General features: G+C 34.5%; 2 long non-coding RNA genes across 2 annotated transcripts; one reads left to right on the top strand and one right to left on the bottom strand.

Moving 5' to 3' along the window:
• Positions 1 to 64,890: 64,890 nt before the first annotated feature.
• Positions 64,891 to 111,955, bottom strand: LOC122217145. Its single transcript, XR_006201312.1, has 3 exons — positions 111,818 to 111,955; positions 98,275 to 98,366; positions 64,891 to 65,103 (listed from the first exon to the last, which is right to left on the bottom strand). It is a non-coding gene; the product is annotated as an uncharacterized LOC122217145 (long non-coding RNA).
• Positions 111,956 to 112,113: 158 nt separating this feature from the next.
• On the top strand, positions 112,114 to 119,842 carry LOC122217144. Its single transcript, XR_006201311.1, has 3 exons — positions 112,114 to 112,314; positions 118,057 to 118,106; positions 119,709 to 119,842. It is a non-coding gene; the product is annotated as an uncharacterized LOC122217144 (long non-coding RNA).
• The last annotated feature ends 24,337 nt before the right edge of the window (positions 119,843 to 144,179 follow it).

Here is a 144,179-nt window from a genome sequence, read left to right as displayed (position 1 = left end):
GTGAACACACCTCATCATTTCGAAGGCCATATATGACAGGCCCACAGTAATATCCTCAATAGGGAAAAACTGAGAGCTTTTCCTCTATGATCAGGAAGAAGGCAAGGATGTCCACTCTCACCATTGTTATTTAACATAGCCTCAGCAATCAGACAACAAAAAGAAACAAATGATATCCAAATTGGCAAGGAAGAAGTCCAACTTTTACTATTCACAGAGGACATGATACTCTGTATAGAAAAACTGAAAGACTCCACCAAAAAATTACTATAGGTGGTACATGAATTCAGCAAAGTCGCAGGATATAAAATCAACGTGCGAAAACTCGTTGTATTTCTATAAACTGATAACAAAGCAGGAGACAGAGAAATCAAGGAATCAGTCCCATTTGCAACTGCACCAAAAACCATAATATACCCAGGAATAAACCTAACCAGTTTATTTTTACAGAAGTAAAGATCTGTATTGTGAAAACTATAGAATGCTCATGAAAGAAATTGAGGATGACACAAAGAAATGGAAAACCAGTCCATATACATGGATTGGAAGAACAAATATTGTTAAAATGTCTATTATTGCCCCAAAACAATCTAAACATTTAACGGAATCCCTATCAAAATACCACCAGCATTTTTCACAGAGCTAGAACAAACAATACTAAAATGTGTATGGAACCAAAAAAAGACTCCAAATAGCCAAAGCATCTTGAAAAAGAAAAGCAAAGCTGGAGGCATCACAATTCCACACTTCAAGCTATATTACAAAGCTGTAGTCATCAAGACTGAATGGCAATGGCACAGATCAGAAGCACAGATCAATAGAACAGAATAGAAAACCCATAAATGGACCCACAACCGTATGGCCAACTAATCTGCAACAAAGCAGGAAAGAATATCCAATGGAAAAAAGTCTCTTCAACAAATGGTATTGGGAAAACCGGACAGCAACATGTAGAACAATGAAACTGGACCACATTCTTACACCATACACAAAAATAAATTCAAAATGGTTGAGAGACCTAAATATGAGACAGTAAACTATAAAATTCCTACAGAAGAACACAGGTGTTAACCTCTTTGACACTGCCCATAGCAACTTCTTACTAGACACGTCTCTGGAGGCAAGAAACAAAAGCAAAATGAAGTATTGGGACTTCCTCAAGATTAAAAATCTTCTACATAGTGAAGGAAATAATCAACAAAACAAAAAGGCAACCCACAGAATTGGAGAATATATTTGTGAAAAACATTTATGATAAAGACTTATAAAAACTTATAAAGAACTTATAAAACTCAACACCAAAAAAAAAATCAAATAATCCAGTGAAGAAATGGTCAGAAGACATGAATAGACATTTTTCCAAAGAAGACATCCAGAGGGCTAACCGACACATGAAAAGATGCTCAACATCACTCACCATCAGGGAAATACAAATCAAAACTATGAGATATCATCTCACACCTGTCAGAATGGCTAAAAATAACAACTGAGGGAACAACAGATGTTGGCAAGGGACCACTGTGAAAAACAATATGGAGTTTCCTCAAAAAGTTAAAAATAGAGCTACAGGGACTTCTGGGTGGCTTGTTCAGTTAAGCATCTGAGTCTTGATTTTGACTCAGGTCATGATCTCACTGTTGTGAGATTAAGCCCCATGTTGGGCTCTGTGCTGACAGCACAGAGGGTGTTTGGGATTCTTTTTCTTCCTCTCTCTCTGCCCATCCTCCACTCATTCTCTCTCTCAAAATAAATAAGTAAACATTAAAAAATCTGCATATGAGTGAAATCATATGGTATTTGTCTTTGACTGAATTATTTCACTTGAATTATATTCTTTAGCTCCATACATGTCATTATAAATGGAAAGATTTCATTCTTATTTTATAGCTAAATATCATTCCATTGTGTGTGTGTGTGTGTGTGTGTGTGTGTATCTCACTTCTTCATCTATTAATCAATCAATGGACACGGGTGGTTCCATAATTTTGCTATTGTAAATAATGCTGCCATAAACATGGGGGTGCATGAATCCCTTTGAATTAGTGTTTTTGTATTCTTGAGATAAATATGCAGTAGTGCAATTGCTGGATCATAAGGTATTTCTATTTTTAACTTTTTGAGAAAACTTCATACTCTTTTCCATAGTGGTGCACTAGTTTGTATTTTCACCAACAGCACTCAATTATTCCTTTTCCTCCACATTTTCAACAACACCTGTTGTTTCTTGTGTTGTTCATTTTAGCCATTCTGAGTGGTATGAAATGATACCTCATTGTAGTTTTTACTTGCATTTACCTGATGATAAGTGATGGTGAATACCTTTTCATGTGTTTATTGCCCATCTGGATGTCTTCTTTGGAAAAATATCCGTTCATGTTTTCTGCCCATTTTTCTTAAATGTTCATTTATTTTTGAGAAAGAGAGAGAGAGAGAGAGAGGATGAGTGGAGGAGGGGAAGAGAGAGAGGGAGACACAATGTGAAGCAGGCTCCAGGCTCTGAGCTGTCAGAACAGAGCCCAACATGGGGCATGAACCCACAAACCATAAGATCGTGACCTGAGCCGAAGTCAGATGTTTAACCAAATGAGCCACCCAGGCGCTCCTTTAAGTTTTGTGGATTGTTTCCTTCACTGAGCAGAAGCTTTTTATTTTGATATAGCCCCCATAGTTTATTTTTGCTTTTGTTTATCATGCCTTAGTAGACATATCTAGAGAAAAGTTGCTATGGCTGATGTCAAAGAGATTACTGCCTATTCTCCTCTAGGATTTTTAATGTTTCAAGTCCTTACATTTAGGTTTTTCATCCATGTTTAATTTATTTTTGTGTATGGTGTAAAAAAGAGGTCCAGTTTCTTTTGTATGTTGTGGTCCAGGAGAGGAAACATCCTGTGGCGGGTAAAGATGTATGTTTCTCTTTCCTTCCCTCAAAACACATGCTGAAACTCCAGAAAAAGGATATCTAGTGTGATATTAATTCATAGATCACTTCTACATAGAGTCAAGCTAATATGCAGCATTTATTTAAAAAGGATAGCAACCTATCATACTTTTCTAATTTTATGTGGGTATTGAAAGCTAGCATTCACTAGCCTTTTCCTGTTATGTCATAGTAGATTGTAATTTTCAAAAGACCATGGACTTTGTCTTTCATAAATTGCTTAGAACTTGATTCTTACAGCAGTGACTCATCAGTAATTATGTGTTGCCAGGAGGGAGAATTAGAAGAAATTCTATCTAATTTTTCCTTACAGTGCTTAGTGATGTCTCCAGTAAATAGTAAATAAATAGTATTTATAATTATGCTTACTATACACTAATAAATAAATAGTATTGTAATTGTATTTATTATACAGTAATACAAATAACAGTATTTATTAATTGGCTCTTATAATCCCTGGATACTTGTAATTTGCCTCAATTGTTTCATCTACCAAAAGGGTATTATAATAATATCTACCTCATAGCAGCATTATGAGAGATAAAAGAGAATATAAAGTTTTCCAACTTTCAAAACTATTACTACCACATAATATGCACTAGATGAATGTTAGAATTTTTTATTATTGTATCTTTTATCTCATTTTATTATTGTGTCTTTTATCTCATAATTAACATTACTTTTTTTTCCAAAAAACTCTTCAAAGTTTTTTTCATCAAATTTTATTTATTTTTCAAAATCTAATGCTTCTTGGTTTTCAATATACTAGACCTCTCTTAACTTTACTTACTGGTGTAGGTGTTGATAACACCATAATTTTCCTTTAGAGACTCCACATCCTCCCTCATACTCCAAGTGAGTTTGGGTCTTATTTCATTCATGACTGTAAAAGATACAACATCCAGGTCTGGATGGAGAAAATGACTTCTTTGGATTTTGCCAATTTGTGTGTGTGTGGGGGGAATTATTTGCTCTATTTGGACCCTGCTATTAAATTGGTAATCTTTCTGTCTCTCTGTGTTGTCAGCTGCTGAGCCTGACGAAGGAGCCAATATAAACTCAAAGCTGAAAGATACAGAGGACAAGACCTGATAACATCTGATTACCTAAAGCCATGTGAACTCCAATGAATTTCATTGTTTTGTTTTACTCCAAGGTCAGTAAACTTTTTCTGTAAAGGGCTAGATGGTTAATATTTTACACTTTGTGCACCATATGGTTTCAGGTGCAACTATTCAACTCTGTTGATGGACATGGCTGCGATGCAATTCAACTTGATGTGCAAGAACAGGTGTTAGGGTAAATTTGGCCCATAGACCATAGTTTATCAATTCTTGCGTCATCCTGACCAAATCAAGATTTTTAGCTGGCAAACTAAGTGGTTTTAACAAATACCCATGTGCCAGCAATGGATTAGTAGAGTTTTAGGCCAGAAAACTGAAAATCATTCTATATTCCTTTTCATGATTCCTCTATATAATAAAATAAGGTCTAGAGAATGCATTTCTCTCAAATGTTTTCTTTATCTATTCATCTTCCAAACTCACTTCTAACTTGTCTTTCTAAATCACCATTATCTCCTGTTTGGAGTTGTACAAAAACTTTTTACATATTTCTTTGTGTCTAGGATTGACTCTTCCAATTATTTTCTACACTAAGGGTTCTATGATATTTCTGTAATGCATATCTTGGCATATCAAACTCATATCCAAGTGAACTTCCATGAACCTTCAACTTGGTTATATCTCCTGTCATAAAACGTCATTTGATTTATATACTGTCATTGTTCTTGTTGCTAGAATATAAATTCCATGAGAGCCAAAGTAATCTTCTTCATGGCTTTGCTTAGTTATCTATACATGCACCTGTTATAAAATGGATATGCAATTTATATTTCTGAAGAGAAGAATAAGTGACTCATCAGAGAGAGTAAAGATTAAAATAATCCATATTTTTCTTGAGTAAGACAAACTTCAACAATATATAGCTTCTGCATTTATAAAGCAAATAAGTCCATAAATACATATTTACTATTGTATGGTAAGCTCTTAGTTTTCTTCTGGGACAACATTACCAAAATTTTATTGGAATGAAAACAAGAGTGATTTTTTAAAAATTATTTATTTCAAGTAACTAATTTTCCAATTGTCTGTCTATTCCCCTTGACTTCCAAAATTGACACATTTTTCAATGTCCAGTTTGAGTCTAGATTCTCTTTATCTTTCTAATCAAGTACCTGTAAGTATACCCTGCTATTTATGGTATTTATTTTCTGTGTCATACATTGTATACTTCAAATTGTATATACATTTAAATTGCTACAGCTTCTTCCTGTGTGCATTTCTTTGATGGCCATGAACAATGAATGCTGCCAGAAACTGAGGAACATATTTTACTTTTTTTTTTTGAAATCACTAATTTCAGTACAGAGTAATGTACATAGAAGATATTCACCAAATTCCTATTAAATGAGCATCCTGCAAGGGAAACAAAAAAATGGATGATCATAAAATTACATCTGGAAGGAACACCATGCCCAGAAAATCATCTAATGACTGCACATAGAATTTTTGCTAGCATTATGATGAAGGAAACAAGTGTATTACAAAAGCATAAAACACAGCAGATGGTTGGTTTATACTTCAGATCACTGACTTGGTATCTTGGTGTGGAGAAATTATTTGATGATAAACTAATAACACTTTTCACATCTTTGTTTGATCTTCCAACAGGTTTAATGATATGAATTACAGGGAGAGTGTTCAGGTAACTTTCTTCTACATCATGAGGATGTTTTATTAAAAAATATTTAGCTACATTAAAAGCTAAATGCTATAAACAGAATATGGAAGAATTGTTAGGATAAAAAACAATAATAATATGTTCAAAGCCAATAATAAAATGTCAATTTCAAATCCTTTTTAAAATTATACAGTCTAGCATTAAAACTGACTCCAGAGGAAATCAATACTAAAACACTAATACAAATGAACAAATTAAATGAGAATTTAATAAAGAATTACCCTTAATAAAGTCTCTGTGTCCAGAATTTATTTATCAAAAATAAAAGAAATAACACATAATTTCCTTAATATATAAATTGACCCAAAACAGAAAACAGAAAAAAAACCCTAGAAATTAGTTTTTACAAAGCTAGCATTAACTTTAAAAAATGCTTGTGCCTAAGTATGTCCATTCACACATACACCAAATTAATATCACTTAAAAATATGAATGCAGAAAATCTAGTAACAAAAACACAACAGATATTAAAATTGACAAGTGGTCTCAGGAAAGTAAGATTTTTACCTCGTGTCATGTGGTCCAATAAAGAAAAACAATAATGATAATGATAAAAAAATATATGATCATATAATTGAGGACAAAACCACAAACGATTAAATGTCTATACCTACTTAAGCATTCACATGTAACTGGTATAAATATAATCAGATAATATGAATGCATTGATTTGACAGACCAAATTTAACAAAATCTAAACTATAATATGTATATTTAGTCTTATTCTCCTCCTCCATTACTCCATTTATTTTTCTTTTCCAGAATTAATATTTTGGCTGGAATTAACACTATTGTCATATATGTGGATAAATATCAGATGTTTAGTAAGCATAACGAGCATATTTATCATATATGTAGACAAATATCAGATGTTTAATAAGCATAAATGAGGATCTTAAGTTTGGTAAAATATACTCTTTTCAAAAGTTTCTTTACCATTCCCACACCTGTTTCATCTAGTCCTGTAGGTAAACTTTAGAAACTGAGATAACTTTACCAGATTCTGAAAAATCATTTCCCTGAAATGATTGATATTGCTTTGACTTAATAGCATACTGGGAAGAATTAAGGTGTTTAAATATTGAGTTGGCCATACATTAAAGTAATTATTTTAATTTTGTTTCTTTTATATAGTTGAGTAAATATTAATAATTTCTATATATTTCTTATTACATTTATTCCTAGGTAGTATGTATAAACACATATTTCCTACTATCAATTTCTTATATTTCTTTAATCTCATTATGATTACATATAAGAAAAATACTTGATTGTTACTGATCTTGTAATTAGCCATCTTATATACTTTATTCATTCCTATCAGTTTAAATAATTACTATGACTTTGAAAGTGAGAAACTTGATCCTTTCTAATATCTATCCATCGGTGTACTTTTTAGTTTTATTTCCTTATTTAATTGGCAATTATATCAAATTTAAAATTCAATAATAGTTAATGATAACTGGCATCCTAATCTATTTTTTTCAATTTAAAGGTATCCTTCTAATATTTTTCTATAAACATGACATACAGTATGAATCTCACAGATGTGCTCTGCTAAAACAAAACTTTATTTCTATTCTATGGTTGTATTGTTGTATGGTTGTTTATCTATGGTTAATAAATTATTATTAACTTTCATTTTGAATACTTAATTTTAGCATTGTTTTATACAATGGAGGTAATCATATAGTCCTGCTTTAATATTTCAATAAATGGAAATGCACTTACAGGTTTCTTAATGTTGAGCCATTCTTGTATTCCTAAAATAAATATTTTTGACTGAAAGCTTTATTGTCTTTTAAATTTTCATTTGCCATAATTTCAGACTTACAGAAAAGTTGACATAATAGTATTAATAGTTACTGTAAACTGAAATTCCTGATAAATGCTTTAATGGTGTCTCCTTAGAATAAGATGGAATGAGGCAGACATGGTATCCCTTTATCCTCATGTACATTTCAGTGTGTGTTTCCAAAAGGAGCAGTCTCACGCTTCTACAAAACCCATGAATTAAAGAAATAAAAAACACAGGAAATTAGAAAATATTTTGAAATGAATGATTATACTAAAATATGTCAAAATTGTGAGAAATTTAGTGTTTTTATAGGTCTATAAAAGAAATATTTATATTTTGCATACTTTTGTCAAAAAAGAGAAGTACAAAATCAGCAATCTAAGCATTCACAAGAGGCTAGACAGGCAGGAATACATTAAAGCTAAAGCAAAAGGAAGAATGGCAACAATAAAAATAAAAACAGGGGTGCCTGGGTGGCTCAGTTGGTTAAATGTCTGACTTTGGCTCAGGTTATAATCTCACAGTTCATGAGTTCAAACCCTGCATAGGGCTCTCTGCTGTCAGCACAGAGCCTGCTTCAGATCCTCTGACCCCCTCTCACTTCCCCACCCCCATTTACTCTCACTCTCAAAAATTAAGGAAAAAACATTAAAAAAATAGATATTAAAGACAGAGAGAAGAGAAATTTAAAATTTTGTTTTTGAGAAGATGAATATATATGTTTAACACATTGTCAGATTGAAATTTTTAAAAAATGCCAATATCAGAATTTTAAAAGTAACATCTGTACAGACTGTGCAAAGTGTGTTGTCTGTTTTCCAAACTGTTTTTTTCTAGATGTCTCGTTTTTATTGATTTGTAACTTAATATGCTTGTGCTCAGAGAATGTATTCTCTGTCATTTTAAAGCTTATAAATTTATTAAAACTTGATTTAGGGCCCATAGTATATTCTATCTGGGTGAATGTTTCATAAGAATTTGAACAAATGTGTATTTTGGAGCTATTCAATTATAACCACACACACTTTTTTTTCAATTCTTCTATATACTTGTTGATCTTGGGGTATTCATTCTATCAACTGCTGTTAGAAGGGTGTTAAATTCTCTTTAGATTATAGATTTGTCTGTTCTTTCTTTAGTTATTTTGAAATTTTACTTAATATATTTCGAAGTTACATTTTTAAGAGCATACACAATTAAGATTGGTTTGTCTTCTGGATTGAATTGTTTCTTTACCATTATGAAATGTTTCTTCTTATACCTGGTGGTGGTTTTTCCTCTGAAGTCTACTTTGGCTGACATTCAAATCAGATTTCTTACACTTCTTTATCCTCAGGTCTTCTCCTTCTAATCAAATGGAGTAATAAGGGCTAGAATTATACTTTTGCCTTGAGCAATTAAAAAATATGAGATAAAATATACCTATGATAGTTTTCAGACGCTAAACTTTAGGGAGGATAGGACAGTAACCCCTGAAAGAGAGGGGGGGATAAAAAGGTACAAGCCCTATGGTTAATCCATCTTTATGCCTTTTCTACCATCAGTATAATTTTCTAAGACTAGATTAATAAACCTATATTCACAAAAGCAGAGAGATTAATTTTTTCTACATAAGAAAAATACCAAAATGAGTTAAATTAGTGAAAAACTATTAGAAATACAATTTTATATAGCAAAGGGTAAGTACTTTTTGACTGTAAAGAGCTCTTTTATTCATTCAAGAAACATTTAGTTAGTGTGTTCTAATTTCTAAGCATCGGCACTAAAGGCTGGAGGTAGAATACTGAAGAAAATGGCCCATGTCATCAGGGAAAGTATATATACATAGGTATTGATTAGAATACACTGATATATTAATAGAAAGAGGACAAAGAATAACCACAAAAGAAATAAAATTATATGAAAAATTGTCATTAGCTGGTAATCAAAATGTTCACTTCTGCGCAACGATTCTATCAACTCAGAATAACAACCATGTTATTTAGCTCATGTTTCTGAGGACCAGCTGAACAGCTCTTCTGATCGATTGGTTTGAGTCATCTCCAGGACTCTTTCATGCCTCTTTGGTTATCAGCTAACAGATTGGCTGGATATCTGCATATCTGGCAGTCAGGTAGGTATCCTTTGGGCTGCCTCAGTTCTCTATATGGCCTCTCATCCTCCAGAAGGTTAAATCAGGCTTTTTCATATGCTGGCCTTAGGGATCCAAGGACACCAAGAGGATGAGCCTCAGTCTTTTCAAGACTGCTTACATCATTTTGCCTAATGTTGCATTGGCCAAAGGAAGTCATGTGACCACAACAGATTCAAGAGGTAGAGAACTAGCTTCTACTTCTTGTTGGGAGGACAAGCACTTTCACATTACAAGAGTGTGACTGAAAAGAGAGGGAATTTGTGACTTTTTTTAAAGATGCTACTATAGCACACATTGCCATTTTCATCTATTAATTTAGGTGATAAATAAAATCATTCAATGTTAGGGATATGGTGGATTAAACTTCAATTATCTTTCACACATCTCTATCATTGCATCTGACTTCCTGTTTTATATATCTCTGATCTTTTAAATAGGGATGTCTCTGAAAAAAAAAAGAAAAGAAAGAAAAGAAAAGAAAAGAAAAGAAAAGAAAAGAAAAAATATGCTGTATTTACCCCAGTTCTAAGTTCATAGCTCAAAATCTTGGAATGGGATAAATGATCAAATATTTATTAAAAAATGAATCATTCCTCAAATATCTAACATAGAGTTAGTATATGACTTAGAATAAATAAACATATAATAATATTAAAAATAAAATAAATATAAATAAACACATGACCCAGAAATTCCACTCCTAGGTATATACTCAAAGAAATCCAAAATAAGTGTGGTAGATTGCTAGGGCTGCCATAACAAGATACCACAGACTGAGTGGCTTAAACAAACAAACAAAAAATCTGTTTTCTCAACAGTTCTAGAGGCTAGAAGTGAAGTTCAAGGTGTCTACAGGGTCGATTTTTGCTGAGTCCTCTCTTTTTGGCTCTTAGATGGTCATCTTCTGTTTCTGTCCTTACAATGATCTTCCCTCTGAATGTGTCTGTGTCCTAATCTCTTCTTCTTATAAGGACACCAGTCATAATGGATTAGGGCCCCACTCTAATGACCTATTTAACTTTAATTACCTCTTAAAAGACCCCATCTCCAATACTGTCTCATTCTGAGCTATTGAGATTTAGGACTTTAACTCATGGATTTTGAAAGAGCACTATTCAGCCTATAACAATACAAATTTGAACAGATTTTCTTACATTAGAGCACTATTCACAGTAGCCCAAGTGGGGCAACAACCCAAGTGTCCATAAAATGAATAAGTAAACAAAATGTGGTATAAAACATAGATGTTTATTATGGTATCATTTAGAATAGTGGAAAAATGAGGGAGCCTGGGTGGCTCAGTTGGTTAAGAGTCCGACTTCAGCTCAGGTCATGATCTCTCAATTCGTGAGTTTGAGCCCTGCATCAGTCTCTGTGCTGACAGCTCAGAGCCTGGGGCTGCTTCAGATTCTGGGTCCCCTTTCTCTCTGTCCCTCCCCCACTCATTCTCTCTCTCTCTCTCTCTCTCTCTCTCAAAAATAAATAACAAAATGTTTAAAAATAAATAAATAAAACATTTAAAAGATGAGCATAGTGTAAATAGTCAGCAATAAAGGAATAGTAGAACTATAGTCCATCAAATCCACAAAAGATTATAGTGTTTTAGAATGTAAGTAGAGGGCGCCTGGGTGGTTCAGTTGGTTAAGCATCCAATTTTGGCTCAGGTCATGATCTCACAGTTCCTGTTCTGTGCTGACAGCTCAGAGCCTAGAGCCTGGAGCCTGCTTCAGATTCTGTGTCTCCTTCTCTCTCTGCCCCTCCCCTGCTCTCTCTCTCTCTCTTTCAAAAATAAATAAACATAAAAAATGAATGTAAGTGGAAAGATTATAGATGATTTTATAATATTTCTATGATAAAATAAATAATGCATGTACACCAGAATATGAATAAGAAAAACTTGACATTAGTGGGGAAAAAAAGAGGACTGTTGTTTTTCATCTTAAAATACTGTTAAAATTTTCACTATTTCTGTATTAGCTACTTAAATATGCCCAAAGTGACACAATTTTACTTTTCACCATCTACAATTGACATCAATGGGTTAAGTTTGCCAGTCAGTAAAATTATTTTACTTTTATTTTGGCCTATGGAAAACTGTCAAATACAAAAATGGAAACCAAAACAAATACACACAAAAATGACTTCAGTGCTTTAAACTGATTATATAATGTGAAGGACTTTAATTCTTTAGAGAGAGTTACCTCCTTATTTTATTTATAGTTGTCCAGTGTTCACGTCTTTAAGGAAAACACAGATCAGGATTAAAGGGGATCAAAAATCCTAAGATTCACTTTTTGTTTTTTCATTGCTAAGAATATGAACTTTCCAGTTTCATTGGATGAGTAAATCCTAGCAATTCATAGGCAATGCAGCAAGAAGATTTACCTTGTGAAGACTAAGTCAGAGTGAAAAGATACAGTACATTGAACAAGCAGTGACTTGTTCAAAATACAAGTTCTTTGGAATAATATTGCTGAAATACCAGAGATCTGTTAAGTCAACCTTAAGAAACAGCAAATGGAGAAAGCTAGAAATAACAATATCAACTTCCATAAAGTGACACCACTATTCACAAATCACTTAAATAAGCAATTTCTTGTAATGAGGCAGTTAATGGTAACAGTCAATATTAAACACAGCCTAGGCTCCCCAACCCCATCTATCCACAATATTTAACTGCTATTATAAGTGCTTATGTTAAATTATAAGGTCTTTTATTAAACTACCCGTTCAATTCGGAATTTTAAAAAATATTCAACCTAAAATTTCTCTAAACATCATTGGCTAGGTATTCTAATCCACTATACTTATTATTGTTCTTTTTTTTTCCTACCAGTCCTTTTTATGAGATAGTGAATTACTCACTGCTTTCACCACGTGAGGTTAATATCATTTTATATTCATTAGATCAAGAGGTCAAATGAGACACAGAAAAGCTAAGTACTGTCTACAGTTGCAGGCTTTTTAGTAACTGAGTTATGGGTGAAGCGTGAAACTCAGCCTCTTGGTGTCCTTTGCTCTGACAGTAGAGAAGTATTATGTAAAATTAAGGTTTCATGATGACATAAAACAACAGTTTTGTTACCTACATTAACATCATGATTTCTGACAGAATAATCACAGTCTATTTAATATCATTGTGAGATGTCATTAATAGCATTTCTATTTATAACTGGCACAGGTATAAATATAGCAAGGTTAATTTCATTAGTCATGTGAATTATCTAAAGGCTGATTGGCCCAGTTTTTTAATCTTCCTAAGTTTTGTAAAATTATAGACTTTCTCTTCCCTAATTCATCTTACACTGTAAGCCAGCCTCTATGTTAATAATCATTTCAACAGAAGCAGCATGTAGCCAGGCTAATGTTCAGGTGATTTCAGACAAGCAGTTTAATAAACTACCTTATAGTAAGAAGAGATTGAGATTAGACTAATATTGCAGACTCGAGAGAACACAACCTTTCTGTGTGACCAGGTAAGTTTAACTAGGTAACAACAGGAGGAGAAAGAGAAGAGACGGAGAGTTTCCTCTACTTCAATTACCTCAACAATCAAAGAGTTAAAGCAAACAGGGAAAAGTAAAAATAGTATTTTGAAAAAATTTTCCGGTTGGGAGGAAGGTAGTCTCAGACAAAACAAATGAAAGATGAAACATTCCTAAGGAGCAAACTTTTAAAAACACTTCTTCCTTTGAGTCCTGCCACACCCTGAAGAACCTGTGTTGTTCTTTTATGTAGAGTTGTATGAGGTTTTTGAATAAGGAAATAAAGCTAACTGTGATCTAACATTTAAGTTATCAAGTAGAACTTTCCCAAAATAAAAAAAAAAATGTATCATGAAATAGAAAAGGCCTTCTCCTCAGTATAAACCTTCTGCAACAAAGGAAATTCGTATGTCTTGACATTGGTATGAAAGGCATGAAAACTCCTTCCCTGGACAATTAATCATTTGACGGCTGTCACTATATAAGTTAGCAGTTGAAGTCATGCTACCTATGTGTTCTAAAATCATTATGGGGGCACCTGGGTGACTCAGTTGGTTGAGCATCCAACTCGAGTTCTGCTCAGGTCATGATCCCAGGGAATATAGAATAGAGCCCTGCATTGGGCTGCATGCTAAGATTAAGATTCTCTCTCTCCCTTTGCCACTGTCCCCCACTCACACTCTCACTCTCTCTCTAAACAAACAAACAAACAAACAAACCATTTAAAAATCATTATGGAAATAATTACTATGGTCCTGCATCAGAGGAACTCTCAGACAACAGGCAGGAGAAAACACAATTTGTCTCTGGAAAAATCCAACTTTAACCCTTAGATAAAAGTCTTGGTAACATGGATATACTACTACTACTACCTATAATAATAATAATAATAATAATAATAATAATACATAGAAACAGTTTACCATGAATGAAAGATGGCAGAATCAGACACATGAATGCTTCAAATATTGGCCTTATCTTTCACAGATAATAAAAATGCAATCTTAAGTTTCATGATATAAAAATGGAGCTTGAAAATAAGGAAGAAATTGAGCAAATAAAAATCACCAAGAGGATTTAGAAGCATAAAAGTGAGAAATGGAAAATATAATATTGAAAGTAAAAACTAAATGGATATGTTAGTCATTGTATTATACACACCAGAAGACAGAATTATTGAAGCTGGAAGAGAGGTTCAAATATTTTTTTCTGAATGGATGGTAAAACAGATAGGACATAGAGAAGAAAGATTAGGACACACTTTTTTTTTAGTATCAGAAAGTCAAATAACATCATTTTGTATATATTATGGTTAAACCATATGAACTTGCCATTTTTGGTGGGTGGGGGGAATGGTTAAATATCCAAGAGGTTTTTACAGTTAACCAATAGGAAACTCCAAGTAAACCACTCATTAGTTATTTAGCATCAGTAAGTGAAATCAATCAGCTAGATGATTGGAGGCAAATCATTATGTAACAGACACTTGTATGTATAACAGCAACACTGAGTGCCAGATTGTAATTAAATAAGTTATCATGTACAAATGGAAACAACAGCAAAACATACCTGGAGATAAATTGGACAAAAAAAGGAACAGATTTGTAATGGAGAAATACATTAAAATTTATTAAAAAGCATTAAAGAATTTCAAGATAAATGGAAGAACAGAGTTTCTAATCTGATCTTCTCTGCCTCCCCTATCTCTCTTACTTCTACACACCTACACACACACACACACACACACACACACACACACACAGTACACACCACATTAACATTAAAGGGTGAGAAAATATTATTGTCCTGCCTTTTATATGAATCTAATCATTTATTCTCACTGAAAAAGGATATAGGCTCATTGCTTTATATAATTAGATAATAAGCTTCTTATACATTAAATTTTACCAAAAAAATGGATTTTATAAGAATACATTTTAGACAGAAAATTTTTAAAAATAAGCATATGGAGAAAATAATTTAAAAACATTATTCAGAGTGTAGTTGTTCATATGCCATAGATATAAATACCATATGGTCTGAAAAATAGTTGACCATATAATAAAATATTTAAAAATTTACTTCTTGGGAATACCCAAGATATATGACAGCTATCTTTAAGAAGTTGCTAAGATCTTCTTCTTTTAAATGTGTTATTTTCTGAAAGGGGCAAAAAGAATCTTAATAGTTATATCTCTCAACTTTTGGATTTAATATAATCTAGTGTCAAAGCATAGTAATTTCTTGTTATGGGAATGTCCTCAGTGGTAAGAAATGTTTGAATTTAATTTTGACAGACAAAAACCTGATAAGGGAACTTTATAAGCATCCACATGATTGACTTCATACCATCGTTTTAAACATGACTCACTTGTAAGCTTACATTTTTCCTATGCATTCCCAACTAGAGTGTGTAATTATCTAAATAGACATAGTTAGCATCCCCTGAGAAGGCACAATGCAGAATCTGGGGTTCTGTCACTTGAACACTTAGCAGTCTGTTTGTAAAATATAATTCAATAGGCGATCCTACCTAATGTACTTGAAGGTTTCTCCCCAACTCTCACATGCTTCTCCAGCTTCGTTTTAAATAAGATTCAATGTTTGCAGTAGGATGCTTTCCAACCATGACATTCTACTTGAGCAAAACCCAGATGTAAAGTATTATGTGAAACTCTATAAAATTTTTCCTGGAAAATGGTAACAGAATAAAATATATAAAGGTAAAATCGATAACTGCCTGCACCTCGTGTGTGTGATACCTCCTTCAGAGTTAGGTCACAGAGATCCCATGGCTGATAAGCTAGGTGTGACTGAGGTCTACTATACCCTATAAGTACAAAGGGATACAGTTGTTGGGAAAGTTTAATTTAACTAGCCATAAGATTTTAAAATTCACAAAAATCACTCTTGTTTTTCCTTGTATAGTAAAGGCTTTGTTTGGCATAATTTGTCCTGGAAACATGTTTGCAATCCAAAGCACTTGTGTATCAATGTGAATTTCCCCATAAGAAATAATGGAAACTCAGGGGCGCCTGGGTGGCTCAGTTGGCTGAGCGTCCAACTTTGGCTCAGGTCATGATCTCATGGTTCATGAGTTCGAGCCTCGCGTCGGGCTCTGTGCTGAGAGCTCGGAGACTGTAGCCTGCTTCGGATTCTGTGTCTCCCTCTCTCTCTACCCCATCCTCACTCATGCTCTGTCTCTCTCTGTCTTAAAAATAAATAAAACATTACAATTTTTTTTTAAAAAGAAATAATGGAAACTCAGATGATTTATTCCACAATCCAAAAATATTCATGTAAAACTGATTTCAATACTATAATATGAAATAATAAAGAAAGTGCAAAACATAAAGAAAAATAAACAAATTAACCTGCACTTACCTTTGAAAACCTGTGTGGTTGGTGTGAGGAAGACAAGAGAGAGGAGGGTTATTGTGTAGGAAGACTTTCACTCACTAATGGAATAAGTGCCATCTATTGGCTCAATGGAGTCTTTCTTTTTGTCCAACTTTAATAAGGAACCTATCCAATGACACTTGCTCTCACCTCCTTTTGAGGATTTTGCAGAAATGTGACATTGCATTGATGATCACCTACAATCCCTCAGCAAGAGAAAGTAGGGGGGGGGGGAGAAAGAGGAACCATTGGCTCAGTTGCGATCATGTGACATCCTGCCTCATGTACTACTTATATTGCCAGACATCGCTTGTTTATCCATTTGAAATTTATTAGAAATGCTTGCTCGTCTTGCAGAACACTCTCAGAACAAGCTACTCACAACCCAAAGTTTTACTGTACTTACAAAAACATAAAATGAAAGAAAAAGATGTATCATTAGGTCAGAGCAAAACTCAAATTTGTATCTAATCTTCAAATAAGATGGACAAAATCCCATTTCAAATTATAGTTTATGATTCTTTGTACTGATATCTCCCAAAGTGCCACTATTGACATTTTAGATTGGATAATTCTTTGTTATAGGGGCTATCCTGTGCACTGTAAATGGTTATCAGTGTCCCTGGACTTGATGACTCATTGTGTAGTTAGTTAGTACATTTCCTAACTCGATGGTAGCAATCAAAACTGACTCCATATATTACCAAATGCCACCTGAATAAAGTCCATAATATGGATTACTTTGACAACATAATAGTTCCAACATGGTCTGGGGATCATGGCTATAAATCTATATAAGGAATTAGGGATTTTCTTGTTTGATAAAGAAACTTTCTGCAGCTCTGCTATGGACTGCATATTAGTGTCCCCCACCCCACCCCTCAAATTCCTAAGTTGAAATCCTGATCCTACAAATGGTATTTGGGAAAGTAATTAGGTTTAGATTAGGTCATGCAGATGAAGCCTCCATAATGGGATTAATGCCCATAAAGGAAGGGGGAAAGATTAGGCCCTCTCTCCCTAATGTGAGGATTACATTAAGAGAAAAGGTGGCCATCTGCAAAGCAGGAAGAGGGCTCTCCCCAGAACCAAACTCAACCACCACCTTGCTCTTGTACTTCCCAACCTCCAGAATTGTAAGAAATTTTTGTTGTTTAGACCCCTAAGACTACAGTATTTTGTTATAGCAGCCCAAACTAAGATGAGGTCTTATTATTTAAAATGTAAAAAAAAAAAAAAAAAAAAAAAAAAAAAAAAAAATCATAGTTATAGGCTTTCATAATGGCACAGTTTAGAATCAATAATGTAGACCATAGTATAGTAAAAACTTAGTCTAGTTAATAATTTCAAATTATTGATTCAACAATCAATAGCATTTATACATCTAAATCAAACATGCACTAAATAATACTGATCATAATTGGTCACTAATATTGACCATGTTTTTTTTCCCATTATGTTGTGAAGCATATAAGACAAAATAGGAGATAACTAAACTTATTTTCTACGATAAAATAGTAAAACTTCATGTCTTAAATGTATATATTCTTGATTTTTAAAAATGGCTATTTAATTTGGAATAGAAATGTTTGTATAGCATGTAAATAAATTTATCTCAAATCAACAGCAAATATCAAAATTAGTATGAAATGGTAATTTCATTATCATTACATTGAGAATAAAGATGCTTCATTATATATATTTCATCTAATATTGTTCTCAAAAGTCTTAACACTGATATAAGAGACACAAAATTAAAATAAGATTAGATGAAGAATAGTGGAAACTCAAAAAACCACAATAAAAAAAACAGACTTATGTAGTGAAAATTGCCTGAACAATATGTAGTCTCTTGCCATATATCTCAATGTGTTCTTGAAGAATATTTTTGTTGAATTTAAATATGACATTATTTATGTCATTGTTGCTGCAAATGGTTTTGAAAAATTGCTTTAATTATTTTAAAAATGTGTCTCTAAAGCCAATGTTTTACACAATTAAAATAACAATTAAAATATACAAATGTATATTATAATATTTCAAAATTTATATAGATCTTAACATTTCAAAGTTAACACAAAGCAAAGTTTTGTAATTAGAGACCTATTAGTCAGGACCCTAAAGGTTAAAATAAGTTTTTACTAAAGTAATAATTAAATTTTTAAACTAAGTTCTATTAGAGACCAAGTGACAATAGAGATAGAATTTGACTTTCTGTGTCACTTTTATTGTCTACAATTGGTACCAGTGCAGATGCCAGCAGAGTGAATGCTGATGGACAATTCAAAGTAATACTCATGCCATTTTCAGCCAATTAAATACAAGATGAGAATGGGAAGACATAATAATATGGTCCCAGGTATTTAAAGTGTGGTTTGCTTCTTACACTAATTCAATCCAGTGGCATTCTTCCTTGGATGGTCAAAGCAAATCCTGTGTTTCTCAGTAAGTACACCTGCCTCTCAACAGTAAATACTAAGGAAGCTTCAAGGATAGAAACAGGTAATGGACTCTTTCTTGTGAGGTCAATGCTTTCAATTATGGTCACTGAGTGATACTGCTGCTAAGATATATATTCTTACATTTTCTTCTCTGTATTGTTGTTTCCAATCTAATGGAAAATGTTTTCAAATATCTTGGTAGAAATCATATTACGGCGTTTATCTGCTGTAGCTCCCGGGAAAATGTATTTGACTGAATGTTTTATAAATTACCAAGAATTAGCTTAAAATTTGGTGTTAAATAAAAAATATCCCAAACTCAAGGGGAGGAACAAAGAGACAGAGACAGAAAGACAGAGATAAAGACAGAGACAGAGAGAGACAGCGAGGCTAACAAAAACACAAAAGTTATAATTTTGAGGAAGTAGATTTCCTGCTTCTGTTGATATTTTTGTATAAGGCCATTAGCAGAAAATGTAATGGATTCAACAGTGGTTATTAATTCATGATAAATGGTAGTAGGTTGGATAATTTAATTATATTTGTAATTATGAAAACATAAGCAGTTACATTTTATTTATATATTTTTGAAGTTTATTTATTTTGAGAAAGTGAGAGAGAAGAGCAAGCAGGAGAGGAACAGAGACAGAAGGAGAGGGAGAATCCCATGTAGGCTCTGCACTGACAGCATGGAGCCTGACATGGGGCTCAACGTCACAAACCCTGAGATCATGACCTGAGCCAAAATCAACGTTCTGAAGCATAACTGACGGAGTCACCCAGGCACCCCAATTTTCAGACATTTGAATATATTTGTTTCCATTTTCTAAGATTGCTTGCTCATGACAAAGTTGGTCATGATAAACTCATTTTTTATACGTAGATTCCCAAGATTTTTAAACATCATTGGGAATATTTCTGGTTTTGTAACTTAAATAAGAGTAGGCAGATCAAGGAAGTTTCAACTTACTATATCTTTGACATGTCTAATTCGAAAACAACAAAATTTATTCCTCAATGAAGCTACTATTGTTATTCTCATTTTGCATATGTGAAGTCAAAGTAGAAGGAGATGAAGTGATTTAACCATGGTTATACAACTAATACAAGGAGGACCTGATTTGGACAAAATTAATCTGGTTCCAAGCTGTATGCTCCTGGCCATTACACTATGTTGTCTCATATTTTGCAAGTAGGATGCTGAGACTGAGAGGAATCAAATTACTTATCAAAGTTCATAGAGTAAGGAAGTGACTTATTCGATACAAAAAGTAAGTCATTCTGATCCTCCATTATGCATGCATATGTTCTTAAACATGGTAAACCACCAATGGTTTCAGCATTGTAGATATGCTATAAATACACTACCTCTCATTCAACATTTTTTTCTCATAATGGCTTTCAAACCATTTCATACCAGGAAATATTTTTATAATATAACTTAGGTTTATTTAGCACATCCTTTATGACGGATGGGAAAATGGACAGAAAAAAGAGACATCAAAATTATTTCATGAATTTGGCATTGTGGGGGCAGAATGGCTTTGTGGAATACCTGTCAAAGTGTGCAGGAGAACTTGGGTTCAAATCATATTTATATGTCAATTGAAACTGAAACCGTTACTGGAAATTGGTGTTTCTTTTACCTATTTAACAAGAGATGAGATATGCTTTACTTATCAAAGTTCTAAATTGCCAAACACTGTAAATTTGGCCTCTTAATGCAATCACACTGCCCACTTCCAACCCCCGTCAAAAAGTCTTTGTGGAGTTTTTCCACCTCTGGGGGAAAAAAAAAAAAAAAAGGATACTACTTTAAGAGTTTTATTTTTAGCAACCATCCCTAAATACTACAGTAAACACCACTCATAAATGCATTGAATTTTGTGATTATTCCTATTCCTAAATGATAAATGTGGTTTTAAAAGAGAAGTGATGGGGCAATATTTATAAAGTCTATGCATCCCCGGATTCTAATGCCCCCCTAAATGATTTCATAATCTGAATCCAAATCCTGTGCTTTTCACTTTCACCTGCCTGTCAATTGTCAGTTTAAACTAGTCGGCTATATATATTTTTTCCATTTTTCCCTTGAAAAACGATGGAAATTTTCACATGACAGTTAGTAATTGCAGAAGTTCCTCAGGGACTAATATTCAATGTGCTAGTTGAAGCAAGAAAGTCTGGATACAATTATTGAAGTAATTTCCCAGTGCACTGCAGGTACCCTCTATAGATGAGGGGTGAATAGATTTATTTATTGCTCTCATCCAAAACTTCAGTTTGATGAATAAACCAGTTTGCATCCATGTGAAGCTCTCTTCCACATTAGATTCAGCTTCTGCCTACCCCATTGTCTAAAGATAGAGAAAAAAATTATCTTTCCCCTTCCCTTCTTCTGGATACTAAGGCCTTTCAAAGTCGAATGCTTTTATTCGATGCATATTTATTCTTATTTGATATTGCTACAACATATTAGAGATACAGCCTATATTTCCTAGTTTATTTAAATAATATAATAAAAACAGAGAGATCCAACAGTTATGATTAATATGAACTGAAGAAACTTGATAGATGGAGATTTTTAGGATCACAATCAAATGTTGATTAGCCCAAGCTATAGAGGTGGGGTGGGGTGAAGTTGAGAATAGATATTCCACGTTGTGCCATCTGTTTCATTCCATTGGATGAACAAGATGTTTCAGATATTGCTAGGTATTTTCACTGTGATTCTAAGTCATCTCAAGATTTTTTTCAAAAATGGAAAATGTATGGGGTGGCTCAGTTGGTCGAGCATCCGACTTTGGCTCAGGTCATGATCTCATGCTTCGTGGGTTTGAGCCCTGCGTTGGGCTCTGTGCTGACAGCTCAGAGCCTGGAGCCTGCTTCAGATACTGTGTCTCTCTCTTTCTCTGCCCCTCCCCCACTTATGCGCACATGTGTGCTCTCTCTCTTTCTCAAAAATAAACATTTTTTTTTAAAAAAAGAATAAGATGGACAAGCATAGGATCTGTTCTAAAAAAAATGGAAAATGTATCCAAAGAAACTCTTCTCTTTTTTTGAATATTTATTTTTGAGTGACAGCATGTGAGTGGGGAAGGAGGAGAGATAAGAGGGGGACAGAAGATCCAAAGAGGCTTTGCTCTGACAGTGGCAGGCTGGAACTTCCAAGCCGTGAGATCATGACCTGAGCTGAAGTCAGATGTTTAACCACCTGAGCCACCCAGGTGCCCCTACAGAAGCTCTTCTAATTCAGAAGTGCGTTGGCACATGAGGCATAATCCATGCAAAATGAAACAAATCAACAAAATCAAAGAAAACATTTTAACCCAGATTATAATTTAGAAAACAAAAACTAATTAGATAATGGAACAGAATTAACACGCACTTAAAAAGAAGTGATGTGCTGTTCTTGATTTCTGTTTTAAAAATGGAATGGAGAAATAGCCCACTTTTCTTCACTCTTTCCTGGATCATTCTCTTTGAAAAAAAAAAAAAATGATAGCTAAGTACTTACACATGGAATACATAAAATACATAAAGAAACTGAATTTTTATTGAAAAAGTGTTACAGATTAAAACTGTTTCAAATTTAGTTTTAGTATTGGGCCCCAACACCAACTTACTTGGCTTGTACAGTGTCAGACAATTTAGAGTTCCCTATTTCTACAGTCTTCTCCAAAAAGGGTGAAAAACAAATGTTCTATCTCCCCTCTCTCAATTGTGTAAGGTTTGAGGTAGTCTAAGCTCTTATTTCATCAGTTTCTTGACTCTCTCTCTGTCTCCACTGGTTATTCTTATTATTGCCACCACTGCTTTTGCTGAGATAATTTACTTTCCTGGTTTTCGATTTTGTTAAAAGAGAGCCGTATCAGTTTAGGAGTTGGTATGGTGTTTGGGGGAGTCAAAATACCTGGTTTCTAGCTGTGGCACGAATCCTAGGTTTTTGCCTAGGTTTTGCCACAACTCTGTCTAGTGCATCTATTATATTGCAAGCACCTGGCATCATTCTTGGACCATCGGAACTGCTCAACAGGAGCACTTGGGTGGCTCAATCGGTTAAGTGTCCGACTTCAGCTCAGGTCAGATCTCATGATTCTTGAGTTCAAGATCGCATTGGCCTCTGCGCTGACAGTGCGGAGCCTGCTAGGGATTCTCACTCTTTCCTCTCTCTCTCTGCCCCTCCCCCACTCGCTTTGTCAAAATAATTAATAAATAAACTTAAAAAAACAGTACTGCTCAATAAACATTTGCAAGGATGAGTGAGAAAAGAAAGAAGTTGGATCTTAGGAAGTAATTTAATTTAATTGAGAAGAAAATGATAAAAATGAAGATATAAACAGGTAAGTTAAGAGCAAATGTAATATGTAATAAAAAAAAAATAAGGAATCAACAGAAACTTAGTAGGACAGGGTATAATTTCACAGGGAAGAAAGCCCTCCACTGGCTGGAAATATGTCCCATGGCCTATTATATCTCTTTAAATGTCAACAAGAGACTGAGATCATTTAAGACTGAACCCCAGATCTCTCTCCTACCGCATACCCCAAAATGTCCCTCCTCCTATTTTACATGTTTTAAGAAATGGCTCTCCTATTTGTACAGTTATGGTAGCTACAGACTAGAAAATCATCATTGCCACCCCATCCACTTTCAACTAACACGCCCAGTCTATCCCAAAGTGCTAATGATTTTGCTTTTTATTATCTCCCGATATGCATTTCCTTATATTTCCATCCTTACAACTACCCACGTCACCATTTTAGAAATTCATCTACATTTACAAAATTCCACTTTGTTCCTCTTCTAATACTTCCCCTCACAGTAGCCAGAGTAATATTCACAAAGACAGATCTAAGAATACCACCCTCCTTCCTTAAAAGATTCAGTCATCCTGTTACTCTTCATATAAAGAAAAGGAAATCATTTGATGGTGACACCATAAGGAACCACCATCCTACTCTCTACTTCTAGGAGTCTGGCTATATTAGATATCTCACATATGTGGAATCATGCAGTGTTTGTCCATCTAAGACTGAGTAATGGTAGCCTTCAGAAAGTAGATCTCTTAACTAAGCTTGCTTTCACAGATCAAAGTGCTCAGGCATTTCAGGGAAAAACATGCATCCGTTGTCTTTGTGCAGCTCACACACACATTCCAAGGGTGTTCCCCCTTAAAATTGGAAACTATGGTAATGTAGAAACATCTCAAAAAATTACTAGCACAAAAACTAGAAGCAATGCTTCTTTTTAAAGCTGGGAATTAGTAGAGGGGGAAAAGAAGCTGAATCATTTAGGAATTTAGGACAGCTTTAAGGCTTCTTTTCTTTGGATTCAAGAAGAGTAAAAGTCACTTTTGGATTTCATCCATATGTTCCTGAAAATAGTTATCTAACACATCTTCGTATGCTAATGCAAGGTTTATGTAAACACTATTGACAGGCCTAAACTAAGATATATATGGCCATATATTTTTTAAATGTTTATTTGTTTTGAAAGAGAGCAAGTGGGAGAGGAGCAGAGAGAGAGAGAGAGAGAGAGAGAGAAGATCCCAAGCAGACTTTGTACTGGCAGCACAGAGCCAGATGCGGAGCTTGAACCCACGAACTGAGAGATCATGAACTGAGCCGAAATCAAGAGTTGGAAGCTTAACCCACTGAGCCACCCAGGTACCCCTATATGGCCATATTTTAAAAAAATATCAACAGAAAGAGAAAAAAGCTAACAGGAAATAACCTAGTAGGCCATCAGAACGGAAAAGGAGTCAAATCATGATTAAAATACTTACTATTCACACTCCACATTCTTACATGGGTAAAGTAAATACAGAGTAAATATACCTTTTATTTTTTTAACTTTAAATAATATAAGGAATGCATGTAAGTCACTTGTGAAAGGTAATATATTTAATCTTTGCTGATGCTAAATAACGGTGAATCGTATGAATGAAAATATATTTGTTTATATACATGGATGATGAATAAATAGGAGATATTTTGTTCTTCTTTATAAACATGAAGAACTTCCTTTTAAAGTAGTTATATGCAAATTTCAGGACACAATGTATTAAAATAATTATTGGAATGAAATATGTAGATAACTTCACTTAGATAACATATGCTCTATTTTACCCAGTTGGCTTATAATTACAATGAGTGATATTTCCCACTTTAGAAGACATATCTTGAAAATATTTAGGACCTTAGAAAATTTACTTAGATGAAAATAAATTCAACTTAGAGAATGTGAAATGTTATTCTAATTATTATTATTTAATTGGTTTATTATTTATATTTCATATTTCTTAAGGATTATGTGCAACATTGTACAGATTTTATTTAAATCAAACAATGGCAAAAGTTTAGCAGAAGGTTAACCAAATCTTGTAAATTGCAAGAAGAAGCACAAAAAGTCCAAGAAAAGTTGGAGAGTTATTCACATTAAGAAAAAATGAACCACAATGAGAGTTCTAAGTCCTTCAGGAGAATTTCAAAAGTTGCTAATAGAAAGGAGAATAAACAAAATGGTTTTCATATTAGAATACTTGAGACAACTTTGGGGAAATCTCAAGGCATCAGATGGTGCCCTTGACAAATATTGACGTCTAAAATGAGAAAGTTATAGAGCAAGTACAGTGATTCAAGTCCAATAAATCACCAGGACCATATGGTATACATCCAAGATTTCTGAAGGAAATAAGTATGAACTAGCATAGATACAGGAAAAAAAACAAAACAGTGTGAAATACAGTCTTAATAGTGGCATCTGTTTTTAAAGATTGGAAGATTACTAATTTGGTACCTAGAAAGTAAAGGAAAATTTTTTGAAAGAGTGTCAAATCAAGAATTTAATATATTTTGCCTATATTAACTAGTGATGTTGAGTAAACTTGAATATTTCTGTGCTGTTCTTTCTTTATCTTTCCCAGATTCCTTCTACAATAAAGCTTTTCTGTCATTTCTTCCTGATCTTGGCTGTTTTTCCGAGCATACGTTGATTAATAAGCCAGTGGTTAACAACCCTGGATCTTGAAATTTACTCTCACCTGTCGATGCCAAAAACTGATTTTACACCTGTCCTTCCTCAGAAAATTTGCAGTTTTTTTTTCCTTGTGGTTGTTTGTTGTTGTTCTTGTTGTTTGATTTTTTACATGGCAATTAATTGGGATATACTGACTTCCAAACAGAACTGGTATTGTTCCATTTTTGTTTTTCAGCCATTAGCTCATTCTGTTACAGAGCCATGAAATACAATCAGGGTTATGCAAAATAGCTGTCAATTTGCAAATTGAGAAAGTGAAAATTCAAATGAATTTGTTTACTTTTTATTGAACTATCATATAGATACAGAAAAGTGCACTAGTCATAAGTGCATGATCTCAATAAATTTTTCCACATACAATGCCCAAATGTAACCCCTAGTTAAAGTCATCATATAGCATGTCACACCTCTTAAGTTTTCCTTTACCCTCTGCCAATCAGTATTAACCCCAAACTAACCACTATTCCGGATTATACTATCAGTTAGTAGTGCCTGTTCTTAAACTTCAAACACATAAAGTCATTCTGGCTTCTCTCGCTCCAAATAATGTCTCTGAGATTCATCAATGCTTTAGAGTCTATCAGTAGATGAATCTTATTTTGTTTCTAAGTGCAGCTTCATTTTATAATATACCATATTTTATTTATCCTCTTGATGGAATTTCAAGCTATTTCATTTTTGTCTCTTAAGTGTAAATCTGTAATAAATATTCTTGTATTCATGTCTTTTGCTGAACATATGCACCGTTTTCACTTGTTAATAAACCTAAGAGTGAAATTGTTAGTCATAGAGTAAGCATTCAGTTAAATTTAGTAAATAATGCCAAACTGTGTTCCAAAGTATTGATACATTTAACACTCAAATAGCAATACATATGAGTCCAATTGCTTTGCAAATTCACCAACACTTGGTATCAGCAGTCATTCATTTTTTAGCTATTGGATAAATGGGTAAGAGAATCTCATTGTGGTATTAATTTGCATTTCATTGAGAAGTAATGATATTCACACGTTTATTGACTATATGAATGCCCTCTTTTTTGATGTATCAATGAAGTTTTTTGCTCATTAAAAAAATCAGGTCTTGTATCTTTCTCTGATTTTTAGGAAATCTTAATATATTCTGTATTTGAGTTCTGTGTCAAATCTATCATCTATCTATCCATTTATTTATCTACATATGGATGTTCTAAATGATTTGAGGTTCAATGAGGCTTACTTTATGGTAGTTCTTTTTGAATCTTGTTTAAAAAATCTTTGCTTACATCAAAGATCATACAAATATTTTCCCATATTTAATCCAAAGCTTTATTGTTTTGCACTTCATGTTTAGGTTTATTATTCTTTTTTTAAAATGTTTATTTATTTACTTAGAGAAAGCACAAGTGCGAGCAAACTGGGGAGGGGCAGAGAGAGAAGGAGAGAGAGAATCTCAAGCAGGCTCCATGCTGTCAGCCCAGAGTCCAACAGGGTGTCAAATTACAAACTGTGAGATCATGACCTGAGCCAAAAGCAAGAGTAGGACCCTCAACCGACTGTGCCACCCCGATGCCTCTAGATTTAAGATTCTTTTCAAAATAGTTTTAAGGTACAGTATGAGGAAAATGTTTGTGCTTCCAAAGGAAAGTCAAAGTTATCCTGCACCATTTATTCAAAATACCATTTTTCCCTTCAGTGAATGTCTCTGGAATCTTTGTGGGAAGTCAAACTTAACTGATTTTTTTTATAATATTTCATTATTCTATTGCCTACCCTGTACCTTCTAAGTATTCCACCAGAGTCTGTAAAGATTACTCAGGAAAACTATACACATATGCACACAGAATGAGATACAGATTGAGAAAAAGGAAAAACTTACTGCATTCGTAAGAATGCATTTGCCAGTTTATATCAACCATGTGAAAGAAAAGTAAAAACGTGTCCATATGCAGCCAGAGTGATCTTTCAAAAGCATGTATCAGATAATAATACTCTCCTGATCACACATATCTTGTGGCTTTCCATTTCATTTGGCCCAATGTTTTACCATGAGCATTTAGCTTGTACATAGGGTGGTCTGTGACAAACTCCAGTCTCCTCTCAAACCACTTTACTCTCTCACTCTCTTCCTTTATGACTCTCGATGCGATAGCCACACTATTTTTTTTTTCTCGTACAGGCATTGTTTTCATCTTAGAGCCTTTTAAAAGTCGATATTTCACCCAGAATGATTATACCCAGGTTTGTGATTTGCCGAATCAGGTCCATTATTCTACTCACAGTATACGTTTCCAATTCAGAGACACCATGGTTCACCAAGTCTAAAATCTCTACCCTTATGCCTATCAGCCCAACCACACCTTACCCACCTCAGGATCTTTCTATTACATCCTTCCATTTTATTTTGTTAAAGAGTTTGTCAGCCTCTGACATGATCTCATTCATGTATTCAGCTCACACTCACATGTTTTTATTATTGCCTATGCATTTGTCTATTTTTATTTTGTATAATAATATTTCTTGTAGATTGCATTTATTGACAACATACATCTTTATTTAGGCCCAAGAAAATATAACTGTGAAGTAAAAACTATCAAATACTATCAAAGTAACTTATTTTAATAAAAAGGTAGTCTTTCTTTCTTTCTTTCTTTCTTTCTTTCTTTCTTTCTTTCTTTCTTTCTTTCTTTTAAAATACACTGCCAGGGGTGCCTGGGTGGCTCAGTCAGTTAAGCATCTGACTCTCGATTTTGGCTCAGGTCACGATCTCACCATTCGTGGGTTCGAGCCCCATCTTCGGCTCTGTGCTTACAACGCACAGCCTGCTTGGGACTCTTTCTCTCCTTCTCTCTACCCTTCCCCTGCTTGCATGCTCTCTCTCTCTAAAGTAAATAAATAAGCTTACAAAATTCACTGTGAAATGTAAAACAAACCAAATATAGCGACTTTTCTAATCATTTTAGGCAAGGCTGATTATGTAAAAACACCTTTGGTGTCTTCCTATCTAGACACTAGACACTTTAAGGAAGTATCAATACAGAATGCTTAAATCCTATGCAAATGGAAAAGACCTATATAATAGCTTAGGATCCTTGTTTGTCTATCTTTTAAATAATATGTGTACACCATGCATGCATGTGGACCTATGCGTGTGTATAGGTGTGTGTGTTTCCCTTTAGAATCTAGGCTCCCTGGGAGCAGCTATGCTTTTTATTGTGAGGGTCAGATGATGCTTGACATATAGAACTTGCTATATAAACATCTGTGAAACTCATAAATTAATTGGAATCTTAATTTTAAGTGAGTCCTAATCAAAGTGAACAAACCAAATATTATTTTTAACATGCTTCTTCCTACACATTACAGACTTAAAAAAAACTGTATAATTCTTCTCCCCTCCATGTCCACCCTGTGACTGTTCTACCATGAAATAATCACATCTAATTTTTCAATAATTTTAGAGATCTCAATGAGGCTCATTTTCATTCTCATCATTAAACATATTCAAATATTTCATTTCTTTTTTAAAGATAGGTGGTAAAATCATTAAAGTGCCCTTTTATAGAGAGAAAGCAATATACAGTGGCAGATAACAGCTTTTTCTTATTAACAGGATGGGCAAGATGAAACTTGCCTTCGTTTCCTTATCTATGAAAACAGAACATTAGACCTTCTCTCTCCAGTCAATTCCTGCTCTAACATTCTTTGATTTTATGCATTTAAAATGAATAACAAGGTACTTACTGATATTCTTCATGCTAAGTTGAACTCTTACTTTGGATTAGCAAGAACAATGCTGGTGGCTTCAAATCTTCTTACCATGGAAAAGGCTGGCATTCGTCCAAATGGCTGCTTCTCCTGCCCGGGATACAAATATCCAATAGTGAACAAATGTAAATGTTCCCTTTACTACAGCTTCAGCAGTGTTTTCCCAGAGTCGGTGACGAAAGAGACACACTTTCAATAGTGGTAGCAACTTCTTGGCAGTGACTAGAACGAGTTAGGCTCTTAGCAGTTTCTACTCAAACAGGAAAACTGAGGAGCCTCTGGCAAAGACAGAAGACATTAGAGCCAGCCAGGAAATAAGATCTTACAGGACTATGCAGGGGAAAACAGAGAAAGGCAAGCCACATCTTTCATTGTGAAAAACTGGATAGCTGATAGTGAGGAAAATGAAGCAGAAGTAGTTTTTAAGATGTGTAAAAGAAAACTTCTACTTTATTGAAGACTTCAGTGTCCCAAATGTGATAAAGTGAACAGTTAACGACCTAGGGTATCAGCAAGGTGTTGTTCTCCCAATGGGATAAGAAAGAAAAATCAGGGGCGCCTGGGTGGCGCAGTCGGTTAAGCATCTGACTTCAGCCAGGTCACGATCTCGCGGTCCGTGAGTTCGAGCCCCGCGTCAGGCTCTGGGCTGATGGCTCAGAGCCTGGAGCCTGTTTCCGATTCTGTGTCTCCCTCTCTCTCTGCCCCTCCCCCGTTCATGCTCTGTCTCTCTCTGTCCCAAAAATAAATAAACGTTGAAAAAAAAAATTTAAAAAAAAAAAGAAAGAAAAATCAGCTGGGGCAAAGCACCATTTTAAGAGAGAAGGTTTTAGTTTGTTTGTTTCTTTGTTTGTTTAAGCAACGAGTTAAGCTTTCTGGGAAACAGCATTTTTAAATTGGAAAACTGTCTTTTTAATAGAATACTTTGAGTCTATCTTATCAGAGAATAGACTTGTTATCAAGAAATTGTAAGGCTTTTGTACGACTTTTTAAGCTAACAGCTTTGGATGCTATATGTGTGTGTGTGTGTGTGTGTGTGTGTGTGTGTGTGTGTTTCTACCAAACAATTAACCATTTCCTTGATTCTACAATATAGGGTTTTTATTAGTAACGTTAGAAAATGCCTCATAATAGAAGCAGAGTATAATTAATTAATCTTGATTTTTTTCTATATATTAAAGTCTCCAGTGTCGTTGATTTAAAAGCCCTTGTTGTGATGAGCACCAGGTGTTGTATAGAAGTGTTGAATCACTATATTGTGCACCTGAAACTAACATTACACTATATTAACTAAGTGGCATTTAAATAAAAACTTGGAAAAAAAGGAACATAAAAATAAATAAATAAAAGAAGGATTAAGGTAGTTCCAGGTTCCATTCAGACAGAAATCTCTAAATGGACCTTGTTTCATGTAGACCTAAAAACCTTTTATTAACTTTTAACTATTTGGCCAATGCCTCCTTTAAGGTACATTGTCCCTTTTGGAGATTTGAAGGTTAAAAAATAACGTAAATATAAAGAAAGGAAGAGCTTACTGTTTGCTAAAGATTGGATATCACAAGTGAATCTGACATAGGGAATCCCTAAACTATTTAAATGTTTATTAAGAAATTTGTTTAGGGGAGCCTGGGTGGCTCAGTTGGTTAAGCATCCAAGTTCAGCTTAGGTCATGATCTCATGGTTTGTGAGTTCAAGCCCTGCATTGGGCTCTCTGATGTCAGCACAGAGCCTGGAGTCTGGTTTGGATCCTCTGTCCCCCTCTCTCTCTGTCCTTTCCTCTCTCTCCCTCTCTCTCTCTCTCTCTCTGTCTCTCTAAAATAAAGCATTAAAGAAAGAAATTTATTAAAAAGTACGATTAGGGGGAGCTAATCTTGAAAAATGAGTAGTTCTAGAAAAGAAAGTAAAAAGAAAGCATAGGATAATAAAAGATATGTACTTTAACTTTGCTTTGATTTTTTTTCTGCACTTATGTGATACTGAATTCTTGTAAAGATTTGGTATGGTGAAAGTCAAATAAACAAATTTTTTTGGTTTTTCTTTTTTGTGTATTTTTTAACACAGTAAAAGCAAATGCCTTTGTACAAGTAAGAAAATGTTTATTAAAATGATGAATAAATTTTAAAAACCTATAGGAAACTAGAAAAAAAATTAAACTGAAAGTAAGCAGGAAAAAGTATGTAGTAAGAATTACAGCAGAAATCAATTAAATTGAAACAGGAAATCAATAGAGAATATCAATAAAACCAAAAGACAGTTCTTTGAAAAGATCAATAAAATCAGTATGTGTCTAGTCAGGCTAACTGTTAAAAAGAAAGAAAGAAAGAAAGAAAGAAAGAAAGAAAGAAAGAAAGAAAGAAAGAACACTGTGAAAATCTTTTCAGAAAACATAGGCTAAATCCTCATCATCTTGGATTTGACAAAGGATTCTTAAGTATGACATCAAAAGCACAAAGTTACAACAACAGAAAAGTAGACAAATTGCACTTCATTAAAATTTAAAAAATAGTATGTTTTTGAATGGACATCATTAACAGGGTGGAAGGCAAGTCAAAAACTAGAAGAAAAAATTTGTAAATCATATACAAGAGAAGAGAGTTGTATCAAGGAAAACACTCTTAGAACTCAACAGTAAAGAGACAACCTAATGTAAAAATGGACAAAAGATATGAATCAACATTTCTCCAAGAAAGACATACAAATGGTCAATATACACATGAAAAGATGGTTAACACCATCAGTCATCAGAAAAATGAAAATCATAACCTTATGAGAATGCACTTTATTATACTAAGATGACTACAATAAAAACATCAGATAATAATAAAGTTTGGTGAGGATGTGGAGAAATTGGAACCTTCACACACTGCTGGATGGAATATAAAGTGGTACAGCCACAGTTTCTAAAATAGTTAAGCACAGGGTTGCCATACGACCCAGCCATTCCATTCCTAGGTGCACAAAGAGCCACAAGAGAAATGAAAACATATATCAACACAAAACCTGCACCTAAATGTTTATAGTTAGTAGCATTTTTCATATTTCCAACAGCTGGAAACAATTGAAATATCCATGAATCAGGAAATGGATAACAACAAGGTTGTATCTCCATACAATAGAATGTTATTCAGTCATGAAAAGGAATGAAATACTGATTCATGCTCATGATGGGTGAATCTTGAACATATTACACTAAATGAAAGAAGTCAGTCACAAAAGATCACATTATGTGATTCTTTTCAAATAGGGATATCTACAAACATAGAATGCTGGAAGCCGAGCTATCCCAGCCTGATGCCAAGGCCCAGGCTGTGGACGGATTGGTGACTGCAAGGCGGCCCACCGACACTGAAGCTTCTTGTACTCCCACTTTTATGTAATTTGGCCTTAATAAAGTACCTGGAAAACAGAAAAAGCATAGGTTCCGCAAGAAAATTGTGCAGCCCTACATTTAGCCTTTGCCATCCCCTATGGAGACACCTCTACTTACAGAAAGGAGAGCCTCATACATTTGCCAGCAAAGGAGGCCAACAAAGGAGAGACATATGGATTTGAAAGCCCCACTCTGGCAACTAAGGAGTGTATCTCTGGGCACAGGTGACTTCAACCCCTAGGCCCACCTGGCCCCCAGGAGGCATTCCAGATGATGATGATTGAACCTAGTAGGTTAAGGTACAGAATGGTTCATTGGTTCCTAGGTGCATTGTCTCTCTGAGAATGTATGAAGCATGGGTTTCTAAGGCTTTTTCAGCCCCTTCCTAGCACCTCGGACTGAGGCAAACACATTGTTCTTCTGGCTTCAAGTGGTTCAGGAGAAACAACTAGGAGGTCATGTCCCTGTAACTGTTCCACTTGAGGTGTCGAGAAATGGAGGACCTTTCATGAGAACAGCAAAGCAAATGCCTTATAGATTATAGATAAATGCAGATGCATAATGGAATAATGTAAGAAATTAATCAATAATCAAAGGGTATGAAGGAACATTACGAGAAAATCTCCATGTTATTTCTTAAAGGTTGATTACACATAGGAACATTTTCAAAATTAGGTAATGTTAGAAAAATATAGATGACGTATGCTACAAGGAAATCACTAGCAAATATAATGCCACGTTTGCTACAATAAACCAGCCAGTTCAACACACTGCTGTTGTCTGTGTCCATTTTTATTTTTGTTTTTTATTTTAGTTTTGTTTTATTTTCATTTTTCGCTGATGCCGTTTGTCCTTCAGGATCCCCTGGTTGCTGGAGCTGGTCTTCGGCAACAGAAAGTAGATTAGTAATTGTTTAGAGGTGGAGAGAGGGAAGAATAGCTAAAGTAGCAGGGCGATAGCTAAATGGCACAGGGTGTCTATTTGAAGTGATGAAAAAGGTCTAAAATTGACTGGTAAAGTTGGCACATGTCTGTGAGTATGCTAAAAAACACTGAATTGTATACTTTAAATGAGTAAATTGTATGGTATGTAAATTGTAAAGCTATTTTTTAAAATCACAAAACATATTTGGATTGAGCTGTTGTAATAAAAACAAAAAGGCAAAAAGAAAAAGAGAGAAAGAAAAAGAAAGCAACAGAAAGCAAGCAAGCAAGCAAGCAAGGGAAGCCCTCCAGAATGTATATAAGCCAGAAGTCAAAGGTCATTGGCATAGTGCAAGCAGAAAAACTCTGCAATTAAAAGTTATTCTTGGGCACCTGGGTGGCTTCAGTTAAACACCTGACTTTTGATTTTGGCTTGGTTTGTGATCTCAGAGTCATGAGATCTAGCTCTGCTCCGTGCCCAGCAAGAGCTCACTTGGGATTTTCTCTCTCTCCTTCTCCCTGTTCCCCTCCCTGGCTCGTGCAAGCATCCCACCCTCTCTCTCTCTCAAAAAAGAAAAAGAAAAAAAAAGTCATTCAAAGATCCAGATTCCTTCCATTTGTCCTGTTCTTCACAGTGGTGTTTTTCTCACCTACATGGTTCAAATGAGCTCATCATCTTCACTTACCAGTCCAGCCAACGGAAACGGGGTAAAAAGTTTAACGATCTTGAACTTTAAGATGATCTGGAAATTGCACAGATTACTTTCCCTTATAAGCCATTGGACCAAACTTCAATGTCCAAAACTGGCCCTAAGAAAGGCTGGGAAATCGGAGCAATCATATGCCCAACTAAAACATGGAAGTTGTACTGTGAAAAGGAGAGAGAAAGAGAGAGTTGGTTGTTTGTACCATATCTTATCTGTTTAAAATCTTCAAATGTTACTCTAATTACAACAAAATACAAATTCCTAACCATGACCTAGAATTTTCTCACCTCTCTGACCTCATCCCTGACCACTGTCCTCTTTGCTAATTACACCGATCCAAACTTTCTTTCTATTCCCTTCTATGCCTATATCAAACTTTTTTTTTTTAAATTTAGGACCTTTTACATGTTGTCATTTGCTATTCCTTGCGTTGGTAACACATTCATATTCTCTCATGGCTGGGTCTTCCTCCTCATTCAGTTTTGAACTTTTCAGAGACATTTTTCCTGACCACCCAAACTAAATTATACTAATTGCTATTGTTCTCATTACCTTTTGTTCCCTCTACAATAGTAATAACCAGTAAGTGTAATTAGTGCTTCCAAAATAGTCTCATTTATTTACCTAACATTTTACCCACAAAACGTAATCTCAGTAAGAATCAAGATTTTATATTTGTCATAGTCCTGATATGACACAAACAGTGCATAATTATTTGCAGAATGAGTGAATAAAAATGATAATGAATGTGATGGTAACGGTAGTCCATGGAATCAAAAAGCACAAAGAATTCTTTATCTAGAGTTGGGAGTGAGGAGGAAAGGTCTCTTGGAAGAAATATCCAGAGACCTAAAGTATGATTTTAAATGTAGCTAGCCAAAGGAAAGGTAAAAGAAACAACTGAAAAGTTTTAGTGATGAAAAAAATCATTCAGGAATCTTAAAGAAGTATACTGGAGTATAAATATACCGCAAGGAAGGGGATGTTAAAATCAAGACCGGAGAGGTAAAATCAGGGACATGGTATAACACAATTGTTTATAGAGTGGTTGTCACAATGTAGAATAAGTCTACCCTCATCACATGTCATGTTTAGTTTTACTCAGACTATTAAAGGACTTCACATAGGTTAAAAAAAAAAGTGTATCTCACAAATGTAAATTAGCCTATCATAATTTTATATTTAAATTTTTGTTTAATGCTTATTTATTTTTGAGAGACTGTGAGCTGGGGCGGGGGGGGGGGTGCAGAGAGAGAGGGAGACACAGAAACCGAAGCAGGATCCAGGCTCTGAGCTGTCAGCACAGAGCCCAACGCAGGGCTGGAACTCAAGGACGCAAGATCTTGACCTGAGCCAAAGTCAGATGTTTAACCGACTGAGCCACCCAGGTGCCCAGCCTTTCATAATTTTAAACATTCAAATAACATTGTTTCACAGTGAGTGTCTTGGTTCTTTGTCTTATTCTACCAAAATGGTCTCCTCCAGGTGTTTACAGCATAGAATGCTAGAACATTCTGTGCCAAACATTATGAAAGAAACAGTTGTAGCACTTTATGCCCAAGTACAGGCGTATAGGACCTGGGTATAAAACGCTCATTGCAACAGGCGAAAGAAAATGTCTCTGAAAATCCTACACATGGAAGAAACAGAATCCTTGTAATCCCAAAATTTCCATGGCAGACATTTAATTTGCTTTTTTCAACAGTAGCTTAATCTTTTAATACCTATGTTCCTTTAACAATGCATAAAGCTGCTCAAAAGTCAGGGCTGAATAGTGTCCTTGTAAAGCTTCCTAGGAGAACTATTGGTAATAGCCCAGTAGTGGAGGTTTTCTTCCCCCCCCCCCACCCCAGGTATTCAGAGCCAGAGGCTTGAATAAAGGCAGATGGAGCTCACCTTTTATCCTTCTGATGGGAGAGCACCTAGGACTGGCTTTGCACTGATCTTCTGAATGAGATGAAAGAGCCTCCTCTCTATTATGCATCCACATTTTACCCTGCTTTTTTTTAATGCTAGGGGACATTACATTAGAGAGCATATTTCCAGACACATCAGGATAGGACTGAAGCTCCAAAATGAAAATGTGCACCAGCCTCACTGTTCAAATTTAAATTATTTACCTTCATCATTTAATTATTTATGATTAGAATGAGGCTTAAACTTTTGATTTCAAATGTAAGTTCCCATCCTTTTTTATACTTTTCAAAGAAATACATATATTTTTTTCCAGGAATAACACTCCTCAGAGAGTTTCCTAATCATTTCTGAGACAATCAGATGTTGCCATCCACAGAAAGTGAGGACCGGGTTTCTCTGCTGCTATGGCTGTAGGCTGCCATCTTGACTTGCAGGAGGTCTCTGTTCTCCTTGGGGGGACATTCCTGCCCCCAGGAATCCCTCACAGCAGCATCCGGAAAAGGTGTGAGAACTTCCTCTGTCTTCAAACCAGGTGTGAGGTAGGCCCTTCCCTTTACTCTCCCACTACAGCAGTGATGTGACACTAGTCATGAACTTGACTGAAAGTTCAGGAAGAATGAAGGGAGCTATCACATGGGAAATAACTTAAAACTACTCCATGGACACTATCCACTCAGGCTTGATACTCCTCTAAGTCCATACTCATGGAATTCTCATCTACAGTCATAGATATGCTTCAGTCTCCCGTACTTTCCAGGGCAGCCAAACTGTCTCCACATTCAAAGTTTAGAAAATATTTTTCTTACTTTTAGTTTAAAACCTGTTTTCTTGGCCCATTACTCGTGGCTTTCCAGAGTAATTAAGAAGCAGAGGGTAATTTCCCTTCCAGAAAATCTGTTCTTCCACACATAGGAATACTCTGTAGACTTCTGGCTCCAGCGGAATGTAGTCCAACATTATTTTTTTCCCAAAGTCTTCGTGAACCAGGTTTAAATAAAAAGCTACATGAAGGACATTAGCAGCCCGGTTCAGCTGCAGCGGCATCAAAACTCAGCCCAATTTTTTCACCATTTCTGCTCATTGACAACTCTAAAAAATTTGGGGCCCAGAATCACTTGACTAGGCATTAATATAACAGACTGCGGTCAGTTGTTATATTTTATACTTCATAATAATTAACAACATGATCGGTAAAAACTCTCTGACAAGTCATATGTTGAACATGAAATGATTCAATTTTCCTCAGACTTCAGGGATTCGAAAAACAATTTCCACTTAGAGATTCACCTTTCAGTCAAGTCCATTTCACATTTATATTTCACATTCCTATGATGGGCTTTTGAGCAAATATTGTGACAAATACTCTGCTTTGTTCTGAATAGTTTGCAATTAGAGGGGTCATTTCACTTCACATGGCTGTGGATAGATAAGAACAACTTGCAGAATGATGTATCAATGTCCATCTGGACTTCTTTTTGCTCTCAGTTCCTTTGAAAAGAGTCAGCTAAAATCATAATTCATAAAACATTTAAATACCTCAAATAATAATGTTCACATTAAAACCTTAGACCACATCACCTTACAGAGAAAGAATAATCTCCTTCATCCATTTCCTTTAAAACTTGAAAATGAAGTTTAGGGACACAATATCAGTATTCTCACTTAAAGTGAACATCTTATGGACCCAGTATTTCACTTGAAAAATAGAGAAGGAAGTTTTATAAATGAAAAATATATATGTACATAAAGAGAGAGATATAGTGAATGATATAAAATATAAAGAAGTAATTCCTTTTTGGGGGGGATTAAATTAACATCATCAAATACAGAGTGTTTTTGTTTTTAAATACCAATATTAAGTACCAGCAATTAAATGACCCACCCAAAACATGCTCAAAAATAAGTAAGTAAAACTTTCTGATTTTACAAACATTCTCATGATTCTCATACATGAACTAGAGAATTGGCTCATACAGGTTTATGTAGGTCAAATACACACTTGTATTTGTCTCTTCCTTTAAAAGTGGAGCCTTCTGGTACAAAGAGTGTCACTGTGACTTGTGGATTCTGGGGTGTTGCCTAAATAGAGTGATCATAAATCATCATTGTAAACCAGGATAATTTTTAGAGTAACAGGAGTGCTGTTTATAATTACACCAAAGGGAACCATGGATACCGTAGGTAGACCTTCTACCACTAACCTATACTCTTCTTTGCAAACAAGTCAGCTATTACCATTTTTTTTTACTATGTCACATATCAGCTATCATTTTAGCATAATGTTCTTTGAATGTCTCACATTTTCACAAGTTATCACTCTTCTACCTAGCCCTAATATTAAATGAAATCCCACATGAAACACATGCCATTGACTATAAAGTTAACTCTTCCCTCACTTATGCAACATATAATTATTGCTGGCTCTTCCTTAAACTTTGGAAGCAACTACCTTTTGCTAGTAAAGAAGAAAGATGTAGGATCTGTTAAACTTTTTTTCTTTGTTTACACTCAAGTTTTTATTTTAATTCCAGTTAGTTAACATATAGTGTAATATTAGATATTAGTTTCAGTAGAATTTAGTGATTCATCACTTACATTTAACACCCTCCCTAAGCTTGTTAACATAAAATATATGAAGGTCCACATGCTATTGTACTCCACTGTTACAATAGTAATTTGAATACATCCATGGAGTAGTTTTCAGTTAAGATTCTTCACTGTTAAACAAAAATATTAGAGAAACTTTAATAAAATATTATGTAATAACTAAATATATACTGTTTAAATAAAATACTACCAGATGTGAAATGTACAGGTAAAACATGAGGCCAAAGTTCCAAAAGGTACTTTCACTTTAGAAGATAACATAGGGGCGCCTAGATGGCTTAGTCGGTAGAGCGTCTGACTTTGACTCATGTTGTGATCTCTATGCCGACAGCACAGAGCCTGGAGCCTGCTTCTGATTCTGTGTCTCCCTCTCTCTCTGCTCCTCCCCCACTCACGCTCTGTGTCTCTCTCTCTCTCAAAACTAAATAAACATTAAAAAAAAATTAGAAGAAAACATAAATGTGGATTACATACCACAAAATAGCAGTAAACTGGGATGCATTTCTTGGTGAATGTAATCCAAAGAGGTATAAAGAAATTATTTCTTCTGAATGATACAAAAAGTCACCTGTAATAAAATCTGCCTTTTATCTAGTGTCTGTTCGCCCTCATAGTAATAACACTCTGATTCTCTTTTAGGAAATCATCCCTAATTCACTTGCAGGTCATGTAGTCTTTTTTTATTATTATTAATTTCTTTAACATGTATTCAATTTTGAGAGAGAAAGACAGAGCACAAGCAGGGGAGGGGCACAGAGAGAAAGGGAGACACAGGATCCTAAGCAGGCTTCAGGCTGAGCTGTCAGCACAGAGCTGGACATGGGGCTCTAACTTAGGAACCATGAGAGCAAACCTGAACAGAAGTCAGATGCTTAACCAACTGGACCACCCAGGTGCCTCAGGTCATGCAGTCTTAATAGGATTTACTCTCTCCTTCCCTGGTCCCATTTTCTGGCTTCAGAAATAAACCCATGACCAAGGCCAAACCAAACAACAGTGTACAGGTCCTTGGGCACATTCATTGTTTTAAGGTGAGCACGTGGCTCAAGTCAAGCCAAAGAGACTCAGTTCTGGCTCCTGAAAATACAAGTGCCCTCTCACTGATGAGACCTTCAGGCTGCCATTTCCAAAATTCATCACATAGAACTCCTCTGAAACTGAAAGCAGTTTAGAAAAGAAGGATGAGGTGGAGAAGGAGGAGAGGAAACAGAAGAGGAGGAAGACTGAAAAGGTTTGATCTGCTAATATCATTTCTGTAATTGTAGGCAGATGTAGCTAAAGAAAACTTGCTGCAATTTTTAGTTGTGCAAAATAGTAAACTGTTCCTTTTTCATTGTTTGTTTTTCTCCTTTTCTTTTCTTTCTTTTCTTTTTTTTTTCTAAAACTAACATTTTGTTTTGTTCTGTTTTATAATCAAGTTCCAGACCAGGCTAATGCTTCATCAGAAAGGAGGTAAGATTAAATTTCAGTACACAGAGAGAGGTGATGTTATTTCAGCCAGGAGGGCAACGTAAACAAGCGAAAGGATCCAGGAAGACATGCTTAATATGGGGGTGTACCTGGAATACAGCATGGGGAAAAGGGGTATCATAGTTAAAAATATGCTGCACAGAGAAGTCAGTGGCAAGATTGTGCACATTCTTCAATGTCAGAAACAAAAGTTAGAATTTTATTCTGCAGGCAAAAAATGTGTCACAGACTATTTTAGATAGAGAAGGAGAATGACATGATTAGCTCTGAAACTTTGGAAGATTATGCTGACAACATTATATAGAATGGTTTTAGAAGAGGAAATTCTAGAGAAAGAGTTGCAGGGTCATGGGGCTGACATAGAGGAATTAAGCACTTTTGTGATGGAGCTGTACCCAGAGGAGATAAAACATAAAGAGATGATTAAACCCTTTTGCTTAACTCAGGACTTTCCCACTTACAGGGTCCTGCCATTCCTTTTTGCTTAATGTGACAACAGAGCATATTAAAGATTGTGATAGGTTTGATGTTAGTGAAAACTGATATGTAAAACTCATGAAACAGAGTATTAGAGTGTCTGTGCTCAGTTACTAATAAATAGAAACAAGAGACATCAGAGACTTCTCACATTAAATGCAGTTAATAATGCACTAAAAATCCATTTGTCTACAGAAAAAAAAGAATGTGCATGTGTGTGTGTGTGTGTGTGTGTGTGTGTGTGTGTGTTACCTAAAGTTTATGGATGATGGTACCATCATAAACTGATTCAAAACTCATGTATTATAGTCTGAAATGTCATTTGAAATGATACCTCCCTTTCTGAAATCTCTGTTGAATCTTTGATTAGGTCTAAAAATAGGTAAAAAAAAAAAAAAGTATTGTGAAGAGTCCATTTCAATTCAGTTTGTTTTACTGAAACCACAACTCTCTCTATGTGATGGTAAGAACATTTAGAAGGTTACAGTTGCACAAAATTGCAGGTCAAAATTAAAGTTTAAATTAGGGCACTAGTAAAGGAATTAAAAATATGTGTAGGTGGATATGAGGGCCATAAAAGATATAGAATAGTCAAAATTTCAAATGATTTGCTTACATTTGAAAAATGATCATGATAATGAATTTCTGGAAAGATATATATATCTAATTGGGTATAATGATCTTATATATGTATGGGTCCTGTAATGACAAAGGCTCATCTCTTTAAAGAGTAAAAGGCTAGACAAACCAATATTCTATGTGATCCAGAAATGTGGAGAGAAGGAAATATGATTATTAGGAAAGATTGATGAAACCTGGGGGAAGAGAGAGAAGGAATTGGGAATCATCAAAAAGTGCTTGTAACATATGTGAATGCACCAAATTCATGTTTTGAACCAATACAACCACTAAAATAAACAAAAATATAATAAATAAACACATGAAGAAATATATACATAGATAGTAAATCTAATAGTTATGAAGGAGAGGAACCTGAATTCTAAAACATTTCTCAAACACTACAAATGAAGTTGGGAAAGGTGGGTTACTGGTATTGACTCTCCAGAGAACCTATATATATATACACACACACATATATATATATAGGAACATATATATTCTCTCTATATATGTTCTATATATATATATTCTATACACATATATGTGAATATATACACATATATATGGGTGTATATATATAAATAAAATATATGTATAAATAGAATATATATATAAATAGAATATATATACACGCACAAACACACACTCACAGTTGATCCTTGAACATTATGAGCTTGAAATTTTGAAATTTTCAGGTCCACTTACACATGGAGATATATATAGATATAGACATAGATATAGATATAGATATAGATATAGATATAGATATTAGTTTATTTATCCTGAAAGTGAGAGAGAGAGAGAGAGAGGAGGTGTGACTGGGGAGGGCTCAGAGAGAGGAGAGAGAGAATCCCCAGCAACCTCTGCAGTGTGGAGCCTGACACAAGTCTTGATGCAGAGCCTGATCCCACAAACTGAAATCATGACCTGAGCCAAACCAGGAGTCTGACATTTAATTCCCTGAGCCACACAGGTGCTCCACATGGTTATTTGTTGATAAATACAGTACAATACTGTAAAGTTATTTTCTCTTTTTTATAGTTTTCCTAGTAACATTTTATTTTCTGTAGACTACTTTATTATAAGAATACAGTATATAATACTATGACATACACAAGAGGTGTTAATTGACTCTTTATGTCAACAGTAGACTATTAATAATCAAGTTTTGGGGGAGTCAGAAGTTATACATAGATATTCTACAGCACAGAGATTGGTGCCTCTAACTCCCATGTTGTTCAAGGGTCAATGGTGTGTATATATATATATATATATATATATATATATATATATATATATACACAATGGTGTGTATATATATATATATATATATACACATATATATATATGTATATATATATATATGTGTATATATATATATATATATATGTGTATATATATATATACATATATATATATGGATGGGCTAAACACTTCAATTAAAAGAGACAAATCAGGGGTGCCTGGGTGGCTCAGTGGGTTAAGGGTTAAGCATCCGACTCCTGATTTCTGCTCAGATCATGATCTTATTGTTCCCGGGGTTTGAACCTCATGTCAGGTTCTGCACTAACAGCACAGAGTCTGCTTATGATTCTCTCCCTCTCTCTCTCCCCCTCCCTCCTTTCTCTGTCTCACAATAAATAAATAAACTGAAAAAGAGTAAAATCAAAATAAAATTATGTATCATTAAGAGGAGATATACATTGAAAATAAAATGAAACAAATAATTAATAAATAGAGAGGGAGAGATTATAATGAACTGGCTCTTGTGATTATGGTGGCTGACAAGTCCCAAGTCTGCAGAAGGAGTTGGTGAGCGGGAGAGTCAGGAGAAAGCCAGACGCAGAGCTACAGTCTGAAGGCTGGCAGTCTCAAGACCCAGGAAGCACGCATGCTTCATTCAAGTCCAAAGGCAGGAAAAACATCAATGTCTGACTTGAAAGGCACAAAAGTGATCAGGTAGGTAGGAGCAGTTATCTTCTACTTGGGGGGCAGGGGGTTCAGCTTGTTGTTCTATTCTGGGCTTCAACTGATGGGATGAGGCCCCATGCACATTGTGGGGAACAATCTGCTTTGCCCACTTAGATTTTAATCTCATCCAAAAACTTCCACCTAGAAACACCCAGAATAACATTTTACCAAATATCTGAGCACCTTATATCCCAGTTGACCCGTGAAATTAACTGTCAAAGTAAATAAAGGAAAAATAATACTGATGTAGCAAATAGAAAACATGTAGCAAGATGGAACACTTGATTTCAATCATATAAAAGTGATATTTAATATAGATGGCCTAAACCCTTCAGTTAAAGAAGAAAAAGCAAAATAAAACCATGTCATTAAGAAGAGATAAACACTTAAAATAAGATATAGATAAATTAAAAGTAAAAATATTGAAAAGAAGATTTCTATGAAAATACAAATCAAGAAATCTGGACAATTATACTAATAGCAGACACAGTACATGCAATATGACCGGAGATACAGAAAGGTATTTCATAGCAATAACATAGTAAAATCAAGTCAACGGCAACAACAAAGGACATTATAAACCTAAATATCGATTAACCTAGTATTGAAACGTAAAATAATACATAAAATATAAACTAGCAGAACTGAAAGAACAAAGAGACTGTTATAAAATTACAGGAGAGTCTGATATTTCATAGAACAAATACAGCAATGAATAAATATGTAGATTTCAAGAAGGCCAACAACTTAAACTAACATTTATAGATCATTACAAGGAACAGTTGTAGAATATAATTATTTTCTAAGGACGAAGGAGTGGTCAGCAAGATAAACCATAAGCTGAGCCATAAAACAAGTCTTGATAAATTTAAAAAAAGCTCAATCACACCGATTATGTCATCTCATGTTGATAAAGGTGGTTCTTCGGTAGTTAATTCAGATGTTAAGATTCTCCAGTATATACTTGTAACCAATCTAAATTCACCTTTAAGTAATATATACATTTCATGCATAGCACTAACAGTCTTCACAATTTCTACCTCCTGTTTATTATTTCTGTCATTCGTTTAACTTAGTCATATGCAATAATCACCCACTCCATTTGTAATATTATTACTTTAAGCAAAACTTATCCTTAAGTTTCACAGAGTTTAGTGACCTTCCCAAGGAGTCTAAAAAGCTGTTGTAAAGTCAAGACTCATCCTCTGCAGGGAACTGAGGGTATCGGTGCTCAATAATCTTCCTAAATTCCTTGCAGTGTCATAGAGGCCACGCTCTGCTAATTAATCAGTTTCCACTAGCAAGTCCAACATGAAGATGCCTGATTTTTCATTGCCAAATTCTCGATAGTAAGAGCTTCCTGATCATGAATGTTTCCTGATTATAGCACCTGCTCATGGATCTGAAACTGGCAGTTGTATTAACAGCTTTCAATATACAGGTAGTTTTCTGATTGTAGAAAAGGCAGGAGTGTTCTGGGGGACCAGTCTGCAGTATCATTCTAAAAGTCTGTCTCAGTAACTGAAACTATACTGTATATATTCAGAGTTCTTTTTTTATTTGTTTGGGCCATTGGCATTCATTTTTTCTTGAACTAATGCATTATTTATGGTACGCCCTAAGCTGCTTTCAAAATGAAACAAAAATTACAATGGGTCAGCCAAGATAGACATTTTCCTTTCTCTCTCACTTAACAGTTCAGAAGTATGTAAATAGCACAAAGTGCCCAGGAAAATCTGCTCTAAGTGGTCATCCAGAGAACCTGTTTCCTTTTTTCTGTTGCTCTGCCCCCCCAAGATAATGACCTCATCTATATGGTTAAAGGGGTTCTTAAGGGCCTTATCAGCATTCCAGCCCTTGAGACTGGGAAGACTAAGTGGACGTCAAACACCTCCTTGCGGAGAAGACGTACAGAAGTTTTAATTTCCAATTCTATCCGAGTCCTTTGCTAATAACCTAGTCATAAAGCCTCAACTGGTGAAAAGTAAATTAGGAAATGTAGTGTTACATGGGTAATGTGTGCTCTGTCAGAATCCTTGGGGGGCTCTATAACCACAACACAGAATGGGATGATGGTAATTGAGAGGCAATTGCGGTATCTGCCACAATAGGTTAAATTCTGTTTTTAAAAGTGGAACAGGAGCAATACATGGTGAGTTGCCATAATTTCTACCCCAGGATACTCTATAGTAATATAATCCATCCATTCTTTGAACAAATATATACTGATGCCTACTGTATTCTACTTATATAACAACAATGGTCCCTCCCCACAGGTTGCTTAGAGAATAGTGTTACAGACAAGCAAGTAGACGGTAACTATAACATTAGAGCTAACATTTTGAGTCCATATGTGTGCCATGCTATTTAATTGCTTTATGTTTTTAAATTGTGTAACCTTTGATATTAATGACTTAAAGTACTTATTATATCTACTTTAAAGTTAAGATGTCTGAGAAACAGCTTATACGACTTGTTTAAGATCATAGTGGTATTTAAATTCAGAGTTTATTTTCAGGTTTTCTTTTTCCACATGAATGTGCTTAACCGTTTTGTCATACTCTCTTTCACCATGTATTGAGGGGACACCAAAATACCCAGATGAAGTTATCACAGGACACCACAGATACATGCAGAAAGAAAAACTAAACCAAAAGGAAGGTCAGGGATTGTTTGTGGTTGTGGCAATAGGCAGAAGGTGTGATACACTGGAATATTTCTTAGAGATAAAAAGAACAAATTACTAGGGTGCCTGGGTGGCTTGGTCCATTAAGTTTCTGACTCTTGATTTCGGCTCACATCATCTCATGGTTCTGAGAATAAGCCTCACATTGGACTCCATGCCAGGCAAGGAACCTGATTAAGATTTTCTGTCTCCTTCTCCCTCAGACCCTCCCACACTCACATGCACTCATGGGTGAGCACCCGCTCTCTCTCTCGCGCGCGCTCTCTCTCTCTCTCTCCTGTCTCTAAATAAATAAATAAATAGATAAATAAAACCAATTACTGATATATGCAAAAGCAGGTATGAATCAAAAACAAGAGTATGTGTGTGACTCTAGTTATACAAACGGATAACAATAACTTATTGTGAAACATAAAATATCAGAACAGCAGTAGCTTCATCAGTTTGTTCTCTATAGTTAAGAGACTGTTTCTTGGCTTGCTTTTCTTTTTTCCACATATGTTCATTTGTTTTGCTTTTTAAATTCCACATATGAGTGAAATCATGATATTTGTCTTTTTCTGACTGACTTATTTCACTTAGAATAGTGTATATAATATGAATAACAAAATAAAAAAATTGCATAGCTAAAGAAAAAAAAAAGAATGATTAGAGAATGGTAAAAATGAATACTAAGAATAATTCACTATAAGAAGAAAACTAAGGTAAAATATAATAGAATCATTAAAATGAATTGACAGGGAAAAAAAAAGAACAGCTGTAGCCTCTAGGAGTATAGCTGACTGACTGGGTAGGAGCAAAAGAGAAATTTCTAGGGATGATCAAAATGTGCTATACTTGAGAAGAGAGTGTTAAGGTTAGTGATGTTTTACAATTAAAATTTTGCCTTCACTCCATGTACATTTACCTCTAATTAACAGATTTTGTATTTTAATGGCAGTGGGGATTAGACATTTTGTCAGACCTTCTGTATATTCTAGGTCTGAGCAAATACTAAGGTTAAAAGATAGGAAATCATTTTGAATGGTTTCCTTATCAGATGTAGGCAATAGAGAAATGGGAGAAGATTGAAGAGTCAAGATTCACTACCTGAGTTTTGGCTTTATGAATTGGAAAATGTTGGTGCCATTTAGAGAGGTGAGAGAAGGAGGAAAGAAGAGGTGGGGAGAAGTATCTCAGGAAACAAGACATTGACTGAATATTGGATCCAATCCTGAGAAACCTAACAGAAGACCATGGGGGGAGAGTAAGGGGGAAAAAAAGTTACAGAGAGGGAGGGAGGCAAATCAAAAGAGACTCTTTAATACTGAGAACAAACTGATGGTGGATGGAGAGGTGGGGGAGGGGAAAGTGGGTGACAGGCATTGAGGAGGACATCTGTTGGGATGAGCACTGGGTGTTGTATGGAAACCAATTTGACAATAAATTATATTTAAAAAAATAAAAGAATATTGGATCCAAAAGAGTAGATGAAACCTCTGAGAGAGGACGTACATTAGAAAGAATGGATCTTTTGGAATGATGATATTTGTGAACCAATATGTTTCATGAAGAAATCAGGATTGAACATATTCCAGAAAGCAATGACAAAGCAAGTCAAATGGAATTATGTTTTTTGTGTGTTCCATAAAATATCATTTCTCAAACTTTGGCATACCTCAGCATCACCCAACTGGAAGGGTTTTTAAAATACAGATTTTCACGGACTGTAGGATTGTACCACCAGTCTGTTCAGTACGTCTAAGTGGACTTAAATGGAAATAGCATTTGCCTCTAAAATGAACTTTTATGTTGCTTTTGCTGATGGGTCAGTTTCAGAATACACTATACAAATGATATTTTACTTATGCTCTATTTTTGATGGATTAATCAATATCAATGTCAATTATCCAAAGTAAACAGAAGGAGGGACTTGCCATAGTAAACCTGAAAGAATAAACTAATGAAAGTGAAGAAAATTATTATACACATATACATGCACACATGCATATAAATATATTCATATATAAATCCATATACAATGACATGTATCCCACTGGGGGAAACGGTCACTGTTTATTTCCACAAATATATCACATGAGCAAATTATGACTGGATTATTTCACTTTATTGCAGCTATTTTAATATTATTTATCTCACCAAAATAATTGACTATAATTATAACTATTATGATATCAGGATTTTAGTCCATTTATTTTTCTAGTTATTAGTAAAAAAAAAAACAACTTTTTAGCAAGCCTAGAAAGAGAAAGAATTAAATACAATTAGTGATTTAGAAAGCAAGAATATTAGAAATTAGAGAGACAATATTATGACTCTTTTGCAAAGAATAGGTCACAGAATTATTGCTACACAAAGATGTCTTTATTAATTTTATCAAATAGTCTTTTCATATCCTGATTAGCATATTGGTTTATTTCTTTCTTCATTACTTTGAAGACATAGAGATTACAATAAACAGAAGTTTCTCATATTCAAATATTTTTCTACAACTTTTGGAAAGTTTAGGAATAAAAACTAGTTGTAAATTCATATAAGAATTAATTGAAAAAATAACTGTAAACCATGAAGAATCTAAGTAAATACTGATAAAAAGGATAAAGTGAATCTCAAATCAATAGTATAACAATAAGATATACATATTCCTTTGTGGTAAGAGCATGCACGTATCAAATTATTTCAAAAACCTCATATCCAATGTTGATACGTGGCACTTATAATTATGTATGTAATTACATATGCAATGGGTATATATGTATAGGCCTGGATACAAAGTTTTTTCAATTTAATTCATATTTCTCAGCAATAGTGAGCTTTGAGGGGAAAAGCTTAAAAGTTAAAAACTTTAAGAAGAAATGAATCCCTGAAAGTCATAGGGACATTCTGAAATAATTTAAATCATATAATGTATTTTAACCCGAAACAAAGCAATAAAAAAAAGAAACCATTTGCAAACAAAAAGTTTTTTGTTGTTGTTGTTTTGTTTTTTGCAAGAATGGCATTTGTACAGATGAAAATGGAGAAAGATATAATAAAAATAAATATTTTACCTTATATATTCTAAAGTAGCCAAAATTTTACTTAGAAGTTAACCATATAATATATATGTGTTAATATAAAACATATTATATATGCCTTTTATTTGAATTCATTAAAATATCAATGTATTAAATGAACTAGATATTATATAACATGTATTAAATATCATCCTTATCTATCAAAGCATCTTTAACAACAGTGTCTATTAAATCCTTAATTAGGTAACTGCTATGTTGATTTATGGATTTACATGGAGACAGAAGTTCAAAAAGTAAGGAAAGAAAAACTTTTTAGCAAACATCTGCACCTCATTGTGTTTGTTAATAATAAACATCTTTTTAAATGAAAGCTAAAGCTAACCTGATAAAGGCATGAAGGTGAAGAGAATAATACATTTTTTAAATTATTATTTGGAAATTTACTCCTCATCAATCATGTTTTTGGGAGAAATTTTGCTTTTTCTATCAACACAGGTTAGGATTATGAAGCATACCAAAACTAATTCTATTTGGAGGGAAAGGAATCAAGGGATAAAGCTGAGGGACAATGGGTTTCTCCTGTGTTGCTTAATATTCAATTTGAAATGTTACATAGCTCCCTGTTTCTCTTATCAAATACTTAAGCTTATGTTATTTATAAATTTGTTTTTTTAAGAAATATTTATTGAGAACCTAGTATACACCACGTATGATTCTAGATGAAGGGAAAAAAGAAAGAAAAAATAAACCCTTTCCTCCAATGGAGCTTATATTCTGAAGTTGGGGTAGATACAAAAATGAACAACAACAAAAAATCTAATGTATCAGATGATAAAAAGTAAAATGGAGAAAAAGTATGAAATGTGGGCATGTGGAAGAAAGGGAAGAGTTGATATTTTGTTGATTTTTTGTTTCACTATTACTATTATTATTATTATTATTAATTATTTTGAGACATAGAGTAAGAGTGTGTGAGCGGGGGAGAGGGGCACAGGGAGAGAGAGAGAAAAGGCTCATAGGCAGGCTCCACACTCAGTGCAGAGCCCAATGGGGCGTTCGATTCCACAACCCTTGGATCATGATCTGAACCAAAATCAAGAGTTAGATGCTCAGCCGACAAGGGCATCTTGGGGCAGGTGCCCCAAGAGTTGATATTTTAAATGGGGGTGGTTAGGAAATGCTTCCTGGTAAGATGACATTTGAGCAAAGTGGAGGGAGATGAGGCAAGAATCGATGTAGATATCTGGAAAAATGGTATTCCAGGCAGAGATACAGCAGGTCCAAAACCTCTAAAACAGAGATACTTTTGTTATGCTCATGTAGCAGCAAGTGGGTCAGCATTGCTGGAGAAAAGTGCATGATGAGAAAGAATAGTAGAAGATGGAGATAAAAAGTCAACAGTAAGAACTTGAGGTCCTATAGGTCCTTACAAGTGTATACAAAGGAGCCCACTTGAGGATGAGGAGCAGAGTGACATACGTATGTTCAGCAAGGTCATTCAGACTACTATGTTGTTTATAGAGTGAGGGCTAGGATGGGAAGCGAGAATATAAGAGTGAAGACTAAGAAGCTATTGCGACAATGCAGTTGAGATATTTTCTAACTTTACTCATAATAGTAGCAGGGGAGGTAACAAGAATGGTTCTGATTCTGGATATTTTGAAAATAGATCCAACATGATTAACTAATTGGCTGTAGGCAGTGACAAAAAAATAAAATAAAATGAAGCAGGAATCAAGGTGATACTAAACTACGTGGCTAGAGCAACTGAAAGTTGCTGTCCACAAGGAAATTAAGATATGATGTTGGCTACAGTTCAATATTTGGTTTGGTCAATGAGTTCTGTGTCACACAAGTCATATCACTAGAAGAAAAAAGAAACAACAGTTACTGGAGGATTGAACATTTGAAACTGAAGGTATAGAGGTAAGGTAGTTACTGGAAATAAGAAGGTTTAGGAAAACGCTGCCCAATTACTTAATTTTCACCAAAATGTGGAAGACTATTATGAGAAACAGGATTAGTGAGGGAGATTAGGAGTTCTGTTCAGCATGCTAACTGTAACTTGCCTATTACTCATGCATAGGAGATGTCCAGTAGTCTGAAATATCTAGGACTTGTCATAATATACATGATATTTACTTTTATTTTTTTAAATGTTTTTATTTATTCTTGAGAGCGACAGAGCATGAACGGGGGAGGAGCAGAGAGAGAGAGACACACACACAGAATCCAAAGCAGTCTCCAGGCTCTGAGCTGTCAGCACAGAGCCTGATGCGGGACTCAAACTCACTGGCTGTGAGATCATGACCTGATCCGAAGCCAGATGCTTAGCCTCCTGGGCCACACAGGTGCCCCAATATATATAATATTTAAAGCCATTTGTCTATATGTTAACAATTAAAAGATTAATGAAAATAAAGAAGAGAGGTGTTTCAAAGACTGCCTATGGAACAATACAAAGTTTTGATGAGTAAGACATAAGAAGAGTGAGAAAGAGAAGTGAGTGGAATAGGAAGAGAAACAAATGTCTTGATCCAGAATTCAAATAATGCAAATCTTCCACTTGATGAACTGTATCGAAAGTTGTTAATAGGCTAAGAAACATTAGAATTACAAATTGACCATTATATTTAGTAATGTAGTGAGCTGGTGTGAGAAAAGCAGTTACTAGAAATGGTAGACTAGTAGCCAGAACTGATTGCATTCATTGAAGAATGAAAGGGGCAGAAGTGGAAGACAGGCACTGTTAATGATTCTAGAGTCCAAAGTTTTCAAAGAGACCAGAGAAATGAAGTCAGGAAGGGCTTTTTGTGTTGCTGGCTTTGTATTTGTTTGCTTTGGAATGGCAGTTTTGTATACTGATAGGAATATTCATTATTCTGGAGACAGAAAGATGAGAAGCACTGGAGCTATGTCTTTGATTAGGTGAGAGGAAACAGTGCATAAATAGAGGGGTGACAACATCTGGAAACATGAACAGTCATTCAGATTAACATGAGAAGAGGGGAGACAAGGGAGAGAAAAGTTATAAAATAGTCATCTCAGGAAGTGGCAGAATGAAAGGATTTGGAAAATATAATAGACTTCCCAACCAGCTTGAAGGATCCACTTGAGGTTAATAGCCATGATTATAATGGGAAGCCATTCTGCATAAATTGTTTGCTAGCCCATCATGTTCACCTGCAAAAGTCCTGCCAGGAGTCTGCATTTGTCTTTGAATTTTGCCAACTGAGACGGGCCATACTAGAGAAGAGTAATTTGATGATGCTTGCAAGGGTGTGATTATAATGATAAATTATGGGTCATCGAGGAAATGAGGATATGCTATATGTTATAATGAAATATTTGATATATTACATAGAAATCATGTTGCTGGAAGAAATAAGATAGAAACAAATCAGGCTGTTGAGTAGGGCCTTTGAATTTGAGGGTATGGTGATGATATACTTACTGGGCATTAGAAGGTTTAGAGAAGTGCGTCGAGTAAGAATTTATGTGATGATTAGAATGTTCATATCGCCACAATAACCACTAGTAAGTGTGGCTATTGAATCATTGATATGTGGCTAGTGTAACTAAGGAATTAACTGGTATTAAATAATTATGTACGTATAGCTCTTGGCTAGGAATGAGGGGCTAGGAAGTAGCACATAGCTTTAGAGAAAGAGAAAGTGAGCTAGAGATGAGGAGGAATGACCAAGGTGACAATATATTAGTCTTTATACTAATAGGTAAGGAGTGGTACATATCTGATGATATGATATCAAGCCTGTTACATTTTAGGGGGAAAAGGAGAGAATGTTTTAGATTTTAGAACTGGTAATGGCAGCCAGCAGAATAAGATCTTAGGAAAACAAATGTCCATTTCTGGAAAGGGCTGCAGGGGAAATCACGTTCTCAAGGTAGAATCATGTTTCACTTAGAATAATAAGGTAAAAAAAATCTTCAGGTGTGGATAGAATATTTTGCTGAAAAATCACCTAGATTAAAAATATCATGGTAGAATTGTTTCTTAAATCTAAGAGAAGCATGAGTTGGAACAATTTACCTAATTAACTAACTTGACAGAGGAATGAATGAATGAATGAATGATGAATGAACAAATGAACAAATGGATTTTATGGGGATAAGAATACAGGAAATGAAGAATAACCTGGAAGTCTTAGGCATCTTGTGAGAACTGCTATAAAGAGTAGTAAAGAACATAATAAAGTTAATCTTATTGTCATAGAACAGTTAGATTTTGCTATATTCTCTTTGAACTGTTAGTATATCATTCATTTCATTCAGCAAATAATAATTAATGATCAGCTAGGTGTCAGACATAGCACAAAACTCCAAAGAACAAGTGGACACCATAAGGTGGAAAATATGCTAAAATTTAGCAGAAAATATGCTAAAATTTAGCAGAAAATATGCTAAAATACCTCTTAAGGTAATATATTTCACACTTATTATCTCTTGTATAAATAATTATTTTGTATAGTGTGTATTTTTATGTTTTCAGACATTTTGCTCATGTCAGTTGTCAGTCTCTACCTTTCAAAGAAATTGATGGATTCTTTTACTGCCTCCTTAAATGATCACGCCTGGTTTTGTTCACCAAGATTGCCAATTATTTTAGTTGTCCTTTGCAAGTCATTCTCCAGTTGCTTTATGATTTTAAAAAGGAAAACAGGGATACCAGATATCATAACTTTTTGATAGGTAAGAAGAATAAGGACAAATGGAATAAATTGAATCATTATTCCAAAGATTACATTCAAGTGCCATTATCAGAAAACTTCACATTATTCTAAATGCTAATCCATCAGTTTTACCAAATGGTTGGAAAGTGTTTTCTGTTTTATTTCCAATATAAAACATTCTGTTGTCTATTTTGGACACAGAAATAAACTGGGCTTACTTCCATAGAAAACTGCAGTGGTGATTAACATCCTGTGTTGGAGAGTAACCATAGTGCGATAGACTTTCCATAATTCCAAATCTAAAGTGTCAATACCGATAATTAATTAATTGATAAATGTAATAGACATCTTCTCCCATTTTTTCTTAGTTGACCTCTCTTTCAACATGAAGACCTTGACCTTCCCTCTCTGAAACTATTTCTTTGAACTTTCACGTCACCATTCTCCTTGCTTTTGTCATTTTTCCTTAGTGTTTTTTTTTTTTTTTCCCAATGCTTTCTCCTAAAAGTTACAGGTTCTGTTTACAGGTTCTGTCTTTCTCTTCACATTCCTAGGTGTTTGCATTCTCTCCTACTTACTTTAACTGTCATGTTGATGACTCTAGAACCAATATTAATGATGTCATCTCTATCTTGAATTTCAAACCTCCCAACTGGATATCTAGAGTGGGATTGATATTCCAAACTTGAACTCATTATATTTCTCCCTTATGAACATGTATGTTCTCATGTTTATTGTATATAGTGTGACCACCATTTATTCAGTCTTCAGACCAGAAACCTGGAGACTTCACTGATTTCTATTGTTCCCTCTACAGCTATTATCTGTCTTCCTAGATATTAAACTTACTCACAGAGTACTTCCTTCTTTTAATTTCCAGTGTCTGACATCTAGCAATGCTTAAAAATGTCTGCCAACTTGAATTAGATGACTGAAACTCTTAATATAAGTATACTGGGTAGCATTTCTCCATGTTACTCTAATTTTCAGTGGTCTACAAAGTATTCTCTAGTTTTAAAGAATTTTTTAATCCTTTTAAAATATATTTTCCAGACTATCTTTTTTATATTACTTTGGCTTTTTACTTTATAATAAATAAAGCTTCCAGTTATAGCATAATACTAAGCTAAATTCACAGATGGAAAATTACCTATTTTCCATGGAAATGGATTACCTATTTTGGCCAATTCACCTAATTGCTACACACATCTTTTTAGTACATATAACCAGATACTTTGAAGATCTTTTGAAATAAAGGATTCAATTTAATTACAAAGAAAATATTTATTTTATACCATTATAATAATAATAAATTACATTATTGCAGCTGATTGCCCTGTTTTAACATAAGAGTTGTTGTGTTAAAATATGGAAAAAGTTCAAACAAAAATTTCAAATTTAGTAAGATTATCAGAATTTAGACAGTTCTGTAGTCACTTATTTGTTCTTGTGTTAAGTATTTATCCTTTCTCTTTCCTGAATAATTCATGAGATGAGGAATAATTTAGTTTTCACTAACCTTTTTATATTTTAAAAAGTTCAGTCTGACATCTACTGATTTGTTCTTATCCTGAGAGCTAATTCAACAGAATTCAGAATTCGATCCCGTCTCTATTACCATAGCACACTCAACCGCGTGTGAGATAATATTGTACCAACTTCTTCTTACTCTGTTGGGTGTAAGCCTTGTACTTTTTAGTGAGGCAATGTTTTCCTTCCTTCATTTTTTTCCCATGTAGAAATATGTGATTTTTAGGTGACATCCAATTAGGTGGAGTTAAACTATTAAGAAAGGTCAACCTCTGGGAAATTCACTAGTTTTTTCTTCTCTGTACTTTGGGTTGCCATGAGGAAGTGATCCTGGTTATATGCTTCAGCTCTGCTGATATAAAGTTTTGTTTGAGTGAGCTCTCCCTAGGTTTGTTTGAACTGAGGCCTGAGAATTGGTAATGGTAGACAGTCTTGTTGTTGTCGTTGCTGTTGTTTTGTTTTTGTTTTGTTTTGTTTTAAGTAGGCTTCAGACCCAATGTGGAGGCTTGAGCTCATGACTCTGAGATCAGGAGTCTCTTGCTCTATTGACTGAACCAGCCAGGCACCCCAGTAACGGTAGGCAATCCTTTTGGAAACACATTAAAGCTTTATTCCCCAATGAGATTATCAAAATGATGATTGACAGCTTATCACCATTTGCCTATCTCCCATAACTTATTTGAGACTTGGTTAAAAACATAGAAGGTGGAAGTCTGTACTGTGTATTGAATTTCTACAATTCCAATAATAACTAACTAATATGATGGAATGTTGAGAGAAGAAAAAAGAAAAGGAGCAATAGTCTTCCTGGCTTTTGCTCAATGTCAAGGGTACAGTGTACATGGTCATTAAACAGGATTCAAAATAGCTTTCATGATGGAAGCTTTCTGACAGATATTCCTTGCTCAAGTTAGTCATTTAAATAAACACAAAATGCAAGATTTTATTTATTTGATACTTTATATTGTACTTTTGTTTTCATTTATAAACTCTAAGTAAGCTTTGTTTTCCTTCTCTTTCAACAACCTTAAGCCGAATGGGAGTCAAATAATTACAATGACATTTAGCATTTCTAAAATACCTAACGTTTCTTCATAAAGTTACCATGGATGTTTCTATGAATAATTGTATATTAAAAAGAAGAAGACATGATTCCACTGAAAAAATAGCATTTTTTCAACACCAGCTTCTCTAAAGAAACTTTACTTTTATAAATGTTTTTCTTTCATGGAATCTTTGTTATTACATGACCCATGTAGTTCATGCCATATGATAATTTACAATGTTGACTACTTTATAAAATGAAACTAAACTTTCATATATAGAATACAAAGCCTTAATGCTAATCCCATTATATCATCATATAGCTAGGACCCAGCACTATACACTTGCAGTCATATAAGAAAATGGTTAAGAGAGAGGTTTTGAAGTTAGACTGCCTATAGCAATCAGAGTTCCAAATATTTCTAGCTCTGTGATATTGGTTGAGCTACTTAACCTTCTTAATTTCCAGATGTTTAATCTACAAATTGAAAAGACTCACATTACCTATTTTAAGGCCTTATCATAAAAAAGGCACCTAGACAACTCAAGTTGAAATCAGACACAAAATTAAGTGCTCACTAAATGTTTGCTAATAACCGAAATATCAGGTTGGGGTATAAAAGATCATAAATTATTCATGTTTACTGGGTTAAAAGTGATTCTACAGAAACCAATGCATCTAAAGTACTAGAAACAAAAACAACAAAATTAGATCACTTGCAAATTAATGTCCACACATTATTTTTACAACAAGCCACAAGCTAAATTATCATTCAACATTGCCAACCTAAGCCAAGTAACTATATCATTTAGATTCCAGGCAGGCAGGCAGGCAGGCAGGTATGCAATTGCATCAGGGAAGCCACCTGCTAATTATCTGACTATAGTGCACTTTAAATATCAAACCAGTTTCAGAAGTAATGCTCTTTTTTTTATGGAATAAACATAGATGTTTATGATAGGAGAAAACAGAAATAATATTTGGATGTCCACAAGAGACTGAGGAACCAACATTCTATTAAAAATTAGGCATATATTAGAAACAAAGATAACCTGATGGTGTCTACAAATTGTTGTTCCTAACAAGTTACAGTGGAGCTGAACCAGACAAAAAGAAATCAAATAAAAACTGATAGGAGTGCTGTGCCAGAAACCACTCTGCACCTCTCTATTCACAAGGTTCCCAGGTACATAGAAATATAACACTCCATGTTTTACAACACTTAATAATTGAACACTGACTGAAATATGTGTTCAAGACTAATTTCATTTTAAAATTATACGTACATTAATCTGTACATTTGGTGAATGATCCAAACCTGATATAAATGTACTTTAAATAAATAAAAATGGATTGAGATTTCTAGAATGGGGGTCTGGATTAGGTAACTATTTACATATAACAAGTCTATTTGTCTTTGAGATGGAGTGGCTGGTAGAGTCCACTAGAAGGAATTCTGTTTTGGGGGCACCTGGGTGGCTCAGTTGGTTAAGTGTTGGACTTTGGCTAAGGTCATGATCTCACGGTTCGTGGGTTCAAGCCCTGTGTCAGGCTCTGTGCCTGGAGCCTGCTTTGGATACTGTGTATCCTTCTCTTTCTGCCCCTCCCCCACTTGCACTCTGTCTCCCTCTCAAAAATAAATGAACATAAAAAATAAAATAAAAAAAAAGGAATTCTGTTTTGGTGAATAAATGAGAAAATAAACAAGGATTGTTTCAATACACCACTATTTCTACCTACACAATTATTTTCATTATTTTGAACAAGCATATGAAACTGATTATTGGAAATGTGGAAAATCTTGCACATGATACTTCTAGTGGCTAAACATAAAAAAAAAGGATTCTCAAAATGTTAACATAAATCATACATAGTAGTGCAATGGGGTCAATTGGACTATTTATGGAAGAGTCATTAATATATGATCTTAAGTCATATGAATTGACATTGGCCAAATCAATCAAGTGATTGATTCTCATTTGCATAATCTGTGGATAGATAAATCATGAATACCAGATAAAAGCATATATCCAGGTTGATCTAAGTGTGGAATCTATTTTTATTCACCATCATTTGTGAATATTTGTGAGTTAGTTAAAAGTATCTGGACCTGGAAGAATCAAAGCTGAATTTGAATGTTATCTCTCTCAACTTCTAGGTTCATCCTTGAACAAGCTATTTTCCTTTTTTGAATCACTATTTTCAATGAAATGTAGTGATATTCATTATAGAAGATGTTTGTTGAGAACTTCTTACCTGGAACACTTTAAGCACATTTTTAGTGTATATTAGGCCATTTATATACTGTCCCCAAACTCCCATAAGTAGTGGGGGAATTTTAGAAATTACCATATCTAGCCCATTAAGGAAGTCAGAAAACTGAACAGCAGACAAATTAAGAGGTTAGGTGGCAAGAAATAGCAGCTAAAATCAGACAATTAAGTATTCAATGGAATCTGAATAATTTTCATTAATGTTGGGAAGCTTATGGAAAAGTACTGAATTCTTAGAATTAATAGGATAGAAAGCAATAAAATTAAGGAAGGAAACACCATTACAAAATAGACTTTGCTCATTTATTTTTATTAGTCTTAATTATTTATGATAATACTTCATATTATACCAATTAATGCCCTGTAGTATAATGTATAAAATTAATGACAGAATATAAGACTTGTAGGTAACACAAGGCTATTAAGTCTTTTAAGAGAAGTGGAAGAGTTTACTTTCTTTGAAAGGGAATTTTTTTGGTTTGGAGATTAGTGAAGTTAAAATAATTGAGTTCTAATATATTTTAGTTAAAGTATTATGTGCATTTATTAAAAGTTACTTATAAAGTCTTATACTTGTAAAGTAAGAAATTATTGTTTCTCTAAAGAACTAACCAGATATATAATAAACATAGTAATACAGGAGTTAAATTACAGGAGACAAAAGAGGCATCAGATTCTGTGTGTGTGTGTGTGTGTGTGTGTGTGCGTGCATGCGTGCGTGTGTGTTGATTTGTATAATTCGTTACATATTTTGGACTTAACCTCTCATCAGATATATCATTACCAAATTTCTTCTCCCATTCAGTAGGTTGCCTTTTTTGTTTTGTTGATGGTTTCCTTCACTGTGCAGAAGCTTTTTATTTTGATGTAGTCCCAATAGTTTATTTTTGCTTTTGTTTCCCTTGCCTTGGGAAATATAGCTAGAAAAATAGTGCTATAGCCAATATCAGAGAAATTACTGCCTATGTTCTCTTCTAGGAATTTTATGTTCCAAGGTCTCACATTTAGGTCCTTAATCCATTTTGAGTTTATTTTTGTATATAGTGTTAGAAAGTGGTCCAGTTTTATTCTTTTACATGTACAGTTTTCCCAGCACTATTCACTGAAGAGGATATATGATTAAAAGCTGGACAGAGGAGCTGAATAGACATTTTTCAAAGAAGACATACAGATGGCAAACAGACACACGAAAAGATGCTCATCATCACTCATCATCAGAGAAATACAGATCAAAACTACAATGAGATATCACCTTATACCTATCAGAATGGCTAAAATCAAAAAGACAGGAAATAACAAGTGTTGGAAAGGATGTGGAGAAAAAGGAACCCTCATACACTGTAGGTGGGAATGTAAATTGGTACAGCTGCTATGGAAAACAGTATGAATGTTTCTCAGCATATCAAAAATAGTAATATTACATGATCTAATAATTCAACTACTGGATATTTAGCCAAAGAAAACAAAATATTAATTAAAAGAGATACATGCACCCCTAAAGTTGGTTACAGTGTTATTTACAATAGCCAAGATAAGGAAGCAACTCAAGTGTCCATCAACAGATGAATGGATAAAGAAGATTTGTATATATATACAATGGAATACTACGCAACTACAAAAAATGAGATCCTGACATTTACCGCAACATGGATGGACCTAGAGGCTATTCTGTTAAGTGAAATAAGTCAGGCAGGGAAAGAGAAATGCCATATAATTCAACTCATATGCATAATCTAAATAAATAAATAATCAAGCAATTATAAAGCAGAATCAGACCTATAAACATAAAGAACAAATTGACAGTTCCCAGAGCAGACAGGGGTCGAGAGATGGGCCAAATAGATGAAGAAGAGACACAGGCTTACAGATATAGATAGAATAAGTCATAGGAATAAAACGTACCAGATAAGGGATACAGTCAGTGATTTTTAAGAGTGCAGTATGGTGACAGACGGTAACTACACTTGTGGTGACCAGAACATAGTGTAAAAATTTTTGAAACACTATGTTATGCCCTTAAACTAGTTCAGCATTGTGTGTCAACTATATTTAAAAAAAAAAAAAAGGAGAGGCATTGGAAAATGGCATATCAGAAACTGTAAAGCAACTGCATAGACAAAAATCTGAGAAAATTAACATGCTGCTTTATTATCTCTGTCTTACCTCTTTTAATTTCTGCTCCTTAAGAAAATAACAACCTAAAATTTCACACAAATTTATATGAACCAGAGAGTGTATTCCTGGGTAATATAGTACATACAATACAAAATACATGTACTTCCCCCCACCCTGGTTCTCTTTAAATTACATTACGGATGGTGTCAACTCTTATCTGTGTGCTAAAAATGCCTTTATGATAATGTGGAAAATCATCCAGTGAATGGAAGATTTAGATAGACAATTTTTGGAAGTTAGAGTTTAAATAGGTTAGAAATGAAAGAGTTTGCATGATGGGGGTAGGTGATTGAGGATGATAGTTAATAAAGAGATACAAACACAATGTATCAAACTGTTCTATGCATTCAGAGCAACCACAAAATATAGAGATAATATGAACTAGGGTATGATCTTAATGTTAAAAAGGTAGAATGCTTCTTGGTAGAGAGATTTGCAGTAGCAAGGTGAGCTAAAATGAAATAAAATGTTGCAATTACCTCCTGACCCATTCTTAAGGGGCTTCTAAGAAAAATAATTAGCCTTTTCAGAGCTGCAGTAAAAGCAATACTCTTGAGGGGAGTTATAGGAAGTACAAGTGGTAGAGGAATGGTACTGTGGAGTTAGAGGGATGGGATTTGTTAAGAGAGTGAATTTCACAAATTCACAATGAATTGAAGGTTCCATATGGCACAGTGCAATAGAATGAAACTCAGAGAAATAGTGCAGGAAAACCTTAGACAAGGACAAATGCAGAGCTTACAAGAGGATGCTAAACAGAAGACTTCTGTTTTAAGTTGCGGCCTAAGATGGCAGGAGTGATGTGGCCTGAGTTTGGAAACGTGTGTCATCAACAGAAGAAACCTCAGATCATGTTACAGAGGGCCCTGAATATAAAGTTCATCAGCCTGCTGGGTATTTGGAAGCCTTTCCTCAGCAACAGAAGAACAAGCGGCCCAAGAGGAAGAGGAAACATGATCGATTGCCTTGTAAAGGGTGCTAAGAGCATTAAATGAGACAACAACTATGTAAATGTTTTGGGGATTAGGACAAAAATGAGCCATCCCTGGAAGGAAGCATGGATGGAAAGACCAGGAGTTCTACAGTCAGACAAGTGAGGGCTGTGGGTCCTCAAGCAAGCCATGCAATGGCAACACATGCAACTTGGAAAGGTTACTCATTATGTCCCCATTTCAGTTACTTTTTTTTCCCTAAAAAGTGGGCAAAAAGCCATGGTGCTTATGAGACAACTAAATGAACTAACAATGACAAAACACAGATTCTCAATAAACATCCATCCCTACACTTGTGCTATGCTTCCTTTTTATGATTTCTCATATGTATCTTCCTGAGCAAAACACCTCTTCACTTTGTCAGCATGGTCAACTCCTACTCTCTGTCCTTGAACATGAAATTTGGGTGCCTGGGTGGCTTAGTTGCTTGAGCATCTGGCTCTCGATTTTGGACCAAGTCATAATCTCACAGTTCTTGGATTCAAGCCCCTTGTCAGTCTCCACTCTGGCAGTGCGGAACCTGCTTGGGATTCTCTCTCCCTCTGGTTCTGACTCTCCCTGACTTATGTTCTCTCTCTTTCTCTCTCCCCCTCAACCCTCTCTCTCTCTCTCTTTCTAAAATAAATAAATAAAAACTTAAAAAAATAAAATGAAATTCAAGTGTCATCTCAAGTGACACAGATTCCATACCCACTCCTTGCACTGTCATGAAAAAATTGTCCTGAATGCCATTATAGCATAGCACTTATCTTATTCTATTGCAATTATTTGGTTACAAAGTATATCTTATACTAAATGGTAATTTACATGGTAAATTTTTGAGGCTACTGAACACATTCCATACAAAGCTGAAATTTTTGGTTCCTAGCAAAGTATCTTAACAATTATATATGCCTAAAATGTTTATTAAGTAAATTGAGAAAACCATATATTCAACAAGTCTCTATTTAATTCTGACTAGTGGCACAAAGTGGGCTTTGAGAAAATACAGTAAAACCAACACAGTAAGTCAGCACATGTTGAGTGATCTAATTAAGTTTATATTATGAAAATAGCCAAACTGAATAGTGTTGAAACTATTGTTATTGCTTCTAGGAGATGTTTTAAAATTGTGGCCAAATAATTGACTGTGACCTTTAAATGAAAGAAGACAACTAGAAATTCATCAGTTTTGTGATTAAGGTGTTCACTATTACTTAGCCAAGTTTCATGGCACACATGTTTAAATTATCCATTTCAAGGCAAGAAAAAATGCAAACCATTTTGTACAAATGATGTATAGGTTATCGTAAGAAGTTTAGAAAAAAACATTAATTTGCCTTGTTGTACCTAATTCGGATGAATAAAGCATTTAATCTGGAAAACAGTGAGTATCACAATTGAGTGGAAAAATGAACATGCAGCAATTGACCCAGGAACACAATTTATATTTGGAAATTTTTCCAGTTTCATCAAAAGAATCACTTCACTAAGAGTTATGTTTTATTCATTCAATGGTACACCGAAACCCTGATGATTTGGGATACTTAATTGCACTGATCCACTTACAAACAGCATGTGCAATTGAGCAAGTGACAGGAGACCTTTATTTATTTTAGGTTATTTTAGCACAATGTTTGTCAATGTTGTATGAGGATGAGTTGTATTTAAGTATAAGATTTGGGTGATTTTTTTATGTGTCCCCTGGGGCTCTATCTTTGCCCAAACCATAATGAAAATGGAACAGCTTCAAACACCTATATTTTAAAACCACAGTGTTTGACTCAGTGGTAAATTAAAGAAAATTGATAAACAAGTAACTCTAAAATCAGTTTGACGAACAAAGCTTTCTCAGAAAGAAGCAAGAAATGTAGCCATCTTTTGCTTCCTGATAACAGCCCCAAAATGTGACTGTGGTCTTGCTCATCTAACATTGTGATAAAATATTTTCCTTGGAGTTTACAGACAACGAAGAAATTTGTGTGAAGAAACACTGTTTTAAATTTCTCTATAATATCCACATTAAAATTAATCATACTCCATAAAATGAGCTAACATGTGATCTCTACATCAAGGAAAATAATCAACCATCATCATAATAATCAGTCACGTTTTCTCCTAAAAAGCATTTGGTTTTTGTTGTTTTTTTTTTTTTATTATCATTGATAACATTGTGTTAAATGCTCCAGTGAGGTAAAACTTTTCCAGATCCATCACTTCCACTGTGGTTCTCTTAGCTAAAGTGTGCACTTTGGTTCTTTGGGAAAATTCTCAAAAACCTTATACGATGTCGTGTCTTATTTTAACTTATAGAAAATATGATGTTATAAAAAGCAAATAAAAAACTCAACATCTATAGGGATGTGATCATCTCTAGAGTTGCACTGACAGTAGAAAACAATAAATGCAATGTTACTGCTCAGCACATATGTAAGGTCTTCCCCTACATCATAACCTCCATTGTAGTTAAGCTAGAATTGGGTTTCTATTTTCCAAAGAGACTGGAAGTGCAAGTGATGTGTGTCACTCTCTGGCAGAGATGGTTTACAAAACCTGACTTTTTTTTTCATTTTTCTCACTTATTCTTTCTATAATGTGGTAGGACACATGTTGAGAATGGTCATTTCAAATGGAGGGAGCATAGGCCATGCGCATCACTGAATGGAGAAGATCTCTCATCAAATCGCACACGAGTTTGTCTTCAGGGTAAGTAATTCTCTATGTTTGTCAGATTTCTTGTTCTTGTCTTAGTCCAGTTTACCCACACCAAGGAATAGCCACGGTTGAAATGAAAGATGAGGTCATGGACCAAGTATTTGTGGAGCTGTTTCATGAAACTTTGTCTTCTGAATTTAAATCCCATGCTTTCATCTGTGAACAAAGTGAAAGAAGGGCTCATTGAAGATACATACACACTATACCAAGCCTGAAATTTTAAGTGTTGCCTTGAAATATTTCAGCCTCCAAGGGCCCCAAGGACTTGTATTTATTTATTTTTTAAATTTTTATTTAATTTCCAGTTAGTTAACATACAGTGAAATATTAGTTTCAGGTATACAATTTAGTATACACACACATACAGCGTGTGTTTAGTATATTACGCACATACAACGCCTAGTGCTCATCACAAGTGTCCGCCTTAGTACCTATCACCATTTAACCCATCCGCTGCCCCCCTCCCCTCCAAAACCCTCTGTTTGCTCTCTATAGGAAAGGGCCTGGTTTATGGTTTGCCTGTCATTTTTTCCTCTATGTCCATCTGTTTTGATTCTTAAATTCTACATATCAATGAAATCATATAATATTTGCTTTCCTCTGACTGACTTATTTCACTTAGCATAATACTCTCTAGCTCCATCCATGTCATTGCAAATAGCAAGATTTTATTCTTTTTGATGGCTGAGTAATATTCCAGTGTGTGTGTGTGTGTGTGTGTACCACAATTCTTTATCCATTCATCAGTTGATAGACTTTTGGGTTCTTTCTATAATTTGGCTATTGTTGATAATGGTGCTATAAATATTGGGGTGTGTGTGTCACTTTGAATATATATATATATATATATATATATATATATATATATTTTTTTTTTTTTTTTTTTTTTTTTTGGGTAAATACCAGTAGTGCAATTGCTGGATCAAAGGATAGTTCTATTTTTAACTTTTTTAAGAACCTCCCTACTGTTCTCCAGAGTGCTACACCAGTTGCATTCCCACCAATAGTGCCAAAGGGTCACCCTTGCTACTCATCCTCGCCAACATCTGTTGTTTTCTCTGTTGTTAATTTTAGCCATTCTAACAGGTGTGAGGTGACATCTCATAATAGTTTTGATTTGTATTTACCTGATGATGAGTGATGTTGAGCATCTTTTCGTGCATTGTGAGCCATATGGATATCTTTAGAAAAGTGTCTGTTTATGTCTTCTGCCCATTTCTTCACTGGATTATTTGTGTTTGGGGCTTTGAGTTTGATAACTTCTTTATAAATTTTGGATACTAACCCTTTATCCAATATGTTATTTGAAAATATCTTCTCCCCTTCTGTAGGTTGCCTTTTGGTTTTGCTGACTGTTTCCTTCACTGTGCAGAAGATTTTTATCTTGATAAAGTCCCAACAGTTTATTTTTGCTTTTGTTTCCCTTGCCTCCAGAGATGTACCTAGTAAAAAGTTGTTATGACGATGTCAAAGAGGTTGCTGCTTGTGTTCTCCTCGAGGTTTTGATAGCTTCCTGTCTTATATTTAAGTCCCCAATCCATTTTGTATTTATTTTTGAGTATAGTGTAGAAAGTGTCCAGTTTCATTTTTTTGCATGTTGCTGGCCAGTTTTCCCAACATTATTTGTTGAAGACACTTTTTTCCCCCATTGGATATTCTTTCCTGCTCTGTTGAAGATTAGTTGACCATATACTTGTGGGTCCATTTCTGGGTTTTCTATTCTGTTACATTGATCTATGTGTTTATTTTTGTGCCAGTACCATAATGTCTTAATGACTACAGCTTTGTAATATAACTTGAAAACCAGAACTGTGATGCCTCACTTAGCTTTCGCATATTTTTTTCAAGATTTATTTGGCTATTTGGGGGTCTTTTATGGTTGCATACAAATCTTAGGATTCCTTGTTCTACCGATGTGAAAAATGCTGGTTGTATTTTATGTGTAGATTACTTTGGGTAATATGGACATTTTAACAATATTTGTCCTTCCTTTTTCTTTAAAGTTTATTTATTTTGAGAGTGAGAGCAAGCAGGGGAGGGGCAGAGAGAGGGGGAGAGAGAAAACCCCAAGCAGGCTCTGTGCTTTCAGTGCAAAGCCCAACATGGGGCTCATGATATCATGACCTGAGCTGAAATCAAGAGTCGGATGCTTAACCAACTGAGTCACACAGGCACCCTGATTTGTCCTTCCAATCCATGAGTATGGAATGTTTTTCCATTTCTTTGTTTCATCTTCAGTTTTTTTCTTCAGTGTTCTATAGTTTTCAGAGTACAGATTTACCTCTTTAGTTAGGTTTATTCCAGGGTATCTTATGGTTTTTGAACAATTGTAAATGGGATTGATTCCTTGATATCCCTTCTGCTATTTAATTAATAGTGTATAGAAATGCAACAGATTTGTGTATGTTGATTTTGTATCCTGTGATCTGTGTATCAGTTCTAGCAATTTTTTGGTGGAGTCTTTCAGTTTTTCTACCTAGACTTTCATGCCCTCTGTGAATAGTGAATGTTTGACTTGTTCCTTGCCAATTTGGATGCCTTATATGCCTTATATTTAATTTTTGTCTGATTGCTATGGCTAGGACTTCCAGTACTATGGTAAATAACAGTGGTGAGAGTGGACATCCTGTCTTGTTCCTGACTGTAGAGGAAAAGCTCTCAATTTTTTTTTTTCCCCATTGAGGATGATAGATGCTGGTTTTTTTGTTTTTTTGTTTTGTTTTTTTGTTTTTTTTCATATACGGTCTTTATGATGTTGAGGTTGTTTCCTCCATACTCACTTTGTTTAGGGTTTTTATCAACAATGGATGCTGTATATTATTCTTATTTCTTGTATTAATATGTTGTATCACACCGATTGATTTGTGAATATTGAACCACCCTTGAACACAGGAATTAATCCCATGTGATTCTGTGTAAATAATTATTTTAAAGGTACTGTTGAATTCGATTTGTTAGTATTTTGCTGAGAATTTTGGCATCCATTTTCATCAGAGATATTGGCCTATCATTCTCTTTTTTAGTGGAGTCTTAGTCTGGTTTTGGAATCAGGGTAATGCTGGCCTTGTAGAATGAGGTTGGAAGTTTTCCTTCCATTGCTACTTTCTGGAATGGTTTGAGAATAGGTATTAACTCTTCTTTAAATGTTTGGTAGAATTCCCCTATAAAGCCATTAAGCCCTGAGGTTGTGCAGTTTGTTGTTATATAATTTTTCATAATATTCTCTTATAATTACTTGTATTTCTGTGGTGTTTGTTATGATATCTCTTCTCTCATTAGGGATTTTATTTATTTAGGTCCTTTCTCTTTTCTGTCTGATATTTCTGGCTAGGGATTTATCATTTTTTTTTTTTTTTAATTTTCTCAAAGAATCACCTCCTGGTTTCATTGTTCTGTTCTACTGTTTTGTTGTTTTGTTTTGTTTTGTTTTGTTATTGATTCTGTATAATTTATTTCTGCTCTGATATTTGTTATTTCTCTTTTTCTTTTGGTTTTAACCTTCATTTGTTGTCCTTTTTCTAACTCCTCTAGGTATAAGATTAGGTTTCATATTTGAAATTTTTCTTGCTTCTTGAGTTAGGTCTGTATTGCTATATATTTCCCTCTTGGAACCACTGTTGCCACATCCAAAAAAGTTTGGGTCCATCATGTTTTCATTTTCATTTGTTTTCATGTATTTTTTAAAATTTCTTCTTTAATTTCTGGGTTGCTCCATTTATTCTGTAGTAGGATGTTCTTTAGCCTCCATGTATTTGTGGTCTTTCCAAACTTTTTTATTGTAATTGACTTCAAGTTTCATAACATTGTGGTATGAAAATATGCATGGTATGATCTCAATATTTTTGTATTTATTGAGAGCTGATTTATGACCTAGTACATAATCTATTATGGAGAATGTCCCATGTGCACTTGAAAAGAATGTGTATTCTGCTGTTTTAGGATGAAATGTTCCCAGTATATCTCTTAAGTCCATCTGGTTCAGTATGTCATTCAAAGGCATTGTTTCCTTATTGATTTTCTGCTTAGATTATCTGTCCATTGATATAAGTAGGGTGTTAACTGCCCCTACTATTGTTGTAGTATTATTAATGAGTTCCTTTATGTTTGTTATTGTTTAATATGTTTGGGTGCTACCAAGTTGGGAGAATAAATATTTACAATTGTTAGATCTTGTGGTATAGATCCCTTTATTATGATATAGTGCCCTTCTTCATCTCTTGTTACAGCCTTTGTTTTAAAATCTAGCTTATCTGACATAAGTATGGCTTCTCTGGCTTTCTTTTGACTTTCATCTGAATGATAAATGGTTCTCCATTCCTTCGCTTTCAATCTGCAGGTGTATTTAGGTCTAAAATGAATCTCTTGAAGGCAGCATATAGATGGATTTTATTTTTCTATCCATTCTGATACCCTATGTCTTTTAATTTGAGCACTTAGTCCATTTACATGTAGAGTGATTACTGATAGATATAAATTTAGTGTCATTGTATTACCTGTAAAGTCAGTGTTCTGGTGATTTTCTGTGTTCGTCTCCAGTCTTTGTCACTTAGGGTCTTTCTTTCCATTCAAAGAGTCCTCTTTAATATTTCTTGCAGGGCTGGTTTAGTGGTCACAGACACCTTTAGTTTTTGTTTGTCTGGGAAACCTTAAGTCTCTAAGCTAAGTGGCAAAGCATCTGACTCTTTATTTCAGTTCAGGTCATGATCTCATGGTTCTTGAGACTGAACTCCAAGTTGTGTTCTGTGTTAACAGTATGGAGCCTGCTTGTACTCTCTCCTTCTCTGCCCCTACCACTTGCGCATGCACTTTCTTTCTCTCTCAATAATAATTAAATAAACTTAAAAAACAAACAAGTTAATGCAATCCCCACACAAGGAACAGAGGACACCCTACCACCTTCTTACTACAAAGCCTGTCTCCCAGTAACCCTGTTGATTCACTCTAATCCTGAGTACACTTTGTGGCCATGCAGTGTTCTTGTCTCCCAAAACTATGAATATATGTGACTAAAAAAAGGTGGCCAATATCATTTGTTGAGTGTAAGGTGTTGTGTGTTAAGCCATCTCATACTATTTAGGGTGGGGAATCTTTGCAATGCCATCATGGTGAATAAAAGATTATCAGAATGAACACACACACAGACATATACACATGGCTGATCTTATACAGAATTTAACTAACATTTCTATCAAGTACAGTTACTAAGGTGAAGGAAAAAAGAAAAAAAATTAAAAGGCTGAAATATATGATATAGGAAATGTGACCAATAGTTGGATAAAGATAAACAACTGAGAAAAGTTTGTCTAGCATCTTTTGGGAAGATAGAAAAGTGGCTTATTTCAGTAAGTATAAAGTTATTTTGGAAAAATAAAGTTTTATGATATTCTCCAACAATATGCAGCAGTACTTAACAAATAAAAGGCAAACGAAATGATGATATTATTCATAGTTGGGTAGCATTGAAATAGTTACAACAGAAGGACACTGAAAAAGTAACTTCCTAAACTTACATTAAACACATGATAATAAATATTCTGGAATATGTAATCTATCAGGGCCACAAGACAAATAGAAAAATTTATTTTTGTTGTAGATTGAGAATACATTGAAGGAGTTGTTTTTATTTACTAGGTACTGTACAGGTCAACCCGTGTATTTAAAAAGATGAACACTACCTATCTATAAATTATGCATCATTGCTTTTTTTTTTAAGTTTACTTATTTATTTTGAGAGAGAGAGATAGAAAGCATGTACATGAGTGGGGGAGGGACAGAGAGAGAGATTGAAACCCAAGTAGGCTCTGCACCCTCAGCACAGAGCCTGATGCTGGGTTCGATCCCACAAACTGAGATCATTACCTGAGCTGAGATCGAGAGTTGGATGCTCAATCAGCTGAGCCACCCAGGCACCCCTATGCATCATCATTTATACACTTCTAAACATGTATTTTTACATGATCGCCAATACAATTTTTTTTCAAATAAATTGGTTCCATGGATATTTAGATAAATTATAATCCCATGTAGTAATAGAGTTGAGTATATTTACATAAGCAAGAATAACAATGCTGAAGTTGGGAAGGATCCAAAGTTATAATAATGTTTATGATCAAGATACAATATTAGTAAAGAAAAAACACTAAACTTATTTCCAAATGTGAGGATGATATTATAATGAATCATGATAGGCATCTTTACAGATGAAATCAATACTATCATTTGATCCATTTGATTGAACTTCTTAAGATAACTTCCTGCCTGGCAAATGAACTTAATTTAATCTTCAAGTGATTTCTATTGTTGCTATACTTATGTGAGCACACTTAAGTGATTCTAAGGTTATAAGTTAAATACTTATTCAACTCTTCCATGCTATTTAAACAGGAATTATAAATGAGTAATATTTATTTATAAGCAATATATAGAAGCAAACAGAAGTCATATTCTATGACAACTGGCAAATTTATTTATTCAAATTTTTAGTCCACATTCATTTATATGGCAATAAAACAATGGCAAAACCTAATAAGTAAAATAAATAGGAGGCAAGTTTAAGTAAGACGATGCACTTGCATGCTACCACTGACGTCTCTGTAATATTCCTATATTTAAAAACCTAAAAAAATTAACCATAAAACTATCACATCAGAATGTCAGGGGTATCTTAAATCAAAAAACTAAATGAGGCAGAATTACACCAGGATTTAGATTCCCCATGGGAATTTATGATAGTAATCTAAGTTGTTGAGTACACAGACTGTTTCATGAACTTCACACATCCCCACAGTAGTCTGTAATCATCCAAATAACCCTCAAGGCACAGTATATCAATATAATTTTACAGATGTATTCTGAATAGCTCTGGTGTCCTTAAGATGCTTGTGAGGAATATTCGTGTTCTCTTATGCATAGATAAATATCATAAGGGACTGTTATCAGTTCTCGTAGGAGTTTTTGGAGATATTTATAAAGAATCTCATTATGATATCACTTATTTAATGTCCTTTGGTTTAAATTAAAAAAAACATTAAAATAAAAGCTAATATAGAAAAGACTAGACTATTTATTCAAAACCTCTTGCTCCATATCTACACAAACTTTTAAGAAAGCCCACACGCCCTTCCACTGTTGTCACCATTACAAACCTGCAAACCCCAGTCCACGTTTGGGACAAAATACCTAAGTTAGTTTTCCTTCATTATCTTTCAAGCCACCTTCAGACCTGCTTGAAAGTCTGCTCTACTCTCCCCAGAAAGCCTCACTTATGAGTAATAAACTTTTCCTAATCTCTTGTACATGTGTGGTATCATCTGTGTAGACACTTGAACCAAAGTTTGGGTAATGGGGTCCATCCTGAGTCCATAGGATGACTACATAATTAAGAATAATAAATGAAGAAATAGCATACTAAGAAAAATGTGCCAACCAAAATAATTTCTTATGGAACTATTCATTCTCTATTTTCAACACTATTTCTGTCACCTATTTTTTCAATCCAATGCTGAACATAGGTGCTTAGAGATTTGCTTCTGCTCAGGATATAGAAATCTCAAGAATACCATATCATCTGAAAGGTAAGAAAAAAAGTGGATATTCTGCCCCAAGAAACGGGGCAAAAATCCATTGCTTCTGTTTTGTTTGTGTGTGTTTCTCTAAAGAAGGGCTAAGGAAAAATCTCTTGGACCCTGGATACTGAATCAATATAAAAAGATAGGTAACAAGTGATATACAACTGGTAATTGTAATTATCACTGTTCCTGCGTTGTCATCAAAGAATGCTATCTATATAATTTTTAATTTTTGTTATTTATTATTTTGTTAATGGTTTATGATAAAATATAATAGTGTATTTTCTTTTCTCAAGATGCATATATTAGTATATTTTAATGATGTCAACACTTTAATTATGTTATTTATGTCCTTTAGATTTTATTCACTTTAGGGGCACCTGGGTGGCTTAGGTGGTTGACCATCCAACTATTTATTTCAGCTCAGGTAATGATCCCAGAGTGTGGGATCAAGCCCTGCGTCAGCCTCTGCCTTGCGTATGAAGACTGCTTAAGATTCTCTCTCCCTCTCTCTCTCTCTCTGTCTCTCTCTCCCCACCCACTGTGCCTATCCCCTGTTCTCTCTCTCAAATTTAAAACAAAACAACTAGATTTTATTTATTTTAGCTTGTTTTGTCTATTAAGGATCATGATAGTTGTTTTTAAACATATTAGTAATAATTTTATATTTCTCTTTGCATTTCCTATCTTTTTTCATGGAATTTGAAGCTTAATAGTGTGTTGCATAGATATACTTGACTATACTTGACTAATTCCTAAAATATTATTATAAAGTGTCTTTTTAAAAATGAATTTAATATTTTTTTCCAATCTTAACATAATAGATAATGATGGTTTTTGTTTTGGTTTGGTTTTCGGTTTTCTATTTTATATTTGCCTGTTTTACTTTTCCCAATCCTTACATTTTCAATATTTTCTGAAGGAATTTCAAAGATTCTTATAACTAGAGGAAAATTGACATTTTGCTTTGAGATACAAAATAGAAAGTTAACTTTTAATAGGTGGGTTCAGATAACATATGTTACTGATAGACATTGTTTTATTGTGTCTTATAGGGTTATAACTTCCCCTTTGAAAACTTTAAAAAATTCACAAAAAAACTATTTCCTTGTATTTAAGTATATTCACGTTTATTCTGATAGATTGGTTTCTACTCTTTTTTTACTAGCAGTTAACTTCATAAACCTAATTTTCCGTGTTGCCTTTTATTTACTTATTTTTTAAGTTTATTTATTTATTTTGAGAGAGAGAGAGAGAGAGAAAACAAGTGGGGGAGGGGTAGAGAGATAGGGAGAGAGAGAGAAAGAGAGAGAAAATCTCCATGGTCCCCGCTGAGCCCAACATAGGGCTGGATCTCAGGAACAGTGAGATCATGACCTAAGCCAAAATCAAAAGTCAGATTCTTAAGTGACAGAGCCACCCAGGCGCGCCCCCCCCCCCCCCCCGATTAAAAGCTTGCCTTTTAATCCTCTATTTTTCAGGCACTATCAATGAACCTCTTACAGGAGCATAAGTACAATTAGTATATTTCCTTTTCCACTGTCTTCCTATCACTTTCCTCTGCAAAAAATGCAAATTTAGTTGGTTATATTGGCTTTCCTATCTTTTATTTTAGTTTTCTTCAACATAGTTGACATGTACTTTAGGGAAATCACCTTTACTTCTAACAATATATTTGGGGAAATAATCAAACTGTCTCACACTTTCACTTCCCTTTTTCCTCTGAATAATTTTTATATGTTTTCTTTTTATTCAGTTAACACATTAACTTTTTTTTTAAATATAACAAGATTATTAATATTTTAATCTTATTTAAAGTCTTATTTAATACTGTAAATTATTTTGGGTGACCTTTAGTCTGTTTGCTTTGGCGCTCTTCATAACAAACTAATTGCTTGAAGTTTGAACATTAGATATTTCTTAGTGAACACATGGGAAAGTTATATCCTCAAGTACTATATGCCAAAAGTGTATATGTATTGTCTCTTACATGAATGATAGCTTCAATGTGCACATAGTCTTTGGGTCTCTTTCTTTTCTTAAGGATCTTGTAGATTATATAGCACTGAATGTTGTTATAAAAAACACTAGGGTTACCCTAGATTCTCTTCGTTATAGCCTGGCTTCTTCTTCACAATGGTCAAAGTCATTCTTATATTATCTTTAAATTACAAGAGTTTATTAAGGCGATGTCTTTGTGATGAGTATTTAGTTCCAAATTATCATTTTCCCAATGCTTATGTGCTCAATCTTTCCTGAAGTACTTTAACAGGACCCAAATAGAATCAGTTCCTACTGACTAAAAAGGGACATTTTGATCACCTATAAAGTCTGTAAATGCAATGGATTATAGTGCATCAAACATGTGAAATACATAAATTCATAATGACAAACACACATACAAAACTTGCTCCTTGATCACATTTGTCATAAGCTAGGAAACCAGCTCATTGTTTGGAAAACTGACAAATTACTAGAAAAAATGAACCATTTATCTTATTTTTCCTTTATGAACTTTATCTAGGGATAGCAAAGTAGCTGAAGGGAGGAAGTTTCTCTTTACAAAAACATTCCAGCCCATAATTGAAGAAAGAATTTTGTACCACAGAATGGATTCATAAATGTGAACAATGATTTCAAACCTTGATAAGAACACAAAATAAATATTTTATGCCTTCTGATGGAAATATATAGCATCTCCTGTGAAGTGGTTTTGCCAAAATCTTAAATTCAGCAATCACTTCCTGTATTTAAGTGTCAATATTTAGGAAATACCTCAAGAGAAGATTATGTCAAGCCATAAATAAGGAAGCAAATCCAAATTGTGGGAAAATTTGTAAGAAAAATTACCTGGTTTTTTCAAAGAAAACAATAAAAAATTGTAAGGAGAAAAAAAGGAAAGGGATGTGAAAGACTTTGAGACATAATAACTAACCCTAACATGTAGACCAAAAGTAAAACTTATAGAACAATTTGAATAATGTGAATATTGGTAATATTAAGGTATTATTTTATTGCTGATTTGTGCTATGAACAACAGCATTGGGGTTATGTGTATAAAGTGGAATCTTCGTAATTTATAAATAAATGGTAGCCAATTTATTGATACAATTATATAATTTCTGAAACTTACTTCTCATAATCTTTGTGGCTCTTGGTAGATGGGAAAGTATATTGTGCATGAATTTATAAATTTTGAAGTTTAGAAAGGGTTATAGGAGTTTTAATTACAACTCTTTTTCTTTTGCACAAATATTTTAAATTTTCTCTAAAAAGGCAAAAATAGGGGCGCCTGAGTGGCTCAGTCGGTTAAGCGACCAACTTCGGCTCAGGTCATGATCTCGTGGTTTGTGAGTTGGAGCCCCGCGTCCGGGCTTGTGCTGACAGCTCAGAGCCTGGAGCCTGTTTCAGATTCTGTGTCTCCCTCTCTCTCTGACCCTTCCCTGCTCATGCTCTGTCTCTCTCTGTCTCTAAAAAATAAATAAATGTTAAAAAAAAATATAAATAAATAAAATAAAAAGGCAAAAATAAATAATCCCTCATTAAAGAATTTGTTCTTTTGAGAGTCAGAACACAAAACCAAACAGGATAGGCAATATACTCTCTTGAGAAGAATTTTTGTATCCAAGCCTACAACTTTGATTGTAATTATGCACTATGGATTAGAATGTGAATTGAATTTGTGTGAAAGACATGATCAAAGAAGTTATCTGATATAACATATTAGATGATTTTGTTATTGCTCTTGTTGAGTGTTCAAATGTTCCTGATATTATTTGGACATCTCACTGAAAAAGCTTCAAGAGTCAATGATGAGGACAATCTACATAAATTCATAAACATTTACTAATACCTATATATGAGAAAAGATAAAATATAACATTTTAAGAACAGGAAAGTATTTTAATAAGAAAGTACTTATGTTAATTATCCTCACACTTCATGTATTTTATTTTCTCACTTAATTTCCACCAAATATTATATTTTGCATTTCTAGTATGTCTTTCTGGGAAAAAAAAATAAGTGATTCAACAAACTCTTCTGACTAATTCTTACAGTTTTTATTATAATTTTTGGATACATTTAAATTTGTTTTTAATATGTATGTATCCAGCAGTTTCTTTTCAAATACGTTCTCTGTGCCTTGTAATAAATAGCAGAATAAAGTCATTTAATCATGCAAGTATTTCATAGTATTAAAGGGACAAGAGATATTCCCAAAAATCTTCTTTATTTTTTTTTAAATTTTTTTAACGTTTATTTATTTTTGAGACAGAAAGAGACACAGCATGAACGGGGGAGGGTCAGAGAGAGGGAGACACAGAATGTGAAACAGGCTCCAGGCTCTGAGCTGTCAGCACTGAGCCCAACGAGGGGCTCAAACTCACAGACCGCGAGATCATGACCTGAGCCGAAGTCTGCCGCTTAACTGACTGAGCCACCCAAGCACCCCCCAAAAGTCTTCTTTAAAGAACAGAAACACAATGCCTGAAATAGTGACAAACAAGTACCAAATTATCCCCTTATGCAGATAACAATTCTTTCCAGAGCATCTAATAATTTAAGACAGAATAACGTGTACTTTTTAATTCCTGGTGGACACTATATTAATACAATAGTTAATTTTTCATAGCTAGTCTACCAGTGTTTATGGCACTAGTCTAAAGTTTTTATGGCAGCCATGATAATTTTATTGTGACCTTGTTATAAAAAAAGAATTAATTATGATTATATAGCATTAAAAGACCTTAATAATGTCATATGATGATAAAACTAAACTATGATGGGAATTTGAAAAGATCAAAATATATAAAACAAATGCAAATTTTCAAAACATAATTTATGACATTCTGATATCAATTCTCCACATTCAAATTTATTATTTTTAAAGTATGATCATTTAGTCATGTGGGTTAGGTATATGTGTCTGTTTTAACAGAGGAAGTGGGGTGAGAAAGAGGAGTGGAAATGATAAATTGATGTTCAACTTAGTAGCTTTCTTACATATCAATAATGATCAGCTATTATAGGTTATTTTTTTTATTTTCAAGTTATTCCATAAAATTTTGTCTGTTTTTAAGAGAAGTCAAAGTCAAATGTCTTAAATAGCTATTTTAATTATTTTGATAATTATTTCCTTACCAATTCTCTGACTTTACAGGCACAAAAAGTGACATCCCTTTTCACCTACAGACAGAATCACAATTTTTCAGAAGTAGTCATCCCTGAGGCAAGCTTCAATAAATAGTTTTGACAATAAATATGACAACCTGTCCAACTAAACTCATTATCAACCTTTTGCAACATTTTTGTTCATTGTATTCATTCTAAATTAGTATTGCATATTATTGTTATACTTTAAATGTATACTTTAGAAATTTCAGACAAAAAAATTTAGAAATATATATAAATCACTAGATCTCAACACAGATGTATACTTTAGAATCATTAACCACTGCAATAGTAATTCTAGAACCAATTAGGTCAACCATGATGATGTTTAATTTTTAACTTAATTTTTACTAATGAAGAGTCACATAACAATTATTTAATAGGAAAATAGCATTCAATTATTCACAACTTTCTGGAAAAATTTCTTTATCATTGAATGTGATTTTTTAGCCATCACTCATCATCAAATTTGATCCAAAACTGCACAGAACTGAAAAATGCAAACTGCTAAAAATAATTATCTGTACTTATGACAAAAATTTTCTGCTGGGAGAGTAACATTCATGTACAAAAAATGCACATTAGTCTAGGAAGTAAGCACTGAGAGGCTTATAATATAAAACAATACTACTCATCAGTGTCTTGGTAAATCTAACCATTTTCTTATATTAATCTAGTCAACTGGGTTATAGTTTTTTAGCTGGCCACTGGAACATATATATATGTACCATGTACCTATTTATTTTTGTTTTCTATTTGCTATCCATTTTCCTTTGTATGCTATGAAAATAAAATGCCAAAGACCAAAGAAAATACTTTTAGCAGACTGGAAATAGTTTGAGCATAAGATGCATTTCCATTTTCCTTGCCAGCACGGAAAGTTGCAGTGAGCAAAACCTTTTCAGGATAAATCACTTTGACAATCCCTGGTGTGGAGATGGTAACAGTTTATCACTTCAGATTGTCAGTGTGTTTGCTTCTGGGAATGAAGTAAAAAGATCAAGTTGCCTGAGATCCCCAATGTGCTGCATCACCATCAGTGCACTCCCTGGAGCAAGCAGAATATTTGTTCTGGTATCAGCCTTGTTGGGCTTCTTATTTAAGTGGGTAAATTTCAACTAGATACAAAGTGTCATCTTTATTACTCTGAATGCTAAATGTTCCCTAGAATGTTGTAAAATAAATAGCTATTACGTGAAGACATTAAAATAGAAAACTAATTGTTCTCCTTTTAAAGCATCGCCTTATATATTTATCAAAATAATGAAAGTACAATAAAATAAATAGGGTAGAAAAATGAACTACATGACAAACAAGGAATAGAAAGAGAAATACAAGCAATACTGCTATATATGATTAGAAACACAGCAGGTGTCTATGAAGCACATGGAATTGGTCATTGAGATCCTTGATTAGCTTTGCCCAATTGCTTAGGTGGTTGAGCAGGGAAATTTGATTGCTGATTGGGTTACCCAATCTGGTTGCTAGGATGACCTAATAACCGGACCAATCATTTACAGTCCAGTTATTTTGATTATCCTGTGACTCAAATTGCCCATTTCATAAACTTATCCACTGCTCAGATCTCAACTTGTAAGTGATTGAGGTGATCAGCCACATAGAAATGATCAGAGTACTCAATTTTAGAACATAAAATTGTGAATGAGATGAAGAAATGGAAAGAAATTCTGTTCTCAAAATCTAAAAACTGATATAATGAATAAAGTTTTTCCCTTATAATATAAATGTTCTCAGCCTTGTTCTTATTTCTAAATTAAAATCTAGATAATCTTTTTGAAACCTTTCTCAGCTGACAAAAATCAGTGTATTGAAAGAAGTCAGAGAAAATTAGTTCATTTCAGTGAATATGAATGAAATGAACTGCATTACTCATGATACTTGAGTGGCATTATTTAACTGATTATAATTACACAACAAATTAGGTATTTGTTTAATTGAAATTTGCCCAAGGAAACATTTCACAAATTTCTTACAAATCTAGTTATTACTAATCTTCAATTGCCATGGTATATAAGACAGCTCACCTCATAGTATAGGTATCCCACCACTTCCCCCTCCATAGCTTAACTATTTAACATTTATTAATACTTTTTTTCTTCTGAAAAGATATTTAGGGCAAGAGGGATATTGTTTACCAAGACTATTCTTATAGATTGTGCAGGCACAAATCTAACTTGAGTATATTTTTATCAGCGTTCCAAAAGTCAAATCACATGTTGTATCCCTGTATATGTTCAAACCTTAAATTTACAGATTTTTCCCCCAAAGCCCTGATTTCGGTAGCCTTTCCCATATAGCATAAAACCTCTCAATACATTCAGATATGCTGATACAGTTTGTCTTCTAGCCTATTTTGTCTTCTAGTCAATTTTTCAAGGGAATTTTTTGTGAAAGAACCTCATCCTAAACACTGCAAAATATGTTCATTCAGCAAGGCAGTGGTAAAAGGTAAGAAAATATTCTCTGTTGAATACCTTGTATTTATATCACTTTGAATTGTGTATTTAACGTTAAAAAATATATATTTTGAAGAGTCTCTTGGAGGTCACAGAAGATGGTGGCGTAGGAGGACACTGGGCTCACCGTGTGTCCTGCTGATCACTTAGATTCCACCTACACCTGCCTGAATAACCCAGAAAACCACCAGAAGGCTAGCAGAATGGAGTCTCGGGAGCCAAGCACAGAAGAGAGGCCCACAGAAGAGGGTAGGAAGGGCAGAGAGGCGGTGTGCCCTCCACGGACTGGCGGGAGGGAGCCGGGGCACAGGGGCAGCCCTCCGGCCAAGCAGAGCCCCTGAGTCTGGCTTGCAAAAGCAGAGGGGCCGGAAGGAGTGTGCTCCTACAGCAAGCAGGATTTAGCATCTGGGAGGTCATAAGTTAACATCTCTGCTCGGAAAGCGGGAAGGCTGGAGGACAAAGGGAGGGAGAGTTGCTGATCCACGGGAGGACAGAGCCTAGTTTGGCGGGGAACAAAGGCGCTCACCAGTGCCATCTCCCTCGCCCATCCCCCAGCCAAAATCCCAAAGGGAACCAGTTCCTGCCAGGGAACTTGCTTGCTCCGTGCAAACACCCAACTCTGTGCTTCTGCGGAGCCAAACCTCCTGCAGCGGGTCTCACTCCCTCCCTCTGCCACAGGACCCCTCCTGAAGTGGATCACCTAAGGAGAAGTGAGCTAAGCCAGCCCCTCCTGCCCCCTTGCACCTTGCCTACCCACCCCAGCTAATACGCCAGATCCCCAGCACCACAAGCCTGGCAGTGTACAAGTAGCCCAGACAGGCCACGCCACCCCACAGTGAATGCCGCCCCTGGGAGAGGGAAAGAGAAGGCACACACCAGTCTGACTGCGGCCCCGCCCACAACTCCAGTTATACACCACAGCACAGGGGAAGTGCCCTGCAGGTCCGCACCACTCCAGGGACTATCCAAAATGACCAAACAGAAGAATTCCCCTCAAAAGAATCTCGAGGAAATAACAACAGCTAATGAACTGATCAAAAAGGATTTAAATAATATAACAGAAAGTGAATTCAGAATAATGGTCATAAAATTAATCGCTGGGCTTGAAAACAGTATAGAGGACAGCAGAGAATCTATTGCTACAGAGATCAAGGGACTAAGGAACAGTCAGGAGGAGCTGAAAAACGCTTTAAACGAGATGTAAAATAAAATGGAAATGACCACGGCTCGGATTGAAGAGGCAGAGGAGAGAATAGGTGAACTAGAAGATAAAATTATGGAAAAAGAGGAAGCTGAGAAAAAGAGAGATAAAAAATCCAGAAGTATGAGGGGAAAATTAGAGAACTAAGTGATACACTAAAAAGAAATAATATACGCATAATTGGTATTCCAGAGGAGGAAGAGAGGGGGAAAGGTGTTGAAGGGGTACTTGAAGAAATAATAGCTGAGAACTTCCCTGAACTGGGGAAGGAAAAAGGCATTGAAATCCAAGAGGCACAGAGAACGCCCTTCAGACGTAACTTGAATCGATCTTCTGCACGACATATCATAGTGAAACTGGCAAAATACAAGGATAAAGAGAAAATTCTGAAAGCAACAAGGGAAAAACGTGCCCTAACATATAAAGAGAGACCTATAAGACTCGTGACTGATCTCTCTTTTGAAACTTGGCAGGCCAGAAAGGACTGGCACCAGATCTTCAATGTGTTGAACAGAAAAAATATGCAGCCGAGAATCCTTTATCCAGCAAGTCTGTCATTTAGAATAGAAGGAGAGATAAAGGTCTTCCCAAACAAACAAAAACTGAAGGAATTCGTCACCACTAAACCAGCCCTACAAGAGATCCTAAGGGGGATCCTGTGAGACAAAGTACCAGAGACATCACTACAAGCATAAAACATACAGACATCACAATGACTCTAAACCCGTATCTTTCTATAATAACACTGAATGTAAATGGATTAAATGAGCCAACCAAAAGACATAGGGTATCAGAATGGATAAAAAAACAAGACCCATCTATTTGCTGTCTACAAGAGACTCATTTTAGATCTGAGGACACCTTCAGAATGAGAGTGAGGGGATGGAGAACTATTTATCATGCTACTGGAAGCCAAAAGAAAGCTGGAGTAGCCATACTTATATCAGACAAACTAGACTTTAAATTAAAGGCTGTAACAAGAGATGAAGATGGGCATTATATAATAATTACAGGGTCTATCCATCAGGAAGAGCTAACAATTATAAATGTCTATGCGCCGAATGCGGGAGCCCCCAAATATATAAAACAATTACTCACAAACATAAGCAACCTTATTGATAAGAATGTGGTAATTGCAGGGGACTTTAACACCCCACTTACAGAAATGGGTAGATCATCTAGATACACGGTCAATAAAGAAATAAGGGCCCTGAAGGATACATTGGATCAGATGGACTTGACAGATATATTTAGAACTCTGCATCCCAAAGCAACAGAATATACTTTCTTCTCGAGTGCACATGGAACATTCTCCAAGACAGATCATATACTGGGTCACAAAACAGCCCTTCATAAGTATACAAGAATTGAAATTATACCATGCATACTTTCAGACCACAATGCTATGAAGCTTGAAATCAACCACAGGAAAAAGTCTGGAAAACCTCCAAAAGCATGGAGGTTAAAGAACACCCTACTAAAGAATGAGTGGGTCAACCAGGCAATTAGAGAAGAAATTAAAAAATATATAGAAACAAATGAAAATTAAAATACAACCATCCAAACACTTTGAGATACAGCAAAGGCAGTCCTGAGAGGAAAATACATTGCAATCCAGGCCTATCTCAAGAAACAAGAAAAATCCCAAATACAAAATCTAACAGCACACCTAAAGGAAATAGAAGCAGAACAGCAAAGGCAGCCTAAACCCAGCAGAAGAAGAGAAATAATAAGGTTAAGAGCAGAAATAAACAATATAGAATCTAAAAAAACTGTAGAGCAGATCAATGAAACCAAGAGTTGGTTTTTTGAAAAAATAAGCAAAATTGACAAACCTCTAGCCAGGCTTCTCAAAAAGAAAAGGGAGATGACCCAAATAGATAAAATCATGAATGAAAATGGAATTATTACAACCAATCCTTCAGAGATACAAACAATTATCAGGGAATACTATGCAAAATTTATGCCAACAAATTGGACAACCTGGAAGAAATGGAGAAATTCCTAAACACCCACACTCTTGCAAAACTCAATCAGGAGGAAATAGCTTGAACAGACCCATAACCAGCAAAGAAATTGAATCGGTTATCAAAAATCTCCCAACAAATAAGAGTCCAGGACCAGATGGCTTCACAGGGGAGTTCTACCAGACGTTTAAAGCAGAGATAATACCTATCCTTCACAAGCTATTCCAAGAAATAGAAAGGGAAGGAAAACTTCCAGACTCATTCTATGAAGCCAGTATTACTTTGATTCCTAAACCAGACAGAGACCCAGTAAAAAAAGAACTACAGGCCAATATCCCTGATGAGTATGGATGCAAAAGTTCTCTATTAGATACTAGCAAATCGAATTCAACAGCATATAAAAAGATTTATTCACCATCATCACATGGGATTCATTCCTGGGATGCAGGGCTGGTTCAACATTTGCAAATCAATCAACGTGATACATCACATGAATAAAAGAAAAGATAAGAACCATATGATCCTGTCAATCGATGCAGAAAAGGCCTTTGACAAAATTCAGCACCCTTTCTTAATAAAAACCCTGGAGAAAGTCGGGATAGAAGGAACATATTTAAAGATCATAAAAGCCATTTATGAAAAGCCCACAGCTAACATCATCCTCAATGGGGAAAAACTGAGAGCTTTTTCCCTGAGATCAGGAACATGACAGGGATGCCCACTCTCACCACTGTTGTTTAACATAGTGTTGGAAGTTCTAGCATCAGCAATCAGACAACAAAAGGAAATCAAAGGCCTCCAAATTGGCAAAGATGAAGTCAAGCTTTCCCTTTTTGCAGTTGACATGATACTATACATGGAAAATCCGATAGACTCCACCAAAAGTCTGCTAGAACTGATACATGAATTCAGCAAAGTTGCAGGATACAAAATCAATGTACAGAAATCAGTTGCATTCGTATACACTAACAATGAAGCAACAAAAAGACAAATAAAGGAACTGATCCCATTCACAATTGCACCAAGAAGCATAAAACACCTAGGAATAAATCTAACCAAATTGTAAAAGATCTGTATGCTGAAAACTATAGAAAGCTTATGAAGGTAATTGAAGAAGATATAAAGAAATGGAAAGACATTCCCTGCTCATGGATTGGAAGAATAAATATTGTCAAAATGTCAATACTACCCAAAGCTATCTACACATTCAATGCAATCCCAATCAAAATTGCACCAGCATTCTTCTCGAAACTAGAACAAGCAATCCTAAAATTCATATGGAACCACAAAAGGCCCTGAATAGCCAAAGTAATTTTGAAGAAGAAGACCAAAGCAGGAGGCATCACAATCCCAGACTTTAGCCTCTACTACCAAGCTGTCATCATCAAGACAGCATGGTATTGGCACAAAAACAGACACATAGACCAATGGAATAGAATAGAAACTCCAGAACTAGACCCACAAATGTATGGCCAACTAATCTTTGACAAAGCAGGAAAGAACATCCAATGGATAAAAGACAGTCTCTTTAACAAATCGTGCTGGGAGAACTGGACAGCAACATGCAGAAGATTGAAACTAGACCACTTCTCACACCATTCACAAACATAAACTCAAAATCGATAAAGGACCTGAATGTGAGACAGGAAACCATCAAAACCTTAGAGGAGAAAGCAGGAAAAGACCTCTCTGACCTCAGCCATAGCAATCTCTTACTCGACACATCCCCAAAGGCAAGGGAATTAAAAGCAAAAATGAATTACTGGGACCTTATGAAGATAAAATCTTCTGCATAGCAAAGGAAACAACCAACAAAACTAAAAGGCAACCAACGGAATGGGAAAAGATATTTGCAAATGACATATCAGACAAAGGGCTAGTATCCAAAATCTATAAAGAGCTCACCAAACTCCACACCCAAAAAACAAATAACCCAGTGAAGAAATGGGCAGAAAACATGAATAGACACTTCTCTAAAGAAGACATCCAGATGGCTAACAGGCACATGAAAAGATGCTCAACGTCACTCCTTATCAGGGAAATACAAGTCAAAACCACACTCAGATATCACCTCATGCCAGTCAGAGTGGCCAAAATGAACAAATCAGGGGACTATAGATGCTGGAGAGGATGTGGAGAAACGGGAACCCTCTTGCACTGTTGGTGGGAATGCAAACTGGTGCAGCCACTCTGGAAATCATTGTGGAGGTTCCTCAGAAAATTAAAAATAGACCTACCCAAGATCCAGCATAGCACTGCTAGGAATTTACCCAAGGGATACAGGAGTACTGATGCATAGGGGCACTTGTACCCCAATGTTTATAGCAGCACTCTCAACAATAGCCAAATTATGGAAAGAGCCTAAATGTCCATCAACTGACGAATGGATAAAGAAATTGCAGTTTATATACACAATGGAGTACTACGTGGCAATGAGAAAGAACGAAACATGGCCCTTTTTAGCAACGTGGATGGAACTGGAGAGTGTGATGCTAAGTGAAATAAGCCATACAGAGAAAGACAGATACCATATGTTTTCACTCTTATGATCCTGAGAAACTTAACAGAATCCCATGGGGGAGGGGAAGGAAAAAAAAAAAAAGAGGTTAGAGTGGGAGAGAGCCAAAGCATAAGAGACTGTTAAAAAGTGAGAACAAACTGAGGGTTGATGGGGGGTGGGAGGGAGGGGAGGGTGGGTGATGGGTATTGAGGAGGGCACCTTTTGGGATCAGCGCTGGGTGTTGTATGGAAACCAATTTGACAATAAATTTCATATATTGAAAAAATAAATAAATAAAATCACACACACACAAAAATAAATAAATAATAAAAAATAATAATATGTATTATTGTATAACAAGCATTAATAAAACTTTTTGAAATATTGAAAAAATATATATATATTTTATTTATGTAACTTGTTAAAAAATAACCAAGAAACTGAGGCACAAATAATAAGGTAAGAAATCTTGCATTTCATTAAAAAGGAAAAAATACTCTTTGCATTCTCCCTGGAGTTTCCTTATCCATTTCCTGGAATCAAATGATAAGAGAATAGTTGTAGTCCCAGACAAGCACACAATTTACTTTCCCAATATTGCCATCCTTTTGGAGGAACAGAAAGCAAACATGTAGACCACAGACTTACAATGAACAAGTCAACAGGGGACATGAGAGAGAGACAGAAGACCAGAAAGTACAGGGCAGAAATGATGGCACCCACACTTAGCTTACTGGTTTCCTTTTATTAAAATCTGCATATTCTGAGCTTACTGCTTTGACTGATGGTTCTTACTCAAAACTACAGCTAATTTGGTAGAGACACTATCTCAGTTAAAAATTTAGGAACTGTTTTAGTTTATAGACCTTCTGTCTTCACCTTAGATATTACAGAGGTGCTTATTTGCAGAGAAAACGTTATTTAAATTAACTATTGTATAAACTTTGTATAAACTTCGTTAATGCTGTCAGGATTTGGGTTCATCAAAAGTGGATTTTTCTAGGAATATTCTCAGAAACAATACCTGAGGGGTATGAAAAAGAAGCAAATTGGGTAAAGAAAAATGTTGGGCTACAATATAGTCACAATACATCACATGACCCCACAAGATTCTGTGAACCCAGGAAAGCCCTTCACAGTTATTTCAGGTGGTAAGGGGGCCAAATCCACATACCCCTACGTAGACCAGTCCTTTTAAGCAGGCTGTCCCAAGAAGGTAAAATGACTCTCTGTAGTCAGTGGAAATTTCCAGAGAGGACTGCTACTGCAGGCTTTTAGCAAAACCATTCCCACAAGCTGGATGAATATTCTTTGAGTCCTGAAAGGGGATCTGGGTCTAGCAACATACCATTTCCCAAAAACACAATATTTGTTTATTCCTAGAGATGATTGTTATAATCTAGAATAGGTTATGAAGGAGTGTGCTGCAGGACATGTGTGGGTTCATTAGAGACTATAGGGTAAATGAGGAAAATACTGAATTGATTTAAATCTAAGTCTAATCCAAAGAACTTTGAAATTAATAGCTAATCTATTGAAAAATGAAGGTAACTCTCCAAATGTTTAAAAATAAAGTTATGATTCAGAGTCAAATACTTCCATATCCCTGGCTCAGGAAAAAAAAAAAGAATGTTTAAATATAAAGTGTAATAAAAATCATTACCAAGACCCATGTCAAGGAGCTTACCACTTTTTTCTGCCAGGAGTTTTAGGTTTTTAGGTTTTAATGTTTATGTTTGTAACCCATTTGACTTAATTTTCGTGCAGAGTGTAATATAGTGGGTCAGTTTCATTCTTTTGCATGTGACTGTCCAGTTTTCCCAACACCATTGTTTGAAGAGACTGTCCTTTCCCCATTGTATATTCTTGGTTCCTTTGTCATAAATTAATTGACTATATATACATAAGTGCACTTCTGGGCTCTCTATTCTGTCCCATTGATCAATGTGTCTGTTTTCATTCCCATACCATACTGTTTTAATTACCTTAAATTTGTAACACAGTTTGAATTGAGGGAGTATGATGCCTCCAGCTTTGTTCTTGTTTTTCAAGATTGCTTTGGATATCTGGGATCTTTTATGGTTCCATAAAAGTATTTGGATTATTTGTTCTATTTTTGTGAAAAATGACATCATATTTTTGATAGGAATCACATTCAACCTGTAGACTGTTTGCGGTAGTATGGATATTTTAACGATATTGATTCTTCAATCCATGAGCACAGAATCATCTTTCAGTTTATCTGTGTGTTCTTTATTTCATTAATGTCTTATAATATTCAATATACATGTCTTTCACCTCTTTGGTTAAATTTATTCCCAGGTGTTGTATTATTTATTTTTGATGCATTGTATATAAGATTATTTTCCTATTTTTCTCTTTTGATAGCTCATTATTAGTGTATAGAAACAAGTTTTCCTGCAATTTTACTGAATTCATTTATTAATTCTAATATTTTTTTTAAATTCAAGTATAATTAACACAGAGTGTTATATTGGTTTCAGGTGTACAATATAATGATACAACAATTCTATATAGGTATTCAGTGCTTATCACAACAGCAAGTATACTTTTAATCCCCTTCAGATATTTCACCCACCTCCCCTCTGACAACTACCAGGTTGTCCCCTATATTTAAAAAGTCTGTTTTTTTGTTTGTCTCTTTTTATCTTGTTCATTTGTTTTGTTTCTTAAATTCTACATATGAGTGAAATCATATGGCATTTGTCTTTTATGATTGACTCATTTCACTTAGCATTATTCCCTGTAGATCTATGTTTTTGCAAATGGCAAGATTTCATTCTTTTTATGGTTGAGTAGTATCCATCGCAAGCATATAACTACATTTTCTCTATCCATTATTTTTCCATTCTTTATTCATTCATCTATGGATAAATACATGCTAATTCCATATCTTGGCTATTGTAAAAAAATGCTGTTATAATCATAGGGGTACATAGTGCTAGGAGTTTTTTGATTGAGTCTTTATGGTTTTCTATATATAGTATCATGTCACCTGCAAAAAGTGATGGTTTTACTTCTTCCTTTACAAGACAGATGAATTTTATTTCTTTTTATTGCTTAATTGCTCTGACTAGGATTCCCAATACTAGGTTGAACAAAGATGATGAAAGTGAAAATCCTTGTCTTGTTCTTGGTCTTAGAAGAAAAACTTTTAGCTTTTCACTGTTGAGTATGATTTTAGCTGTGGGCTTGTTATATATGACCATTATGTTAATGTATATGTAATGTAATGTATATGTTAATATACATTCCCCTATACCTGCTTTGTTGAGAGTTTTTACCATAAATAGGTGTTGAATTTTACCAAAGCTTTTTCTGCATCAATTGAGATGATCATATGATTTTTAACCTCCATTTTGTTAATGTGCCATATCACGTTGACTGATTTGTGGATGTTGAACCATCCTTGCAGCCCTGGAATGAATCCCATCTGATCATAGTGTATGATCTTTTTCATATATTGTTTAATTTCTTCACTAATGTTTTGTTCAGGATTTTTACATAGGTCTTGGTGATGACTTTTTAAATCAGGAAAAAAAAAAACAAAGGCAAAAAATAAACAAGTGGGGCTGCATCAAACTAAAAAGCTTCTACACAGCAAAGAAAATCATCATGAAAAGGTAATCTACTGGATGGAAGAAAATACTTGCAAATCACTGCAAATCATGCACATGAGAAGTGACTAACATCCAAATTATGTAAGAACTCATGTAACTCAATAGCAAAAAAACTAACAGTCTGATTTCAAAATGGGAAAATTGTCTGAATAGACATTTTTGCAAAGAAAACATACCAATTAGGCAACAGATACATGAAAAATCCTCAACAGCATTAACCACAAGGGAAATACAAATCAAAACCACAATGAGGTATCACCTCACACTTGTTAGAATAGCTATCATCAAAAAGATAAAAAATAACAAGTGTTGGTGAGGATGTAAAGAAAAGAGAACTCTTGTGCACTGTTGGTTGGAATGAGCCATTATGGAAATCAGTATGGAGGTTCCTCATAATTGAAAATAAAACTACCATACAATCCAGTAATCCCACTTCTCAGTATTTATCTGAAGAAACTGAAAATACTAACTTGAAAGGTATATGCAACCCTATATTCATTTATTCATTTCAGTATTGTTTCAAATAGCAAAGATATGGAAACAACCTAAATGCTCATTGATGGATGAGTAGAAAAAGAATTGTAAAATAAAAAAAAGTATACACACACACAAATATACATATATATATAAATGTACACACACATTCATATATATATATATATTTGTGTAATATATATATTTGTGTAATATACATATTTGTGTAATATATATATATTTCTGTTTTTTATATATGTGTGTGTGTATATATATATATATATATATATATATATATATATATATATATTATACAAACACAGACACATAATGGAGTATAATTCAGCCACCATAAAAAACAATGCATCTTGTCATTTGTGACAACATGCATGGACCTTGAGGGCATTATGCTAAGTGAAATAAGTCAGACAAAGACAGATGCTGTATAATCTCTCTTACATATTGAATCTGAAAAAAAAAAAAAAAAAAGATAGGTAGGGGCTTCTGGGTGGCTCAGTAAGTTATGCAACCTACTCTCAATTTAGGCTCAGGTCATGTTCTCATGGTCCTGGTGGGACCAAGCCCTGCCTCAGTCTCTGTGTTGGGCATGGAGCCTGCTCGGATTATCTCTAAATAAATAAATAAATAAATAAATAAATAAATAAACATACATTAAAAAAAATAGAAATTAATAAAAAACAAATATAAAACAAAACAACAGAAACATAAACCAAGGTTGTTGATACAGAGAATACAGTTGCCAAAGGCAGAGGTGAGGGTGAGAGATATGGGTGAAGGGGGTCAAAGGTAAAAAGAAAAGAATATAATAAAGCTAGCTATTAGTTATTCTGAACACATAATTTCAGTTGTTTTGATGCAAACACAGTGGTAACTACATTATATATATTAATTTAGCGGTCCTATGCATTTTTAAGTACTACAAAAAACTTTGTAAAAATAAAATTGAAAAGAAAAACACCAAATGCATAAAAGGGATTAAAAAGCAGCTTCCCTTTCATCTGCAGGAAAAAAAAGGGGGGGGGGGGGTGGATTCTGGCAAATTATTCTTCTGTTCACTCTTCAAGCCATCTTCTAAGGCACTGTTGTGTTTCCCTGGAGTTCCAAGCTAAGTGCTATTAAATCTATCTAAAGTATATTACAAATTTATTAACCTCATTTATCTGAAGACAACAATTGTCACCCTTAGCATATTTTTTAAAGACTTAAAACTATCTCTTTTTTCCATTCTTGATATCCTAAAATTCACTTTCCATAACTCGGACAGGAGAGTCTTTTTAAACTATCAATTAGGTCTTGTAATTTTTCACCTGGCTTTGGTCATTACTATATTCTTGATTTATATAATGAAGGTTAATATATTGTAAAGGTATGTAGTAAATGCTCAATAAACATTTGTTGAATAAATATTATTCTATTGCCTAAAACTCTTGAAAGGTTCTCTATCACACTTAGGCTAAAATAGTTTAATGGTTGGGGCACCTGGGTGGCTCAGTTGGTTAAGCGTCCAACTTGGGCTCAGGTCATGATCTCGCAGTTTGTGAGTTCAAGCCCTGCATCGGGCTTTGTGCCAGCAGCTCAGAGCCCGGAGCCTGTTTCAGAGCCTGGAGCCTGTTTCAGATTTGTGTCTCCCTCTCTCTCTGACCCTCCCCCATTCATGCTCTGTCTCTCTCTGCCTCAAAAATAAATAAACGTTAAAAAAATTTAAAAAATAGTTTAATGGTTATAATTCTCAATAGGATACATTATTTTTTTTTCCTGTCCCTTCAGCCTTCTCTTGTACCATTCCTAACCCTATTTAATTTATTCATTCTCATTTTAAAACCTAAACTTTAACACTTCCCTCTTCATAGAACATTATATCCCCCTGATACAGTGCTGAAGCACTGTATTTTGAAAAGTCAAATCCATATCCAGAGTTAAGTGTCTGCTCTAGAATGAATGAAAGAGCATTCTATAATGGAGACTGACCAGTATAATCAAACTGCCATCATGTGGCTAGCTGAGGACTCCAGGGAATGGTGGCATATCAAGGATTCAGTGTTGGTCTCTGCTGCTGGCATATTGGGTACTTGGCAAAAAGTCATAGCCAGGTCATCCTTGATGATTAGGGGTCCATGTTGCTGAGTCCATGCATAACTTTTTTCTCTGTCACCATAGCCACTTCTTTCATGAGCGCACTAGGTAGTCACAGGGGTACCTAAGCAAAGAGGCTGGCTGGTATTTACAAAACAGGCCATCTTAATCACTTGATTATTAAAATTCTCCTCTGCTGATGTCACTTTCTGGTGAGCATTCAAATAAGAGATACATCTGCATGCTGTTTGCCATCTTTATATCTTTTTTGATGAGGTGTCCAGTCACATCTTTCAATGATTATTAATAGCATTGTTTTAATTCATACTTATTTAAAAGTTTCTTATGTATTCTGTAATTTTATAAAATTTTTAAAATTTTCTGGAGAGGAAGGCTAAGGGGGGGAGGGCAGAGGGAAAGAGGGAGGGGGGGAGAGGGAGAGAGAGAGAGAGAGAGAGAGAGACAGAGAGAGAGAGAATATCTTTAGCAGGCTCCACTCTCAGCTTGGAGCCCGATGTGGGGCTCTATCCCCCATGACTGGAATCATGACCTGAGCCAAAATCAAGAGTCAGACACTCACCAACTGAAGCACCCAGGTACCCCTTCCTTATGTATTTTGGGTAAAATTCCTCTAACATACTTAAGTTTTTGCAAGGATTTTCTCCCAGTCTGTGGCATGCTTGTGCTCTCTTAACAGCATTTTTCAGAGAATAGTCGTTTTTAATTTTAATACAGCTCAATTTATTGACATTTTCCTTTTCATAGATTATATTTTCGGTATGTGCTTTTTGTAGCTAAAAACTCATTATCAAACTCAAAGTCACATAGAGTTTCTCCCCCTCCAATTTTATAATCTTGTTTGTAACATTTATGTCCGTATCCATTTTGCCTTAAGTTTTGCACATGGACTTCCAATTTTTCCCACATTTGTTTAGAAGACTATCCTTTTCTCCTTTGATTTGTCTTTTTTCTTTGTCAAAGACCAGTTGACTATATTTGTGTAGGCCTACTCATTGGTTCTCTTTTCTGCTTTATTACTCTATGCGTCTATTTGTTCATCAAAACCATACTGCCTTTTTCACTGTACTTTATAAGTCCTCCAATTTTCTTCTTCAGTATTTTATTTTATTTATTTATTTAAACATTTATTTATAATTGAGAGACAGAGACAGAGACAGAGAGAGCATGAGCATGGGAGGGACAGAGACAGGGAGAGGCACAGAATTCAAAGCAGGCTCCAGGCTCTGAGCTGTCAGCACAGAGCCCGACGCAAGGCCTGAACTCACAAACTGCGAGATCATGACCTGAGCCGAAGTTGGACACTCGACTGACTGAGCCACCCAGGTGACCCTTCTTCTTCAGTATTTTATTGACTCTCCTGGGTCTAAGATTTTTATAATCTGTCAATATCTTTAAAATAGCTTGCTAAAATTTTGATAGTGATTGTGTTGAGTCTATAGATGAGATTTAAAATCACGTCTTAAATGATAATGAATTTATACATATGGAATATTTCTCCATTTATTTAAATCTTCCATTCCTTTCATTAAAATTTTGAAATTTTCTACATATAGATTCCATGTAGTTTGCTACATTTACTCCTAGATATTTCATTTTTGGAGGGCTATCATAATTGATATTTAAAAAAAAAAAAATTTAAATTCCAAATTTTCTTTGCTACTATATAAGAAAGTAACAGAACTTTGCATTCAATCCTATATCCTGAGAACTTGCCATATTTACTTATGCTTTTTCTGTATCAATTATTGATCATATGATTTTTCTTCTTTAGCTTGTTTATGTGGTAGATTACATTGACTGATTTTTGAATGTTGAACCAGACCAGCATACCTGGAATAAATTTCACTTTCTAGTGGTGTATAATTCTTTGTATACATTGTTGGAATTATTTTCTAATATTTCTTGAGGATTCTTGCATCTATTAATATGAGAAATATTGGCTTTTATTTTCTCTCTCTCTCTCTTTTTGTAATGGCTTTATTTGTGTTTGGTATTAAAGTAATGCTGATCTGATGGTTAGAAACTATTCCTCTTCTATATTTTCTTTCCTAAATGTTTAGTAGAATTCACCAATGATTTTTTATTGGTCTAGTACTATCTTTTGTGGGAGAGTTTTTTTTTAATTCAATTTCTTTAACAGATATGAGCTCATTCAGATTTTCTATATCTCCTTGGTTGTATTTTTATAATTTGTGTCTTACAAGAAATGGTCCATTTCCTGCACATTATCAAGGAGTTTTTCATAGTATATCTTTATTATCCTTCTTTTGCCCATGGGATCAGTAGTACAGACCCCTGTATCATTTCTGATATTGCTCATTTGTATCTTACTTTCCTTTTTAGATTGTTATTCTGTCTAGAGATTTATTAATTTCATTTATCTTTTTTTAACTAGTTTTTTTTGTTTGTTTTATTGATTTGCTTTTTATTACATCTCATAATATTTCCTGAAGTAGACTGTAATATATTGAGTAATAGGGACATAGGTAAATAGGCCTTCGGGGTGAAGTTGTATGTTAATCTAGCTGGGGCTCATTTAGCTGTGCCTAGTGTTTGCTGTAGTTGTAGGTACCAGAGGCTTCAAGTCCCTCTAGGACTTTATTTTTGTCTCTACTGTTGAATTTGCACTTCCCTAAATACTCCCTCTCATAAAAGGAAGTAATCCATTGTTATTATACTTGATCCCTGTGGTAAATGTGGTAAAGCTTGGGGGAAAGGGAAGCATATTATAATTTTATAGTATTCTAAAAGCATTCCAATAATGAAATCTCAGTTTTTTAGTGGGCTTGTGTCAATAGGCTGTGACTTTGACAACTGTCTCTGAGTCTACCCCACAGCCTCCACTTAGGACAGTCAGGTAGGCCAGAGCTCTCTAGTTGAAGAAAGACTCTTTCTGCACATCGAATATGGCTCTGGTACAACTTTTTTTTCCCCTTGAAGTATAGGTCTTTGTTATGAAGAACTCCCTAGAACTGCCAGAGCCATGAGGGTATCTGTCTTGGTTCTTCATCATTTTAACCTCTTCATCTTGGAATAAAGCTCATGAAGTTATGAGGACCCACTAAGACTACATCTCCAAGAGATTCTCTCTCTCACTATTGTTTACACTCCACTTTCAGTAACTCATCAAAAATACTATTGAAGTATTCTGACCAGCTTATGCTGCCAGCAACTTCTGCTTCATGTAAGTATATTTTGGCTATAATCTCTAGATTCACCTGCTTCTCCATATTTCCCAATGGTGGTTTGCCCTGTAACCTCAATTCTCAGATGAGCCAAGAGAAGTCATTGATTTTTAATTTGTTCAGCTTGTTTTTTTATTGTAAGGGTATGAGTGACAATTCCAAGCTCTTTACATGTCATAGCTGTACTCAATTAACTCTTGAGCTTTTCCTAATCTGCTAAAGGTTACTGTCTTATGCAATTTACATCACTGTGAGAAAACATATTAATTGCTAATATTTATCGATCACTTATGTGTCAAGCAGGTATGGCTTTAAGAAGTTGACACAAATTAATTCGTTTGGTTCTCATAGCAGTCTATAGGATAGTGATTACTCATATTATCTCTATGTTACAGATATAAAAGCTGTGGGAATGGAGATTAAATAACATAAAATATTATAAGAACATAAGTGATATGCAATTGAGATTTAAACCTAGAAGGACCATGTAAGCTTACCGTGCTATAGAAATATACACTTGCTACTTATAATAGCTAACCTTATGATATTTAATTTCATGAAGTGCCCAGGCATTTGAAAAAATTCTGAATGTGTCTATGAGGGTATTTGTGGATGAGTTTAACATTTAAATTATGGGCCGAGTAAAGCAGATTGTCCTCCCTAATATAGGTGGGCCATATCCAATCAACTGAAGACTTGCGTAGAACAAAAAAGGCTATTAGGGAACTTCTCCTGCCTGACTGCTTTGAGATGTCATGGGTCTTTTCTAGCCTTTGAACTTGAATTAAAACATTGGCTACTCTTGCATCCTAAACCTGCCAGCTTTTGGAGTAGAACTTACATTAATTCCTTATAATCAATTTTTCTCTCTGTGTGTCTCTTTTACTCTCTCTCTGTGTCTCTGTTTTCCCTCTTTTGATCTATCTGTTTCTCTGAAGAACCTTGACTAATATACTGTGTTTATCCACCTCTATAATTGTTTAATTCATTAATTTACTTATCTATTTATTCATTTCTATGATAAGCTTTAATTAGAACACTTATCTCAAAAACAATAAAGGACAATATTGATAAATTCAAGAATATCACAATTAACTTTCCACATGACAAAAATATAATCAAGGTCAAAAAACAAATGATTAACTGTGTGACAAAATCACTCGCAGGATAAAAGTTCTGAATTCCACAATTCACAGAGTTTTTACAAATCAATAATAAATAAATGAAATCCAAGAGAATACTGAAGAATAAAAGTATTGTGTTTCTAATAGGGAAATACAAATTTTAAAGGAACCTAAGAAAAATTTGCTATCAGAGTATATTGTATAATAATTGCAAGATTTTATCTTTTGAAGAGAAATTATCATCAGGAATGTAAGGTACATTGGTAGAAACTCCTCTTTGGGAGGGAGAATTTTGCCAATATTCATAAACATGTACATACACACACTCACTCAGCAATTTCACTGCTGTAACTTTAATACATAAAGTTACTGCTATAAATTTGCCATCAAGTTTATTGCAATAAGACAAAATAATCTTGCCAGCAGTTTCATTTGGAAAAAGGAATCAAGAATTAAAATTCATTTTTATGCATACCATTTGCATCATGTACATTAATTTCAACTGAATATTATATATATATATTCATACATATAGTATGTGTATATGTATAGTATATATATGATATATATACTTTAAATGGACTATACAACTCAAATTAAGCAAGACATTAGATATAAAAAAAATGATAGAGCATATTTCTTGTCATTGAGAGGCTCGGAGTCTAATGCGGTCCAAATGAAAATCATGGACAGAAAAGTAAAAGAAATGAAAACTCTCTAGTGGATAAAATAAAGTTGTTATATAACTTGATATCTTTGGCTGTGCAACAGTCTAAGAATGTTTGAGTATGAGTAAATATAAGGGAGTCTTGGGAGATGTAGCTGGAATGATAGACATGGTTCAGATCACAAAGTATTTTCTTTGGCATGGTATTTGGTTTTTACTCTTCGGAGTATAAAGAACGCCTTGAAGAATTTCAAGCAAGTAAGTGAAGTTATTAGGTATGACTTTAGAAAAAAGATTCTGAAAGTTTTGTACAAAAGGTTAGAACATGTAGATACTGCAATAGGTTTTGGATACAAGTCCAATAATATTAACAATGGTTTAAATTAAAGCAATAACAATGGCCAAGAAAGGATACAGAGTAGTTGCAAAAAAGGAATGGTCCACTCTTTCACATTCTACTAAAGGTGCAAATAAGTTACTAATATAAACCTATAAAGTTTCCCTTTTTTTCAACAATAGAGATTTATTAATTACATTGGTAAAAACAATTTTATTAGTGGAATGGGATCATTCTTCAGATTCACATTGATTAGGAAGTCATGGAAGTCTGTCCATAAGCATAGACTCCTTTCAAGAAGTTTTTCTGAAAGAGCAGGAAAATATTGGGATATCTAGAAGGGGCAAATGACAAATATTTTTATGTTTGGGAAGGCTTATGAAGTTTACTCATGGAGTGAACAGTATCAGGAGTCAAATGAGAGGCTGGCCAAATAAGGGCTATATCTCTTCCACTGAGAAGAGGGAAAAGTGAAGTGAATTGTGGATATACATCGAAGATTAGTGGTCAGTGTTTGACAATTAAAGAATTTTATGCCCAATATCTTGTCTTTCTCTGAGTCACAAAACAGTGTTACTTCTTCACTGGGAAGTATGAGGAAAGGCAAGTGTTAGTATCTTTTGAAAATAGAGATCCAGTCACATTAATCATGTCTCCCTATTTTAAGTTATAAACTCTGTAAGAAAGGGACAATGGCCTGCTTCTCCATATCACTTGTGTTTGGCCTGATAAGCACGATACAGTGCTAAGAAACAAAGTTGGTATATTTCCTTAATCATTCCAATCATTTAGAAGTTAAAAAAATGCATTAATGCTGTCCACTCATATACAACAGAAACTCTTTAAATCCAACTAAAAAGAAAGTTTGCAGAAATTATGGTAAAAAGATCTAAACCTACCAGTTATCTATCTTACGGTCCAACATCCATCCGATATGTAAAGAAAAATCTATCACAGCAAGATGTATTATCAAGCATCAGGCTCCGTTCTTCTATTTAAAAATCAATAAAAGAAGTCACATTTCAGGAAATGTGATAAATATATTTATGAATGAATAATGTCTTTTCTTATTAAAATAACATAGGTCATCCAAAATCTATAGCTATATTGATAAATATTTGAATCCGTTATAAATGTGAAATATTATCTGCTAAAGGCAATGGCTATAATTAGTTTGCTAAGTCTATGTTAGCTTTTCTTATTTTGATCATTCTTTGTCCTTTATGTTTCACCAGTAAGAAAATATGACTTGTACCCTATTGTAGTTTATTTGGAAAAAATGTTATTTTCATCTTCCCTGAAGCAGATAGAGTACAGTCACGGCAGAAACGAAAAGGAAAAAAAAAAACCAAACAGAACAACCATAGTATATGTTGGCCTCTTATCAAAAGGTAATGAAGAAAGAGTAGTTTTTTTTTTCCCCCAAAGATATCTTTAAATTCCATTTCTTGCGTGAAGTTTTTCTAAAACTCTCAACTGTATGGGGATGTACGTTTAATTTTATGAACTACCGGAATATATACCCTGGTATAGTGCCTTGCTATAGCTATTTATGTTGTGCATACATCATTGACATGGACAAAAGAAAGGCCAGAATTTACTTTCGCTTCTTGTAAGATTTTAGTTTTATCAATTACCTTTATTGAATATTTTGCTGAGAGCTTCCAGGAAGAGCAATAATATCTTTTTTTTGTTGTTTATTTGGTTTTGCTATTTCAAACAAAGACATAGTAATATAGTTTAAAATGTTATTACTATTCTCTGCTGTATTAGTCAGGATTTTCCAGAAAAAAACAAAGCCAATAGGATATATAGAGATAGGCATAAGTGGAGATTTACTGTAAATGGCTCCTGTGATTTGGAGACCAAGAAGTCCTACGATCTGCCATCTATAAGCTAGAAGCTTAGTTAGGAAAGCTGGTGGTATAATTCAGTCTGACTCTGAAGGCCTGTGAACCAGGTGAGCCAATGTGGGCAGAAGATAGATTTCACAGCTCAAGTACAGACAGGAAATTCTCCCTTCCTCCAGTTTTTTGTTCTATTCAGGTCCCCAACATATCCGATGATGCCCAATCACATCGATCTTCTTTCCTTGGTCTAGATACAAATGCTAAACTTTTCCAGAAACACCCTCGTAGACACACCTAGACATAATCTTTTACCAGCTAGCTGGGCATCCCTTACCTTGTCAAGCTAACATATAAGATTAATCGTAACATCTACAAAGGGGAATGATGGCCTATTTTAGGTCAGTCGTTCTGTGTTGAGATACCTGCTAACTAACTACCCAAGGCTGATGAGAACTGGTTCTGCACAGTATATTGAAACTTAAATGCCCTTCCACACACACACACACACACACGCACACACACATTGTAGTCCTTGGGCTAGGCGTTTTATATGAAATTATTTAGTCCTTAGAAATTATGACAAACTTATACGGTAAATATTAACAACCAATGAATTACTTTTAAATAAGAATGAATGAATAAGATGTCAATGTTCAATTTAAAAAGTTAGAATGTAATAGCAAACAACTGAATTAAAAAATTAAATCATGTCCAAAAGAAAGTTCAAGTCCATAAACAAACTGTAGGCAAAACTTACCAAAAAGTTGAGAAAGTGAGAGAGAGAGAGAAAGAGAGAGATCCTTCAATTGTTGCTAACTGTCCCGAACACACAACCAAGTTATGCTTTGAAATATCATACATATTTGTGGGAATCAACATGGGTCTGATTAGTTCAAATTAGACTGAAATAGACTCTTGAAGGGAACTTGGTGAATCTTCAAATATATAAAGGGCTGGAGTTTTTCCTGTTTGCTTGATTTTTAGAATTTAAGTTTTTACCACTTTTGAATTCCAGGGAAATAATTCTTATTTTTTTAAAGATTTTAATTTCCAGTTGGTTAGCATACAGTATAATATTAGTTTCAGGTGTACAATTTAGTGATTCATTAATTGCACAGAACACCTGGTGATCATCACAGGTGAAATCCTTAATCCCTATCACCTATTTAACTTCAAAAAAGAGGGAGAAATACTTAATATCTACCAGAAACAAAACTTTGACCTTGTTTTCAACCTAAAACTAACCGGAAAAAAGAAAATAAATAAAATTATGTGAGCAACTGTCAAAACTTAACATTGACTAATTTGCTTTTATGGTATTGGTGCTGATTTTTAAAATGTAAGTGTTTTTAATTATTTTAATTTTTTAACATTTATTTATTTTCGAGAAAGAGAGACAGAGTTCAAGAGGGGAAGGGGCAGAGAGAGAGGGAGACCAGAATCTAAAGCAAGTTCCAGGCTCCAAGCTGTCAGTACAGAGCCAGATGCAGGGCTCTAACTCACGAACTGTGAAATCATGACCTGAGCTGAAGCTGGATGCTTAACCGACAACCACACAGCGCCCCAATTTTAAAATTCTATTATATAAAACAAGACATGAAAAAGAGTTCAAAGTTTTTCTTTCTCCCTCTTTTCTCAAGTTTCATTTTTAAATAATTATAGGTTCACAGGAAGTTGCAAAAAATATACAGGGAGGACCTATTTACTCTTCACCAAGCTTGCCCTAATGTTAGGCTCTTGCAAAATTAAATACAATGTCAAAAGAGGGAAGCTGAAATTGGTATCATCCACAGAGCTTATTCAGGTTCCATGTGCATATTTTTAGTGCACTCATGTGTGTGTGTGTGTGTGTGTGTGTGTGTGTATTTTGTAGCTTTATGAAATTTTATCATATGTCATTTTTACATAACTGTGCATGTGTAATTCTATGAAACTTTGTCATGTATAGTTTTGTGTTACCACTACCACAATCATAAAATAGAATTGTTCCAACACCACGGTCTCCCTCCTGCTATCCCACAAGTGTACTGTCAAGTGAATGTACTTGCTAGGTTTATATTAAGTAGGCTTCGAGTGAAATATTATGTAAAATTTTATCACCGTAAGAACTGTGTATCTTCATTATGTATTTGCAAAGAGAAAGTATACAGAGTCATTCTTTGCTAAATATGTTCTCTGTGATAAAGTAAATGTGTGGCTTAATGGCATCTATTTCAATGTGATAACGATAAGTAACTTCTTGGGTAATTCCAAGTCCATTTTGGACATCACTTGGTTTCCCTTCACTTCAATTATCTTGCTCTTGTGGACTGTATTTGTAACTAAAGGAAGAACAGAATGGAGAAAATTATATAGTTGAGATCCTCTCAAACAACTAATTTGTTTCAAAGTGGTAGTCAAACATTAGAGGAATGGTTTTATTTTATAACTGTATGTACTAGTCTTTTCCTCACTGTTTTGTTGTTTGGCATCATCAATTTCTTACAGTAGCCAATGAAAGAAGCTAGAAAAAAATAATCATCTAATTAAACGTTTATGTCTTTATCATTACATCCCACGTTAAAATGCTATCTGGGGGCATTTGGGTGGCTCAGTCGGTTAAGCGTCCGACTTCGGCTCAGGTCGTGATCTCGCAATCCATGAAGTCCAGCCCCCATCAGGCTCCGTGCTGACAGCCAAGAGCCTGAAGCCTTGCTTTGGATTCTGTGTCTCCCTTTCTCTCTGCCCCTCTCTCAATTTCTCTCTCTCTCTCAGAAATAAATAAATATTAATTTAAAAAAATGCTGTCTGTAACACAATGCAAATCATTAAGAAGTGTGGTTTCAATAAATGTTGCTTTTTCTCAGATTTGAAGCTACTTTGAATTTAACTGAATTCTTGATTGGGACTCAATCCTTCTTTTCTATTCTGAAACCTGTTTTTGAAGACCATTTTTTTCATTGTATATTTCATTTCCTTTAAATACATTTCAAATACATGGTTGTGGAAGGGCCATGTACATTCTTACCATAGGCAATTCTGCACTAACCTTTTACTGACACCATTTCCAGTGGTTAAACGTAAAAAAAAAAAATCCCCACACTGTTAGAAAATTTGAAGTTATGATGTTTAAGCAGATATAAATCTGCAAGCCAGATTTTAAAAAATCCAACTGTAAATTCCAACTTGTCATGATCCAGGAAATTAGCAATCAATTCAATCAATATTTAATAGAAAGAGTTCACATTCACTTTCTCTCTCTCAAACTTGTGCTTTTACTTTCAAACAAACTTTACTCACAGAGTTATTAATGATATAAAACAGAAACAGTTAATTTCCTTTTCTTTTGTGATTTCCAGGAACTGATTTTGACTGATTAAGGAAATTTAATTGTTCTACTGTTGAGTAAAGTCTTTTATTTCCAGATAGCAGGACCTAGCATGTCCGCAAACACACTCACACAATTGCCTGAAAACTTACTGAGTTTAAAGACCTTAATAATAATTACACATTTTTGTGACTTTCAGTTAGCACACTGGTGAGATGGAATCTAGTGTTATTATCAGTCATACTGACTGTTTTTGCTTGAGTACTTTCAGTGTTATTATTAACATCATATACTTTCATCTCCTCCTATAGATTTCGAAAGCATATGAAATGGTGTCTTAGCTTTCAGAGGAAACTATAGTCTCCAACAGTTTCTCTCACTGATTTAAGTATTTTTCTTCAAGCTTTGGCTTTCTCATTTTTTGACTTCTCTTTCCTCTCGCACTCAGACTACCCTGCCCTTTCCTTCTTTTGATTAAGACACTGTTCCATTCAGTGTGTCATCATTTGGCCTAACATTTTATTGCCTCTTGCCTTACCAAGCTTTCAGGATGCTATTAAACCCTGACTCTAGTTCTAAGAAAACTCTCCTTGTCTCTAAGGCAATTCTTTTTAATCATTTTACCCGATGAGGTTTTAGTCTGTCCCACATAATAGCTATTTAAAAATGGTAGAGCAGAAAGAGGGGATTCCAGTGTTACAGGTGTTTATTAAGAGCCCACTTAGTCTTCAGACCTTGCTAACGTCTGTGGGCAAACAAGTGAAATGTGTGTCCTTTTTGAGGCTGATCTACACTACCATAAGTTGTAGTGGAAACCCCATGTTTTAAGTATCCACCAATCTATTCACATAATTACCACCTGCTTTGTACAAAGCACAATGTTTAAGAAATGTTTACTAAGTACTTTGAAATGATAATCGAAATAGATGGGTTTATAATGACAATATAATCAAAAGTAAGCATGTGTTATCATCAAGTGAACAACTTAAAAGACATAAAATCAGAAGGTAATTAATAAGAGGTACATTATGCCAAAAACTTATTCTATGCCTGAGACTTTGAAAATGCAATATCAGTTAATTCTCACAACACCCTAGAAAGTTACCTACTGGTATAATCCACATTTATAGAGGGAAAGAACCAAACTACAGATGTGTGGTACACATCTGTATGTGGTATTCTAGGCTTGGAACCAACTCTACCTCATACCAACATTTGTGCTCATAACCAATATATCTTCCTATTTTAAGGTGTGGAGGAGCAAAATATGCAAACCTCCCACTTAATAGATGTTGTTCTATAACATAATACACTACACAAAAATAAGATGGGTTTTAGATGGTGATTAGAAGGCACAAATGACAATGAGGCATATTTTACAACCACCACCTGCATTGCATTCCAATCTGATACTCATTTAGCCTTTATTTCAGTACTCTCTACAGTAGAAATCTCACTTTCTACCACTGCTGATTATTTCATTATTGGTCAGTCATGTCTGTTAATACATTCATTGATTCAACATTAATTTTTGAGGTACTTTTATGTGAAGGGCAATATGCCAAGTACTAAAGAGGACATAATGATGTGTTAAGACATGTATCTGTGTTCAAGGAGTTAAAAATCTATTATAGGTTTTTAATTTTTTTTCCTAATTTGAACAAAAATTTCCTTCCTAATTATTTTCATATGCCAATACTTATAATGCTTTTGAGAATAATGGATAATGAGTTACTGCATACTTCTATATGGCAGCCCTTCAAATATATGAAAAAAATCTCTTCTTAGTCTTACTCTTTTAAAAGCTAATAATTCTTGAATCCTTCAAATGTATTAACCCTCACCATCCATTCTATTCAAATTTGTGCAGTATATTTTTTTAAATGTGAATTTTCAAATTAAACATAGTAAGCTAGATGTATGCTGATTAGTACCAAATATAACAGAAAATATATTTCCCATTTTCTCCACATTATACTTATATTAATGCAACTTAATTGTATATTTTATCTGTATCATTTATATCATGTTCATGTCTAGCCAGCTATAAACACAAGTCTTTTTTCCCTGGATTATTGCTAAGTTAAGTGACCTAATGAAATTTATGCAAAATTTAGAAATTTCAATTTATAATTGTATACTATAAAGTGGCTTAAAATTTGTATAACTTGATAATTGGTATATTAGATAATTTTCAGTATTGATTATATTTATTTAATATGCTTCAGTGATTTTCATATTCGTTATAAACCTCTTCAGTCACTTCATTTATATGGGCATTTATATTTATGAGAAAATGCAAAATAATTTAGAATTATCCCTCTATTCAACTTTATAATTAGAACAATGTTTAAAAAAAGAATTAAATAGGGTTGAGGTCTTTTTCATCATGTTTTTTTCTGCTTTTCAGGAAACTTTCTTGAAGTGTGTATTTTTTTTTCTATTTTTTATGGAAGTGATTAACTCATTTGGGTGACCAAGGTAACGTTTTAATAAAATAAATGGCATAAAAAGTGGGGCTGGAGAATCAAACTGAGGTTGGTTTACATACATTTTCCTACTTATGTTCTCAAGATATTATTTAATATCTCTAGCACAGGATGAACAACTCTAGCACAGGATGAAAATAATATAAAACAGAAAAACCACTCTTCCTTCTCTTTAACCTTCACTGTGTTTTGTAATCAGGTGTCAGGCACAGACACATCTCCCATATGTAAATGTAAAGATCCATTTTTATACATTTCTATGTATGATTTATTTTGGTGGTTTCAATGTAATCATATTTCCTCAGTAATAACTCAGCTGTTCAATGTTCTAAATCCAACTCAGTGTTTCAATCTCAAAGCTCTTCTGGGAAAATATGTGCTAATAAAAGTAAGAGAATGTAAAAATCCATGAAAAGGAACAACATCACAGTTCCCTGTTTCTTAGTAGAGGTGATTTCCATACCCTGTTTTGTTTCACCCTCTCCCAAGACATCTCTTCATTAAATACTTTGGTAAAATTAAAAAAAAATCCTTATTGGATTTTTTTCTTATACATGTGATATTTATTTTGGATATTGGAGGAGGATGTTGAAGGTGAGGGAACCAGCCATACATCCTCCAACTGTCTCTTCATCAGCTAGAATAAAGAGATTTGTAAAAGGGAAAATTCTGATGTCACCCAAAATCCAGAGTAAAATATCTGAGCAAAAGGGTCAATCTTCCTAGGAAGTTCCAGTCCAGTTATTCACAGTTATCTCTCTTTCAGTTAGAGGTAAGTCTCTTGGAACCCAGGCTGCTGTTGAAATCATGGATTTGAGGACCGAGGAATCTAGCATTGTTCCACTATATGCTTCACCTACCCATAATCCTTTAGGATGTTCATTTTGACCAAGAAGCACGATATTCTTAACATTCATATATATTTTTCTAAACCATCTGCAGATGATCGGGTGCCTGGGTGGCTCAGTCAGGTAAGCATCTGACTCTTAGGTTTAGCCCAGGTCATGATCTCATGGTTTCCTGAGTTTGAGCCCCATGTCAGGCTCCGTTCTGACAGTGCAGAGCCTGCTTGGGATTCTCGATCTCCCTCTCTCTCTGCCCCTCATCCACTCATGCTGTCTCTGTCTTTCTCAAAATAAATAAATAAATTTTGAAAAAAGAATTCTGAAGATGATTTTTAATTTCTGTGGCAACTCTGTAAACAGATTTTATTCATATGTCAAATAAATGTTTACCAAAGACCAAGTCAGACAAACACTTTGCTGGCATTAAGTAAAACCTGACAGACAAAAAAACAAACAAACAAACAAACAAACAAACAAACAAACAAGATGATCCTGGCCTAATGCAGCTAACAATTTAGTGAAAGCAAATATAAGTAAAATAAGCATGCAATCATGTATTTTTGATATGTGCTCTGAGGGGAAATAAAAGAGTGCCAAGTGATAATTATGGTGAGGGAAACCTTTGGTGAAGAGGTGTTATTTAAGGAGATACACGAAGGATGAATAGGAATTAACCAGGTAGTGTAGAGAAAATTAATGCTCTAGACACAAGGAATCATGAGCACAAAAGTCATGAGACAAGAAAGGTTTTTGAATATTAGAATAACTGAATTATTATTGCTATAATTTTAAATGAAGTTTACTGCTTTATATGGTTTTTAAACATTTTTTAATGTTTATTTTTTGAGAGAGAAAGAGAGACAGAGCATGAGCAGGGAAGGGACAGAGAGAGAAGGAGACACAGAATCCAAAGGATCCAGGCTCTGAGCTGTCAGCACAGAGCCTGACATGGAGCTTGAACCCACAAACTGTGAGATCATGACCTGTGCCAAAGTTGGATGCTTAACTGACTGGGCCACCCAGGCATACCTAGATGTTTGAAGTTATTAAAGCTATTTCTTTGGAAGGTAACGTTGAATTCCAATACTATTTAAATAATGATTTCTTTCCTTCACATGTAAATTTCTTTGTATGCCTAATTGTTTAGCAATAATTTCATAGACATAATTAGATTAAGCCCAACGTAGGAGAATTTCCTAAACTGGGCAATAACTTTGATAAAGTAGTGCTCATGCGTAACTCACTATCTTTGTGTGGGTTTATAAGGAGTCTTTGTATGCTTTATAAAAAGGAGTCAAGTGACTTTATGTTCCCAAAAAGAGTTTCTAGTCTCATACCCCATCAGATTCTATGAAGTGTTTAACCACAATTGTTCCCTAAGCAGATGATTACCTAAGTTTCTTCTTTCAGTGATGGCAGTTTTCATCAGTCCCTTTATTCAGTCCCAGGAAACAGGTCAGTTGTTCTCTGTAACTACTCCTGATGTCTCCAACTAGTTCTTTCTGCTATTCCTGACAGTTCCCACAGCTGTCAGTGGCATTGCTCCCTGGGGGTCACAGATCTCAGAAGCTCTTGCTAGAAGTTCTTCAGCAGCTCCTCCTGAGAGTCACGATACAGGGGGTCCCTGTAACAGCCTGTAATGGCAACTGTCTGCAGCATGGTTCTTTAAAAACATGCAACTGAAGGAGCCTCTTCAAATTGCTTTACACTTGTGTTAGGGAAATAGAACTCTGGGTCACCAGCTGTTTCTCTTCTCATAGAGCCTTTGGAAAAGTTTCCATTCTGACAGTCCTTGATATGTGAAATAGAATATGGCATATCTATAAACCGCCTACTGATCATACATTCACTAAATTTGTCAGCCTTCTTTATGGAGAGTGTCTAGCTAGGAATCCAACCAATTTACCAACTGAATCTGAGAACCAGAACAAATGTGCCTGTAGAATAAGTGGGAAAACAATACTGAATTATCTGATTTCTCATATAATGGTGCTGAGAAACCCACATCTGTTTAATTGCTTAAAGTTAAAATCAAGATTCACCAGTGTATATAAAACAGGCTATATGGGGCACTATGAAGCTGCCAGTGGAATACTCTTAAGTCAAGTTCTCTCTTCCCTTTAAAAATAAAAATCTAAAGCTGTTTACAGTTAATATGGCAGAAGCAGAGAAGGAACCGACTTTGTGGTTTGCCTTTTGTGAATTTTCAGTACTAAACGGGTAAAGCGGAATATAATACTAAGCAATGATAGGACAAATCTAGCATAAACCAAGGGGCTCTTCAATTTCACTCACACAATTTCACTTTCTAGGGCCTAAGTGTTTTTCATGTACAGTGATGATAAGCCAGATTTTCTCAGTATCTAACTACCACAAATATTTCCTTTAAGTAAATTTGAAAGCTGCAATAACCCTTTCAGTGCAGTTATTTCCCTAATACTACTCTGATGGCTGGCAAGTCTATGTAGCTTTCCCCTACATCTTTCTTCAATTTGAAGACTCAAGTCCCATCAGCCTTTTAGCTGCTAGAGAATTTGCCTATGTAAAATTGCTCCAGATGTTTCCCAGCTTACTGCAACTCTGCAAAAGGTCTAAGATCTATGCACATCTTCTCAGCATAATTGTTGCTCAAGAGTAGACAAGACACTTTTTAAATATCTGATTCCCAATTAGAATTTTTAAAAGATTTCACATTAGGATAATACCTAACCTTAACAGATCACGTGATCATTCATCTAATTTGCTAAACAGTGACTTGACTTAAGCTTATTATGTCAGTATTATCATTAACTGTTCCCCATTTACTCTTAAGACGTGTCCTTATTTGGATGAAAAATTACATGGCCATCATTATTACTATGTCATGAAACACCCGTGATGAACTGACCTTGCCTAGTGTTTCAGACTCACCTTCTATCACTGCCCCTGCCTTTCAGCCATCCAACTGACCCAAAATTCTTGTTATTGCCTAAATGTGAGATCCTTTCCCAACTCTGTGCTTGTGCTCCTGGGTGGATCACCTTCTTCAGTGCTCCCTCTCAATGGATCACCCTACAAACCTCTCTCCTTTTTATGAGACTCTTACCAGTTTTTCAAGGAGAATCTCCCCTGCTACATGTGCCTGGAATTTGCTATCTATTACCCCGGTCAGTGGCAATGTCTCTAATAGACTCTACTTGCACCTTGTGCATGTTTCATATCTCTCTCATGACATGTATATCGTTTCTATATGTCTTTTTATTGGAATGTCTCTCTAGGACACAGAAAAGTGTTTGAGGTCAGGGACATTTCTCTTTGTACGCTAAATCCCTAAATCCTGGCATATAATTTAAGATTATCTAATTTTATACATAAGAAATGAATAAAAAGAATAGACAATTGTTTATTTTAAAATTCATAACTGCATTATGCATTAACAGTAAAAAGAATAATCTGATTAGTATCTAATTCTATCTAATCTTTTGAAAATAATTGCTTTTCATCAGAATGGATCCTGGTTTGCATCACTTTATATGAGCTCAATACTTAAACATCTGGGTTTGTGTTATGCATTAGATACGTTAAAACATTATTATTGACTTTAAGCAAATGGATTTTTTCTTCAAAACAAACTCCCTTGTTAGAATTTAAAATACAAGCTAATTTTCAAAATGTTGACTAATATAGTATCTATTAGCAGAATACCTCAACTTAAAGTGAGGCATATATCTTCAAAGATAAATGCATATTCAAGTAAACATCAATGTTATTTTTATTCATAGAATCCACAACTTTGGCCATTCATTTGTATAAAATCAAAATGATTTTTAGACGACATCCACATGGCTAGCTAGCATCATATAAGGTCTGAGAGTCATTCCAAATATCAATTTCCAAACAACATAGTCCATCTGTTCCCAGGAAAGCATAACGGGCAGCTTGCTAGGGTATTAGTCATTCCAGTCACACCTTCCTGTACATAGACTTCCTGTACACAGACTTCAGGGAAATGTTTTAACAATTGTTATGTTTTAATAATAGCTCAGAATTGTCTGCTACTCTGAATGTAGTTTCATTCAGTGTTTTTCAGAATTCAAGCCTTTAAAAATAGCAACAATTAAATATAAGCTGTGAAAGTCTGTGACGTGATATGCCCAAAGGATAGATATATACATATCTGTATATCTGTAACTATATCTGTAGAGAGAGATAGGTTCTCATCTCCTAGCACATCACATCATATATGGATATATATGAATATATCAATAAAAATCTATTTGTACACGTCCACATTATAGATCCATGTTTGTGGCCCTCCATAGCTAATTATTATTAAAATTCTGCAAGTTGTATATGTTTTTTTTTCCATTTTATGAAGGTAGAAATATCCAAATCAATTATTATTCTAAAGTCTAGGGATTGTCTATGAACATATAAAGAATAGAGACTCATACGTTATAATCATATACTTGAGGCATTAATTACTTATCCAGAAATATAAGGATTATTTGAAAATAATTCCGTACTATTATTTTAATGTGATTCAAGAGTCTGAACAAATTATAGTTTTGTACATTGGATCAACATGCTTAGAGGTTTCTGAAAAATTAATTAGGTATTATTTGCTCACACAAACTTACTGCACTTTAGTGAAACACAAAGACAAATTGAGAACTTGAAAAACCTTAGAATATACTTCAAACAGTCAGATTCTTCTCTCCTGGCTAGAACAATGAAACTGTATTTGAGAGTTACCCATACTAAGTGATGGATTTTTTTAAATATCCTTACCCTTAGCACAATATTTCATTTTTATTCTTGGTTTCTCTTTGCTTCTTTCTTACTTTTCATTTGTTTCATTGTGGAACAATCTCAAAATTACCAAAAGATTGAATGCTATTCAGAGTTGTTTTTTTTTTTTTTTTTCTGAACCATTTGAGAAAAATTTGCTGATATGATATTGCATCAACTTTGGTTTCTTTCATGTGAGTTTCCTTAAGCAAGTACATTCTCCTACATAACAACAATTCAACCATCAAAATCAGAAAAGTATCACTGATGCATTACTAACATCTAATTTTAAAACTCCATCCACGTCTTTCCAATTGTTCTAATAATATTCTTTATCTCAAAAATCCAGTTCTAACTAGTGTGGTATATTTAATCGCATTTCAGCTCCATCAGTCTGGAAAAGCTCTTTACTTTCCCTGACTTTAATGGCCTTTATACTTTGAAGATTATAGTCCAATTATTTTGTAGACTGTCCCTTGATTTGGGTTTGTCTGATCTTTCCCCATGTTTAGATACAGGTTATACATCTTTGGCAGGAAGGAACTTCTCATTTCATGCTATCAGGTGACATTGCTTCCATTTTCCCATAAGTAAAGATATCCCCTTAGATCATTTAATTCAGTTCCTATCTGTCAGGTTCTTCCTTCTTCTCCCCTATTGTACACCGGCATCCACTGCCCTATGTAGATACTTTCCTCATAGCCCTCATACTGTGACACCTCACATATAGCTGACCCCATGTGAAAGCCCTCCTCACCTCAATTGGGTTCTGACCCTCTACACTGGGCTACCTTATTGTGAATGACCTTATTATACCTCTCAGTCACGTTTTTCTAAAATGGTACCCCTCTTATGCCATTTGCCTTTTTAGCCCATTCTGGTCTACTTCAAACACTCAAGGTAGACCTGCCTCCCTGCATGGGCTTAATACCCTGCATTGATATTTTTAAAAATTTTATCAGGTTGTGACATCTCACATCAGTCTTTCCCCTATATGAAAGCCCTGCTCACTCCCTTGGATTCTGATGCCCCAAACCAGATGATACCATGCTCCATGAAAGCCCTCCTCACTATACTTGGACTCCATGATCCCTTGTGGGGCCAGCTCTGCACCATGAGGACACTCTTCCCCTCACTTGGGTCCTAACACCCCACTCTTGGCTTCCCTACCAGTCCGATACCTTCTCTGTCTCCAAGAAGCCAAGTCAAGCTTCCCTTCTCATGCACCATTCTCCTTGACACGATTAAGCTCCAACACCTTGTTTGGTTTACGTCCCTGTATTGTCACCCTCATCACCTTCTCAAGCTCCTATACTCTGTGCCAGCCCTTCCCCCTGTCACAGTGGACTCTTTTCTTATGTCATTCAAGATCCAACTGCTTGTGCTCATAGCCATTTGAGGTGAATATTCCTTTATGATGTACAGGCTCTGATACTGCCTGCTGGGCTGCCTCTTGCGTAGAAGGCTTGCACACTAACTTATGCTCTGACACCCCATGCCAAGCTGTGCTTCAAACCCCCTTTGTAGACACTCCTTCAGCCTGTCTGTACTCTGACACCCAGCTCTGGACGTCTGCTCCCCATACCTTCATGCACTATTGCTTACTTCATTCCATCTAATGCTTTTGGATTGAATTGTTGAGAAGTAAAGGGAAGAGGAAGAGGAAGAGAAAAAAAGGGTGAACACTTACTTCTAATTTATGTATTTATGTTACATTTTTATTTAAATATATAAAATAACCTAAATCTTATTTGAAAAACACTTGGGAAAAATAAAGAAAATAAACAACTCCATTTTAAGTGAGCTATATGTAGACTCAAATGCATTACCATGATGTTCAACAATTTGTGTCAGGAAAATGAATTTATCAGAATAATGCCTTACAAATTTATGGTTCCAAAGATGATTCAGATTTAAGTAAGAGTCTCTTGGAAAAAGGCCAGTTTTCCTTTTAAATCTCTTCAATCCCTTACCTCAAATTTCTTAAGAAAGTCACAAGTTCAACTTCCACTCCATGGGATTTACTCATGTGATACTGACAAGAACTAGTGATTTAAGAGCAAAGAGCAGTGATAAGCAGAATGAAATAATTAGTGATAAGCAGAAAAAGATAATTATCCTGAACATTTCAAATATCATCTCTTTCAAGAGCTACTGGATCAAATGCTAATTTTTTTTTAAAATTAAGTTTGCATTTTATCCACTTGCAGAAAGAATATAGGCCCATTAAGTGTCATTCTATAATGGAAATAAAAGGTCATAACTAAATTGGAGGAAGGCTTTTATCCATTAATGTGCAGATCACAGCAGCACCTGCTCTATCACTGCTATGAATCAGTGTGAGAAATTCCCATCAGACTGAAATGACAGCAGATTCCAATTCAACATGTTGAGACCTATCCATAAATTTTATGTATTTTTTACAGATAAACATTGAACATTCAGGAAAATAACTTGACTTCTAAGCATATGAAGTTAAGAATTCTACTTGTGAGATCACAATGGTTCCCTCTCAACCCTCCATGGATGAGTACGGTCTCTCCCTCTGTCCTTCCATTTCAGCTCCTTCCTTCTCCTTATTCTATAAACACACACCAATACACTTTCTTTAGAAACAAACAATTATGCTTATTCATTGCTCTAAAACAAGCCATTCTAAAACTTAGTGTCTAAAAATAGCAAAAGATTCAATTCTTACTCTTGTTTGAATTTAAATTCAAACACACTGTGTGCTCTCATTCTAATTTTGGGAATTCATTCTGAAGATCTCAAATTTTGCACTATAAGTATAGGCTCTTTTCCAAGTTTGATTCCTATTACAATGTCACACTGAGACCATCATTGTCCCCTTGTCACCATCCTCCTGGGATCTGCACTTTCCTTAATTCTGTGCTCTGTTGTTAATGACACTAAGTTTTCCAATTGCTCAAGTGAGAAATTCCTCATTCCCGTTCTCATAACTCATCAGTCACCAAGGCCTCAAGACCTTAAAATGCTTCTTAAAAATGTGCCCATTCCTTTTCTGTGTCCTGGCCAACTGGCTCCTCCTGTCAGTTGGAAAACTTCCTAGCTGATCCTTCTATTTCTTTTATCTTCCCTTTGAAATCTATTGTCCATTGTAAATACTCCTAAAATATAATTTGCATTATTTTAATGGCTACAAGTTTTCAAATGTAGCTTATAAAAGTGAGTCTAAAAGCCTTGGTGTCACATTGATACTCTGCTATCAGTGATATCCAATCTTTCATTCCCCGTGACTTTTCTACCTCCTGATAGACATGCACCCTAATCAAGGTGGAGTGGGCAACTAGCTGCATGCCTTTTCCTATTCTCATATATTAAAGAGAACCAAGAGGACTTTTTTTTTTTATTTACTAGAAATAACTACATTGCTTCTTTAGCACTTCTGTAATGATTTTGTTATAACATTTATTGGTCTGTCTTATATTAAGTTTACTTCTTAATATGACTCTTTCATTAGGATTATTAGTATTTCATCTTTATAACTTTCCCCTCAAGCATCTATAATTGAATAGAATCCGTCGTCTCAGATATTCAATGTATATTGAATTACAAAATGTGATTATGGGATTGATGACAAAGGTGATCATGCATTGGAATGTGGAATGGATTGACTTTTAATAAGTGATACAAGGCAAATAGATGCTCATGTAAAATAAAAAAAAAATCTTCATGCCTTCTTCATAATATAAGCACCATATAATTTTATATAGATTGCAGATCCCAGGGTAAGAGTAAAATAATAGGCAGAAAAAAAGGAAGCACAGGAGAAAATCTGCATAATCATAGAGTAGGCCAAAGATATATTATAGGATACAACACCACCAATGAAGATTATAAAATTATAAATGGAACTGTGAAAAGCTACCATGAAGACAATAAAAAGGCAAGTAACAGACATAGAGATGATATTTGCAATTCATGCATCTGATAAAGGATTTATTCTGAATATATAAATAACTACTACAAATTCAGCTAAGAATAAAACAATAAAAGCATAGACAAAAATACTTCAATAGGTATTTCACAAAACAGGATATTCTAAGGGACCTGGGACTAAATTTTATTATTCATTGGGGGAATCCTACCAGAAGCCACTCAGGGCACCTGGATGGCTCAGTTGGTAGAGGGTCTGACTCTTGTTTTCTGCTCAGGTCATGATTTCATGGTCATGAGATCCAGCAGAGCCCCGCATGGGGCTAGGCATTGGGTGTGGAGCCTGCCTGGGATTCTCTCTCTCCTTCTTCCTCTGCCCCTCTCCCACATGTGTGTTTGCTTGCTCTTTTTCTTAAAAAAAAAAAACAAAAACAAAAGACTATGGCTCAAAATACCAAGTTCATAATAGGTGGAACAAAGAGCACTCAGGTATACTGGTAAAGGGAGTGTAAAATCATCAGCTATTTTGGAAAAAAATGGTAATATTTTTTAGAAATGGGATTATGCAAGCCTTTCAGCCCAGAAGTTCTACTCCTAGGTATTTACCTAACAAAAATATCACCAAAAGAAAGGCTGAAGAATGTTCACAAACTCAGCATTCACAGTACTCACAAACTTGAGATTACACAAATGCCCACGAGTAAAAATTGCAGTATAATCACATGGTTAAATGACATGTACCAATGACAATGAAAAGCCACATCTACATACAACAATATAAATGAATCTTTAAACAAAATGAGAATGAAAGAAGCCAAAGAGAAATTGTGTGATGTGATCTGTGTAAAATTCAGGAACAAGAAAAAATTATACTTTTATAATATGTCCAGAGGTTGGTTACCTTTGGAGGAAGGTCATGACTAGAAAGTAGCATGGGGGAAACCCCTATATTATTTTAAGTGTAGGTTTGTTATTTTTTAGTGTGTGTGTGTGTGTGTGTGTGTGTGTGTGTGTGTGTGTTTAATCTGGGTACAGTTTACACAGACGTGTTCAATTTTCAAAAATTAATAGGTATGTACATTTATGATTTCTATGCTTTTCAGTATGTGTGCTATACAGAGAAAAGTTTAAACATCTTACAGGAAAAATATTTACCTACATGAGCATAATCATCTAAACTATATGAATAGATACTGATCTGCAAAACTATTCTACTACTATAATTACAAATTTTAGCTATATGGTTGCATCTAGAACTAGGTAAGTGGAAACAGTGAGGAGTTCCAGGAGAACAGGAATGTCATTCTAAATATTTGAGATGTATAATAACCCTATGGCATGTGTGGTATGTGATACCTTCTAGGAGAATGAGGCTATGTCTCTGACTTTTAGTTAATTGTATCTATGCTCCAAGCCTGCAAAATAAATTGATTTGAAATCTTAAGCTCAATGTCAGTTAGTGACCTAAAGAATATATAATGCACTCTAGCTACTTAATGTATTGCTTTTACATTTAATTTTGTCTTTGAACCTTAAAAATATTCTTTACTGACTGAAAAAATAGAGTCTGGGATTCGACCAATAGCCAAGAAAATTTTGTATATTAACTTATCTACTTCTATTCTACATTTGGTTTTAAAGATTTCTTGAATTGGAAGCCGTTCACTTTTTCCATCTAAATATCAGTTTAGATATTAAGATCACTAATTTTATAGTGAATCTGTATAAAAATGATGACACTTGAATTAGTAAGTAACATTGTGAAAAGTTAGGGTAAACATACCCCAGGCTTTAATCTCTATATAACCTATTGGTACGCGACAGTGAAATGAAAGAAAAAGGGGTTCATAATCAACAAATGATAGCTATTATCAACAATAAAACATAAATATTACCCATAAAATATATCCTTAAAATAAGAAATTAAGTTTTACTAGTGATTAATAGATTGGCAGTATATAGTAAAATCAAAAGTTCAGAGAAATACCATTTATTATAATCCTTGAATATAATTTTCCTCAATTAAAAAAAAATTTTTTCAAATGTTTATTTATTTTTAAGAGAGGGAGAGACAGAGACAGAGTGTGAGTGGGGGAAGAGGCAAAGAGAGGGAGACACAGAATCTGAAGCAGTTTCCAGGCTCTGAGCTGTCAGCACAAAGCCTGGTGTGGGACTCGAACCCACCAACTGTGGGATCATGACCTGAGCAGAAGTCAGATGCTCAACCAACTGAACCACCCAGGTGTTCAATTTTCCTCAATTTTTTGACCCACAGACATATATATGTATATACATATGTATATCTATATCTATATCTATATATATATAGATATATAGATATATATATATATCTATATTTAATTCTCTACTATTTGTTCCTCTTTTTTCTATTAGTTTCAAAGCTACCATGAAAGCATATTAACGTAACTTACAAAGGAAGATTCCAAAGAAAGTAAAGATTATCTTCTTTTTTAAAATACATTTTATTCTTTTAAATTTCTTTAAAAGTTTATTTATTTTGAGAGAGAGAGAGAGAGGGAGAGATTGAGTGGGGGAGCAGCAGAGAGAGAGGGATAGAGAGAATCCCAAGCAGGCCCCATGTCCAAATGGAACTGATGCAGAGCTCCATCCCACGAACCATGAGATCATGACCTGAACCACAACAAAGAGTCCCATGCTTAACAGACTGAGCCACCCACGGGTCCCTAAAGATTCTTTTCTATCTAAAAGTCAACTGGGTAATTAATACATTTATTTTAGTATATATTTTGGATTAAGTATTCTTAAAATCCAAAAGATTGGGTGTTAGAAGACAGAGACAGATATAAGTTTAAACCAGCTTAACTGCTCCAGATAAACTTATCATGTTCTGGATCTCTGGATGCCTCACGAGTGCGTGTGCATACACATATACTGCATGCATTTATCTAAATACCCATATAATTAATTATTAGCATATATCTTCTAGAAATGGAAAGAACCCTCCCTTTATTATTTGCCCTTTTGATGATGCAGCCTGGAAAATGTTCCTTAGTGTATGCCTAAAACAGAAATAGTAGACAACATGCAAAAAAGAAATAATCATTTCTGATTATTAAACTTTTAAATTTTCAACCCCAGTTTAGCTGATATTATATTAATGCCAAGTGTGGGTAACTTACAACTCTAACTGCTTATAAAAATTTTCTTCCCATTTTCCATCCAAAAAAAATTCATTCACTACATTTACCAAATTTAACATTAAGATTCAAAGTAAGTGAAGGCAAATGCCAATTGAAACAAAAACTAATTGTGTGGCCATGGGGAAGTGGCTTGATCTCTCTAAATAGGTGTATGTGGTTAGCACTACACAAGCATTTAACATCCCTGAACCTCATTTTATTAATCTCTAAAATGCCAGTAATAATAATTAGGATATAAAAAGTAAAAAAAAAAAAAAAGGTTAAAAATCAACATTATCAAGGTAGCTATTATCCTTAATAAGTTTAGCCTTTAAATATTTTCTCTTGTTTTTTCTTAATAGGCTTATGAAATATAGCAGAATGACTAAGAAAATGAATGGATGTATCTAAGGTACACATTTAAGAAATTATGGGTCTGCTATCAGATACCCTATTTTCTTCCCTTCATCTTATTATTACTCAAAATACGTATTGACTACTTACCAATTTCTAAGCATTTTTCCAGACAATAGTACTATACAGATAAAAATAAAAATCCCAGATCTAATTGGGGAAGCAAACAAGTCAAGTAAATGTTGTGATACACTATGACAATCATGACAGAAATATAGAGTGGCATGGCTGTGGGGTAGAAAGTTATGTGAAATAGTGAAAGGGAAGTAAGTCATCAGGGCAGGTTTCTCAGAGGATGAAATGCCCAAAAAACAAGTGTGGAGATGAGTGCTGCTAGAATATGAAATAATAACAGCAAACCCACAGTGATCTGAGGGCAGAGAAAAACTGTGTAAGTGGCTTGGATTTGCTCTTCTTCCGTGTAAGGATTGGTAAAAAAAATGCCGATGGGAAGGTAAACAGAAGTCAAGTCATTTAGAGCATCCTTTCTCTCATGCTAAAGACTTTGAGAATTCCTCGATAGGTAGCAGGAACCAATATAGAGGACTGAATAATTGGGTGGTATGATCATAAGTGCATTTGCAAATAAGATACATCATAGACAAAATAATTCTAGGGTTTATTGATGTATAAAGCCTCTCACAATGTATGTGTGTATCAAATCATCACATACACTTTACACATCTTACAGTTATACTGTCAATTATACCTCAACAAAGCCAAAAAATACAAGGGTTTAAACAAATCCTGTCTTAATGAAAATTGGTACATGGCATTAACAGTTTTCTTATGAAATTGGGTGTCAAAATTGAGCAGAAAAGAAGGATTCAGAAACCATTAAAAAAGATTGTCCCATCAGATTCCCATAGGTGAAAGAAATTAAAGGAGGAAGATAGAAACCAAAAATAATAAATGTAACACTAAACATAATTGACTTTTTCCTTGAAGAATGTACCTGTTTTACCATTGGATGAGTAATAAACCATAGATGGCAATAACGGCCTTAGTGTACAACTCTCTTGAATATCCTGTTGTGTTAAAATGTAAATACGTAAATAATATTACAAGCATTTATATGCCATATGATTCCTCTACTGAGCATTCAAAATAAGAAAATTACTGCCTTGATCTCTGCAGAACAAACTTTTCTCTACATGATGGATGAGAAATAGTTGCCTCTTGTAAAGTTTGTCTTAATTTAGTTCATCTGCAGCGGATGAACTAATTCTTCTCACTGTAAAATTATGGCTCGTGGTCCAAATAATATTAGTCAATTTAAATGAATAGAGTTCTCTCCTCTCTGACTCTTAAGAGAATACAATCAATGCCTTTTCAGATAGAAAGGTAACACAAACCGAACAATGAAACATGTTGAGGAGTTTTCCTGTTTTGCATGTTCAGAAAAAAAAAAAGCATTTAAACAATCATTTGCTTTCTGGAACTCATTCATTATTTTTGAAAAATTTTAAATTGGTGACTGTGTGGCAAACATATTTACAATGTACAATAAAAATATTAGGGTGTGGAAGACCAAGAACTGAATAAAATCATCTGGTATGCTAAGAACTGACGTGAAACTTAAATTCCCTCACCTTTCTAGGAAACGAGATCACAAAAGGTTGTGAAAAGGCATGGAAAATATCGAAGTACTGGTCAGCAAATCTGGGACATGACAAATCAGAGACAGATTAAACGATACCTCTGAAAATACTAGTATTTTTTTTTTTTTATGTTTGTTTATTTTTGAGAGGAAAAAAAAAAGAGTGTGAAAGGGGGAGGGGCAGAGAGAAAGAGGGAGACACAGAACCTGAAGCAGGCTCCGGGGCTCCAAGGTGTCAGCACAGAACCAGACATGGAGCTTGAATCCAGGAACAGCGAGACCACGACCAGGACAAAAGTCAGACGCTCAACTGACTCAGCCACCCAGGCGCCCCAGACCGGTTTTTTAAATAAAATCAGACCATTCCATCATCTGGTTCCCTAGAGAGAGATCTATTTTTTAACATTTTTTTATTATTGAGAGACACAGCATGAGCAGGCGAGGGGCAGAGAGAGGAGGAGACACAGAATCCAAAGCAGGCTCCAGGCTCTGAGCTGTCAGCACACAGCCCAACGTGGGTCTTGAACTCACAAACCACGAGATCATGACCTGAGCTGAAGTCTGACACTTAACTGACTGAGCCACCCAGGCGCCCCCAAGTTTCCTTAAAGATATTTGAATAAGAAGTCCAAACCATAAGAATATTCAAGTTCTTAATTTTTTAGCAGTTTGTTGAGTGAAAATTGCATTTTTCCTGCTTTAATTTGGAATTCTCTAATAATAATAATAATAATAATAATAATAATAATAATAAAGTATAAATTTGAGCATGCATTATTTTGTCTTTTAACTTGAACATCTATGAATTGCCCATGCATACCCTTAATAATTATTTTGTTTTTGTCTTTTTCTTGAAACTATATGGTCTTTTTTTTAATATTATAGATGGTAATTCTTTTTTCTGTCATCTGCATTATACATTTATTTTTCCCCATGTTATCACCAATTCTTATTTTACTTACTATATATTTCAACATAAAACATTTTTTTTGAAATTTTAGTCATAGATGAATATTTTTTACTTTATAAATTCAAGATCTAAATCTTAGAGAACTTCTCCAAATGTAATTCCCCAAATTTTCTTGATAAAATTTTATTTTATTTTTATATTTATATGTTTAATACTCAAGAATTTCATTTTATCATAAGTGGGTTTACATTTTCATTTTCTTCAATCTGGTTAACCATTATGTCAGCACAAATTATCTCAAATCCATCCTTGACCTACTAAATTAAATCACATACATATACATATAGATATACATGTATGTCAAATTGTCTGTAATGTATTTCTTAGTTCTCTAATTTGTGCTACTGATATGCTATATACTTGATTATTCTATAAAAATGCAATTTTAATCATATTAAGCAGGCTCTTTCATTGTCCTCCTTTTCCTACTTTTTTTGTGGCTATTTTTCATCACAAATTTTTCCATTAAAATTTTTCAAATGTTCATTGACATAGCTCTAAGATGATCTATTCTTGTGTCTATCAAAGATACATTTTATTATTTTTAAACGTTTGTTTATTTATTTTGAGAGAGACAGAGAGAGGGATGAAGGAAGGGGCAGAGAGAGAGGGAGAGATAGAATCCCAAATAGGCTATGGGCTGTGGACCTCAGAGCTCAATATGTGCTCGATCCCTAGGAATATATAGGCCTTCAGATATGGCTCACTATCTTTTGAAGTAGTAGAATCTAGCCCCCACCTTGCTACTTGAGGGTTATGAGTTAGGAGGAATCACAAGAAATTCTTTTCAGAAAGCAAATGAGGACACAAATGAGTTAAAGGTATTATATGAAAACTTCTGTTAACCTCCTGGCATCTGCTTTCTCTTCCCCTCCTGAAAAGCAGAACAATAACAAGTTTCAGATACTTTCAATGCCTTACTCAGGTTTACCAGGCCTGCTAAGAAAGATTATGTACTGGAGTTTTGAGATAGCGGCAGGATCTGGCTAATGTGTGCCAATAGGAGATGAGAAATGTTATAGGGGCTAGATCCTAAAGTTGCTGCCTCAGAAAGTAGGGAGGAATCAAGATGAAAGAGTTTATCAATAAGAGAACATCATCGCCTAGAATAAGATTTGATACTTTTTCAAGGATAAACAGTGTTTGCAAAATGACATGATGTATCTTGAGAACTTGGAAAAAAAAATATAGGCCATACTAAGTATAAATATCAAAAGTGTTGTGGTAGATGGTGGTTGATGAAATGAAAAAGCTCAGAGAGGTGAGCATACCAGAACAGGTACACTCTGGAAGGCTGGGAAAGCTATCAGCTGTCGAAACCCTGTAAGAGAGAGTAGAGGAACATCTGTTTACCACAATGGTAAGGGATATACCAGTATCATGGAGCAGTAGACAGTGTTGACTACTGTCTGCTGGTCATGGCTAATAATAGAGGATGCTACTAGAAACTGAATTTCTGGGGGCGCCTGGGTGGCTCAGTCGGTTGAGCGTCCAACTTCAGCTCAGGTCATGATCTCCCAGTTAGTGAGTTAAGGCCCCATGTCAGGCTCTGTGCTGACAGCTCAGGGCCTGGAGCCTGCTTCGGATTCTGTGTCTCCCTCTCTCTCTGCCCCTCCCTGACTCATGTGCTGTCTCTCTCTCAAAAATAAATAAACATTAAAAATTGTTTTTAAAGAAACTGAATTTCCTGATAGCAATGGAATGATAAGGCCCTAAATAACAGAAGCACTTAACTATCAGAAGCAAAGTGGTTACAAATATTATAATAAGCAGCAAAATCAGAGGGTAGCCTTTGGGGGATGATATGCAGTAAGACACGAAATCATTAAAAGGACATGGCAATCCCCCAAGGCAAGACAGATGGGCAGCCAACAAGAGTACTGCTTACTTTTTAGATAATGAAAAGACATCAAGGATGAATTATCAGGAAGCTGACAACACCAGTGAAAAGTCACGGTCTCTGGCTCTGTTTTCGGATTTCAGTTATTTCTCCAACCTGGAACCCTTTAGATGGAGATAAACCAAGCCCTTTTGAGGAAGGACCCTGAAATATCATGACACGTGCATTGAGAAGTTGTTAACTTTGTCTTTCCACAAAGGGATTTATGTAAATGTACTCAGGTAACTATGCATTAGGGAAAAAGAATACTCAGATCTTTCAGAAATTGTTAGGTGAAGATACTGATCTGACACTTACCTAGGACTCACAGTGCCCTTTGGATCTCCTATCAGATTCATGTCACACACAAACATGCGAAAGCCTGGAAGTTAGGAGTCATGAACTACTTCAAACTTAATCAAGCAGTGGCCCTAACTGTAGCTGCTTTATGAGAAATGGTATCTTTTTTTAAGAGCAGTTTAACACTGTCTTTGACACATGGTAGGTTCAAATTGAGCTGGCATATGCAGTCTTTTCCATTTTGATCAGGAAGGATGAAAAAGGGCAATTTACATTTACACGTGATGGACAATATATATTCACAGTCTTGGTTTGGAAAATGTTATAAAATATCCAAAGAGACCTGGACTATAACAAATAATTTACAGAACATCACACTGAGCCGTGAATCAGACCAGAGTACAAGAACTGCAAAGTACAGGGGAAGCCATGGTAAGGCCCATATTTTTGAGAAGGTGGGAGACAAGTATTTTTAATTCTGAAATACATCACATTAGTGACATTTTTAGGAGTCTGGTGGTTTGGGGCATGTTTGACATCATCTCCAAAGTACAGAACAAATCAATGCATCTCAACTCCTACTTCTAAGAAGGATGTTTTGTAGTTAAAAGGCTATACTGGGTTCTGGAACTCATTCCAAATTTGAGAATACTGTTCTGACCTATTGACTAGATGAACTGGAAGGCTACCAGTTTTGAATGAGGCCAAGAGAAGGAAAGATATTTGTAACAAGTTTAGACTTCAATGCAAGAAGGTCTAACTTTTTATCTTTATTATCTTTCATACCTTATGATACTAAACCTAACTGTCAAGGGAAAAAATGCCCAAATAAGAGCATCTCAATTTTATGGGTATATGTGAATTTATAAAATCAAATGCATTGATTGAAAAACTAAAGCTTTCTAATATTAAATTTTGTCTAGTGGATCTGTAACAGTCATAGATATGGTTGTGTTATACCAATCATCCTTGATTTCTGAATAATTGCTTTATTTTATATACTTAGCTATTGTGTCGTGGTGAAAATAACTTTATAATTATTATTCACTTTTATTTATAAATCGTGCTTTAGATTGTGTGTGTGCATCTGACAAGGTGTAATTAACATTAAATGACAAAGAGAATAAAGTTGACAATATATAGACTTTATTTTAGAAAGGCAACTACTTTTAATTTACCATGTTCCCTGAATCACTCCTTTTTATGGTCAATAATTTTTCTAAAGAAGTGTAAATGGTACAGAAATTTTTTGGGGAAACAAAGTCTTTCTGTTTTTCCCCTCTTCTTATTAACATTTTAATCCCTTGACTTTATTTTCTTCATCTTTTTAACTTCAAGGCTCTGATATAGTTTACTTTTGTACCATGAAATATGCAAAATTATATGTAATTATAAATTTATATTCCAAAATGATTTTAGAAAACTGGGACAAAAATTCCCCAGAAGGAATTTTCAGACAATTAAAGCATTAAATAATTATAATTTAATATTAGCCAAAAGATGAGAGGTCTAAACATATGCCTAATATTCAGAAATGTGCTGATTCATTTTCTTAGCTTTTTAAGATTTTTCATAGCTTATGTTTCTATGTTAAGTAAAATCTTGAAAATAATACTCTACTTCCTTCTCTTTCCAGTTCTCTCTTATTTCTATGTTCAGAATAGTTATATATGAGTTTGAATGTGTTTACTCATTCAAGATAAAATGCAAAGTGATTAAATAATTATTGAAATAAAGGATGGATGACGACATGAATACCATCCATTTGTAAGTGTTGGAAATAACAAAGTTAATTTTATTTTTACTACAAGAACATTAAAAGTGAGCCCACTTGTTACTTTTAGCAAGGCATGCATTATACTTGAAATTAAAGTGAATAATTAGTGAGTGCTAGGTTTAGTGACTGCAGTATTCACTTCTTATGCATAATATTGAATTTTTTCTGACGATAAAGCAACGTGAGCTAATTTGGGAAGTGGTCACTATGGAAAATATACCAAGTATAAAAATTAATCATAACCTAAGGACCATTTTAATAACTTTTTCTGTATTTCTTCCCAATATTTTCCTTCGTGTCTGCATGTGTATTTGTCTTTGTGCATATGTATAGTATTTTGCATATTCTTTTCAACCATTAGATTATGAGCATTATATCCTGTCCTTAAACATTATTGAAAACATAATTGTATTAGGGCAGTTAAAATATATGATACCATAATGATAAATATATGCCATTGTATATTTGTCCAAGTCTATGGAATACACAACACCAAGAGTGAACCCTAATGTAAACTATGGGCTTTGAGTGATTATGATGTGTCAGTGTAGGTTCATCAGTTGTAACAACTGTACCACTCTGGTAAAGATGTTGATAATGCAGAGGCTAAGCATGTGTGGAGGCAGGGGGTATATGAGAAGTCTCTCTACCTTCTCTTTATCTTTTCTGTGTACCTTAAAATTCTCCAAAAAAATAAAATCTTAAAATAATAATAATAATAAATTATAACTAGTCAAATAATTTAGACTTTAAACATATTTAAATTTTTTCATAATTGTATTTATGTTACCTATAGAGATATTTAAAATGTTTTCCTGGTACTATGTTTATACCTTTTATAATCATATACCTCAAGAAATAATACTTCTCTTGTGACAAATTTATAGAAGTGGAATAAACGAACCCCCAATGAATCAGATATGGATACTTTTGACATTACAGGAACATGCTACTAGCATGCAAACATATTCTAGAAAATAATGCAATTAGTTATCTCCCAAAATAGACGATTCAGAAATATGTAGGCTTCAGGTATAATACCATTAAGATTTCTCCTCTGCTTTTCTGTATTATATGGTCTCTGCCTTCCCACCATGCTGGCTTTGTTCCCAGACTGGCTTCTCTGGGATTTTAAGAAAGCTAGCAACAAATAAGGCGATGTGCTTTCTTGTTCATGCCCAAAAGAAGACAGATTCCAAATCATTTGGGCTAAGTCATATTTTAACTCCTGGACCAATAACATTTACCAGAAGGAAGGCCTAGAGGTTGTTGACCACAGCAACATAAAAGAGGAGAGAATTATAATCATAGATTTTGCACAAGCAGATCCCTCTTCCTGAGCACTCTTTCCCAAGGCTGTCACATTTCCCCCTCTATAATACTCAGATATGGATTTATTTGTTATCTATAAGAATAGATATTTCTGAATTCCTTATCTGCAAATTATTTTCTAGGCGCTCCATCACAACTAACATTTCATGTTGTATTGATTTTCATAACACATTGCTATTTAAATTCACATTATTTATTACTGCATATACCTATTTACTTTCCATTTTCTTCACTAGGGTGAAAGCATAATGTTTATATCCCCCTCTACCAGAATCCAAGAAGTTTAAGATGATCTTTGCCTTGGTAATTGCTGAATTACCTGCATCTCACACATGGAAGAAGCTCAAAAAATATTTTTAGAAAGAAAGGAATTTTTAAAAAGGAAGGAGGGGAAAGAAAAAAAGATTATAAGGAGGGAGGGAGGTGATATGAGAGGGAGGGAGAGGAAGGAAAGAAGGAAGAGAAGAGGTAGAAGAAAAAGGAAGGTGAAATTCATGAGTACATTTGGATAATATATAAAGACAATTCTACTTCTCTGGTTTTCCTGTAACTGGCCATATTAGTACCTCTAATGGTTATTGTAATGGTTAATTTTATGTGTCTATTTCACTGGCTAAAGGATACCCAGATAGTTTGTAAAATGTTATTTCTGGGTGTGTTTGTGAGGGTATTTCTGGAAGAGATTACCATTTGAATCAGTAGACCTAAATAAGATCCCCTTCACCTATGTTGGTGGGGAGACTTATTCCATCTAATGAGGGCCAGAATAGAACAAAAAGGCAGAAGAAGGGTGAATCCTGTCTTACTGAGCTGAGGTATCTATCCATCTTCTTCTGCCCTGAGACATTGGAGCTTCAGGTTCTTGGGCCTTCAAATTCCAAAACTGACACCAGCTCCATACCCCACCTCCCACCCCAGTTCCTAGGCTTTCAACTTGGACTGAATATACTACCTACTTTCATACTACCTGCTTTCCTGGTTCTCCAGTTTGTAGATGGCAGATCATGGCATATCTCATCCTCCATAATTTCATGAGCCAAATCTCATCATAAATATCTTCTTAAATATCACCATTGGTTCTGTTTCTTTGGTTCTGTTTATCCTGACTATTATATCTATTGCTTTATAACAAGTTATCCCAAGACTTATTAGCTGTAGGCAACAAACACATTTATTAACTCAAACAATTTCTGAAACTCAGGAATATGGAGTCAGCTTAGTTTGCTGTTTCTGGCTCAAGATCTCTCTCAGGTTGGAGTCAAATTGACAGTTGAGATTTTGTTACTAAAGGCTTGCCTGGGGCTTAGAGAACTGCTTCCAAGCTCACCCATATGGCTGTTGACAAAACCTCCAGTTTCTCACCATGTGGAGTTGCCATGGTGCTACTCATAATATGACTGATGAATTCTTCCCAGATGTGTAATCCAAGAAAGAAAAAGAGCAAGTTACCAAGACAGAAGCCAAAATGACTTGTATATAATTTCAGAAGTGATATAACATCACATCTGTTACATTCTATTGGTCACACAGACAAACCCTAGGATGATATGATGGAGGGATACACAAGCGTATGAGTACAAAAGTGGGGATCACTGAGAACAACCACGAAGGCTGATACCACAATTCACTCTCTGCCTCTCAGTTGACACTTCAAAGTCTCACAAGAGAGTAGTCCAATTATAAGGTCAACTCAATGCCTAGAATCTTGTCATCAAATCAGGACAAGATGCAGATGTGGCTTTTTTGGTGCAGTCTCTCAAGTACAGCTTTTTAGGTAAAATTCCTCTCAATCTGCAATCCTAGGCACTAATGAGACACTCCATCACAGACACACACACACACACACACACACACACACACACACACACCTATTATAGTAAAATATAAAATAGGCTTAGGATTTTCACCAGAAACATTCCTATTCAAAAAGGAAGGAAAGGGTAGGCACACAGGAATCACTTGTCCATAGCAAATTTGAAATCTAGCTAGGAAAATGTTGGATATTCATTAATAAGAACTCAATTATTCTTCTGCTCAGGAGTTATTCTCCATAGATGTTAGTTCCAAGGCATGCTTCCTTTTTTCATCAAAAATAGCACATGTACAGATGAGCAGTTTTCTTACCTGTTAGTAGACTCAGGGCATGCAACAACCCCTTTTCTATTTGTGCCCTTTTATCTGCCCCTTTCAGCCCAAGCTGGCAGTGTTCCTGCTGACATAATTATCTTAAAAACCTTGTAGGTATTCTAGGAATCTTGTGACAAACACACATCCACAAATCTACTTTTGGTTTCTTCTGAGATAGCTGAGGGACAACATCCTCAAGCAACCTAGAAGCTCTACTGTTTAATTGAGAGACACATGAAGTATATTCTGTTTTAATGCTCTAAGGTACCAACTTTGATCACTCTGAGATTTCAACAAAGGATTTTACTATCACATTTCATCTCATCTTTAGACCACACTTTTCAGAGTGTTGTGGATTTAATCTTTGCTTCAAAACAATTTGTTATTTTCAGCATCATTTGCTATCTGTAGAGGTCTCAACCTCTACAGATTTTTAGAACCATCAAGTCCTGCCTCCTTTTTGCTTAGCAGTTTATCCCTGGAAGTAGCAGAAAGAATCTAGGAAGCACTTTCAACACTGCTTAGAAAATCCTTTAGTTATATTATCCTGTTAATAAGGCACATTTTCTACCTTATTCGTTCCTGTAGACAAGAGGGTGGCTAAACTTTCTGATACTATCTAACAATGATACCCTTCCTCCAGTTTTTAAGATGATTTTCTTTACTTTCTGGAAAGCCCATACTGGCAAACTTATCAAAGACTATCAGGCTCCTAGTAACAATTTTTTTCAAGGTACTATAGGCTTTAACTTACACTGCTCTCACATGGCTGTCAGTTGCAAAGGGACACCAACATTTTAGTTTTAATTATGAGAACACACCAAATTTTATATCAGTTATTTATTTCTAAATTTAAAAATTACTCTACAACTTGGTGGCATAAACAACAAACATTTATCATTTTACAGTTTAAGTGGGTTAGAAATCTGGGCACAGCTTCCCTGGGCATGTTTGGCTCAAGGCCTCTCGGGTAGTAGGGCAGTAGCATTCAGAATTTTAGCTGAGACTAGTTCCATGTGAAGGGTTGACCGGGAGAGCATACTTCCAAAATCATTCATACAACTGTTTGCTGGACTTGGTCACTTGCCATAGGGGCCTCTCAGCAGACCGACTTACAACATGGGACCTGGGCAAAAGGTCTACTAGGTCTACTAGGGCAAAAGATTTCAAAAGAAGATGAGAACATTCAGGGTAGGAGACATGGGGTTTTTTAATAAATTAATTTCGGAAGTTACATCCATTCCCTTCTGGTATATATTATTCATAAAAGTCAGTCAATAAGCCAAGCTTTTACTCAGTGGAAGGTATTTCACCTAGTTGTGAAAAACAGGAAGGGGTATCCTTGGGAGCCATCTTAGAGACTGCCTATCACAGAACCTATCCAGTTAAACCATGGTCTAGGAAGAGGTACAAACAAGATATCCATAGTCCAATAAGGGATAAGAATGAAAAGCTGCATATTTGAAGTAGGGAGAATTTTCCTTTTTGTCTACACATATGATTTTAAAAAGTCTTTGTTTTAAACTTATGTTGTGATGATGTCTTTATTTGCATGAGACATGTAAGTAACCTAGGGATAACTACTGCAGTTAGCCATGAAAGCAATCTAATATATCCTGGGAAGTCAAATACAGAGGTGGTCTTTATAATTTTTGGTTGTGTTAGCACCTAAAAATGTAGTTTCTATTGTCATTATTTATTTAAGGTCAATAATGTGTATTTCTACTGCATATTTACAAGACACTTCCAAGCTTTATATCTTTACATTTTACTCTCTGGGATTTAAGACTAAATATGAAAGGTACACCTCTGACTTTTTTGCATTCTAGTAGATTTACTTTTTGTTCACAGCATGACCTATGACATTCTACCCCTTTTCTATATTGGTCCCACAGCCTGGAATTCTCTCTGTATATATCCACATCCTGTTACATGACCTGCCTGCCCCCAAACATTGTATATAAGTAACCCTACTAATCTAACTTCTGCTCATTGTTCAATCTTTATCTCAAACATGATTTACTCTGAATCCTAATCTGTGGGAACATTGCTAAAGAGCCCTATAAAATGCTTCCTTAGTGATGACTGAAAAGGCTTTGAAATGTTTTTCTCAAATGAGTTTATAAATGCATACTAGCCACTTCTTTGGAATCTACCACAACCCTGGAGAACTTGATTACTTTTTGATTGGTATCATATTTCTTTTCCCACCTTGGTGGCTCATGTATTTCCTCAACTTACAAAAAGCAATTATTCTTTGTGCTTCATTTTCTAATATTAGAAATATGGAAACACCATGTTGTTTGCTTTTATCCCATTTGAATGCCATTGTTGTGCAAATTGTAGGCAAACAAGAAAGACTTCACTGTTAATTTGCATTCAAATAAGCTAATATCCAAATATTTGCTTATTCTGAAAATTACCAAAAATCTGTGTCAATTAAATGCAATGGAATTTCAAGAAAGCAATGAAGAAAAGAACTGCAATTTCCCATTAGACATAAATCCAGACTTAAATGTAGTATATACTCATGAAAGCACTAAACTCACCTGGACAAGCTTTTTTACACACAGTATGGATACACTGAAAGCATATGTACATATTACTATGGTTTATCTAACAAAGTCTGAGAATTTAAGCATAGTGACCATTTAGAAATATTTTCTTTTACAGAAGAATCTGTGTAGGAAGACTTCCCCAAAGTTCCAGTTATTGCAGAAACTCCTCCTCATCATGAAAACTATTACTAAATCTACATAAAGATTAAAATGTGAGAATACCATGTTTCCCAAGAAATGGATAAACATTTAACTTTTTTTTTTTTTTTTTTTTTGAGAGATAGCAAGAGCACAAGTTGGGGAGGGGCAGAGGAAGAGAGAGAGAATTTTCTTTTTTTTAAGTTCCTATTTGATAGAGATAGAGCATGAGTGAGGGAGGGGCAGAGAGAGAGGGAGAGAATCCCAAGCAGGCTCTGCACTGTCAGCATGGAGCCCGATGCGGGGCTTGAACTCATGAACCATGAGATCATGGCCTGAGCCAAAACCAAGAGTCAGAGGCTTAACTGACTGAGCCACCCAGGCACCCCATAGAGAGAGAGAATGTTAAGCAGTCTCCACTCTTATTCCTGAGCCCACCATGGAGCCCATTCCATTACCCTGCAATCATGACCTGAGCCAAAATCATTGGATACTTAAATGACTGAGCCATCCAGGTGCCTCAACATTTGACTAATTGTGAACATGGATGACTTGATGTGAATAAATGAAGTTGGATTTCACCCATTCACTCATATCTACTGTTAGAAAAAGTGACAGGGAGCTGATAATCTGATAATTTATTACAACTAGTAAATGCAAGCAATAGTTCTTTACCCAACATCAAAATATATTAAAACACAGGTTGAGCTGATTAAGTATGGTGGCCATAGGGATAGAACGCATTTAAATCTTAGTCAAAGTAGGCTAGCAAATGAAGCATTCAATTATAGTAATGTGAGAGAGAAGGAATTTAATTGTCCCCAAAGTTTCATATTGTGTGAGTTCTAGGAATGAGGGCTGGGGGAAGGAGATAGGGAGGGGTTGGGATTTCTGAAAATGCTAACAACATCTGCAAATAGGCTGAAAAATAGTATAATTCTTACATTCCAAATACACTCATATACTGTGTAATTATAAGCATCTGCAGTGAATGGTCATATGCCACTCATCAATGAACTGGAATTTATTAATCATTTTCTGTGTTGTTTTCAAGAGAGCATGATTTTTTCCCCATAGTTGTACCTAAGAATATCTCAAATCATAATTTATAACACTCGAGTCTTGGGAAGCAGATTAAAATAAGTCAATATGTTGTGGATAAACTTCAGAATTATTTTAAGTTATTTATAGCCTCTAATACAATGAATTGACCAGTGCTTGTCAAAACAGGATAATTATTAAGGAAATTAAATATGATATAAGAAGACTAATGAAAACAGCAAGAATATAACTATTGGGATGAAGTAAGCAGTATCAGATTCAAGTCGTCAGCACATCACATATCTTTTTGGAAGAATACCATAAATCAGTGGTTCATACTATGATATCAGTTAAAACCAGAGACTGATGAAAAAACCACTCCCTCCAGGCCTTGTAGGCCCTGTCAGAAAATCAGAGGATGAACTCAGACAAAACCAGACAGGTAGTGCTTCAACTATTTATAAGATAATATCAATATGAATAATGAAATCAGATGTGGGATGTAGCAAGTTTCCATGATTTCAAATTCTTAATCTTTCCTTTACCTGTGTGTGTATATATGTTTTAACTTTAGTGCAAAAGTCTCTTTTTATAGGAAAATTTAAAATGATATTTAAATAGAATTTTGAAACATTCAGTGCTTCTTTGAAAATAAGTATATTATTCTCCTTCCATATCACCTTCCCATGTTATTTACTTTACATATTAGTTTGTTTAAAAATTCCTATAATTTATGTTTTATAATTGTAATTATTGTATGTGAATACATTAACTAATCACATAAAGTTATAAAACTGACTTTTACATTTTTAATTAAATTATTTCATGTTTGTTTGTTTATTTATTTATTTATTTATTTATTTATTTATTTATTTATTTTAAATGTTTATTTTATTTTTGAGAGACAGAGACAGAGTGTGAGTCAGGAGGGGCAGAGAAAGAGGGAAACACAGATTCCGAAGCAGGCTCCAGGCTCTGAGCTGTCAGCACAGAGCCTGACATGGGGCTAGAACCCTTGGACTGTAAGACCATGATCTAAGCAAAAGTTGGACACTCAACTGACTAAGTCACCTCATGTTTATTTATTTTGAGAGAGAGAGAGCACAAGCAGAGGAAGAGCAGAGAGAGAGAGAGTAAAAGAAAGAATCCCAAGTAGGTTCTGTACTGTCAGCACAGAGCCTGATGCAGGGCTCGATCCCACAAACCGAGAGATCATGACCTGAGATGAAATCAAGAGGCAGACACTTAACCAACTGAGCCCCCTAGGAGCCTCTAAAACTTACTTTTTAAATTTATATTAACTCTTTTTTTCCCCAGTGAATTTTATAAAAAAGTAGCTCACACTTAAACTTTACAAGTCATATATTAAAGCAAGCTAAAATGATACAACTTAAGTATTAGATGGTCATTCTGTTACAGCAATGAACACATATGACCCAGAGATAGTGGAAATTTTTTGTCATTCAATAATTAATAAGACAACCAAGTAATACCTCTATAGTATTCCATAAATTTAGAAATAGCTGATCTTATAGAAATCTGTTGATTATATTATTGAGGAAGCACCTTCGAAGTAAATGAAAGAAAGTGAGGTTGAGGGGAGATCATTGTTTTAATTAGTATGGAAAGGAATCTTTGAGATAGGAAAATGCAAAATTAAATGGAAGCGGTTCTCAGTGCTGCTTAAATTCCACAAACCTCTCTATGCTACCCATGAGTGCTCTAATTGTGATTGGGTAAAAGAATCTTAGTGTTATGGGTTAGGGGACATTTTTGGTTGGACCATGAGGTATGCCATATGTTAACTACGTTTTCATTATCTGTTTCTTTCATATTCACCAGAAGCACTTTCTTTAAACATATTCTTGGCTTGCAAAGTATATATTTCCAGTTAGTTGTCAATTTTGTGGCTCACTGGAGTGGGAGTTTTTTCCAACTGCAGTGTGCATCAAGGCAAATTGACATGGACCAAGTGTACAAACAGAACGAATGAGCATAGATCTACACATTAGTCTTCTACCTCCATTAAAAACAAAAAGAGAGAAAAGATCATTAAACATTTCAATATTTTTTTAGTATCTTAGGAGTCTTTGGCTTATGGAAATGTATATTCTAATATAAAAACATTTTTTATTTTGCTTGATATCTTAGGAATTTTAAGCTGGTGGAAATATGTAATATGAGATAAAGAATACAAATTATTATATGGGGTGCCTGGGTGGCTCAGTCGGTTAAGTTTCTGACTTCTGCTCAGGTCATTATCTCAGGCTCGTGGGTTTAAACCCCGCGTCGGGCTCTATGCTGACAGCTCAGAGCCTGGAGCCTGCTTCAGATTCTGTGTCACCCTCTCGTTCTCTGCCCCTCCCCCACTCATGCTCTGTCTCTCTCTGTCTCAAAAAAATAATAATAAACATTAAAAAAAAGAAAAAAAAAAGAATACAAATTATTTTGCTTAACTGAAAAGTGACCATGTGGTCTTCTGACATCGGGAGAAATCCATTAATCAAAATGAAGTCATGTACAGAGAAAAAAACTTAATTTAAACATAATTTAAAATTGAGGAACATTGGAGACTAATAAGGGCATAATAATTTATACTATATGCATGAAATTAATTCCATTTCAATCTATTCCAAGTACATTGAATGTGTGAAAAGGTTGAAACTAAATAAGAAATGGTTAAATTTTGCTCACTGAGATTAAATTACATTTATTTGCAGTTTAGGAAAATATTTTAAGAAATTAGTAACTTTTCAGTGATACAACAGACACTATTCATGACTTTCCCAAGAGCCATACCTCCTTGGCCCCATTTCTAAGCTTGCAGAAACTCAAGTGTTGCTCAGGTATCAGGCACAAATAAGTTCAGAGAAGATTAGATTTTTTCCCCAGCCTTGGGGAAGAAATCATAATTATCTAAGACAGTCATTTCAATATCACACCTTTTGGAGAAAGTTTCTCATCTTCCAACTCTACTTATTTGGTGTAATAGCAAGTTTGCTGGAGGGCAAGTATTATTTGAGATTCGTCTAACCAAAGTAACCACATAAAGAAATACTAAATGAGCTTGCTCACTTAGGCACATTATCTCTACCACCTCTCAGACTTATATATTACTTTTCCCATTTCAAATGCATTCTAGCTGGCTTCCCAGTATCTTTCTTATTCCACTGAAATTCATTGTCTTTACAGTTGGCAGAATAAGATATTAAAAATGCAAATCTGATCATGTCAATTCCCTGCTAGAATTCATTCAGTCATTCTCCAATTATCTACAAGATCCCATCTTTACCTTTTGAAAGGAAATCTTCTAATATCCCACCTTCTTTTTCCTCTGTATGGTTAAAACACCCATTTCCTACTATAAATATCAATGTATGTGACTTCTCAAGAAAATGAGTCTCTTGACCACTGTACTAATTTTTTATTTCTCTGTGCTCAGTACGCAAGACAACACGTACAGCATAAAAGAAAGGTTATTAATATTTGCAGAATAGTGGAATTAATGATGTAGCTATAAATATTTAAAAGGAGCTACTAACTTCCATTGTGAAGGTTTAAATAGATCTCCAATTGAAAAGAAAAACAAATTTTGTGACACATCATTTGTCACAGCATGCAGTATCACCCATGTCTGTGGTACGGTACCTTAAAATCATTTCACACTCGATTCTGGAGACAATTTGTGTATTATCCAATCTGTTGTGAAACTGGGGAGAGATCTTGAACTTCAGAAATTTTAACTCCCTTAAGGGACATGAGAATCAGAAAGGAAATGGCTACCTTTCATTGTACTTTTTAATGCTCTCTTTGCTAACATAAATGTCTCATAAATATTAGTTTCTTAGCATATTTTTGGTCACTTTTTGTCGAATCTTTGAGCTATTTGTACAGTGCTTCATTTTATCTTGTGCACCCTAACCTGAAATATATTTTAAATTCCAAAGAAATGACATCATCTATACTACTCTTTCTCCTATCTCACAAGAAAAAATTATCTTCAAGTTCTCCATAGATTGTGCAGATATCACTGAAAAAAGATGTAGAAAAATACTAACACAAGTCACTGTTTTCAGAGAATATGGTTGAAGAAACCAAAGTAATTCTCTGTCTTCAGAAAGATCAATTATTAACTGTATTACTATATTCATCTTTTAGTATCAGGTTATTCATTTTTCATGTACTTCTGCTAATTGTTTTTCAAGATTGTCTTATTGTTTCTAAGTAAAACTCAGTGATATTTTATTTTAGTCTAATTATAAGTGTAAATTTCAGTGAATTTTTACAAAGAAAACACACCAAGGAAACCACGACTATGATATAGTATTTGAATATTGATAGCTCTCAAGAAGTCCTCTTGTGTTACTGCTGAGTTATTACTACATGCAAAAGTAAATGTTTTCTTGACTTTTATCATCATGAATTAGCTCACATATTTTTGAACTATAGATAAATGGACTCCTATATTATGTCATACTTTATGTTTGATATCCATAGCATAATATTTAAAGATAGCAATATTTTTCTCATTTCTATATAGTATTAGTTGTTGGACAATAACACAACTTATTTATGCATTTCACTTTGAATGGCTATTTCAGTTGTATCTAGATTGAAGCTAATATGGATAATCCACTTATAAACATTCTAGAGCATTCTATAAACACATATGCATTTTAGCTTAAGATTTGACTTATTGGGCCATTGGGAATTCATAAATCTAGTGTAACAGAAAAAAGATAAAGAATTATCCAAAGTAGTTTATATCAATTTTAACCCCTGAAGTATATGATGTTCAATTTATTCTACGTTGTTGCCAACAATGAATAAACTTCCTCTTAAAATTGTAGCCATTCCTTTTAAGATTGTAGCACAACGTGGTTTTAATTTGCATTTCCCTGGTGACAAATAAGGTTGAACAAAACGTCACATGTTTATTAGCCATTTGAATATTATTTTCAAATAGAAAGTGCCTGTTCAACCTTTTGCCCATTTTTATTGAATTCTCTTTTTGATACTGATATGTAGTGGTCTCTTACGTTTTCTGTATTTGAATCATTAGTCAGATATGTTTTAGAAATTATTTTTGTGACTCTTTGACTTGCATTTTCACACTCAGTGGTATCTTCTGATAAAAACAATCATATGTTAAATATATTCCAATGTATCAATCTTTTTCTTTATAGTCAATTCTATTTTATCCTGTTTAAGAAATCTTTGCCTTCTCAAGGACAAAAGATATACACCTGTGTTATATTATCAGTTTTTTTCTTCTCAATTTATACATACTACCTATTTAATATATATGTATTTATGGTGCAAAGTAGAAGAGAGGCAATCAATATGGTATCCACAGTCACTATGCTTATTTAAATAAAAGTTAAAATGAAACATTCAGTTTTTGTGTTACATTATTCTCACGTATCAAGTGCTCAACAACCATATGTGGCTAATGGCTATAATATCGAAGACATTTGGAATATTTCCATCATCAGAAATTTTGGACTGTGTTGGTCCAGAGTCACTTTCCTCCCTCATAAATATTTAATTGACCCAACACCATTTGTTAAAAATAATATTCTTCCCAAATTCACTTAGGAAGAATATTTGTCATAAAACAAATGTCAGTACACATGTTAGTTTATTCTTGGTTTCTCTATTGTGTTGCACTAAATTATTGCTTATTCTTGTGATAAAACTACATTCTGTTTATTGTGTAACTTATATTAAATTAGATGTGTTTGTTTTCAAGCCCACTGCATTTCCACAAAAACTACACAATATATTTGCCTCTTTCTACCACCACCCATACACAAACAGCTTGGGTTTTGTTTTGAGACTACAGTTAATGTAAAGATCAGGTTGAGAATAATTAACATTTCACAGTATTTGATTTCTCCAACCTATGAACTTGGATTCATTTTGTTTATTTAGTTTTTTTTAATATTTATTTATTTTTGAAAGAGAGAGAGAGAGAGAGAGAGAGAGAGAGAGAGAGAGAGAGGTGAGGCAGAGAGAGAGAGACAGAGGATCCAAAGTGGGCTCCATGCTGACAGCAGAGAGCCTGACACTTGAACTCATGAACCCTGAGATCATAACCTGAGGCAGAGCTGGATGCTTAACCAACTGAGGTTTTTTTGTTTTTTTTTTTTAATCTCTCAGTATTATTCTTTAATTGTCTTTATAGATGTCCTTCATATCTTTTTTAGAAATTACATTCTCAGGTAGTTGATGTTTATATATTATTTTAAATGGTATCACCCAAGATGTTGTTTATTGCTCATTTATAGAAAAGTGACTAATTTTGAAAACATTGACATTGTATTCTGCCACCTTAGACTCATATTAATTCTAAAAATGTGTAATTTAAAAATATTTCTTATTAAATAATCAGGTTATCAGCAAATAATAATGTTTTTACTTGATCTTTTTCTGTTTTAGATTTTATTGTTGTTTTTTGGGTTTTGGTTTGGTTTCATTTATTGCTTTGTTTCCATGAAATGCACATCCAGTTCAGTGCTGAATGAAAACGTAGGTAGTGAAGATGTTTTTCTTGCTCCTGATTTTGTAAAACAGTTCAGTGTTTTTGCCATAAAACTTTGAGACCAACACTGCAAATGCTCTATTCTTACCCCACAATCCTTACCTTAGCATTGTGGTCCATTAGAATTCCAACAGCCAATATCTGTATAATTAATAGGGAGGATTTTTCTATTAAAAGTTGCCAAGCCTTGCCATTTGGTAGGCTTCCAAATGCCAGGAAATTAACACCTCAAGGAAGAAGCCCTTAACTACTTACTGAATCACAGTGGTATATAAAAACTCCTTTTCCCTCAGGCATGTGTTTTCAAGCATTTTCCAGAGTCTCCCCATTAAATTGAGTTTCAAATTCCCATGTAGTAGCCAGTTTAAAAGCCTCCCCTTTATGGAGTTCCTTTCCTGTATTAACCTTCCTCATTCTTGCAGGTGTTCCCTACAACACCTAAATAAATCCTTGCCATTTACTCTTGGATCTTTACCTTTGTGTTAGCTTCTGAAGCAATGTAAACCAGAAGTACTATTTTTTCTTCTACTTTTTAACAGATGAAGAAATTTCCTTTCTTTTTTACTTGTTAAAGTTTTTTTTTTCATGAATAGATGTTAAAATTAAGTGTTTTTTCTCCTTTTTTTTCCTATAAATCTTATAAATTACATCAATTACTTTTCAAATAACCAGATAAATTTGTATGTCTGGAATAAATGCAAGCTGGCCATCAGGCATGCATTATTGACTTAAGTAGATCACATATCTGGTTTGCTAATGTTTTCTTAGAGACTTTTGCATCTGTGTTTAAAAGAGATCACTCTAACTTTTCCTTCTTGCAACGTTTGTGATTGTCAAAAATTACACCAAATGGAATTAAAAAGCAAGGAAGACTTTCTTTGTTCAAGGCCACTGTCATAGGGAAGACTGTACTCGACTCCAGGAAAACAAAAGGTGGAAGAATTTCTAAGCCCTGAGTGACTTAGTGGAAAAGTACTGGAAGCCATTAACGAAGCTGGTCAATGTGATTAGACTATCTTGTTTGCTAAATTGGTGTTGAAGACAGGCCCTTACAGAATCTGAAAGATAGGGGCATTATCTTCTCTTGATGATTTCATTTTAAAGAGATGTCTCCCAGGTCCATTGGAAAGAACTTCCAGTGCTATAAAGTGACAATAGGCTGGGAGAAGATTTGCATCTCAAAAGGACAGAGAAAGAACTAGCAATTACAAGTTTTCTAAAGTCAATTCTCTAAGGGAGAGACCTTTCAAGAAAAAAACTATCTAATATTTAGTCAGGCTGAAGGGACGACGAAAACTTGTTTAGAAACTTCTCAGATTCTTGCTCTATGCATCTCTTCTATTGGTTAGTTCTAATTTGTATCCTTTTGCTATAATAAAACCATAATTATTAGCATATCGTATTCCTCTGTTCTCTGAGTCACTAGTCAATTATCAAAATGGAAACTGGTTTTGGTTCCCTCAAATTTGCAATTGGTGTCAGAAGTCTTGTTGCCTTACTTAAACTTGAGTTTGGCTAGTTCCAAATACTCAGATTAATCAAGTATTTTCATTCTACCCACCTTTATTAATATATTTATTTTCATTCTTTTGCTTTTCTTTTAGTGATTATCCTAGACTTTATAATGCACATGACTATTCTTTTTATTTCAGGTCTGTTAGTGATGAGTACTTCATTTCTGCTTCACATTTGAATATATCTTCAGAATGTAGAAATATAGGTTTATCTTATTTTCTTACAGTATTTGAAACATTGATATATTGATTGTCACCCGGAGTACATTTTTTTTTCCGTTGAGAAATCAGATAAATTATAATTACTGCTTATTTGATCATAGTATGTTTTTACCTCTGGCTTCACTTAAATGTTGGCTCTTGTCTTTCATTTTCACATTTCATGGTTTATTAGATATGCCTCAATCCAGTTATGTACTAAAAGTGCAGTAGGTGACTGATATCAGCTTCTGTGACCATCTCAAGTGGCCTCAAGGAGATATCAAACACAGAAAGAATCAGAATATAGTTAAGCAGAGGCATGCAAGAGATATTTTTAAACAATCAGATATGATAGAAGCATAATGTATTAAGAAAATCTAGAGTCTTTCTTGAGTCTACATGCATATCAGAAAACCTTACTTTTTACAAATATAACAAATTATACCTTGTGATTGTGCCGATTTTTGGAGAACTGTTTGCAAGCATTCATACTATTTTTTCCCCTTTTGTATATGTCATCAATCCCCTGTAGCTAATAAGCTTTGGAGTAGTTTTTCAGAGCAATCTGCAATATTGTCTGCCAAGCTAGTCTTCCGTAAGACAATGAATAAAGGATTTACTAACCTACTTTGAGGTTGGCTTTCTTTCAGTCAGCACTGTTTTTCTTGTAATTTTGTTGCTCAGATTTTTAGTTCTTTTTTGAAACTGTAGGTTGATATTTTTGTCTACTCTGAAATATTATCAGCTATCACTTCAAATATTGTTAATGCCTCCTTTTTCTATTGTTCTTCCCTATTTGGGACCCCAAATACATACAAACTTTTTTTTCAAATTCCTATTTATCGCTAACATTTTCTTTTTGTGTGTGTTTCCTATGCTTTCTGCGCTCCATGGTGGAATCAGGTTTTTTCCTGATGTATCTTTCAATTCATTGATTTTCTCCAGAAAAGGTAAAATACACAGCCAATTAAGGAAATAATTTTACTCAAGCTATGAGACAGGGAGAACATTCATTAATTAGGATTATCTCAATTTAAGGAGAAGGAACTAGAGATTTTTGAGGCAAATTTACAAGGGAGTCATCAGGAAGAATAGTGGTGGGTCTTATTTGAGCCAATGAGAAAAACTGAGGTTGGGTTTTGGGATATATGAAAACACTGTTTTTGTGGTGGTGGTGGTTATTGTTGTTGCTGTTGTTTTGGTTAGGCTTTCGCAGAGCACAAAAGTGTAGTGAGATTTCTCAACTTTCATTACTTTCTGGGAATACTGGGCTTCCATAAACTTCAACATTGTCATCTCTATGTTTAATACTTTATAAACTCATATATTAAATTGTGGACTTTACTTATTTTGTTTCCAATGCCTAGTATATGTATTTGGTTTTAAGTAGATTCTACTTCCCTAGTGAAATATGACATTTTTGTCATTTGTTTCTTGAATATTTGAAACATAGTAAATTCAAAGTGTCTGTATCATATTAAAGGAGACCAAAATTGATCACCCCAAAATATGCCTCTTTGGTATATTGATTATTTTAAGTTGTTGCTTTTAAGAAAGAGCAGACACAGGTGAAGCTCTGAAAACTGAATAGAAGTTATCTTTTTATAAGAAACATTTGTATTTACAAAATAAATCTCCATTTGCAAGGGTATTGATCTCTTTCCCTATACCAAGAAGAGAAGGATGACTCAATCCCTGTGGAGTGTTATCAACAGAGAAGACATGGGACTTAACTCTGGTTAAAAACCTTACCCTGATAACTGTACTTTTCCTGGTAACTTCCATAACTGACTCCCAATCCCCGATATCTTCTTTTGCCTTTAGCTGAAGATGGTATTTAAGGAGATGGTTTTGGCCATTTTGGAGAGGTACTCAGTTTTCCTGGGTGTCTCCCATGTGTGCAGGAGGTATACATACTTAAACTTTTGCTTTTATCCTGTTAATCTTATATCAGTGTAATTATTAGACCAAAGAACCTAGAAGGGAGAAAGGGAAATATTTTCCACCTCTACATTATCTATGGCTATCTTTCTTTACTTTCTTCTCTCTCTCTCTCTCTCTCTCTCTTTTTTTTTTTTTTTTTCCTTCATGGTAGGTACTTTATTGGTGTAGTTGGTAATTTTTTATTGATTTTAGAAAAAAAAAAAAACTAAAGGTCTTTAAGAAGATATTGTCATCCCTATGCTCTCTCAGGCAACAAGTGTAGAGAAAATCACATCTAGCCCATCAGTGACTGCCTGTGTCAAGAAAGGTGTGTGGTCTTTATAAGGCTCAATGTACATTTATTTTTAGTCTCTTCAAAAAGCTCCAGGTTTTTATGATGGCCCCTCTTTCTTGACCTCCTGATCAAACCAGAAGACTCCCCCAAACTTCTCAGTACATTTAATTTACTTTCTCTTCAGATCTTTCACCTTCAGTCTTTCACAGATTCTCTATTCCTGCCTTCCTTAAGCCTCCTGTCTTGCAAGGATCTTGCTTCTGATGCATTGTCATCTTACAATGCTTTCGAACCAAACCTTTTTCTAAATTAATTTATGACATTTTTTATTACTCTTGGCAGAAGCAATGCCTACCACAAGCTACTCCATCATAGCCAGCAGAGGAAATCTGCTCTCATATTTTTTGCTACTTTCCTCAAACTGAAACAAAATTGTTTTAAAAATATTTCAGAGATATATTGACCTACAGTTTGTTTTCATTGTAGTGGTGAGTAACTCTTGATGATTGTGCTTAGGCATGTCTGTTAAAAATTCAAGTTGTAATCAATCTTAAAAAATAATCTACAGAATCACAATGAGATGACTTTTTTCATAAGATGATTTTTTAAAAAGCAAACCAACTGGGCTGAGAACAACACTGTCTTTTTATAGTATGTAGTTATTTTCGTTAGGTTAGTACTGCTTCCACCCATGAGTAGAACTATTATGTGTTTTGAATAATTAAAAAAAGATCTGTTGCTTATTGATTTTGGATTTGTTTGCCTGACATATTGAATTAAATATTCAGTTGGTGAATGACATATGGCATTTCTTCACTGAAACATGGCAAATATGGCTTTCTTTCGGTGCGCAGACCTTGTTTTCAACCAATTTTATAAGCTGTGCAGGATGAGTGAATTCAAGAATAGATTGTTCAAGATTTATAAATCATATACATTCAACGATTGTCTTAAGCCACAAAGTAAATCTAGACTCATGGATAATAAATATTTATGAAGATGAAACCTTTTCAGAATTCTAAATTTAGAAGCCATATGTTGGCTACCTCTGTCATTGTAACTTTCTTCTGTTTTTGTTAGTTTGATATTTCCAGTTTGAAACATTTTTATGGCTCCTCACTGGCTCAATTTTATCTCTTGCTGTCAACAAGACCTGACATATGAAAAATGCACACTACTGTGATATTCAACAAGGCATTAACTAATCAAATCATGCAATGTTAAATAAAATTTTGTGTGTGATTCCTATTCTTAGAAAATTTAGCATGAAACTTCATGTTTTATCACTTGGGTATTTCCCCAATTTTCAGCACCTCAAAAAAAAAAAGAAGAAAAATCAATAGAATCATTTAATGTCATTTCATGTAAATAATTGGAAACTGGTTAAGAGTGATGATAATTAAAACACTTTTTACACTGGTAAGGATGAGAAACACTAGATAGAGTACAAAAATAATTCTGAGGATGGGGCAAAGATGTACATTTTAAGTTTTTTGAAGGTAAGGATTTTGGTCTACATACTTTCCTCATGTAATTTTCATGTAGTCCTATGCTTTGTGCATACCACAAACTCAAATGTATGTTTCATATTTATAAACTGGTATTTCATAAGCTTTCTTTAAAACTTAGCTATAACTGAGACACAGTAAAGACAAGTGGTCTTCCAATACTCCTCACCAAAAGGGAAATAATTTTTATGTGCTTACTTGGTTTCTGTTCTTCCTGACTTACTCATAGGAATCTTACTCCCAATGTGGTGACTTTGTATTGTGTCAATTTTGCTAATTTCATTTCTCAGATTTCCCTTTCCCATATGGTTCTGGGTAAAGTCAGCCAGAAGAGAAACTTGTATCATATCTAGAAGGTTTAAAT

Source organism: Panthera leo, chromosome B1, assembly GCF_018350215.1.
Source record: "Panthera leo isolate Ple1 chromosome B1, P.leo_Ple1_pat1.1, whole genome shotgun sequence".
Classification (NCBI taxonomy): Eukaryota; Metazoa; Chordata; class Mammalia; order Carnivora; family Felidae; genus Panthera; species Panthera leo.
Note: the sequence above shows the minus strand (reverse complement) of the source record. Positions and strands in the feature narration are given on the sequence as shown.